Here is a 144179-nt window from a genome sequence, read left to right as displayed (position 1 = left end):
TTCCCTAATCGTTGTGGGCAGAATCTCATTGATTTATTTTGGAGATCCACTGAGCCCTATGTGGTTAAACTCAATGCTCACTGCAACCTCAGTTTAACAGTGGCAAAGGAGGCCTTTCCAAGTTGCTGACTCTCAGAGCCAAGCTACAAAAGACGAATTACACAAGGAGGAACATGTGAAGCGAGTCTCAATGTTAGCCGGGAAGCTGAGTTTTAAAAGAGATCGGAAGGCTTTGTCAATTTCCCCTCACAGAGCCAGCAAAGATGGCTCTTCAGAGGGTTTGTTAATTTCCTCTTTGCCTCCCAAAGGCTCTGTCAGTTTCACTTCTCCTTCTAAGAGGCAAAGAGGAAATTAACAAACCCTCTGAAGAGCCATCTTTGCTGGCTCTGTAGAGAAGGGAAATTGACAAGGCCTTCCGATCTCTTTTAAAACTCAGCTTCCTGGCTAACATTGCGACTCCCTTCACGTGCTCCTCCTCATGTAATTCGTCCCTTGAAGCTTAGCTCTCATCAGTCTCAACAGCTTTGAGTAGGTATAGGGTTACCATCTTTAGGTTTGAGACCTGTCTCTCCCTCCCCGTCCCCCGAATTACAATTGATCCCTGGATGGGATCAATTCACCTGGAGGATATGGCCACTTCAGAGGTGGATCTTGTGGCATTGCAGCTTGGTTGATCTCCCTCCTTTTCCCAAACTCTGCCCTCCCCAGTTACCACCCCCAAATGTCTAGAAATTCCCAAAGCTGGAATAGGCAATCCTAGGTAGGTAAATGAATTAGGACTCAAAATAGTGCCTGCCCCAGTCTTGCCAGATCCAATAGCTCTGATGGGCTGTTCTGCAGAATCCTCCCTCTTGTAAGTGCTGCCTCATGTTACTCACCAAACTAGTTGATCCTCTAATCTTCAGTAAAGACTACATGACCCCCCTCCCCCTTAAATGAAATCCAGCCAATTTGGGCTCACGGGGGGGGGGGGCATTCTTAGTTAACCAAAGAGCCTCAACTGATCTTGTAATAACAAATGGAAGGGAACAGCAAAAGCCTGGCTGAGAAAGCAGGCATAGACTCCTTATAAGCCATCATAATGCTTGTTTTTGATTGGCCACACAGAAGGAGGCAATCTCAGCTGGCCACTAACATCCACTCCCGCCATTCTTGGGGGCTGTGCGCAGCACTGGCCCTCATCTCAACCCTTGGGGTTTGGGGCAACCATCTGTCTAGCTCATCTTTGTCATTTACACTGAAGGAACATTTGGCTGTTTTCTCTAGTGCACTAATTTGATGAATAGGTTTTCATAGATGTAACTGTATTTTATATGGACTGTAACCATTGATTTCTGAAAAGCCAAAACGACTGGAAATGTGTTTGTTATATATATCAGCAATGAAAGTCCAGGCCCGTCTCCTTCCATATGTGCAGAGATAATGTTCTGAGGGCTTGCTGCATGTTCCCCCACTATCTGAGACATAGTGGTATAAAATTTTGCCATGGAATTTTTTTTAATGTTTTATTTTAGCTAATTAAACTGGGGGTTTGAAGGCATCTTTCCTATGGTTAGAAATGCAAAGAGCAAAGAGTTGTTCTGAGGGGGGGAAAGAGAGAAAGAGCAGAGTACTGTAACCTGAGGGGAATCTGTGTGTTCTTTTCTTTGTGAATATTATTAGCCTAAGTGGCAACTGGGATAAAGTACATCCTTGTGATTGAGTCTCTTTAGAAATGTTTGAAGAGCTAAACCTATTTAGAAACCATTACGCTTATGAACTACTCTGAAACTAAAATGCTTATATATTACTCTGAAATCATTATGCATATGTACTTATTAATAAATTCTAGTTTTGTTTAAATGCCTTTCACCTTGTATAAAGAATCTCCTTTTACCTCACAGCCACCTCCACATCCTGCCCATTCTGTTATTCTAATTACTATAACAAAACCTTCCTATAGTATAAGTCAAACTGAGAGAAACTTTGGCGGCAGAGAACATTTGTGGGAACACTAAGAGTGCAATCCTGAGCAAAGTCACACCTGTCTAATCCCATTGATTTCACTGTAAGGAAGTGGGGAAGGCAGCGATATGCAGGTTTCATGAAGGGGGAAAATACCATAAGTAAGCACAGCCTTTTTAATAGTGGCACCAAAACTACGGAATATTCTTCAAAGGGAGGCCTGAATAGTATTTTGCCTGCAGATTGTCAAGAGGCATTAGTGCCTTTGTCTTAGCAAACATTCAGTTTTGATTAAGAGGGATGGTTGATCAGTTCTGTAGCAGATTTTAATGTATTTTTGTTTTTAATAACTTATTGGATTGGCTTTTTAATTTTTGTCATTGCATTTTTGCTGATGTGCTGTACTTTGTTCTTAATGTTAGCCAATATGTGCACCTGAGTTACTGACAGTATTAGGAGATACATAAACTCACTCATGAAAACAAGTAGCCAGTATGGTATAAGAAAGTGGCAAAGAGCCACATTCACCTGTTACCACTTGCCAAAAGAGCTACATGACTATGCTCCGTGTGTCACCCCTGCAAATACACACATGCAATAATATAAGATGCTAGTAACAAAGCCTATTGTGGGAAAAATACAACGGACTCTAAAAGGGGGGGTCGGGCAAGTGGCCATTGTCTCCTCATCTGTGACTGATCTCAGCAGGAGGGGGGGGCGTGCGTGCGTTGCCTCCTGCTCTGTGCCTGATCCCAGCTGGGTGAAGGCAGGGTGCAGGCATTGCCACCAGCTCAGCTCCTGATCCCGGCATGGGCTTCCCACCAAGGCGTGCTCTTGGAGGGATGGGCTGCCTCTTCTGGGCTTCCCTCCATAGCAGCGCCCTCCATAGCAGCACACCAGGGTAGGAGGTGAGTCTGGATCATGGTTAGCCTTTTATATAGTAGGATAACTATTAATATTCAATATATGTAACTATAACTTTTTCAATGACCAGGGTACTTCTTTGCATATAAGGTAGTTTCCCCCGGACTCTTGAACCTTGCCCAGGTCTTCTGTATCTGGAGGGAGGAGAAAAGCTGCCTTCTCTCTCTCTCTTCAGACTGAGGCACAGCTGATCGAGCAAGTCAGATTCCTCAGTTGCCCAGAAGAGAAAAAGCTGGCTGTGGATAAACAGGAATAAAACCACCACCACCCCAACTGAGGCAGTATTCGTTTCTAGGCAGCTGCCTGGGTTCTGGGGTGAGAGCACAGATGCTGTAGAGAATGGTGGGGGTTATTGGAGAGGACAGTTCCTTGATTTCCACCCCTGGCATGAGGTCCACAGCTCAGGGAGGCTCACAGCATACCTATCCTACACAGGGCTGGATCTAGCGCTCCTGGCACCCGGGGCAACGCTTGCCAGCCCTCGCGCGCGTGCGCGCACGCTCCTGACGCGGCGTGATGACGTCATTTTGATGATGTCATCACGTTGCACACTGGAGGCAGCACGGGGGGCTGAGAAGCTGCCTGTGCCATTCACTTCAGAAGCGAATGGCGCGGTCGGCTTTGCAGCCCCCCAAGCTGTCTTTCGCCTGCCCTGTGGGACAGGGGGCGACCGGCTTGCCGCACGCCCTCTGTCCTGCGGAGCAAGCAAAAGGCAGTGCGAGGGGCTGCGAGGCTGCCCGCGCCATGCGCCTGCCCCGCGGGACAGGGGGTGGCCAGCTGCCCCCTCTCCTGCGGGGCAAGTGAGTGGCGTGGGCGGCCGCGCTGCCCTTTGCCTGCCCTGCAGGACAGGGGGTGCGCTGCAAGCCAGCCGCCCCCTGTCCCGCAGGGCAAGCAAAAGGCAGCGCGGCTGCCCATGCTGCCGCCTGCACGCTCTGGGAGCTGCTTCCGGCGCCCCCTCCCTGGCGGCAGTGTTTTCTGAGTAGGAACAGTCCGTCAGCCACAATCCCTATCAGAGAAGGCCTTGCCTACTTTCCAGAAACAGGAGGCAGGTGCCACATTGGGGTACACCAAAGAGTCACAGGTGCATGTCAATGAACATGTCAGCACAAGTGGCAGTTCTACACATCTCTGGGTTACACTAAACTACTGATCAGATAGTAAAACTGTTCCTGTACTGCACCACTGTAGACCACAGAGGGAAGAATCACACAAAGGCACTTAACTCCAACAGATTTCTCATCAGCAGGGTCATTACAAAATTCACTTGGAATGTTTGTTTTAGGTAGGAATCAATAGGGGTGTACGAAGAAAACTTTAGATTTGACATGGGGGTCAGATATTGTTATAAAAATTTTGGCCAGTTTATTTCTATTGCAAGTCAAGCTAGTCTATAGCTGAGCTAGTATGTAGCTGAGAGTAACTGAGGGGAAGTACTAAAAACAGGGCCTTTTTTCAGCTGGAACGCGGTGGAACGGAGTTCCGGAACCTCTTGAAAATGGTCACAAGGCCAGTGGCCCCGCCCCCTGATCTCCAGACAATCTCAACTCCCCTCTGTCTGGAGATCAGGGGGCGGGGCCACCAGCCTTGTGACTATTTTCTCCAAGGGCAACCCACTGAGTTCCACCACCTCTTTTCCCAGAAAAAGAGCCGACTAAAAATGTCCAGGAAGAGGGTATTTTCAAGTGGAAGAAGAGTTATGAGATGAGAACCCCATATGCAGTTACATCCCAAAACTGACATGCATTTGAAAACAAATATATTTTTCCAATGTTTAATTTACTGTCCCCCATTTAGATGTATTCAAAACCACAGTAACCCTTTAAATGAGTGGCTATTGCGGCACGAAAGTACAATGTAAACAGAAATAATTGACTGTTCTGGGAGTGGAAAATATGATTAAAAGGGGGGTGGGGGAGAGAAAATCCAGACATGCCATAAAGTTAATTAGGATTAAATCTGTATGGGCTTCTACCCTTGGCACTGTTTCCAGTTTTAGCATAATAATTGGAAACTGTTTGGCTCAGCAATGTAATTTTCTAAAAGGAAAAAAAAAACCAAGGAGGAATCTATGAGTTAAAACTGTAACAGGCAGAGTCCTATCTCTGCAACTGGAGGACCATGTTTTTCTTTGCGCAAAGTCAAGACGTTTTGCCTTTTTTTTTCTTTTTAAGCTTTCTACTCTGTTAGCAGCTGGTGACATATGCCAAGCACGTTTTTGGAGGGCAGCGTACAGAAGGGGAAAGGTGAACCTTCATTGCTTTGATCTAGGCACAATAATTATATTAATCTCTTGAGGTTTTCACCTGAAGCTGCTTTATTCAAATTCCCATCTGGCTTTTTGACCCTAAACTGACTGGACATCAACCACTCTTTACTCTGCAGCCAATTTTCCTCTCTTTTGGCTTCCCTTGTTTTCCTTTAATAATGAAAATATATTCAATAAATATACACAAGCAGTTGTTCTCAAGCATTTCCTTGAAGCCTTTCGCCCCTGTTGATCCACTGATTACAGGCAAGTAATACTCAATCCATTGCAACTGCTAGATCATCCATAACGCGGAAATGTCTGTAGACCTGGTTATCCTTCAAAGCTCGTGAGCTGCTGACTCAGGAGTACTAGTCAAGATACTGGTTTGGATTTTTAAAACAATTTATGGACTGAGACCCACATGTCTATCAAAACTCCTCTCTTTGGGTGATTCCGCACGAGTGGTTTTCCCTGCTTCAGCTTCTAAATGACCTCGATTTTTTCTTGTGTTTCCACACGTGGGAAGGCAATCCTAGCAGCAGATTCGAAGCCACTGCACGTTTTGTCCGTTTTTTTCCCATCCTGCTTTCCCCCGACTTATTTGTCCATTCGCAGCAGATTAGGGATTTTAATCATGTGGAATTCTTTATCCGATGTTCTCCCCACCCTTGCCCTTTTCTCTTGCCCTTCGAATTTGATTGGCCAATCATGTTTTCTAAGCCACACCCACTACCCTTTCTCTTTTCCTTTTTTCTTTTTTTTAAAAAAAAAGTAAAAAAAAAACGTTGCAACGTTTCTACATGTCTATGCAGAAACATATCCTGTGTCACATGACAACAGCTGACCAATAACCGGCCCATTTTACAACGCGCCAAATTTGTTACTTGTTGCTCGCTGACAGCTGACAGCTTCTGAGGTAGAGTGAAAGTGTGATGGAGGGACTTCAGTGTTCAACTAGTGGTCTAGGCATTTCATGGAGGGAGAAAGAGACCGTCCTCAACACAACACCTATCACTAAACCACACTGCTCACAAAGAAAGCGGGAAAGATAGACGCGGGGTCATTGGTAACAATTTTCCCTCCAAATGTCAATAGCCAATACTCTTCCACAATATGGGCAGGAAGTGCTCTGGCCTATCCAATATGTTTATTTGATGCAACGTTTATGTGTAGCAATGTTTTGGGGGGGGGGAAATAAAAAAAAAATGAAGATGTGCATCATTCGACACTTCCCCCGGAAAAAGCGATGAGGAATCGATTTTTATCCTGTCAAAAATTCTGCATGATGGACTTTGAGCCGATGAAATATGCGAAACAAAAGCCTAATGTGGAATTGGGGAGAAGTGGGTTCGTAGGACTCCACCGCGGCATGACTGCTCAGAAAGTCCGATCAAAATTGATCATGCGGAATCCCCCATTATGTGAGTCCGTGTAGCAGCCCCATTCCATGGCGCAGGGGGTGCTCTGAGGGTGGTTAGAAGTTCTAAACAAGGGCCTTTTCTCTAGCGGCTCCATTTGTTAGCAAGCAAGGGAATTCAAATGAAAATGGGTAAAAAAAAAAGTTCCTCTATCCCCTCATGTGGCGAGGAGGCTGAGATAACAACATAGTAACATTCGATGTATATGCCATCCTTCAGGACAACTTAACGCCCACTCAGAGCGGTTTACAAAGTGTGGTATTATCCCCACAACAATCACCCTGTGAGGTGGGTGGGGCTGAGAGAGCTCTGGAAGAGCTGTGACTGGCCCAAGGTCACCCAGCTGGCTTCAGGCAGAGGAGTGGGGAATCAAACCCAGTTCTCTAGATCAGAGTCCCGTCTCTCTTAACCACTTCACCAAACTGGCTCCCAGGCTTCTGACTCAATCAGTCAAAGAGAGCCTCCTTTCTGTGCCAGAAGTTTTTATTCTCTCCCTTTGCCCACCTCCTGGGCATGTCAAAAGTGCAGGACAGAGAGGCTTCTCCTGGAGGTTCCAGAAACAAACATTTCTGGCATTTTAGTCTTCCGGGTCTCTGTCCCTCCATACACACCTGGAAGGGTACGCTTCTGGCAGAAAGCCACATGTGCACGACTGAAGCCCAAGACAGGGTGTGGCTTAGAAAGCGTCTGGCTTTCCCTCCCCATTTGTTCTCAAGCTTTTGACACCGTTCAAACTCACAAATAAAAGCATTTCTGCATAGGTTATTTTGAAGCCAGAAAGAAGAAAGACACAAAGTCTGCAAGTACACAAAGTATCCTCTCACCACAACTGCAGCTGCAAGTGGGGAAGGAACAGGTAGAAATTGCTTCCATGTGTTCCTGTTCATGGTCTGCTCACTGCAAAAAGTAGAGGCCCAATGGTGATGTTGATCGGCCCTTCCCTCTGCCTGAAACTACCCCTTTCCCTCTCACTTTTGCATTTTCCCTGCTGAACCAAACTACACTGCTGCAGCACAACTCGGCAGGGAAAAGAGAAGAAAAACTTTTTATTGGCAAAACGGGCAGTGAACAGTGTGTAGCAGTAACATGCCCTACACCGTTTTGAAAATGGAGCCTAGCTCCACCCTGTCCCCATTGATTTTGCCAGCTGTGTTGTTGTGACCCCAGGAGCTTTGAGGGGTGGAACTTGGGGATGGGGAAGTGTTGCATACTCTGTGACATTCTAGGAGTTCCCCCAATCTCTATGGTGAAGACAATAGAGAGTGGGGAAATCCATCAAGCATTGCAGACATGGTGACAGCATACCTTTTGCAACTTGCAAGCTTACAAAGACATAGCATTAGCAAGAATCCAACACAGAGTTGAAGAAATGCTGAAACAGAGCATAAACAATTCTAGGACTGACATTAGACAACATAGAACTACCCAGTAGGGTCATACTTGAAGCACAGGTAACACATAGGAGCACATACTTAAAGCAACAGATAATATGCAAGGCAACATAGTGGTGAAGTCTCTGGTCCTTAATTCATTAGCGGTTCATCTAAGATAACCTCCCTACAATACAGCCCTCCTATCTAAGTAAATAAAGCCTTTTTGAATAATTCGGTTTTGCATTGTTTGAGGAAAGCCAGGAGGGTGGGGGCTCTCCTGACCTCCTCAGGGAGGTTGTTCCACAGGGTAGGGGCCACCACAGAGAAAGCCAGTGTGCAGGCTGCAGGAGACTCTATTCAGATGAGTGAAACTGCCATGAAGAACATAGGGATGGAGGTGGTCCCATAGGTATGCCAGACCAAGACTGTGAAGAGCCTTGTATATAGTAGCTACAACTAGAGCATCCAGCTGGCTTAGGGAGGTGCTGCGGAGCATGCCATGCATAAGATCTCAGGTTCAATTGTCGACATCCCCAGTTAAAGCAATTAGATAGTAGGAGACACACAGGGCTTTTTTCTCGGGAAAAGAGGTGGTGAAACTCTCTATTATTACATGTGTGTGCGGAAAGCACATGCACGCTCCCAGAAATGTGTGATGATGTCACTCCCGGAAGTGATGTCACTCTTGGAAGTGATGTCACTCCCAGAAGTGACGTTGCTTCCCGGAACCCAGCACAATGCATTACGACAAGATAAATGTTAGTAAGCTTGGAAAATTACACGATTATGAGAAAGGACTTTTTTCCCTTTCTGTATCCTCTACAAAAAGTGAAATCTTCCATTCTCTTTCCCAAACATTTCATTTCTTTGGAATCATATTTTAAAATATGCAGGGGGGGGGTGCTCTAAAAATCCAAAACTCATCTCACATATCTAAATTCTAACAGATTCCCTCTGCCAGCATAGGGGGGGAAATCCAAAAAAAATTCTCAAAATTCCACAGAGTAAAATTCCTAATCTAATGAATATTGAATTTTCAAAATTTCAGGGAGGGCTTTGCTTTACTGGAGCAATTCAAAATTAGATACTCGACTTTAGCTGCATTATTTTAGATTTATACTTAGTTTAAATGGCTTTTTTGTTGCCTGCCCAACTCTACCTTACCAGTGGTTAAGCCATTGTGACATTGTGAAATGCTCATAAATATTCGAATGTCCCATACAAACAATATTCATAAAAACTTCCTTAACACCCATATGTCCACTGCAATTTCAGTGATGTTAATTAACTGAGGGTGGGGAGAACCATTTGAGTTACAGCTATTAAGACAAGAGTACACCTATATGCTGATGAATATATTGATGAAAGCTTTCTGTGACTTGGACACAGCTATCCATTCCTAGCATAAAACTGGAATAACCATAACTGATATTTTAACTAATACAAGTAACCATAACTGATATATTTAACTAACACAGAACCTATCTGCATTCAAAAGCTGTGGGAACCATAACAATGTCAATTTCAGTCAACAAAAGAATGAAAGCAGCACACACAAAGCCCCACCCACCCACTCCCCCAATGAAAATAAATCAAAATGAACTCAAAGCAGCACACACATACACAGAACCCCCTGAATGAAATGAAAGCAGAATGAACTCAAAGCAGCTTACCATCCTCTGCAGAGCCGGCCCCAGCAGCTGTGCTTGCTCTCTCTCTCTCTCTCTCTCTCTCTCTCTCTCTCAGACGAATGAACAAAAAAACCAGAATGAACTCATAGCAGCTAAACCTCCTCTGCAGACCCGAGCAGGGCCTCAGCTCTCCCTCTCTCTCTCTCACTCACAGAGGAATGGGAAAAAAGCAGAATGAACTCAAAGCAGCTTATACTTCTCTGCAAAGCCAGCGTGAGGCCCAAACAGCATCTGCTTGCTCTCTCTCTCTCTCTCTCACTAATTCAAGAAAGCAGAATGAACTCAAAGCAGCAAAGCTTCCTCTGCAGAGCCCTCAGGGCTGAAGGAGAAAGGAATCACATGGGCAGATTCTAGAGCTGCCAGAATGGCATTCCGGAGCGTTCCCCTTCAAAAAAAGCCCTGGAGATACGAAAGGCCTCTCTATTAGCCCGTGGAAGAGCCAACAAGCATATTACTCCTATATACTACCTCTGCTTCATGTTGTTAATCCTAGAAATGATTATGTTCTGTTTCAGCATTTCTTCAAGTCTGTATTGGATCCTTGCTAATGCTATGTCTTTATAAACTTATATTTATTTACCCTATGGCATTGTCTATGGAAATGTCCTTGATTGTACATCTCACACTATGTAATTCGCCTTGAGTCCTAGTGAGAAAGGTGGACTAAAAAATAAATAAATAGATAAATAAATAAATAAATGTTTACTTTACAAATGAATCTAGAGACCAGTAGCTGAATAAATATGGGCTTTAAATCACACATTGAGCTGAATATTAATTGAATGTGACATCAGAATTACTCATCCAAAGTATAAAGAGAATTCAAGTGTATGCTATACATGGATTGGGCATTTATTCACAGTGTTCATGGATGCTCCATCCACAGTTACCCTGTAGTTTCTACTTTAATCCTGAGTAAATTATTTTGTATTCCCTCTGGATCCTAGGGGGAAAAATGGGAACCAGGCAAATCATGCCTGAACTGGGTATGATGTCATCTGGACAATCCTATGTACTGCAGTCAGATAACCTTTACTAAAAAGAAAATAATATATATGATTTTAACATTACCTGGAAAATTAATATTTCAATATGCAGTCATTAAAATTTGTCTAGCTGTGTTTCTTCTTTTGCTCCTCTTTAATGTTAGCTATCCTAAGAGAGCTACAATCCAGATGCTTTTAAACCTTTCTGTTAAATATGGTACATTTAGAGATTTCTAAAATGAGACAGTATTCATTTTAGCAGCTGTTATTAGCTCAAAATCATCTTCGAAAATGGTTTCCTTTAAAGGTCCCAAAAGCACTATTTGGGGATTATAAGATATATATTTTTAATATATCTTTTTGTTTCCAGAATCCGTTTCCAAAAAGTCTCAATAAATGTACAGGTTCAAACTGTATGAAAATGTCAGCATTTGCTAAACAACATCACCAACAACGGCTGTTTTCACACTCCCCCGTAACCCTCCAGAAAAGCACGCAAAACTGACAGCATGAAGCATCTTCCTAGCGCAATTTCCCGTCGTGCTAGGAAGATGCTTCGTGCTGTGAGTTTTGTGCGATTTTCCGGAGGTTACGGGTTTGTGAAAAAGGCCCGTATCTTGTGAAAGAGATTCAAGTCCAATAACAACTTAAAGGCCGACAAGACTTCCAGGGGATGAGCATTTGAGAGTCAAATTATCTTTGTCAGATACTCTTGACTGTCAAAAGCTTATACCCCAGAAATTTGTTGGTTTTAAGATGATACTGGACTCAAATCCTGCTCTTCTACTGCAGAACAACATGACTACACACATGAAATAATCTTTTATGTTATACACTGACAGATCAGTCCTAAGGGGAGGGGGTGCCAAAAGTGGTCTGGGAGCAACTATTTCCCATAATGGTGTCTCTGGACTGTACGCCGTTGTAAACCCCCCTTAAGACGATAGAGCGCCCACGCTGCACTCCGCCCAGATCTCCTGCCAGTGGGTGGCTGCAGCTGCCGAGCACTCACAGATCTGGAGTGCAAATCCTTTTACTGGCAGAGGAGGGGGAAGATAGTGGGCTCCCTTAGCCCTTCCAGCCATGGGAACACCCCGAATAGCGGCAGAATGTGATGCCACAATAAAGGTGGTGTAGCCCATAGGAGCTCATGTTACAGGAAAAGCAATCGCTCTTCCCATGCATGGCCCCAGCCAAATGACCCAGAGGGGCCCGGATACTGACTAAAGCTTTGGTCAATCCACTTCGGTGGCAGGGAAAGAGCACTCAGTGGGCACTTGGCGATTTTGGGGCAAGCGCTTTCAATTCACACACAGCAGGAGAGCAAAGTCCAGAAAGCCTGACTCCCATTCAAGTTCCCTCTCCAGAGTCTCAGCTCGTGGGGGTAAGGACACACCGACAGGCAGGAAAAAAGCTGGAGAGATGGCTGCCCGGCTCGCTCATCCACAGCCACTTCCCCCATTCCCCCCCACATGGACCGGTGCCCCCCCCAAAAATGCTGGCCTCCGTGAATGAGGCTGGCGGCATGGGGTGGAGTCCAGACCATGCCCTTGAAGTGCCATGGCCCATCCCTGGCAAAGAGGCAGCTGCCCAGGGAGCTGTGCTTGACAGCTGCCTTGGGGGTGGAGGGTATGCTTGCAGCCCATGTCAGGGCTGCATGCATCCCCCTCCCCCTTTGGGCAGAGATGGGACTGCCCTGTGGGTCTGTGTGACTGGATACTGGTGACTGCCCTGTGATGGTGGCCGTGCGACCCTTGGACGGTTCCCCTAACAGGACGAGTGTTCCAGTAGCAAACCAGCTGAATGCAGTCGAAGAGCACTTTCTCGCTGGAGGGGCATTCGTCATCTGGTTACCAGCAGCACCTGTGTTGGGGGTGCTGCCCCCCCTCAGGCCACAGACACTCCCTCAAGGCACGGCAGATCTCCCTTGCTGCACATGTCTCTGGCTCCGTCAGGGAGGCCGGGGAGCATGGCTGTTTCAGCTGCCAGTTGTTTCCAGCCTGGCTCCAGGATCAGTTCTCCAGGCAACCCACCACTCAGCCTTGCTCACAAGGAAGCAGTGCAAGGAATGGCTCGCCCTGGCTACAAAAGAAGTGGGCACAGGATCCGTTGCCATCCTGGGCGTGACGTCTTGGTTGGCTGCTTCCAGGGATCCCCTTTATATTCGGCAGATTAACACAGTCTGGCTTTTCCCTCAGCTGCCTCCCTCAGTCTTTGTCGGTGAACGGATGGGAGTGCTGCCCAGATGCTTCTTAGCCCCACCACTGCGCCCGTCCATCATGCCATTTGGGGGTCCTGCTACTTTCCCCAGCACCACCGAGCCCCACTCGGGTCCAGTGGCAAAACAGGGGAGGGGTCCAGTAGCATCCTGGAAGCTCACCTCACACGTACGTATTCCCCGCTCCCATGTTAGAGCATCGAGAGAGCAAATCATGTGGTCGATGGGCTGGCAGGTTGGAGAGCCCAGTCTGTGCTGTGTGTGTGTCGGGGGGGGGGCAGCCTGATTCCCAGCTGCAGCAGTGCTGGCTTCTGCTGAGCCACGCAGACCAACAAGCCTGAAGCCACATGTGCTGCCACACCCACTCACGTGGAGATGCCCCCTTGTCACTCTGGCCAGCCACCAGCTCTGCAGGCTTCCCTGGAGAGCGCTGAGGCCAGTTGACAAACATCTACTAGTGGTCCCGGGCCCCAGGGAGGCTAGACTGTCCTCAACCCGAGCCAGGGCCTTTTCAGTCCTGGCTCCAACCTGGTGAAACTCTCTATTAGTGGACACGTAGACATGCCAGGATCTTCTATTGTTTCGGTGGGTCTGCAAGACAGATGTTCTGCCAGGAAAATGGTTGAGAGCCTCCCAGCTGGGGGGGGGGGCATTAGACCATCTACCTCCCGTATGAGTTACAACTTAAACTGAATGGCCTGTTCCCCTCCTTCTTCCACCCCTCCATGTGTTACTGGCAAGAGTGTGTTGTACAGTCACTGTCTAGGGGTGGTGCTTTATGAAAATTCTGTGTTTTTATTGTGATTTTAATGTAAATTGTATGTTTTACTGTTGTAACCTGCCCTGAGCCCTCTTGTGGGATGGGCGGATTAGAAGCCCAATAAATAAATAAATAAAATGGGTCCCTGGCCCAGGGGACCTCCCTCAGTTCCCACTTTGGGGGTGGTGGAAGCTTTTGCCAGGTGGCCATGTGGTGGAGCATGGTGAAAACAGCAAGGAGGTTTGCAACCACCACGGACTGCCTGGCCCTCCAGCTGACTGTATGGTACAATGAAAACTCAACGACCATTTGTGGCCCTTGGTGAGCTTGGTTGGAGGCAGCACAGTATGGGAAGAGAGGGTAGCTTTGGTCACCTACAGCGGCCGGGGGGGGGGCAGGGATCACAGGTGTCAATGTCCCTTCTCTCAGAAAATCCCCTCCCCGAGATCAACGGACCCAACACTAGCCCATGCCCTCCAGACACATGGCCAGGCAGTGGTTGAGGCCAAACATGGCAAAGATCTGCACATTGTGGACGTTTCCTGGAAACTTGGCCTCTAGGTCTGTTATGATGCCCTGGTGGTCACAGGAGGCCTGGATGTTGGGGCTGTAGAAGCAGTGCCATTTCCTGTAGACCTGGGGCACCTCTGGGAGAGGGGTAGAGATATGTGCATGAAGAGCACTCAATGATACTTGGAAATCTTGCAAAGGAGGCAAAACTGAGAAAGGAAATTCCCTTGAGACAAAGGGACTAGGCAGCCCCTTATGTGACAGCACAGCACAGTCACCACCTTTGTGTCTCAGGCTACAAATACCAGCAGTTCTATTTCTTCTCGAACAAGCCTGCCTCTTCTAGACAGTGAGGGCATTTCCCCCTGCTGCTTCTTTTGAACCATCTATTTCAATATCCTCTGTTCTCCAGGCACATGAACATAGAAGCACTGTTCACAAGTTAAGGTACACATGAAGGTATGCATAATCTGTGAACACTGTATGCTTGATTGTTCTTTGCAACGTTAAATAATTTTCATGCAACTGCATCAAGGTATGCACAGCTGAATGTGTGATACAAACCCCACATTCATCCACTTGCCGGTCCCAGTTTCATTTGTAAAGCCAATGCATGTTGGCAATTTCTTACAAAGAGATTAATGCACATAAATGCAGGCTATATATACATTCATTGTGACATTGGAACAGGGATAGCGTATATGCTTGATTATTCCAGAGAATGGTGAATTGGACTTGCAACTAATTATTTAGTATGTGCATCAGTCCAGCTATGGCTAAACTAGAGGAACCATTGGTCTGATCTAAGAAGACTTTTTAAACACTCTTTTGAGTGTTATAAATAGAGATAAAATTCTTCTGCTTGCCCTTTCAAGGAGTTTCAAGTGCCCCCAGGACAACGCATTAACCATCAAATATGTTCATTTATAATGCTGGTTGAAATTTCCACTCAGTCATGAAGCTTACAAGATAACTTTGGGTCAGTCACTGTCTCACAGTCTAACCTAGTGTATTATTATCATTCCCGACTGGTCCTCAGGGGCTCATGTCAAATGTCCACCTGTGAGCTATAATAACACTGCTGCAGATGTTAGCCTGACCTTTGCTTCTTGGGTTCTTGGTTCAAAGTCTTGATGGCGCTAGTAACTATTCTTGGAAGAGTTGACCCTCCCAGACGAAGGGGTGGAACCAGCGCAAATCTGTGTAGGTAAAGGAAGAGCAATCTCTATAACTGCTATTCAAATTAGTCAGGTTATATTGATCAGGTTTTTTTAAAAAAAAATTGGTACCTCCCCCCAAATTAGTGGATTTCTATAAATTAAAAATCTGAATATTCAATCTGGGAGGGAAGAAGAGACATGGTATGCAATAATATCCACTGGGACTAGTTGCAGAAGAAAGGAAGGTCCCCAATTTTAAAACAATAAAATTTCTTCTTCTAGTTTGCTATTAGGAAGGAAACCAAAATAATGCAGAATAATTTCGAAATAGTCTTTTAAAAGTCCCTCCTTAGAAAATATTTAGAAAAGACTAAATATTTCACACGATGGAACACTATTTAATCAAAAACACCATGTTAGATGGTGTTATAGGATAAAACTAACACTGCCATAGAAAAATCATACAAATTTGGGTTTTTTTGGAAAAAGGACTGAAGCTGGGCTCCATGAACTTAATACTCACAAACAACTGAAAATAAATAAATTTGTGCACCATAGTTTTTGAATACCGGAATATCTCCTAGATGTACACTAAATAATTTATGTCTGTCTTTGATATTGATTGACAGCATTTAGTAGTTGTCCTATAAAGAAGTAACCCCCAGAGTCAAGAGGACCAGGTTCAGTGTTTACCAATTCAAAATATAAATGCAATTTATTTAAACACAACTCTGAAAACATTCCCAAAGTTATCAATACTGGATCAGTAACCAGTGACTCCAAAGTGAAGTCCTGCACACCATCCCTTGGTAAAGTACACACACAGACAGTTCTGTGGATTTGGCCAGAGGCTATGCCTGGAACAGTGTCCCAAATATCCAGAAGGCCTTGCTGTTGCAGAACTCTGTTTGTGAAGAGGCTGCCTGAATCCTGGAGCTCGCTTGTTGCCCTAGGAGCAGTTCCCCCTTTCTCCTAGCAAGACAAAGTGGGGATGCTCTGTACTAGGGCGCTGGTCTCATGCAGTCAGCAAGTTCAGCAACCAGCAATTTCTGTTTTTTGCTCTTTGTTGCTTCTTTAGCTCTTGTCAGTTACTAACAGTTCTCCCAAGGAGAAAGGTTCAGCTCTTGCAGCTAGCAGATTCAGCTCTATGATCTTCTTAGCTCCGAAGCTTGGAAACAAGCTTCTCCCTCTGAGGCGGAGGACATCTTGGGTGATTCCCACCGTCCAATCGGGGAGGCAGGAAGTTGATAAACCTTCTTCCTCTTCCTCTGGTAGGTGGGACCACCCTCAGCTTCTCCAGTTCTTTTCCTGCCTCAGGGGAGAGCAGTTGCCTTTAGGCTAGCTAGGCTATCCTTGCTATTTTTTCTCTGTTTTTTCCTTCTTATTCTACTTACCTCTTCCTATTACCCTTACTCCTATTGCCTTTCCTTGCTTCAGCCTTTCTGGTGTTTTTGTGCTCCTGTTTCCCTTCTGTGTCTTCCCTACTGTCCCCTTCTAATTGGGGAATCAGAAGAGGAGACAAGCCAGGAGCCAGGATGATGTCAAGGGGGTCATCCGACTCCGAAGACTCCTTTTTGGATAAGGCAGAGGGCTGCCTTCCCGGGGCCGTTCTGCCGACGGCGGGAAAAAGCCCTGCCGGTGCCGACGTGCCGCGCAGTCACGATCGGCTTCCCAGTGAAGAAGCTGCAGGGACCGGGCAGCCTCCCCAGAAACGCCCTCGTCTGCCTTCCAAGAAGCCAGAGAGGGCAGGATCGCAGAAGAAGAGCCGAGAGGGCGGCCACAAGAAGGGAGGTCCGGATTCGGCGGCAAACGCGACTAGCCGCGGTTTCCCGCCAAAAACGAACGACGCGGTTCCCAACCTCCCGGCGGGAGATCTTGGACCCGGGACGAGCTCCAGCGGACAGGGCCACTCCGCAGAGGCTTCAGGAGCACAAGTAAGTGATCCATCGGATGGCGTGTCTCCCCAGGTCCTGGCAGCCATCAGGAAGTCCCTCAGGGAAGAAATCCTGGCTCTGAGTCAGGCGCACCTTCCTGACCCCTCCTCTCCCACCGCCTTCCCTGCACAACAGGGACCCTCAGGCCTCCCCTCCCCGAATAGACCCTGGCCCACCAAGGCAGCTAAAAAACAAACCCGAAGCTCTACCAGGGAGCCCTCCGGCTGGGTCAGCGAGGAACAGTCCATCAGTGAGGTTTCTGAGGAGGGAGAATTCCTCTCTGAGGAAGAACAGGAGGCTGACTCCAATATTCCACAGCAATCTAATAGGCTTTTCCTGATGGAAGACTATCAATATCTACTGGCTAAGACTCTATCTGCCTTAGACTTAAAAGACCCAGTAGAGGGGGAGGAGGAGGAGGAGGCTCCAAAACCATCAGGCCACAAATCCCGGCCCAAGGGAAACAAGGAGTTTTTCCCTAGATCTGATACCAGAGCCAAAGTGTTTCCATTCCCAGAGTACTTTGAGCGCCAGCTGAGGGCAGAGTGGTCCGCACCGGCAGCTACAAAGCAGGTGCCCAATTATCTTAAAAAGCTATATGTGTTGCCTAATTTTGTGGACGAGTTCTTACAGGTCCCTGCCATCGATGCACCAGTGGCCGCATTACAATCTCAAGGACTACTATCGGAGGATGGTCAAGGCAACATCAGGGACGGTCTGGATAAAAAAGGGGAAGCCGTCCTAAAAAGAGCTCATGAGAGCATGGCTACCTCCATAAAAGCCTCTGCCATCGCGTCCATGGTGTCCAGGGCCTCGGTGGTGTGGATACGAAGGCTACTGCAGTTACTTCCAGACAACAACAGAAGACTCATGGAGGGAGCCAACCGAATTCTGAAGGTGTGCACCTTCGTTTCTGATGCCACACTGGACGCACTATCGCTGTCTTCCAGGGCCATGGCATCTTCAGTAGCAGCTAGAAGGCTCCTGTGGCTTAGAGCCTGGCCCACTGACCTGCAGGCAAAGCTGATACTGGCTTCGTACCCTTTCCAAGGGGGAAAACTGTTTGGGGACCAACTGGAAAAAATTCTGATTAAAACAAGGGACAAGAAGAAGGCCTTGCCCAAGGCTCTGAAGCAATCCTCAAGGAGAACCTACAATTATCATCCCTTCCGAACCCAGCATATGCTTCCTAGGAACAGACCAGACCAAAGACGTTCCTGGAATGTGACCAGAAACCAACCTAGAAGGTCCAACCCTCACCCCAGATTCAACAGGGCTCAGGGCATGCGAGGCACCAGGCCAGATCAGGAGGACAAGGGTCACAAACCCTGACTACCTTCGAACCCCGGTGGGGGGAAGACTGCTCTTATTTCACCAGGCTTGGACGGACTCCAAAGCGGACGCGTGGTCCTTGGAGGTTGTCTCCAATGGCTACTCCATAGAGTTCGCCTCCATTCCACGGGAGCGCTTCATCATCTCCCCACTGAGAAGGAACCAACACAGAAGGACCATTACCCTGCAAGCCGTTCACCACCTGTTAGAAATAAGAGCAATCGAACCGGTGCCACCAGCCGAGAAGGGCCACGGTGTGTATTCCATCTTCTTCACGGTCCCCAAGAGGAACGGGGACTGGCGTGCCATCCTCGATCTCAAATACGTAAACAAGCACATCAAACTGAGACGCTTCAGAATGGAGACACTCCGCTCCATTGCAGAGGCTCTACGGAAGGGAGAGTTCTTGACGTCTATCGACCTGACCGAGGCCTACCTTCATGTCCCGATTGCACCAGCTCATCGGAAGTTCCTCAGATTCGCCATCCACACAGACCACTTTCAATTCAGAGCACTTCCCTTCGGGTTAGCTACCGCACCCAGGGTGTTTACCAAGCTCCTAGTGGTGCCCATTGTCCAACTGAGAGAGAGGGGCGTACACGTGCACCCGTACTTGGACGACATTCTAATAAGATCCTCCTCCAAAGCTTCATCAGAAAAGGAGACGGCCTACACGATAGACTTCCTGGAGTCTCACGGTTTTCTTATAAACCGAGACAAGTGCTCACTAACCCCAACCCAGAGACTGGAACATCTGGGGTTAATCATAGACACCAAAGAGGGGGCCTTCTTCCTCCCAGAGGACAAGAGAGCCAAGACCAGAAAACTGACCTTACAAACGATCCAACAATGATCCTCGTCACTGATGGAGCTGTCAAAGCTCAGTGGACTCCTAATGGCCAACATGGAGGCTATCTACTGGGGCAAATTCAATGCCAAACCCCTCCTAACCTTCTTACGCCCTTACCAGTGGCAAATAGCCCAAAAGTCAACCACCAAGGTTCAGATCCCTCAACGAGTGAAGGAAAGTCTCCGATGGTGGACAGTCGACCACAACCTGCACCAGGGCAGGAGCTTCCTTTCACCACAACTCACTCAGATCTTCACAGACGCCAGTCTGAGGGGCTGGGGAGCAACGCTGAGGGATGTTCCGGCTCAGGGGACCTGGTCAGAACAGGAGAGCTTACTTCCAATCAATGTTTTGGAGATGCGGGCGGTCTACCTGGCACTGATCCGCTTCAAGGGCATGCTGGCAGGGGACCATGTTCTGGTCCGGACAGACAACGTAGCGGCCAAGACATATATCAACAAGCAAGGGGGGACCAAATCATCCCGTCTGCAGACGGAAGCGGTCAAGATCATGTCTTGGGCAGAAAACAACCTGGCATCCATTCAAGCGGAACATATCAGGGGTGTCCAGAACACGCATGCGGATTGGCTGAGCAGGGAGTCGCTTCACCCAGGAGAGTGGTCACTCAAGAGGGAAGCCTTCCAGCTACTGACAGAGAGCTTCGGCTGTCCGGAGGTGGATCTCTTCGCGTCTCACCAGAACAGACAGATACCGAGGTTCTACTCCAGATATTTCCACCCACTGGCGGAAGACACAGATGCACTTACGGCGTCATGGCCAGAGACCCTCCTGTACGCCTTTCCTCCCTTGCCTGTGATTGCCAAGTTACTCCGGAGAATAGGGGAACTCGGAGCCACGGTGATAGTGGTCACCCCCTGGTGGCCCAGGAGGCTGTGGTTCTCTACTCTTCAACGTTTGTCGGTTGCCCCTCCTCTTTGCCTGCCGAATTACCCGGACCTGCTCCAGCAGGGCCCGATTTGGCATCCACGCCCAGAGTGGTGGGCGCTGACAGGGTGGAAATTGAGCGGAACCACCTTCAACACCAGGGTCTGAATTCCGATGTCATCAACACCCTTCTAGCATCCCTCAAAAAATCCACCGTGCGGATCTACAACAGCACTTGGAAAGCCTTCCATAGGTGGTGCAGGCGCAAAAAAGTGAGCCCTCTGGACATGTCTGTACGCACCTTGCTGGAATTTCTACAAGAAGGCCTGGACAGGGGCCTGAGTCCAGCGACCCTTAAGAGGCAGATTGCAGCGATTGGATCGGTCTGGACGGACAGGAACGGTGCGACGCTCACGTCTCACGTGCTAATTAGGAGGTTTCTCAGAGGTGCCACACTGCTAAAACCACCGACGATTCATCGTTTCCCCACGTGGAAACTAAACGTGGTCCTGACAGCCTTGTCTAAACCTCCATTTGAACCACTACGGTACGTTCCCCTCCGATGGTTGAAGATCAAAACCATCTTCTTGGTGGCACTCACTTCAGCACGCAGGATCTCTGAACTGGGCACCCTGTCGACACGACCAGAACTCTGCGTTTTTCATAAGGATAAAGTGGTATTACGAACAGACCCAACCTTTCAGCCGAAAGCTTATTCCAACTTCCATCGCTCCCAGGAGATCTACCTTCCATCGTTCTGTCCAGAACCTCGGCATCCTAGGGAGAGAGATTGGCATAACCTGGACGTGAGGAGAGCTCTCAAGACGTATCTCTGCAGGACAGAGGAGTTCAGGAAAACGGACTCCTTGTTCATCAACATCTCACAGCCAAAGAAGGGACTCCGTATGTCTCCGTCAGCTATAGCATATAGCATTAAGTCCTGCATCGTAGAGGCCTACAAAGCCCTCGGGATGGATGTCCCATCAGGTATTATGGCACATTCGACGAGGAGTGCGGCCACCAACGCGGCCTTGAGAGGAAATGCCTCGGTGGAAGATATCTGTAGGGCAGCTACTTGGTCTTCTGTGTCAACGTTCATAAAACATTACCGGCTACACACAAGTGCTTCAGCTGATGCGGCCTTCGGACGCAGGGTGTTACAACACGTCATAGGAGACGAAGATACAACCCCACCCAGGATATGAGGCACAGCTTTGGGAGTACCCAAGATGTCCTCCGCCTCAGAGGGAGAACGGCCCCTTGGATACTCACCGTGAAGGGTCCTTCTCCTCTGAGGACAGGAGGACATCTTGCCCTCCCTGGTCTTCGTCCTACTCCTCCTTGTGTGTGTGATCGCCTGAAGTCCCCCCCTAAGTTGGGGTCCAGGTGGCCAGTCACATAACTGACGCTGTTTTTTGCAGTTATGTTGTATATATGTTATTGCTGTTCTTCGCATGCCTGTTTGTTATTTCCTTGCTGTTGAAGTTTTTCTAACACAATGGGTTTTTTCTAAGAGCATAGTTAGGTACTGCTGAGGGGATTCACCCGAACTGGAGAAGCTGAGGGTGGTCCCACCTACCAGAGGAAGAGGAAGAAGGTTTATCAACTTCCTGCCTCCCCGATTGGACGGTGGGAAGCACCCAAGATGTCCTCCTGTCCTCAGAGGAGAAGGACCCCTCACGGTGCGTATCCAAGGGGCCGTTTGCCTTCCAAAAACCAGAAGCTTCCATTCTCTTCTCTCTCTCCCTCCAATCTTTCCAACTATCCTAGTCCTGTATTATACCACCCCTCATAGTCACGGTGACCTCTTTTTTATACACATGCCCCATGAACCTTTGCTAAACATGCAAATTAATACAACCCTAGGTACAGCTGCTAGTCTGGTCTATGTATTTGCAGTCTGTTAATCAGACCTAGGTCCTAGGCTCCAAACCCTTTTTCCAGTACAGGCTTACAAAGGTATTGTGTATTTGTCAGCATATAAGATTTGATATTTGATGGCTAGCTAATTCGCCCCACCTGGATGGCAGCACCTGGAAGAAGGAAAGGCAGTTGGGCATTTCCTGGGCATCTGAGGGCTTTGCTGGGTGGGCGGAACAGAAGGCACCTTTGCCTGCTCTGCCCTTCCCCAGCACACAGTTGTCTTTGTTGCTGGGCCTGAGCAGAGCACACTTCAAGCCGAGCTCCTCTGAGGCTGGTTTTACTGGAGGCCCTCAGGCAGAGGCAGCAGGAGCGGCCTTGGAGAAGCTGCGCTATCCCCCTGCTGGCTCCCTTCACACTCCAGGAGGAGAGCCAGGGCCCAGCGCCAGGCTCAGGGGTTTGGCAGAGGCTTTTTCTTATTTACATTGGGGGCCTGTTGTCTATCAGTCAGGAGGGCTGAAGCAGGGTGAGGCCTTCGGCCTACCTAGGCACCTCCCCCCCCTTTTTTCACTCTGTTGGAAGGGAGTTCTTCTAGCAGCTGCAGCAGCAACAGGCTTTCCTGTAGGCCACAGGGGTGAATTGCTTCATATCCTATTGCTAAGGGCCTAACGGGGTGGATGCTGGTGGCCCCCCTCCCTGTCTGGGCTTTTCCCTCCCCCCACCCCCGTTTACACTTTGGGGGCTTGGGGGAGGCTCATGCAGAGAGGGTGGCAGGCCTTCCAGCCTTAGCAGGCCTTGTTACTTGAGGGAGGCTAGAACTGCTAGTGTGGGCTGGTGGCCCTCTTTTATTAGGGCAACTACAGAGGTGTGGTTATCAGTGGCCATTAGGTGATGCCTGGGCAGCCATCTTTGTTTAGGGCTTCGTATTGGGCAGCAGCCATTTTGTGGGTCACCCCATAGGTGGCCATTTCACTTCTGTACCCACTTTAACCATGCCGCCCAAGAAAGGCCAAAGGAAGCCCAAAAGCAAACAGCCAGCAAAGAGGCAAGCCCCTGAAAGTGCTGTGCCAGTGCTGTCCTCCTCTGATAGGAGGAGTCCTTTAGTAGTAGAGTTCCCAACTCCAGATGGTGGCTGGAGATCTCCCGGAATTACAACTGATCTCCAGGCTGCAGGGCTCACTTCCCCTGGGGAGCATGGCTGCTTTGGAGGGTGAATTCTGTGGCATTGCACCTTGCTGAGGTCTCTTCCCACCTAGGGCCAAACCCTCTCCAGGCTCTCCCCACCCCCCACCCCCAAAGTCACAAGGAATTTTGCAGTTTGAAGCTGGCAACCCTATCTAGTAGATGTGATATACTGGATTGCATTGCAGCCCGTGTGCTGTCCAAAGGGGTCTCGAGGCCAGGATCAGGCTGGCCCAATAACAATTATATAATTAAAGTGCAAATGTTGAGGTATGAGAAATGTTCATTCAAGCACAATGTGCCTCCCAAGAAACGTAAAAGTCCAGTAATAGTCTGCAAACAAGCAGCCCGTGGGTGTCGCCAAGGGTCAAGGACGTGCCATCTGACGAAGATTTGATATTTGATGGCTAGCTAATTCGCCCCACCTGGATGGCAGCACCTGGAAGAAGGAAAGGCAGTTGGGCATTTCCTGGGCATCTGAGGGCTTTGCTGGGTGGGCGGAACCAAAGGCCTGTTTGCCTGCTCTGCCCTTCCCCAGCACACAGTTGTCTTTGTTGCTGGGCCTGAGCAGAGCACCCTTCAAGCCGAGCTCCTCTGAGGCTGGTTTTACTGGAGCCCCTCCGGTCGAGGCAGCAGGAGAGGCCTTGGAGAAGCTGCGCTGTTCCCCTGCTTGCTCCCTTCACACTCCAGGAGGAGAGCCAGGGCCCAGCGCCAGGCTCAGGGGTTTGGCAGAGGCTTTTTTCTCGTTTACATTTGGGGCCTGTTGTCTATCAGTCAGGAGGGCTGAAGCAGGGTGAGGCCCAGCCCTTGCAGGCCTCTGGCCTACCTAGGCTCCCCCCCCTTTTTTCCCACTCTAGGAAGGGAATTCTTCCAGTAGCAGCAGCAATAGATTTTGCTGTAGGCCACAGGGGTGAATTGCAGCCATCTGAGGGGCAGATTGCTTCATATACTATTGCCACGGGCTTAACAGGGTGGATGCTGGTGGCAGCCCTCCCTGTCTGGGCTTTTTCCTCCCCCCACCCCCGTTTACACTTTGGGGGCTTGGGGGAGGCTCATGCAGAGAGGGTGGCAGGCCTTCCAGCCTTAGCAGGCCTTGTTACTTGAGGGAGGCTAGAACTGGGAGTGTGGGCTGGTGGCCCTCTTTTATTAGGGCAACTACAGAGGTGTGGTTATCAGTGGCCATTAGGTGATGCCGGGGCAGCCATCTTTGTTTAAGGCATCTTATTGGGCAGTAGCCATTTTGTGGGTCACCCCATAGGAGGCCGTTTCACTTCTGTACCTGGTTTAACCATGCCGCCCTAGAAAGGCCAAAGGAAGCCCAAAGTCAAACAGCCAGCAAAGAGGCAAGCCCCTGAAAGTGCTGTGCCAGTGTTTTCCTCCTCTGATAGGAGTCCTTTAGGAGTAGAGTTGCCAACTCCAGGTGGTGGCTGGAGATCTCCCAGAATTACAACTGATCTCCAGGCTGCTGGGCTCACTTCCTCTGGGGACAATGGCTGCTTTGGAGGGTGAACTCTGTGGTATTGTAACCTGCTGAGGTCTCTCCCCACCTAGGGCGACCCCCCCCCCCCAAGTCTCCAGGAATTTCACAATTTGAAGCTGGCAACCCTATCTAGTAGGTGTGATATACTGGATTGCATTGCAGCCCATGTACAGTCCAAAGGGGTCTCGAGGTCAGGATCAGGTCAGCCCAAGAGGCTGGAGTCAGCTGCTCTGTCCTCTGTGGGAAGTGTTAACAAGATTATCTGCTCTAGAAGGACCTTCTGCCACAGGTGAGCATGAGGAAAGAGACATGCCAGCGGTGGAAGATGCAGCGATGGACCCAGATGCTTGCTGTGGGGCCAGCAGAAGGAGGCTGTATGCTGGATGAGTTTCAGAAGTGAAGGCGGTGGGGGCATAGCCCCGGTGGCAGATGGTGCTGACGCGTATGTGGCTTCAGATCATCCATGCTGGCCTGAAGAGGCCTGCCCCATAGCATGATGGTAAGCACACCAAAACACAGCGGGCATATGCCTGGCTGTGGGGACCTGGGTTCAGCCTCTGTTCCTACACCTTTGGGGCTTTACACTCAGGCAGAACCCAGGCTAGCAGCACGTCTCAAGGCCTGAGCTAGTCAGGACAGTGGCCTTCGTGGCTGCAGCCATGATGCAGGCAGGTTGCCAGTCCATGCACACGGTCAGCGTTAGTCCCTGTGACATGGCAATGAGTCATGGGTTAGGCCTTAACGGGCTTGATCCCCCCCCCCCTTTTTGTTCGGTACCTGGATATAATGTAAAGGGCATAATGACTTAGCTACCGCTTCATGGTTGCAGTGTGACGAGGAATTCAGTGCGTGGGGGCCGACCTCAGGCCTGGCTTACCCTGGGATAGAATACACTAGCAGCTTGGGCTGCAGGTGATGTCTCCTGCAATACCAACACGGGGGATCACTTTGACAGTGGTCACCTTGTTCATAGGGCTGCTGTTGATCGTAGTATCTACGTCTCCGGTGGTGCAGTCCATTCAGCCCTGGCTGCTTTGTTGGGAGTTCACCTCACAAGGGGTAGTGCTAGGAAATTCTGTAGATCTGGCCAGGAATGCCCAGTCTGAGGTGCCCCCCCCCCCCATACACCTTCATGGCTTGCAAACACACCTTCATGGCTTGCAAACGTCAGGGGAATGGAGATAGGCCTGGTGGGAAGCTGAGCGGTGCTCCCAACAACAATCTGGAGAGGGGACTTGTCCCATAAATCTGCTAGTGGGTTTCACGTGGATGTTGGATCCCTGTTCAGGGTCCTAGTACAAAATAGCAAGGGAGTGTGATGAGGACAAGGTGCTGCCCCCCCCTTTTTGATGCCCCTCTTTTTCTGCATATAGGTCCTTTGACCAGCAGTCAAGGTCGCTCGGTGATGTGGGGTCTGCAATTAAATGGCAAAATGTGACATTCAGCCTGCCTTTCACTCACCAGTTCATCTCAAAGATTTTGTGTCATTGGGTTTCCCTTCATAGGGCATTATCATAAGGGCAATATCTTACAGTCAGGGCTCTTCTAAGGGCGTGCTCTGTCTTAGTGGCCTTTGAGCACTTCAGCTCTTTTTGCAAGTGAGGGCTCTGCAGGTTCTGGCCATTGCGAGGGTTAATTTTGCCTATGAAGTGATGACACCTGATAGAGTGTTTCTTGGGACCCCTACTAGAGGCCAGAGGTGCTTCATCACAGGCGTAAGTTTTGCAGAGGTATCAGGGAGTATCTGGCAGTGTAGGATGAGTTAAGTTTCCCAACTGCTTTAATGGGCTTGCCTTTTGGAAGGAGGACCTGCTCTTAGAGGCGGAGTTTTCAGGTTAGCTCTGATGCTTCTTGGTTTCCAGATGTTAGTGGTCATGTTTTGTGGTAAGGGAGTTGGTTTGCCACATTGTTCACTTTTGGTGTGACAGTTCAAGGGGCAGTCCACATTCTCAAGTCACCCCCCCCCAAAGAGTTATGAAACTGGTCAGACCATTTATGCTCCTGTGCTGCAGTTTAGGTGGCAAGAGAGGGGGGGGGGGTCACCTGGGTGACCTCGGGGTCAGGGCATGCCCATTTTCTGTAGGCTTATACGGACTTGCTGCTCTCTGGCCAGTAGTGGGCTTAATGGCTCAAGGGGAGTTGTGGTCCTCCACCTCACGTCGGCTCACAGGGCATGGCCCCTTTCCCTATAGGCTCACACAGGCTTGCACCGCCTGGGCAGGTAGTGGCCTGATGATTGGAGGGGAGGTGCGGTCCTCCGTCTCATGTGCTGCTCATTCGCCTGGAGGATGCTGGCCTTGAATTACAGGGCATGGCCCTTTCCTTACAGGCTCACGGAGGCTTGTACCGCCCAGGCAAGTATTGGCCTCATACTTTGAGTGGAGGTGCGGTCCTCCACCTCACATACTGGTCATTCGCCTGGAGGGTGTTGACCTTGAATTACAGGGCACGGCCCTTTCCTTACAGGCTCACACAGGCTTCCGCTGCCCGGGCAAGTAGTGGCCCAATGATTGGAGGGGAGGGGCGGTCCTCCGCCTCACATGCTTGTCGTTCGCCTCGAGGGTATTGACCGTGAATTACAGGGCATGGCCCTTTCCTTACAGGCTCACACAGGCTTGCAGCACCCAGGCAAGTAGTGACCTGATGGTTCTAGGGGAGGTGAAGTCCTCCGCCTCCTGTTTTGGTCATTCACCTGGACAGTAATGACTTTGGCTTTTGGGGAGAGCTGGGGCATTATTGGTTGCCCCCCAAGCTTACTGAATTCACCAACCTCTACAGAGGTGATGGGGTCTACCTATCGGTTGCTGGCTATGACATATTCCTGGATGATTTATGGCAAGGGCTAAGGTTGACCATAAGCCACCTGTGTGGTGCAAGGGCCTAAGCAGAGGCTTGGCTCTAGCGGTGGCAGGTTAGGATGGGAAAATGAGCAGGACGGTGACCCCCTTGGCACATCCCCATTGGTGGGGAATTGGGGTCGCTCAGGATGACTGGTGGGCTCCACGGCAGCCAGTTGTGAGGGCAGACTGCCACAGGCTCCCCTGTACAAGTAAGGCCCTTCTGCTGTACGGCAAGGTGCTGCAGGCTTGGAGGGGGAACCATTTGCCTGGACAGTCAAGTCCCAGCCATGCATTGTATAGCTCATCCCCGGGGCAGTGGGGGCTCACCCAGACAGGTCAAGGCGGAGGTCATGGGAGACCCCAGGGCTTGACCTGTACCGCTAGTTAGTTAGATCCCTTGCCGTAATGACAGTTTATGTTGAAATTAATAAAGTGGCCCAATTTTATACCCAAGCTTTGTGTCTCCCTTTTATTTCAACTTCGGGAGGGGGGGGGCAAACCAAAACAAGAGATGCCATTATGAGATTTAGATTTTGAGGCAAAAACATTCACATTAAATATTTGAATGATGACACTGGAAATTGTATCAAAATTTGCTAATATTAATTTCTCCAAATGTTCTACTGCAGAAATTCATCACTCCTGAAAATATTTTGTCTGTGTTGAAAAGAAAGACTAAAGAAAGAGGAGATAATAAAAGCAACATTTTTAATAAACAGAGTTGCTTGCATTCTCTTAATGAACTTCTTTTTGCGAAACTGTGGGTAAATGTCAAGGGAAAATAAGACTGGAATATGAGTTTGTTTTATATCAACTAATCTAAATTTTTAAAAAACCATTGTTAAGACCCCCCTGTCTTTATCAGAAAATAGAGGATTTTAAAGGAGGAAATCTTTCATGTTGCTAAAAATAATTCAGTATTATCAATGGCTTTCCTAAATCAGTGGCGGGAGGGGAAAAGCACAATTTAAGACTTATTTATTTAGACTTTTTTTCAAATTTAGGATGACTTTTGTTTAGCTGCTTTTAAATGTATGGGTCAGATGCATGGAGGGCAAGAAGAAACTGGTCAGATATAGAGGAGGGGAGAGGAGGGAGGAGTAGATGCAAACAACTCCTTCTGATATGGAGATCAGTTTGCTTCTGATAATGAAATCAGTTACTTCTGATAATGAGATAACCATTCATAGTCTCGATTCAGTCCAAGTCTGACTGAGTCAAATTTACATATGAATTCCAATTCAGCAGCTTCCCGTTGGATTTTGTTTTTGAAAGGTTTCTGTTGAACTACGGTGACCTTTAAGTCCTTGATGGAATGTTCTGGTAGATTGAAGTGTTCTCCCACTGGTTTCTGGATGTTGCCATTTTTAATGTCAGATTTGTGTCCATTTATTCTTTTGCGCAGAGGTTGGCTGGTTTGTCCAATGTACAGAGCAGATGGACATTGTTGGCACATGAGGGCATATATCACATTGGAGGATGAGCAGCTGTAAGAGCCAGAGACAGTGTAGTTGATGCCATTGGGTCCTGTAATTGTATTCCCTGGGTAGATATAAGGGCAGAGCTGGCATCTGGGTCGGTTGCAGGGCCTACCACAAATTTTGTTAGTCTTAGACGCGCTACTGGACTCTTGCTGTTTTCTACTGCTACAGACAGACTAACACGGCTACCCAGCCTTGCCACTAGACCATGAGGATCCGTAGTTTTTAAGCATGTTTTTGCGCCGTGGTGGTGCAACGAAGTGAAGAGTGCATGGGGTTTTTGGGTGCAACTTGTGGTAATAGACATGATATTGGATTGTTTGGTGGATTGTGGGTGGCCCCATGTAAAAACCAAGAGGATCCATGAAGATTCTTTCTTTCTTTCTTTCTTTCTTTCTTTCTTTCTTTCTTTCTTTCTTTCTTTCTTTCTTTCTTTCTTTCTTTCTTTCTTTCTTTCTTTCGTTCGTTCGTTCGTTCGTTCGTTCGTTCGTTCGTTCTTTCTTTCAGTGAGTGAGTGAGTGAGTGAGTGAGTGAGTGAGTGAGTGAGTGAGTGAGTGAGTGAGTGAGTGAGTGAGTGAGTGAGTGAGTGAGTTATATTTCTATTCCACCCTCCCCATAACAGGCTCAGGTCGGATTATATCAATTAAAACACATAATCAGCAATATAAACAAGAATTCTGACATCCACTGTGACCCGGGCCTTCATTGTCAGGGAGGCATCCAGGATTGCCCCCAGGCTCCTAACCTTTGGAACGAGCGCTATTAGCACAACATCGAGGGTCAGGAGCTGGAGTCCCGAATCCAGTTGCCCATGGCTCAAGTACAGGACCTCCGTCTTTGTGGGATTTAGCCTTAATCTACTCTGTTTCAACCAACCAGTCATGGCCTCAAACGCATGCTTCAGGACATCTGGGGCCAAGTCAGGCCGGCCGTCCAGCAGTAAATACAACTGGGTGTCATTTGCATATTGATGACACCCCAGTCCGAAACTCCACACCAGCTGGGCAAGGGGGCGCATGTAGATATTAAACAATAGCAGGGAGAGTACTGCCCCTTGCATGACACCACACACCAAAGGGTGGCGGAATGACAATTTCTCCCCTAGCACTACCCTCTGTCCCCAACCAGGGAGAAAAGAGATGAGCCATTGCAAGGCAGTTCCTCGTATCCCCACATTGGTGCCATGGATCGATGGGTACATGATTGTTCCGATGCTGTCTAGACTAGGACATGACGCCCTTTTTGTTTTATTTCAATATAAAAATCAAATGAATCCACGAGGAGCCGTTTAAAATCATCTAGATCCAACTTTTACCCACTCCCTTTGATCTGTTCGCAGAGTTCATCATTCCGCTCCAGTGTCTGTCATTCCAGCCCCAGAGCAGTTTAGCTGCTCCCAGGAACTGTCATTTGACTTTGGGGCAGGGGCGGGGCTTCATTCCAGCCCCAGATAGGGTTGCCAACTCCAGGTTGGGAAATTCCTGGAGAATTTGGGGGGTGGAGCCTGAAGAAGGCAGGGTTTGGGGAGGGGAGGAACCTAAGCAGGGTATAATGCCATTTTCTCTTGATGAACTCATCCCTATGTCCTGGAGATCACTTCAGAGAGATCTCCAGCCACCACCTGGAGGCTGGCAACCCTAGACCCAGAGCAGAGCCGTGCATCTAAACTTATGCAGAAATAACAGAGAACAGAGCCTCTACGGAGCACTTTCCATTCTCAGAGGAAGATTCTCTAACTCCATTCCACATTTTCATTGCAACTTTTTGGAGCTGCAATGTATCTTAATGGAGCCAATGCAAGCCAATTGACGTTTGCGGCTCCTATTATATCTAATTGAACTTTCCTGGGGCAGCCAATTTGGGTGTCTGTAACTCGGACATCTGAAATCCAATCTTCACTAAACTTGGAGGGTGGCTGGAGAAGAGGCTGCTGAAGATTTCCTGTGAGTTTGGCATCTTTGAATTTGAAGGGGGCTGTACTAGGTCTTCTACAGACCACAGACAGATGAACCTGTCCGCAAATAGGGGCGGATCTGTGAAAAGTTTGTGGTCTGTGGTCCATGAAACACAATGGACCACGGACCAACAGTCCGTGGTTTTTTCCTGGTCCATGCTTGCCTCTATCCCAAACCAAAGAAATGCAAAAGGACTTATTGAGTTTAAATAATTCTGTTTTACTGGAACAGGTTTGATAACAACAACAACAACATTCGATTTATATACCACCCTTCAGGATGACTTAACATCCACTCAGAGCGGTTTACAAAGTATGTCATTATTATCCCCACAACAAAACACCCTGTGAGGTGGGTGGGGCTGAGAGAGCTCCGAGAGAGCTGTGACTAGCCCAAAGTCACCCAGCTGGCTACAAGCGGAGGAGTGGGGAATCAAACCTGGCTCTCCAGATTAGAGTCCCATGCTCTTAAGCACTACACCAAACTATTCTTTTCTTGTACTGCTTTTGAATAAATTCTTGTATATTTATTCAAGGGTAAGGATTTGAGGAGATGTCATGAGAAATTTTATAAATCTTACAGGAAGGTATGCTACAAACATTCTTCAAGATGTTTCATCTATGGAGGAGAACCTCCACTTTTGTTTCCCGTTAAGTGAAATCTGATCTCTCACACACTGAGATACATTTTAGACGTGATTGCAATGTTGTGTTGGCTTTGATCAAATTTCTTCAGATGCTTCAGCTGTGGCAGAAATTCCACATTTGCTTCAAATTTCATCGTAAGTAATGTTTAGGGAGCAACACCTTTTAGGGCCACACTGGAGATATTGTCTGCCGTTTACTTTGTAGACATCTGGAATTTTATTTGTGAAGAGCTGAGGTTCATTGCCTAGCAATGAAGTAAAAGTTTATGATGAAGTAGCCAGGACACGAGAAATTGTACACAAGTCTGTTTCCTTAATATTCCTTCTTTTATGAAGGCAACACTAATTGCTCTCCGGTGCTGATAAATACAGGTGGTGAGTTAATGAGCAGAGATGCCTAGGATAGATCCAAGGGAGTCACTTGCCATTTAATATGTCATACTTTCTGTGTCACCTCATGTCCAACCTCCATGGTGCCTTCAAGATATTTTTCTTTCCCATCTCCATGGAGAGATTTTTTGTCCATGGCTTCAGAGGTACTTTTGGGATATCTTTTCATCTGCCCCCCATTTGCCTTTAAAATGCCTACAGTCAGAGGAGATGCAATTATTCCTTTGTTATATGAACAAGGCACTCTGTGTCATACTTTCTCTTCCACATATGGGATCCAAAATATAGAAGATAAAGGGTTAGAACTCACTGTGTGCTCTAAATATTAATAATCTTTCATGAATACAAACCAGAGGAGAATGTGGCAGTTTGACGGCACTTGTGGCACAACCAGGGCTTTTTTTTCAGGGGGAACGTGGTGGAACACAGTTCCGGAAGCTCTTGAAAATGGTCACATGGCTGGTGGCCCCGTCCCCTGATCTCCAGACAGAGGGGAGTTGAGATTGCCCTCCGCGCCGCTGAGCGGCACGTAGAGCAATCTCAACTCCCCTCTGTCTGGAGATCAGGGGGCGGGGCCACCAGCCATGTGACCATTTTCTCCGAGGGCAACCCACTGAGTTCCACCACCTCTTTTCCCAGAAAAAAAGCCCTGAGCACAACTGAATCAAAACTACCAACATTCTTCCCATTGGGGATTTGTTTTTGTCAAATAATACCTTCTGTAGCTTAAGTTCTACACAGAACTAGGTTTTGCAATTGCCTACACCTGGCAGGGGTTCCCTGACTCCTCCCCCAATCTCCTGCTCTCAAGAAGTTGAGGAGCTGGAGAAAAAAATACCCTCCATAGGGACACCGGCCGTTTTCACACTGCTTACCAGCCACAGAACATCGCGCCAAGTTCCGTGGCTGGTAAGCAGTGTGAAAACCGCCACTCTCGGAACTTCGTGGTCTCCATGTTCTTTACCATAGAAATTTATCAGACACTGCCCCCCAAAATCTCTCTGCATTTGCCTAGGTGGTGTTGGGAATGCTACATACATCCCTTATTCCAAAGGCTAAGTCCTTTGGCAGAGTCAGAAACTGTATAACAACAACAACAACAACAACAACATTCAATTTATATACTCCCCTTCAGGAGAGGTTTACAAAATGTTGTTGTTATCATCACCCTGTGAGGTGGGCGAGGCTGAGAGAGCTCTGAAAAAGCTGTGACTGCCCCAAGGTCAGCTAACTGGCTCCAAGCAGAGGAGCGGGGAATCAAACCTGGTTTGGGAGGCCAAAATTTCTGTTTTCTGTTCAGGTCATGAGTTGAGGGACTGAGTCTTTAAAATGGATGGGAATATAGATAGATATGCAGTTACTCAATCTAAAGTGGCCCCTTTCAATTTTTTTAAAAAAATCATACTAGGTCACCATACCTTAGGACCTTAACAACAATGAAATGAAGGATGGCCTTTACCAGCTTAAGATTTCTACGACTTTGTTCGTGTTGTATGGGAGAAGTAGATGATTTGATTTGTTATGTTCTGAGATGCTCTCTCCTTTTGGACCCCAGAAACAAATTTATTTCTAATATTTTGTTATGGGAAGGGGTTTCAGATATGGAAAAAGTAATATTTTTGTTAGCTGATGAGAACTTTTACGATTCTAATAGAGTTGCTGTGTATGCGTTAGTGGCAAGAAAGATCAGACTGAAATGTATGGAATAATAGAATAATTGTGTTTTGAATATGTTTTAATCTGGATCTGACCCTGTGTGGCTGTGTTCTGTATTATGTTGTATTATACTGGTATGACCTATGGTCGATGCAATAAATTACTACTACTACTACTACTACTACTACTACTATTAATACCACAAGCCAGAGGATCCAAAGTAAATCAAAAATTAGAGAAGAAAGAGGACAACCTTGTCTAGTACTTCTTTTAAGAGTGAATGGTGCAGAAAAAAATACCATTGGTCTATACCCAAGATCTAGGTGATAAATACAAATTCCAATCTATTTCAAAAATTCATGAAGGAATCTAATTTTAGTGAACATAGAGAAAATAAAAATTTCCAATATATTTTGTCAAATGCATTTTCAGCACCAAGTGGAAGAATAGCAACTTGATCAGATCTCTTCATAAGAACATAAGAGAAGCCATGTTGGATCAGGCCAATGGCCCATCCAGTCCAACACTCTGTGTCACACAGTGGCCAAAAACCAGGTGTCCTCAGGAGGTCTGCCAGTGGGGAAGGGACACTAGAAGCCCTCCCACTGATTGCACCCCCCAACACCAAGAATACAGAGCATCACTGCCCTAGACAGAGAGTTCCATCTATACCTTGTGGCTAATAACCATTGATGGACTTCTGCTCCATATGTTTATCCAATCCCCTCTTGAAGCTGTCTATGCTTGAAGCTGCCACCACCTCCTGAGGCAGTGAATTCCATGTGTTAATCACCCTTTGGGTGAAGAAGTACTTCCTTTTATCTGTTCTAACCCGACTGCTCAGCAATTTCATTGAGTGCCCACGAGTTCTTGTATTGTGAGAAAGGGAGAAAAATACTTCTTTTTCTACCTTTTCTATCCCATGCATAATCTTGTAAACCTCTATCGTGTCACCCCTCAGTCATCATTTCTCCAAGCTAAAGAGCCCCAAGCGCTTTAACCTTTCTTCATAGGGGAAGTATTCCATCCCTTTAATCATTCTAGTTGTCCTTTTCTGCACTTTTCCCAGTGCTCTAATATCTTTGTTGAGGTGTGGTGACCAGAATTGTACACAGTGTTCCAAATGAGGCCATACCATTGATTTATACAGGGGCATTATGATACTAGCTGATTTGTTTTCAATTCCCTTCCTAATAATCCCCAGCATAGCGTTGGCCTTTTTTATTTTTTATTTAATTCCTATTTAATTCAATCAGATTAGCAACCAAGCTAATATCATTGCTTACTTTGTATAAATCTTATCTGGTCTACATGTTCCAAAGTTCTAATAACCTTTTGCTGTTGGCAAGAATGGCAGTTAATGGCATTCATCAAAGAAATAGGTCAACAGTTTGCACATTTGAGTGTGGTCTTTGCCTGGCTTTGGAATGACAGTAATATAAACATCCTGCAGTGATGCTGGTAATATAACAGATTCAAAAATCTAGTTGTATAATTGATATAATTCTGGAATTAAAAAATCTGAAAAGATTTTATACCATTCAATAAGCAGTGGAAGAGAGCAAGAGTCCAATAGCACCTATAAGACTAACAAAATTTGTAGTAGAGTATGAGCTTTTGTGAGTCACAGCTCACTTCTTCAGACACGAAAGGTCATACCCTACCACAAATTTTGTTAATCTTATAGGTGCTACTGGACTCTTGCTCTTTCCTACTGCTACAGACAGACTAACACGACTACCCATCTTGATCTATCACCATTCAGTAGGGAATTTATCTGGTCCTTGAGATTTACCGATGCTCATATCCATTATCACAGCCTTAATTTCATCCATATGCAAAGGCTCAGCAAGTAGCTGTTGCTGAGCAGTATCTAAATATGGAAGATCAAGGTGAGAGAAAAATGTTTCCAAGTCTTCTCCTGATGGCTCTTTGCCCTTACAAAATGATTTAGAGTAAAGCTTTTGGAACGACAAATTTATTTCTGTAGAGGTATTTCTCTTCATCCTTAATCAAAGGAATATAGTTCATTTGCTACTTGAAACGATGAACCAAGAATCTGCTAGTTTAAGCTCCTCTTTCCCAGTATGACTGGTGCATGTCTTGCTTTCATTGACAATATGTTATTTAACTCATATTTATTCTTTAGCAATTCTCAATAGAGATCTGGATTGGGCGATGTAGCAAACTGAATTAAATATTTCAACTTTATTTTTCATATTTGTTTCTTCCCTAATGAAATAGGGGATATGATGAGAACTGACTTTTCCATCTGTATCACAGGCTTTAATCTGAGGCATCAACATAGCTGAAACAAGGAAATAATCTAACTGGAAACAGTTATGATGTAAAGAAAAAATAAAGGTACAGTCTCTCTCCTTTGGGTGTAACATATGCCAAGGATCAGTCAAACCTAGTTCAGCCATATAGGTTTTAAGTGTAGATCTCACCAATGAATATTGCTGAGTGTGCTTCTATCTAAAGCTATATTAGTATTTCATTAAAATCTCCCCCCACTAACAAATAATGGTATCTAAGATCTATCAAGTTAATGAAAGTTTGATTAAACATATCTGGAGAATCCACATTTGGCCCATATACATTAATCATAACTATAACAGAATCAAACTTTTTGCCTTCAAAATAATAAAGTGACCATGTGGGTCTGTTATTACTTTTTGAACCTGAAAAGAGAGATGTTTATGTATTAATCCAGCTACAGCCTTAGACTGAGTGGATGTATCTGTAACATATACCTCTCCAACCCAGTCTCTACACAGCTTGTCTTTATCATTTGCAATTGTATGAGTTTCTTGAAAAAAGGCCACGTCAGCATTCAGATTTTTCAATTTGGAGATAAACTTTTTGCATTTGGTTGCCGCCTCTCACGCCATTAACATATATCATCATGTTTAACATAAACCCATAAAATAGTATAGCCAACCAATAAAGCTCTCTCTCCTTATCACTGAATAAATGGGGGATATCACATATATAACCTTATTAGAAATAAAATACAAATTTGAAAAAGTAAATGAAAAAACATGGCAAAAATTTACTAATTTAAATAAAATAAGTAGAACTATAGTTCTGTAAATCAGCCAACAACTGCCCATCACAACAGTTCCCACCCTAGACCAAATTCAAAGGCAGCACACTGGTACAAATTAATTAAACACGATCACTCTAGAGCTGCTTATTTAGTTAATATCTCGAAACGTACTCTTATGTTTTCAAACAATGCCTATGGCAGTTTTGGACATCTGCTTCATCCGAATCCCTCTGGTTCAGCGTGTTTGCATATGCGGCTCTAAAGAAATTGAGGATCTACCCCACTATATCCGTGCCTGTTAACTGAATTGCACTCCTAGAGTTAAATTTCTGGCAACAATTTTGGAGAGCTTAAAGCAATATTCAGAGCTCGAGAAAGTTTCCATATTGCTATCTGACTCAGATGCGGAAGTATCTTATAAAGTCTCTATTCGCAGTTGCGGCAAGATAGATAAGAGCAACTGTGGCAACTAGTAGGGAACCTGGATAGATAATTTTTTATCATATGGTTTTAGGGTATTATTTGCTGTAGTTGTATTGATATTTTGTAGCTCTTAGAGTTTATGAAGTCATTATCAACCTTATATTTTGTTAATTGTAAATTTGCTATGGCCAATGGCTAATTGCAATAAACTACTGCCTGCCTGCCAAAAGTGAAAGAGAGAAGGGGGGGGGGGATGAAAAAAAATCTTTTATTGCCTGTAAGATGTGTGAGATCTCCACAATACTGACCACTCCCCTCTTTATAGTTACATAGATATAATTATTTATGGACCATGTGTCTATCTAAAGCTTAGAGATATTTAAAGATAAAATGAGATAGTCATGTACACGTGCCTACACGCACTCACGTGGCAAAAGCCAAGCTGTTATCTGTAGCTGGCATTATGCCCAGATCTCAAAATCAAAACACAAAAAGAAAACAAAGAGGAAGAGGAGGAAATGTTGAGGGGAGACTACTTATTTCCAGATTCATTTGTATATGTATAAATGTTCTTGTATTTCTTCAGACAGTCAGCACCAGGACTTTTTTTCAGGGGGAACGCAGGGGAACGGAGTTCCAGAACCTCTTGAAAACGGTCACATGGCTGGTGGCCCCGCCCCCTGATCTCCAGACAGAGGGGAGTTGAGATTGCCCTCTGTGCCGCTCAGCGGTGCGAAGGGCAATCTCAACTCCCCCCTGTCTGGAGATCAGGGGGCGGGGCCACCAGCCATGTGACCATTTTCTCCAAGGGCAACCCACTGAGTTCCACCACCTCTTTTCCCAGAAAAAAAGCCCTGGTCAGCACAAACAATTTATTTTTTTAGATCAATGAGGTAAGCGTCTGCCAATAGTTGATGCAGTATTGCAAATTCAGCTCTCTTGCAAGAACTTTTGCTTTTTTGAATTTATGACGTAATATTGACACTTCTTTAGTATGATCTGGGTAAAGCATGATCCGCTCTTTATTAGGACCCCAATACAAGACCTGTTTCTCTCTTGCCAGATGTAAAAGGTGGACTCTCACCCCCACTCATAGAAACTGGACAATTGCAAGGAGGTGGTTTGCTTGCACTGCCTGGTGCCGGAGGTATCCTGTAAGCTCGTAAATCTGCAACCGATAATCAGCAGGAAGCTGCAGAACCTCGTGAAGTAGCGTCTCCATGAATTCAACCAGCATCATCTGTCCCATCTTTTCAGTCTGTAAAGTCTGGCTAAGTATTCTTGGGGAGCTTTATATGTGAAGTTAACACGCCATTATATTTGATTTTGATATTTTATACCAGATAGTTGAAATCTGACAGCATTTATGCAATGGTATTTAATATTTGACAGTATGTAGATGAAATGCAGCGGTGTATAATAATGGTTCTTAAACTCCCTATTTTCAGGAAATAACGTTCTTCCTATAGAATCCTCAGCAATGTATAGAATATTCTTGGTGAGCACACAAGAGTTCCCTGATGGGCTTCTTTTAGGGCAGTGCTCTTAGGCCTTTCCAGATCTGAGACAGGCTTATAGATGGCAGCATGGGGCCCATTAAGGTGCAGAGAATTGGAAGTCTAAGGGTCTCTCTAGACAATGGCCATTTCCCCACGTCTTAAAAACAGCACCCCACTCATGGAACACTGGAGGCTCCCTTCACGCGATTTCTGACATCACCATTTCCAAAATGGAGGCAGGCATTTTCGATTCTGGAATCATAACTGCTTGGACAAGTCCCCCTGAAAGAGCCTTGATCTTCTTCAATGCAGAGACTTACAGAAATGTTTTACTATGCCTCTGGGAGCATTTTCTTTTCAGAATAGACAACAGTGTGTGGCCTGATTGTGTGCCTCTTTACTATGTGGCACAGAATCGTAAATGCCGGCCTCTATTTTGGCAATGGTGACGTCAGAAATTGCACGAAAGGAGCCTCCAGCATTCTGTGAGTGGGGCGCTATTTTTAAGATTTGGGGGAACGGCCATTATGTTTTGGCATGGGCACGCACTGGTTTCAATGTGCTCCATGCAGTCAGACGTCAGCTGAAGGGAACGGCTTCTTTTTTAAAAAGTAGTGTTACCAGAAATGCTATTTTAATGGGGAAATTAGCTTGCAGCCTGGATTTTAATAGTGCGGCTCTTTAGCCAGCTATACCAGGGTCCTTCTTTCAGAACACTCGTGCAATAAAGAGGCGAGACTAATAAGGATAAACGTGTTTTTATTAATAATGTTGCGTATGCCTAAGTTAGCACACACATACAAGGTACACACAAGAAACTAAGAAATACAGAGTTGGAAAATAGAGCCGGTTGCTTTAGCAGGAGAGCCCGCTTGAGAATGAAGGAACTGAAGAAATTGAAGATTGGATTCAAAAACTGTTGTACATGGTGGAGATGGATAACATGACAAGAAAGTTGAAAGAACAAAGTCCAAGTGAATTTTTAAGTGGCTGGGGAAAATTTAAAGATGATCTGGAAAATAACTGGGATGTGAAAGGACAACTGTGGTCTCTGGATAGTTACTAAGATCTATAGGGAATATATATGAGCTTTACCTATGATAGTAGGGACAAATAATAGAATAGAGTTAATGATAAGAAATAAAGAGATTATAGTGCTGTTGGGGGTCTTAAAAGAAAAGGGGGAGGGGAAGGGGTGGGGACATATATATATATATATATATATATATATATATATATATATATATATATATATATATATATATATATATACACAGTTATATTATGGATTATGGATTATGTATGTCAACCTACCCAATAAAAAACTTTTATCCAAAAAAAAAAGAGAGAATGACGGAACTGGGTATACTCACCTGGTCACAGCGTGGAAGAAAGATGTAGCAGTGAAGCGTGGAGGTATCTAGTGCCTGCACTAAATCCAGAGAGAGAGGCAGCGGAGGTTCAGGATAGGAATGGCACGCGCACCTCATGGCCTGGGAGACCGGCTTAAATACCCCAAAACATACCCTGGGGCAGATGCCTTTCCCTTGTGGTTCTCAAAAGGGGAACAAAGACTTGATCGCTCTACAAGTACCCTAAATGGGCCACTTTAGTGTCTGATTGTAAGATAGTGACGCCTCGGGAAGTGGGGACAAAGGAGGGGAGGGGAGTGCTGGGAGGGTTGATTAGATCTGCCAGGAGGCTGGCGTTGTCTCAATGTCATCAGTCCTGGAATGCGGTGGCGGCATTGTGATGCGTCCATTAGATGTTCTCGGACAGTCGGCACTTAGCTTTCATTCCGGGGCAGCTCTCAAGATATGCAGAGCAGGGCAAGGCTGGTTGCTGTGGACGTGACCGGCTTGCTCCCACGAAATGGCAGCCTTGCAGTGAACAGTCCAGGCTGTTTCTTTACTCCTTGGGAACATGGCTTCTTCCTTGGCCCGGTCTGGGTTTGCTAGCAGGCTGCCCGATGGCGAGGGCAGGCTCAGTAACCATCCTGTGAGGGGCCCTCCGTGGGAATTAGCCAGGGGATGCCTGGCCAGGCTCGTGGAGGCTCCCTCCGACTGGCACCGTGCTGCTAGCAGCTGGGCCCAGGTGAGGTAGGTGCCCAAGGAGGCAGGAGACAGCCATGGATGGCATAGTCCATTGCAGCAAGGAGAACAGGAAATAGACACAGGCAGTGCTGCCCTTAAACAGAGTCTTTAGTAGATCTTTTAAAACAGCAACACAGGAAACTGACATAGTCCATGGCAGGCCTCATAACAGGAGGAGGAGGAGGGGGTCCTTGGCAACAGTAGGGCTCAAATGTGCTCAGAGCGGCTTCCCTGGGGAAGGAAATGCTCCTGCCCTCCCCCGATGCCTTTTTCTTGCATGAAAATGGCATGTGAGGACAGTTATTTCACTGATTTTTCAGCTCCGCATGGAGCATCTGTGCACAGATTTTCCACATCGAGCAGTAACATTCAGAAAATAACACTCCGCCACTTGCTGCTTTTGCACAGGAACATGGCTTGGGGTTAGGCAGGAGCACTCCCTTCCCTTAGAGTGCCATTCTGAGCTTGTTTGAGCTCTCCTTTTTTTAAAAGAAGAGGTTTCCTTCAGCTCACATGTGACTGCAGGGAGAGCGTAACAACCATTGCATGTCCGTGAAGAAATGTATCATCTGTAGAGACTCTAACTGGAAGGAATGGAAAGTGGCCAAGCCTTGTGCGATGGGGAGAGAGACAAAAGGGAGAATTTTTGCTGGGAGGGAGCATCGCTGAAACGACCCTTTCCTAAAAAGCCTTTCCACCACTGCGTCACTTTGCCTCTCCATCTGGCTGCTTTTCTATACGTGCAGGGAAGGAGAGGCAGGAGAGATGCCCTTGCTTATGACCCATAGATGCACACGAGCAGCAGGTCCTTCTATGATCAGCAAAATATTTGGTGGCTCATAGAGCCACATAGCAAGTGTGAGCCACCTGAAGGATGGGCCACATAATAAAGACCGCTGTTCTAAGGCACATGCTCAGGCCACACACTGTTGTCTATTCTGAAAAGAAGATCCTCCCAAAGGCACAGTAAAACAATTCCACGTCTTTGCATTGAAGAAGATCAAGGATCAGGGCAACTTGTCCACCACCCTTATCTTATTTCTTTTTAGGAACCACTGAGAAGCCTCCAAAGGGTTCCTGGGAGAACGTGAACACACGTAGCTGCCATATACTGAGTCAGACAACAATTTCTCTATCGAATCAGTAATGCCACCTGTGACTGGAAGCAGCTCTCCCAAATCCAGCGCAGAAGCCTTTCACATCATCTACAACCTGATCCATATATCTGGAGATCCCAGAAGTTGAACCTGGGACTTCCCGCATTTAAATCAGATCTTCTACAGTCCTTTCTCAAGGGAGGTGTGGAAACGGTATGTAAAACATTTTTCTACTTTTTTTGATGGTAGATATTCAATAATATTTAATATTTGGTAGTGGCCGTTTCCACACGGCTTACCGCTGCTCGTAACAACCCAGAAGATCGCGCAAAAAAACGCAGAAGATCACATTTTCTCACACGAGATTTGCGCGACGTCACGTGATGTCACGCAAATCTCTTGCGAGAAAACGTGATCTTCCGCGTTTTTTGCGCGATCTTCCGGGTTGTTACGAGCAGTGGTAAGCCATTTGGAAACGGCCAGTATTTCATTAAGATTTTACCAAATATTCCCCCATTTCAGTTACATTGCAATAGTCCAAAAAGTTTCCCCAAAAGCCCTGAGACTTTTCTCCTTTCATATCACAACCACTGTTTTTCTTAACATGCTGCTGCAGATTTTATTTTCAGATTTTGTCTGCCTTCATTTAATTAATAATGTTCATTGAGCAATGTGTCAAATGGTTCTGGAAAGCATATGAGGTTTGATTTTTGAAGCTAAAACATGGAAGAGGATAAACATGGATAAAACATTTTTGTTTGCATTTCAAGGGTTCATAAAAATCATACTTAAAAATATGGGTCCACATTTTGGATTGGAAATTTTTCACTCAAAACTAGAACGGCAAAGTAGGGAAATGTTTCAAATATTTCAAATGTTCTCTGTCAGGTAATTTCAGCTATGCTGAAACAGTGAAGAAAAATCAGATCTATTTCAGAACTCTTCTTGGGTGCATATATGGTAGGCAGCAACTGGGACGGGGGCATATTCCCTAGAACTATTGCTTCCTGCTGAAGTGACAATTTGTTTTTTAAATTCATTAGTAACTGAGTCTTGCTGCAATAAAGTGGTACATTTTATACAGCTCACAAAAGGCCTATTTTATTGTCTTTCCTTTTTAGGCATTGCCTTCTGGGGATATTATGGTCTCCATAGCCCCACAAATCCATTGGAAAGAGCCAGGCATCATGGTTTAATGTACTAAACTCTGAGCTAGCGTCCTTTATATAACAGATAGTTAACTTAACATGTAAATGTATGGATCACAGAACTCAGTCTCCTCACTCTTATTTATGTTCTTGACTGCTGCAGCTTATAATTATGTTCTTAAATCTCAGGATTGTAACACACTCCAATTGCTTTCCAATAAATCTAATTTAGGAGAGAGCTGATTTTACTCCATATGTTGGTTCAGCTTGGAAACCACCTTCCTGAGAATTTCACACTATGCTGAAAATATTCTTCCTTTATAAAGTAGGAAATTCCTCCCCATTATAACCTCGAGCAGTTTAACCCTGCTCCCTTTCCCTTTTAATATCCCATACCAATTTTTTTGCATAAGGGTCCCACAGGGACTACCGCTACAACATGCCTTTTAAAAATATTTCTTAACTTTACTCAGTAGCTCAGTTCTGTGAGTTAGCAAAGCTAGAAGCGGCTTGATATATTATCAAAATTTTGCCCAAAGTAAAACTCAGAACTATTTTAGGCCTTTTCCTTAGGCAAAGGGGTGGCCTTTTGGAAGATCCATAGGATGCTGACTTTAACCAGATTCCACACATTTTTGGAGGCAGTGCTTTGTCCCGGTTCCCTCCCCCCGCCAAATTCGGAATAAAGAGGCAGACACAAGAGTTGGGAAACTAAAGGGCCGCTTTATCACAACAACATAACTGCCAAGATGTCAAGGGCCTAACTAGTGGTACAGGTCAGGGTCTGGGGCCACTCCTGGACCTCCACCCTGCCCTGTCGCACCCTGCTGTCCTGGGTGCGAGCCATCCACGCGCATGGTTGTGACCCAGCCTGGCCAGGCAAAGTAGTCCCCCCCTTTAAAGCTCCCCCACCCAGCTGTGAAGCTGGGGGAGGACTGGCTTGTCCAGGGGTTTCCCACCAGGGAGTCTGTCCTTGAAACTGGGCTCTAAAGCAGCCAGCCGCTGCTGACAGACCCCCAATCCCCCACGAATGGGAATATGCCTAGAGGGCTCACCGGCCCACTGATTTTCCCCAACTTCCAGCCTGCCAGAAGCTGCTCCTAACAGACCCATCTTAAGCCAATTACAAACACCTCAAGGTAGGCAGAAAATTTCCTCACTCTGTTGCCAATTGTGGGAAAAGGAGAAAATAATCCTACTTCACCCTGATGAACAGTGACCAGCTAAACCTACACAAAAATAGGGTGAGGTGGGTGGGCCGAGCATGAGGCGCGAATGAGACACTGAGGGGCGTTCCCAGATGGCCAGGGAAGTGCTGCTGCCTCCTCCTCCTCCTTCAGGGAGGCAAATGGTGGCCCCAAACTGAAGTGGCTGTTGCCGCCGGCTGGGAGTGCTGTATTCTGAAAGGGTTCTGACAGTCAGTGTCTGAGGGTTTCTTGTTGCTTTGGTGATGCTACTGGCCTTGCAGTATCTTAATTTTTATTTGATTTAATGTTTTACTGTGGCCTATTTTCATTTTGACTGCTATCTTCTTGGTCTGTGGTTTGTTTTACATTGTATGCCACTTGGAGGTCTGAAGAACTACAAACTGTGAAGTAAATTTAATGTGATGAATTCTGGGGGAAGTCCAAAGGATTTTAGTGACTAGCAATATTCCAAAGAGAGATTTCCACAGTTTTTAGAATAAGAACTGATGAATGTTGAGGGAAGCACAAAGGGTCCTCATAAGACCAGTGAATTTCCATTTGTGTGTGGGCCTGTGTTTGCAGGACCGGTACCATAAACTGGCGAATTTAAACATGGTTGTGTTGACCTCCTGTAGGATGAGGTTGGAGCAGAGAGCGCAAGTCCTTTCCGGGGTCACCTTCTCCAGGTTTGGGGCTGAAGAATAGTCTCAGAAATGGAAAGGAGGGGCATTCTGGCGTCACCCTGGCCTTTCTCTCTTCCCAGTGCCTGGCTTTCCCACTATCTTTATGGAAATGGCCTCACACTTCCTCCCTAGCCACTTCTTTTACGTGTTTCCCCACGGATGGGCCCCCCCCCCCAGGCTCTGTCAGCCCCTCCCTTCCTGGGGAAGAGTCTCAAAGGGTGGGGCTGTTGCAGCAAGGCAACGGGATGGCTCGCCCCCCCCCTGTTCCCCTGCGCTGCCCCCCCTCTGTCTCTGGATGATCCGCGGGGGCCTTGAAGTTCTCCTTGCGCTGCTGATTTGGATCCCACCTCCTGTGGCCCAGCCTCCCCGGGCCTCCCCCCTCTTGGCCCTGGTGAAGCTGGCCTCAGGTCTGCTGCTGCCTGATGACCCTCCATAGGCTCAGCAGTGATGGGGCTTCTGGGGGCTCTGCCCTCTTTGCTCCTATCGGTGTCCTGGGCCTGGGGCCATGCACTAGTGGGAGGGGGGACCCAGCACTCACATTTTTGGACATTTTCATGTGCATGCCAAGTGTGCACACTCCCCGGGTGGCATGATGATGTCGCTTCTAGGAAGTGATGTCATTACACATGGTCCAGGAGTGCTCCTGTGCTTTGCAGCAGGCAAATTAGGGCCCCAAACAGAGCCTGGGAGGCTTAATCCCCTGCCTTTCCCCCCATCGACCAGGGGAGTGGTGACAAGGGGCAGAGGGTGGGAGTGTGAGACCCCCCCACCCCTACCGGGGGACCTGAGATCCCTACCGTGCACTGATCAGCAGCCTCCTCGCCATGAGAGTTGGCCTCTCTGTGCTGCGAGTGGTCCTGTCCTTTCCTTCTGTTCTCTGGCATTTCATTGCTCAGGCAGGGCTGCTCGGCAAATGGCAGCTTCCCTGATGCTGCAACTGGGGGCTGCTGCTTTGGCTCACTGGGCAGGCATCACATCCTCTGCCCCATCCCAGCTGTGGGGCACTTGAAAGCCCCCCCCCCCGATCCTCTTAAGAGTGCCATTAAGTATGAGGACAGAGAATCTGGCCCCAGGCAGTGGTGTATGAAGTGTTTGTTTGTTTTTGAAAATAATAGTTAATAGTGCAATCCTAAGCCGAATTACACCCTCTCAAGTCAATTGAAGTACTCTGCTTGGGACTGCACCGTCAGTGTAACAAGAAGTGGTTCTTTGCACGCTGTGGGCTGAAGCTCCCGGTTCTGTACCATTCATAACCATTTATTTTTTCCTCTGAAGTATGTTTTGCCATTTTTAAAAAACATAATTGAAATTAATGTCCTTCCAGAATAATGAAAACATTGGGGGAGGGGCTTCAAGATGGGGAATTCATGAATCTCTGTGAAAATTGCTGGAAGATTTACAGGAAGAAAAACGCACAACAAACTGCATTACATTGATAACGTTAGTAGGAAACTAATATTGTTTCCTTGAAGTAATCAGTCATATTTAGGGAATCAAATAGCTTAGATCATATATTTTGTTACACCTCTGCAATTAATGAATGAGAACACGCTGTGTACTACGTGGCAGAACAACAGAGGTAAACGAGAAGCCCACGGATCACTCTGGGGTACTTTGGTCGCCTGTATAGGTTCAAAGCATACAGATTAATTTTAGATGTGGAGTAGCATTAAACAAAAACCTTTTCCAATGTATAATATGTATTAAATGCATCTTATTTAAAAATGTTAATGACCTGTATCCAGCGGCACGTTCCTAAGGTCAGAGGGGTGTCTATCTCCCCCCCCCCGGTAGGTTTCCACTTTGCCCCTATTCTGTTTCAGTGACTCCAAAGTAGGACGCAGTGGGAGGGGGAAATGGTTGGAAATCACTACCCACTTTTAAGGAAACACAAGCACCCCTGAAGCCTTCGGAAATGCATGCTTGGATACAAACCAACGTGCATTAAGGCGTCAAATAAAATTCCCACATTTTTCAATAGGTAATGCTCTTTTGAATACAGGTAAACAACTATGGTGTCTCAGAAGCCTCATTGGATTATACTTGATTCAAATTCTCTTCATGCCTGGCTGGCTCTGGCATTGTTCCACTGAAAACAAATTAGCTAGCTTCTCATAAAGATGAAAACATGGGCACAGCGTGTGCTTCCCCGAAGAATCTTGCCTGCAAAATGGGTGCTGTTTCCAGGGTATCTACAGGATATAATATCACAGTATTCCTTTCTATTTGTAGCTAGAATAAACAAGGGAAGAGGAATTTACTGATTCTCATCACTGGCAAATCTCTGCCAAAATGATATTAACTAGAAATATGCTTTATGGAGCTAGCTGTAATCTATTCGGCTTTCTTTTTTATATTGTGTGTCGGAGTCACCTCTGACCTATGGTGATCTTATGAATGGGAGACCTCCAAATTGTCCTATCACTAATAGACTTGTTCAGATCCTGTAAAATGGAGGACGTGGCTTCTTTTATTGAGTCAAGCCGTCTCATTTTGGGTCTTTTCCTGCTGCCTCCCATTTTTCCTAGCATTATTGACTTTTCCAGAGAATCTTTTCTTCTTACGATGTGACCAAAGTAAGAGAGCCTCAGTTTTGTCATTTTAGCTTCTAGGGAGAATTCAGGCTTGATTTGATCTAGAACCCACTTATTTGTCTTTTTGACCATTCATGGTATCCGCAAAACTCTCCTCCAGCACCACACTTCAAAGGAATCAATTTTCTTCCTGTCAGGTTTCTTCACTAATCTTTATTTTGGCAAAACGGTTTCATTCTGATGTATTGTCGAAGGCTTTCACGGCCGGAGAACGATGGTTGTTGTGGGTTTTCCGGGCTATATTGCCGTGGTCTTGGCATTGTAGTTCCTGACGTTTCGCCAGCAGCTGTGGCTGGCATCTTCAGAGGTGTAGCACCAAAAGACAGAGATCTCTCAGTGTCACTGTGTCTTTTGGTGCTACACCTCTGAAGATGCCAGCCACAGCTGCTGGTGAAACGTCAGGAACTACAACGCCAAGACCACGGCAATACAGCCCGGAAAACCCACAACAACCATCGGTTTCATTCTGGTTTATGTTGATATTGCTGCAAATGGTTGAGTTATTCTGATAATAATTCTTTTTGGTTTCACAGGAAAACTGTTTTGTATTATACCACATTTGTAGAATTGCTTTTTGACACACCATCGTAATGGTCAGGAACGCAGGATACCTCCGAAATTTAACGTTAGAACTGAACCCCCTGATAAATTACAGTCCCTGTGGATGTGGATGCAGAGTTCTATGGACAGAGACCCCTATGAATGCCACTACTCTCTGTTGTAGAGTAGTAACAGCGCAATCCTAAGCAGAGCTATGCTCTTCTACATCCCTTAAAGTCAATGGGTTTGGAAGGGGATAACTGTGCCTACCACTGCCCTGTAAAAAAGCAAGAGTTGTAAAGAAATAGAAAGATGGGGGGGAACAGGAAAGATCCTTTCTCCCACAGGGGGGTAGCATTTTGGGAGAGATGAGAAAATCCTATTCTGCTGATAGAAATCCCTTTCTCTCAGTGGAAATTACCTCTGAATCAAACCCAGTGTCCCATCCATTAGTTTAGCATATTCTGACAGAATGAGTAGGTCACTTAGATTATTGGGTGAGATGGAGGGAAATTGCATCAGGTACAAAATTAGTTTACAGCTTACTCTGACTGTTGAATCCCTGTGGAGGGGAAGAGGAAGGAGTGACAATGTCTTCCACCTGCTTTCTGAATAGAAGTAACATATTTATTTGAGATACGAACACCTGACACTGTCAAACGTTATAGTTCTTAACGTGGTCATAGATGCAGAGGAGTTAGCCGTGTTAGTCTGTGGTAGCAAAATCAAAAAGAGTCCAGTAGCACCTTTAAGACTAACCAATTTTATTTTTATTTTTAACCAGTGATAGGACAATTTGGAGGTCTCCCATTCATAAGATCACCATAGGTCAGAGGTGACTCCGACACACAATAAAATTGGTTAGTCTTAAAGGTGCTACTGGACTCTTTTTGATTATAGTTCTTAACACAGATTAAAAATAAAAACAAAAGATTGTAGTAAACCATTAACACATCTATTTATTTAGATATTTATACCCTGCCTTTCACCCCAATGAGGACCTAAAATGGCATGCAACATCATTCTGCCCTTATATCCTCACAACAGCCCTGTGAGGTAGGTTAGCCTGAGTGTACGTGGATGGTACCAAGTCACCCAGCAAGCTTCCACGGCAGAGTGAGGATTCAAACCTGTCCCTCCCAGATCCTAATCCAGTTCTCTAACCTCTGCCACCATAGTGGTCCTCTGCTAAAAAGATAAGTACCAAACCCCCCCCCCCCCAATACTAAAAATAGAGTTAAAACCAACAGAATCCTACACACTTGTTCTAAATTTAGTGTTCAGATTTTCTATAAGCAACAGGAAAAATACAGTAAGAGGAGATGGCAGAAATAGTATTAAAATAACGTTTTCACAGATAAATCAGAAACAAGGCAGACTTTTTAGAAATTCATGTACAAAAGGAAAGGAAGCTGCAGACTCACTGCAGGCTGAGAGGGCTAGGCTGAGGTGGAGGTGTGGTCCAGCGGAGGAAGAGGAGGAGCAGCTGGAAGCCTCTTCCGAGAGCAACAACATGGTTGGCGCCATTTTAGAGGTGCATCGGCAGGAGCAGGACGCTTTCCCGCCCACCCACCACTCAGTCAGGGCGGCCAGTGGGCCTGTCATGACTTTAAGGGCTTGGCGGTTTTGAGGCATTGGGCTGGATCCTTAAGGGTTGAGCAGGGCATTCGGGCAGCTCGCCCCTGCGGGAAAGGGAGGCAAGGTCCACCAGCCAGCAGTGCTGGTGGTGGAACACAACTTGCCGTCCTGCGGAGCCAGCATTGGACTGAGGTGTTATGCACTGAACAGCAAGGGGTATTTTGATGCCAAAGGATCCATTGCCCATATGCCTGGCCAATGCTCTGAAGGCTGTGATCAATAAAGCTGTGGCCATTCCAAACAAATGGAACTGACTGTGTATCATTTGCCAGAACCCAGCCAGAACATAGTACATAGGTGGCAAACAGATAATACATTGTTCAAAGTATTATGGCATGTAACTTCATGCAATACCAATTCTGCTGCCATTTGCATCCCGCTGTTGGTCTTGCCCGACTCCCCCTTTCTGCTCTCAGCTTCATTATCATTAACTGTGCCTGGGATCCCTGGATGACTCACTAACCAGCGGACAGTGGGAGAAGAAGACATGATGGAGAAGCAGACCCGTCGCACTCAGAGCAAATCACAACTAGGGCTCTTTTATGACATCAGAGGAAGATGTCATCATGAGTCTATCCATTAGCCAGCAGGGAGGGACGGAGGCCACAAGAGCCACACGTAGGCCCTGACTGAGTTTAAAAGCAACCGAGAAGGAGGCAGGGCAGGGCTGTAGTGGGTGGAACAGCTTCCTCTCCCACAAGCTGGAACCTCATAAGAAAGCAGGCCCAGCTGGGAGGGAGGGAGGGCAAAAGGCACAGAATACAGTTGCCAGGTCCTTCTACCCTTCCCAGTGGGAAGGAGGAACCCGGCACTCACTGGGATCGCACGCGCTCGCTCCTGGCGCTGATGTGATGACATCACTTCTGGGAGGTGACGTCATCGGGCCGGCAGCGGGTGCGCTCCCATGCTTTGCAGAGGGCCAATTCAGCCTATTTGGGGCCATAATTGGCCCCTGCCAAGTGCAGGAGCATGCCTGCCACCACCACAATGACTTCACTTAAGGAAGTGATGTTGTTGTGCCTTCCTGGGAGAGTGTCCACTGCGTGCTTGCCTGGGTTGCCTGCCGGTGGCGGGTGATTCCCAGGCAGTTTGCCACCTCGCACTTATCCCCGTGTTTGATGGGTAATGGGGCATATCCCTGGGAGAGTGCCCACCACCAGCAAGCAACTGGGAACCCTACCACAGATAGAAGGCTGCCAAGGACAGGGCAAGGGAAGACTTCCTTGCAGGCAGTTTGCTCAAGGGAAGAGAGGCAGCAGTTCTCGAGGAAGGGACTGGAGACAGAGAGGACCAGGCAGCAGACAGCAACGCCAGGCAGAGCAGCTCCCTAGGAGGGGCCAGTAGACAGGCTCCAAATCTTGGGAAGGGACTGCAGACTCAGCTTCCAGGAACAGCATTCTTTAGCTGTGTGAGAAAGTAAATAAATAGAAGGGCTCAGGGCAGCTGACGATAAGAGGGTGCAAGGGAGGGAATGCTGTCTTATGGGTGCCCGTGCCCCCTGAGGCACCATTGAACCCAGGCAAACGAGGGGCAACCAGATGCGCCCTAGGTCAGCTCCACCCCCATTGCCAGGGTGACAGAGACGTACAGCCTTGAGACCCCACAGAAGGGGTGGGGGATGTCGTGCCAAGCCTCCTGCCAGGCATTTGAAGCCCAGTCAGTAGAGTCTGAGAAGAATGCCTTCTCTGCCATCGATATGAGAGAGACAGAGCAATGTGGGGCAAAGCCTGGGGGCAGATGGTGAAGTTTGGGGAGGGAAGGGAGCTTCATGGGATGCCATAGAATCCAGTCTCCACTGATGTCTTTTCCTCCAGGGGAGCTGATCTCTGTCACCTGGAGATAAGGTATAATTCCAGGAGAACTTAAATTCCCACCTATTGGGAAATAGAAGGAGTGAAGCTACTAAGGGAACAGGGAGTTGCCCTTACCCACAACCCCTCTCCCACAAATGATCAGATTTTAGATTGCAAGTTCCTAAGATCACGGACCCATTCAAGGGCACAGATATGTTATTTTGTAAAGCACTACATACAGTGAGGACACTAGAGAAATTGACATACTGAATTTGAGATTATACAGAATGGAACATACTAATGATATTGCATGTCACATGGATTTTTTAAGGGGCACATTACGCACATATTGCATGCACTTAGACTGTGATATCCTACATCAAATTCCATGGGATCCAGTGGTCTCAAGGCAGTGATTCTGCTATGGAGATGCCATGCTTTCCAAGTGCTCCAATCCAAGCATTTTGTAATTGGGAAACTCAGATTCCGCCTCGAGTTAAAGCATCCATTGTTACTGCAAGTGAAATGTGTGATGTCATGTGCTCATGCCGTGGCATCACTAGCGATTTGTCCTGATTGTCTCCTGCAATACCCACACATCTTGAGAAGATTCCCAGTCTCACCTTCCCACCATTGAGAAGATTCCCAATCTCACCTTCCCAACCCAGCCTTGAGCTAGATATCCTGCTACCATTCCAAGCGTATTTGGTTATTAATTTAAATATTTTTAAACTGCCTTTTCCACCAACCGCATTAGCTCAAGATTGGTTTTAAAGATCTAACGAGCAGGGAATACACATCAAATGCCCAACAATGTTTAAAAAAACAAAAGAAACCCATGTTGCCCTCAAAGAATACTTCACATCTTAGGACTTCTCTGCACAAGACACCTTAGCACGCGTTCGTCAAGTCTAGGGAAACACAATGTTAGCTGAGAAGTGTAGTTTAAAAAGACAGAGCTGGTGGAGATTGCTCCTCAGAGAGTTTGTCAGTTTCATCTTTGCCTCCTGAAGGTTCTGTCAGTTGCGCCTCTCCAATCTAAAAGTGTGTGCGGTCCCAACCAGAGGAATGGAAATGGGCTGGAGCTGCCTTCCAGACCAGGCTTGGACCTGGAGAAGTTAGAATGGGCTGAAGTTTCCTTTTTGGCATTTCACAGCCTCTTCACACAGCTCCAGTGTATAGCAAACCCTTTGCCCTGCCTCTGGCTCTGTCTTTTTAAACTACCTTTCCCGTCTAACATTACATCTTTTGACATGTGTTCTTCACGTGTCAGATGTCTCATGTAGAGAGACTCCTAGTTATCTGCCGTAAACTCATCTTTCATTTTTTTTTCCCTTGGAAGAAGGTCAAGGTATGAGACGTTTATTCTGTAAAGCTGGGCCTGTCACTGAAAATGAAAAGGGTGCACCTTGAAAGGAGGATCCAGCCATGAAAAGACACTAGGAGAATTGGAGGTGGTGCACGGACTGCTTGTGACCACCTGTGAAGCACCTCTGCCTTTTCTCCAGTTAGGCATCCCATGTCCATCCTGTTCCCTGGGGGGGCAGGTAATTCCAAGAAAATGCCAGGCTGCTTCAACATCTTAAAGGAAATGTAAAAACTACAAAACCAAACCACAACTTGATCCTAACATGTAACATTACTGTGCATTTGAGGCTGGTAACTATCACCAATGAAGACTTAATCTGCCTAATAAAAACATATTTAAGCTAATGAAATATGATGCATTTCTTTGCAAAGGCAAAGAACATCTATCAGGATAAAAGGCAGAGAGAATGTACATGTCATATATGTCTGTCTACATATCTGCCATGAGTATTTTCTGTGTTCTGTGCTGGGTAATGATCCTCTGAGAGTACACGCCAGGAGCATGCCGAGGCTGGCGGGTGCAGCACGGGTGGCTGAACGGAGGGCTGGGAGGCCGCCCGCACCATTCGCCTGCCCCGCTGACGGGGCGGCTGGCTTGCCATGTGCGCAGGACAGGGAGCATGCGGCAAGCTGGCTGCCCCATCAGCGGGGCACACCTCCGCCCCCTGTGTGATGACGTCATGAAAGTGATGTCATCACGCAGTGCTGGGAGCATGCAGGGGGGGAGGCTGGACTTTGGTTGCCCTGGGCGCCTGCAACCCTAGATCCGCCCCTGAGATGCACAGCAACATTGTGTGAAAGGAGCTTCCAAAACCAACATTCACTGGCTGGAGTTTAAGCCAAGGTTTATGGAAATAGGCTGCAAGGAGGCAAGACCAAAGAAAGCAGGATGTGGAGGAAAGTGAACCAGTCAGGCAAGGGCTAATCTAGGCTGCTGTCCAGGGCCGATTCCAGACGGCCCTCCGCATCGCGAAACATCGCGCGTCATTGCGTTTTCTGCGCGACGACGTGCAACGTTTCACGATGCGGAGGGCCGTCTGGAATCGGCCCAGGTTGCTCCATGCTTCTGTAAATGAAGAGGCGGGCCAGTGAACAATGGCAGCAAGGGGGAACTCTGCCTGCTTGCTCGCCTGCCCTCTCCCTCTGGCTGTTGTGAGGATGTTTATTGGTTTGTTTATCATTTAGACAATGTATTACCCTGCTTTTTTCCCAGATGGGGATCCAAAGCAGCTTACAAGAATACCTAAATATAATTTAAATTGAGAACAATTTAAACAAGCAATGAAACATTGAAAGAATGAAACAAAACCTACAAGACTACAACCTGGGCAGGTTCAGAATACTGCAGGGCAGCTCACACAGCGGTTCCTCGGGCCATCCCCAGGCTTCTATATCTGCCCACAGGATGGAGACAGAAGCTCTGCTAGATGTTCTCTAGCTGACAAAACTCCCCCCCCAATCCCTCCCTCTGCCTCTGGAGCCCAATGTCCACTGTTGCCCAGAGGGAGAGTAAAGGCGTTAGCAAGGGCTGTTGCTCCATATCACCACTGCACACTTGCTTGGATAAACATGATTGGCAACAATTTGGTAAGGAATGACAGTACCCCAGCCTCATCTACTGTGTACGTGGGTCAAAGAGGATGAGCTAATATGTGGCAGCATTTGCACAGGAGGCACAAGAGGGCATGTTGCCAAGCGGCCCCTGGAAATCTGGAAACACCCTCAGATAACTCTGTCTCTTTTCCCCAGCAATCTTTAGTAATAATATTAGATGTTGTGGATTTTCCAGGCTGTATAGCCGTGCTCTTGGCATTGTAGTTCCTGACGTTTCGCCAGCAGCTGTGACTGGCATCTTCAGAGGTGTAGCGCCAAAAGACAGAGATCTCTCAGTGTCACAGTGTGGAAAAGATGTTGGCAGGTCATTTATATCTATTCAGGAAGGTGGGGTTGGGCTGAGTCATCCTGTAAGAGTTTCCCAGGGTGTGGAATGCTAATGGAGGGAGGCTTCACTGTATCCTGGGGAGGTTCTTTTGCATATGGATTGGTGCTTGATATGCTAATCTTCTCTGCAGGGCTATTGTAGGGTATACAGTCTTTTGTTAGCCTGGTGTTTTTCAGGACTGGAAACCATGCTCTATTCATTCTTAAAGTCTCTTCTTTCCTGTTGAAATTGTGTTTATGCTTATGAATTTCAATGGCTTCCCTGTGCAATCTGACAAAGTAGTTGGAAGTGTTTTCCAGTATTTTAGTGTCCTGGAATAGGATACTGTGTCCTGTTTGAGTTAGGCTATGTTCAGCCACTGCTGATTTTTCCGGATGGCCAAGTCTGCAGTGTCTTTCATGTTCTTTTATTCTTGTCTGGATGCTACACTGTGTGGTCCCGATGTAAACTTGTCCACAGCTGCAGGGTATGTGGTATACTCCTGCAGAGGTGAGGGGGTCTAAACTGTCTTTTGCTGATCGTAGCATCTGTTGTATTTTTTCTGGTGGGTCTGAATACTGCTTGAAGGTTGTGCTTTTTCATAAGGTTTCCCATCTGATCAGTGATTCCTTTGATATATGGCAAAAACACTCTTCTGATTTCATTTCTGGAGTAGCCATTTGCTTGGAGTACGTGGTTTAGATGATTAGTTTCCTTGTTGAGAAAGTGCGGTTCACATATCCATCTTGCGTGGTCTACTAATGTTTTTATTATGCCTCTTTTCTGTCGAGGGTGGGTATTGGAGTTTTTGTGTAAGTACTGATCCGTGTGAGTTGGTTTCCTGTAGACCTTGTGACCTAACTGAAAGTTTGCTTTGCGGATGACCAAGGTATCTAGAAATGGAAGTTTCCCCCCGATTTCTTTCTCCATGGTGAATTGTATGTTCAGGTGGATATTGTTGAGGTGGTTTAAAAACTCCATCAATTGAGGTGGTTTAAAAACTCACCGTGGCTCCAAATGATAAAGGTATCATCTACTAACCGGAACCAGACTGTAGGTTTGTGGGTTTAATAATAATAATAGATTGGCAGAAGTGACAAAAGAATGCAGAGGTCATCGTGTAAGCAGTCAGCCCAGCCTCCACCATGTCTAATAGCTATTTAATAGCTACCTGTGATATAAAAATCACAAGGCGCCTGGATTGAATGCAGTTTGGTTTGCAAACAGGGAATTCCAGCTAGCAATTGCTGAGTCCCGCCTGGGAGATCCAGGCATGAATGGAATGCCAAATGTAAATGCGGAGTGACTGGTGGTGATTAGTTTATAGTCCTCTCAGCTCCGGGTGGAGCCAGAGCAAGAAAGGTCTTGCAGTGTCATCCCACTTAGCACATTCATTTCCCTCCTTCCGTGATGAGCTCTCCAACCCATGGTTGAGGAGAAATCAATTAGCACTCATATGTTCTTATAATTCGTTCCTGGGAAAGGAACGAATTAAATTAATCAACTCAGCTCCGGGGATATCACTTTGCAAACGTTCCTTTATAATTCCACAGGAGAGCAAAATCCTACTCTTTTGTACACCCCCCCCCCCCGGCAGCACCAATCAAGAGGAAATCAAAACTTTGTTACTCTCAGGAACTGACCGTTGGGGTCTTTGTTCCAATGGTTGGGAGGGCTCTCCTGCCTCAGGGCACATTTTGCCCTATAAGAATAGGGACACTTGCCCCATTCAAACCGTGCACACTTATTGGATCCAATGTGCTGCTCCCTTGAGGTTATCTTAAGCCATTTGCTCTCTTGGCCGAGGACACTGGATGTTTGAAGCTATTCTCTTCCTCCGTAGACTGGACTACTCTCCAGGATAGGTAGATATACTTCCCCTCCCTTATTCTATCCCAGCTTCTGGCTAGCTTCCTAGGACTCTGTGTGTGTGCGCAACCATTTTGTTATTTACTTCTGTGTGTCCTTGTGTTTTTCTTCTTTTAATAAAAGATTACTTTTTGAACTTAAAAGCACCAGCCTTGTCTGCTATCTTGGGGAACAGACTCTGTAAAAATTCGTGAAAGATCCCGTTGTTCCCCCTCTCGCATAGCTGTCTTTCTTGCTGCTAATTCCCCCCACAATTCTCTTATTTGCAAGGAGACCAATTCAGTTAACACTCGGTGGCTCCTAATTATATGTCAGGAAGGATCACCATAATCCTCCTTGGGAGATGTTCTTTTCTGAGTATTACACAAGCAATTTCATTAGGGCAGATTGACCATTTAACTTACTGGGAAATTTCCTGGTGGCCCACAGGTGACCAGGAGCAAGCAGAGCCACGCCCTAGCAACTCTGCCAGGGCTCCAGGATCCACTTGGCTCAGATTCCTCATCAGCAATGGCAGAGGCTGTCAGCTCACCAACTGTCTCCTCCTGTGCTGCTTCCAGTTTGGGGAAGGAACAGGGCTTTTTTTCTGGGAAAAGAGGTGGTGGAACTCAGTCGGTTGCCAGCACAGGGGGCAACTCTTGGTGGGAGGTGGTGCCCCTGGTACCACATGTGCGCACGCAATCTAAACTCCCCTCTATCTGGAGATCAGGGGGCGGGGCCACCAGCCTTGTGACCATTTTCAAGAGGTTCTGTAACTCCATTCCACCGCGTTCCAGCTGAAGAAAAAACCCTGGGAAGGAGGCAATGGGTGAGCTAATGCCTTGCAATAGTCTCATGAAAAAACAGAAACTGTCTCATAGCAGCAGAGATGGTGTGTGTCGTCATGCTGGTGCAAAGGAAAACAGCCAGAAAATACAGAGAAAAACAGGAGTGAACAGCCAGATATAGTGTGAGATAAGAAGAGAAAGCTAGGAAGAGAAGTAGAAATAGAAGACAAAGAAATAGGGTGCAGGGGAAGGATAAAGGCAAGATGAGCAGTAAAAGAACTCCACAAACACATACTGCTCAGCAAGACAGAGAAAATCACACTGTATAAATGTGAAAATGTCAGGTGGGGGACCTTACCAGTTATAAGCAGGGATATACAAAGATGCCATTTTCTATTTCTTTCTGTTTTCCTGTGTTGGCATTGTAAACTTTTCACTTTGTCCATCTCCTTGGATGGCGTTCTCTGTTTCTTTTATGCCATTGTTATTCTGGTGTTATGCTGTATGCCATTTATACCCAATTGATGCAAACAATGTTAACAGCTGCATAAATGGAATGGGGGAAATTACATTTGCAGTATGGAGACCTCAAATGGTGTGAAAACATGGGTTTGGATTGCACAAGGGAGAAGCAAAATGGAAACTGGGATTGTAGAGAAAATGGTTGAGTTGCAAAATTCAGTGGTACCTCTCTAATTAAAAGATTTTCTTTTCCTTCACACAATGATTCAGGATCACGCTAACCCAGATATTTCTCCATGAAAGGAGAGAGACATAGACGGGCAAAAGACAATAATTTTCATGGCAAATGTAAAAGATAAGTTAGATAGACAAAGCTTCTGACAACTGGAACATTGCAGTCTAATCCTGAGCAATATTTTGATATTACCCTCCCTCCACCACCATAAGCTACAGGAAGAAACTGGGTGGGATGCTGGAACTAACATCCTTGCTGACTGGTGGCATCCTTCCTCCATCCGACAAGCAATGGAAAGCTGTCAGACTAAGGTGTTTGACTGCCAGGTTTGAATCCCCAACCTGCCCTGGGATCTGGCTGGGTGAGCTTGGGCCAGTCACACACACACGGCCTGACCTACCTCGCAGAGTTGTTGTGAGGATAAGCTGTGGAGGACAGGACAAGGATGTATGTTGCTCGGAACTCCATGGAAGAAGGGCAGGATAAAAATGTATTAAAGAAATAAATATGTGATTCCTCAAGCTTCAACTTTCCATTTCTTTAAAATTGTATTTGACTGGTGTCAGGCCCAGGATGGCCTGCCTCGCCTGCCCGTTGTCCCACCGTACTTGTCTTGCCCAGCCACCAGGGGGTGGGGCTTCCCTCAGCCTCACAGTTGGGGTTGGAGTCAGGAGGGGGTTGCGCCACCTGGGCCCTCTTCCTACCCCGTTGCCTGTGACCCTCCACAGTCCAGGTCACTGAAACTTTCTCCTCCCCAGCCTCCTTCGGATCAGCCCCTTTATACCCCACTTTCTCCATCCCCTCTCACCTTTCCCCCAATCCTCATCTGGGATGCCTTCCTTAGTCGCCCTCCCTGGGTGCCTGTTGGCCAATCTCCTTCCCCCTGCCAATAGCCTGTCCTGAACTGCCTCTGTCCCCTGTTGAACCTGCCTCCTCCCCTGGTGGGCTGCTCAGAAGCCCACCCTCAGACCAGGCTGCCACCCTAAGACGCCGCTCTGTGCACTCCTGGCCAGTCCTAGCGCATGCCACCCTGCTCGTCCCCCGCTCCAGGCGCCTCCTTCCCATCACCTCCACTGTTTCCCACAGCCCTGCAGCCAGCCCCTGAAGCAGCAGCGTGGCAGGCTGTCTTGGCAGAGCTGCCTGCCCCTGGCCTGCCCCCTTCTTCTCCAGCTGGAGTGCGGCCAGCTCCATCATTGGCCGCAGGGATGGCTGCTCCTCCATCATTGGCAGCAGCTGCCACTCAGTGGACATCGTCTGCTCCTCCAGCAGTGGCATCCAGGGTTTTTTCTTCAGCCCCACCCCGACAGTGCTGGTACGTGGTTCTGGGGCCGGGGCTGGGTGGGGGCCCAGCCGAGTCCGGCACAGACCTCCATGTCAGACAATTGGCATGTTGTTCATATGATGTAGAATATGTGTAAACATAGTACTGTTCTCCAAATTCAACCCACTTCATTTAGTTCATGTGATTTAGTCTTAATTTAATTTATTAAATTTTTAACCTGCCCTCCCTGCAAACAGGCTCAGGGCAGGTAACAACATTATTAAACTACAACTACCATAAATATAGTATAAATACAAAGAATAAAACTCAGTTTAAAGCCATAAAAACATATCCAACAGCAGCAAAGATGTTAAGACTTCGTACAGTTTGCGTTTGCTAATTATGCATCACTATGGCAGATGAGCAGGTTTGCTTGAGCTGCAAAAGCTACATTGTTCTGGAAGGCTGCCCTATGCTCTTTTCCATCTTCTGCTTCCTTAACATCAGTGCCAGCAAACTTTTGATTCTAGAACTTTCTCCGCTGGCAGAAGATACTGTGGAGAAATGTATGAAGCAGAAAGAATGCATGATTTTTCAGCTGCCCAAGTTCAGCAGGCACCAAAATGAAATTAGAGAATTTTATTCCCTGTTTGCAAACTAATGATTTAACTGATATGAAAGCCAACTAAAAATTTAAAGTGATAGCAAAGCTATTATACACTAAAAATAATTGAGGGACATCAAGACGACATTTCAGCAGATTCCGTTTAATGATGGCCCCTATGAGGGAAGGGATGAGGCTAGAACATGTTATTCATCATCTCTTGCTTTACTGCTAGTGAGGGAGGAGCTGTAGCTTAGGAGTGAATCACGTGCTTTGAAAGTCTTATACTCTGTCCCTGGCATCACCATCTAAGGTGGAGGCGAGTTTTCAATACTCACCTGGGCAGACTAGGTGAACCAATAGTCTGACTTAAGAGTCTCCTTCACGAGACATCTAACGTGAAGAACACGTGTCAGGAGATGCAATGTTAGCCAGGAAGATGGTTGTTGTGGGTTTTCCGGGCTGTATTGCCGTGGTCTTGGCATTGTAGTTCCTGACGTTTCGCCAGCAGCTGTGGCTGGCATCTTCAGAGGTGTAGCACCAAAAGACCGAGATCTCTCAGTGTCACAATGTGGAAAAGCCTTTGACAATACATTAGCCAGGAAGGTTAGTTTAAAAAGACGGAGCCGGCAGCACGGAAAAGACTTTGCTATACACTGGAGCTGTGTGAAGGGGCAATGAAATGCCAGAAGGAAAACTTCAGCCCATTATAACCTCTCCAGGTCCAAGCCCAGCTCTGGAAGGCAGCTCCAGCCCATTTCTATTCCTCGCTGCCCTCTGGTTGCGATCCCACACTGGAAAGGTGAAATTGATAGAGCCTTTGGGAGGCGATGAAATTAACAAACCCTGTGAAGAACAATCTCTGCCAGCTCTGTCCTTTTAAACTACGCTTCCCGGCTAACATTGTGCCTCCCTACACTTGAAAAACACGCACCGAGGTGTCTCATGTAGAGAGACTCATAATGAGTGAGATCCAGCACAGAGTTTACAGGATTCTTCACCTGGAGCATGACTTCCTCCCTCCTCCAGCACCCTCAAATGCTCCCTGAAATCCTGCCCCTGGGTGAGTGGAGTTTTAAGATGCTCAGGGAAAGCCAGGCATATAAATATTTTAAATAAATAAGTAGAAGCCCAATATGAGGTAAAAGTCTTTAAAATGACGGCTGTAATTGATTCTTAAGCGGGGGAAACCATGAAGGTACTCAGTTGCTCCAAATAAACCTGGCCCCATTCTTTTAATAAATAACAGCCCTTGGGAATAACACCATGCAAGATTTATTCCCTCCATATATACCCACTATACATTATCTTTGACTATCATTTTCTCTGACTTCATGTAGGAAAGTGGTAATTAAACCACTGTTTTATATGGGGCTTTGGCAGGGCTTTTTTTCTGGGAAAAGAGGTGGTGGAACTCAAGACCACACAATGATGTCACTTTGGGTCAGCTGGAACAAGGGGGGAGTTTTTTAAAGTTTAAATCGCCCTCGATGAAAATGGTCACATGGCTGGTGGCTCCCCCCTCCCCCGATCTCCAGACAGAGGGAGTTTAGATTGCCCTCCATGCCGTTGCAGCATGGAGGGCAATCTAAACTCCCCTCTGTCTGGAGATCAGGGGGCGGGGCCACCGGCCATGTGACCATTTTTAAGAGGTGCTGGAACTCTGTTCCACCACATTCCAGCTGAAAAAAAGCCCTGGTCTTTGGAATGCCATGCTACCCGTACATAAACACACACCAATCCAGTTCAAATCTGTGGCTATTGAGACTCAACCAGATACCTCCACATTTTGGCAAAAGGTTCATAAACACTCCTCTGAACAAACTCGTGATCATCTTACCTTAAAGCTGCTTCAAATGATCACCCAAGTGCATTGGTCCTCCAGGCAGTTTGCCAATGTTAAACTAGCCACATGAGGGGAGAAGCAGTAATGGGAATGCATAAGGAAGTTTTGACCAGTAAAAACCACTTAATGTGTCTAGCACAGCTATTGTACCTCAGGCTACCACACAAAGTGTGAAGTAGCTAAGAGAGTCATACAGCTTAGATACCTTTTCCAGAATAAAACATGCTCCCTATCTACTTAATTCATCTTTGGCTGGCAAGATTATACAGTAATGTAGGTTCATGCCAAATGTTCAGGAGTTCCTTGACAAATCAACGAGCAGAGTTTTCTCTGTGGAAACATCAATAATTAAAACCATCACTGCAAACAATTCAAAAAGTTGTTTCAAACGTTCAGAGGGCTGGAGAAAATATCAACAGGGCGGTTAGGACACAAAACATTAAACGAGAATAAAATTGTTTAAATAGATTAATTGCTTTGAATTATGCATTGATCTTTAATAAATATTGTTGACAGAGCAGGAACAATCTCTGCAAATAAGGTCTTGCGGTGTTCTCAGTTCCGAGGGACTTAATTAATGCATCTAAACATTTCAGTGGAAGGACACAGTAGTAGTTCATTTTGCCCCCAAATTAAGAGAGAGACGTGTGGTGAATAGATATCCTTGCAGAAGTAATTGCAGAACAATGGGAAATCAAACGGAAAAATACGTAAGACAGCATGTCTGAGGCAAATATTTCTTTGAAAGTCTATGCTTTTTGATTAGTTGTTACTTATTCAGTAAATATTATTAATGTGTCGGGTGCTTCACCAAATAAAAGGAGGGGATCCTATTCTCTGACAATTGATGAAAAGTTAGGGAGTGTGGAATCCTGAGAAATCATAGAATCATAGAGTTGGAAGGGACCTACAGGATCATCTAGTCCAACCCCTTGTACAATCCAGGAAATTCACATATCCCCCCTTCCCCCCCACACACACACAGGGACCCTTGCCCCATGCCCAGAAGATGTCAAAACACTGCCAGGATCCCTAGCCATGCTGGCCTGGGGAAAATTGCTACCTGACCCCAAGTGGCTGTCATGGACCTACCCAGCCCAGCAGAGCAGAGAGACTCAGAGGACTCTTCTGAGGAAGAGGCGGCTGGCAAACCTGACCCAGATCCACCGCCAGTGGCAGAGGCACTGCAGGAGGAGGCAGGCCCTGAAGGCTCAGATACTGATCCACAGCCAGGTCCCAGCACATCGGTTCCTCAGCTTCCCAGCCCTGGGCTGGCACCAGAAAGCCAGGGGCAGGCCAGCTCTCCCCCTTCATCACCAGAGCCTCGGGAGCGCTGCCAGAGGAGGGCTAGAAGAGCCCTCCAAGCCAGAAGGCGCAGTGCCAGGCTAGCAGCACAGCACCGGCCCAGCATCGTTAGCGATGATGAGTGCTCGCAGGAGCAGGACTGAGACAGCCGGCAGGTGCTTGCTGTAGCACAGGCAGCTGAGCACTGTGAGGGTTAAAAGCAGCCGAAGAGGGAGTGGCTGTGTGGAAGCAATGAGTCTGCTCACTACTAACCTTGCTGCTGTGTTTTGAACTGATTATCTTGTCTCTGCCCTTGGCCTGTTATTGTGGACTTGTTTCTGGAATACCTCTTTGGACTTGAAGCTGTGAGTCTTGTCTAATCAGTGCCTGCACCTTGGAACTGTGATTTGTCCTGCTCTGACACCTTGGGAGTTTTCCCTTGCCTGCTGCCTGTGCAAGTCTGCATCGGGACAGTGGCAGTTGACCTCCCTCTGGGCGTGTAAGAAGGGGCCACGAGAACTAAGGACTGAAGCCCATTCTGCCCTCCCTCTCTCATGATCTGCCCAGGTTCCCAGAATCAGCATTGCTGTCAGGTGGCCACCTAGCCTCTGTTTAACAACCTCCAAAGAAAGAGAGCCCACCACCTCCCGAGGAAGCCTGTTCCACTCAAGGACCGCTCTAACTGTCAGGAAGTTCTTCCTAATGTTTAGCTGAAAGCTCTTTTGATTTAATATCAACCCGTTGGTTCTGGTCTGACCTTCTGTGGCAATCGAAAACAACTCTGCACCATCCTTGTAGGTTATGATTTTTTTTTTGTCTTGGATTGCAATGCCTGGTAAGATGCTGAATACTTTTAAATAGACCTAGTAACTAGGTTGCTAAGTCCCTAATAGGGCTACACAGGAATAGTGAGTGTTATGTACTTAAGGTAAGAAAATCTGGCAAGGACATTGAGGCATGTAACCATGGGGGATGTTTCCCAGTGCAGCCTCCTGTGGCTGAGAGGTTGGCAGCGCAGTTCTGTGGCTCCATCAGTTCATACTGACCTTAGAGACCTTGGATCATATAATAGTTTTTTGCCCTAAGTGGAGTAAGGAAAGAGAGATATTTATTATTCCTATTATGTTAAAAGAAAAGCTTCCCTTCCTTCCTTGGGCAATCTCAGTGTTATTGTCTGACAACTTTCCTGACAATCAAACCTCTGCTATAGTGGCTTCCTTTTTAGCCATGGTGATAAAGAAACAAAATCTTCATGAGTTTAGATAGTTTAAAGTGATAATGATGAGTTATGTCTGTGTGAATTGGGTATGTTCAAGTGTACAGTTCATATTTTGTTGGTGTTTGTATGGCTTATGGCTTCGGCCGGAAAAGCAATAAACATATTATTACATACTGATCAGCATGGGTCAAAATGACAGAGGCTCAGGTCCTCTCCACCTTCGACGTGGTATGCAAGCAAGGCATGTTGCCAGGCAGAGCTTTGATGACCCATAATGCTGGTACCCCACTGAGCAGCTCGTTAGACAGGGCAACCTGCACTATATTATTATTGTTGTTGTTATTGTTGTTATTTAATTTCTAGACCACCCTCCCCACAAGCAAGCTCAGAGCGGGTTACAACAATATAAATAATATAAGATAACATTTAACTACATTAAAATCAGAGTCATCAGTACACACATATTCCAGGTCCCAGGATGGAAGCCCCCTCCATTCTTCCCTAACCATACACGGAGGGAGAGGTGGTGCAGGCTGATCTTGTATGGGTCGTTAAGTGTGTAATGAGTCATGAAGATCATCTCTTAATCAATAAAGCTCAATGTTATGAGGCTGGCACCTTCATTTGGGGGTTAGAGGGGGCCACTACACAACTGCATGGACAGCTAACATCAAGTCTAAGTGAAAGGAGCATTTCAAAGTAAATAGAAATTCATGTTGAAGGAATGTGGAGCAAAAAACAGTATCTTCAGTGAAAATAGTGGAATTATTCAAAGTGTTCTGGGTATCTCTGTTTGGGACCCTCCTGAGCTATGGACACTGCTATGCTCTGGGCAGGTCTGTCAACTTCTTGTGACCTTCTGCTGGGTGCCTGGAGGTGGTAAAGAAACTCTCTCCACAACATACAAAACTAATACAACCTGGGGAAATATTAATCATCCAATTTTGTCTAAAGCAACATGGAGGGAAATTCCAAGATCTTCTTTCTGTAAGAGCAACAAAAAGTGCTTAGCGAAGATTAGCAAAGATGGGGCAGGGGCAATCGTCACATCCCTCAGTTGCTAGTGAGCTTTGCACAAAACAAAATCGCAGTGCAAACTTGGAGACAAGGAATTGGGTAGACAAGATTCCCAAAAAGATAATTTATCCATCACAGCCAGGCTTCTACTGCAACATGCAGGGATAGAAGGAATGTTGGGTATATTCCAGAGCAGGACGGATTCTTTGGTTTGTTGCCTGGTACTTACACTATGTAGACCTGGTTCTTCAGTCAAGGCTATAAACTACAAAGCTCCCAGAACGGTTCTCAAACCATACAATCAGGACTTCATATCCAAGTGTATATCCAAAATTCACAAAAGTGTTCTTTATAATCAACAAACATTTACAAATAGTTATACACAATCAATCCATCAGAAATCATCTGTTCATAAGATGAACCAAAGGGCTTCTCGCCCTTTGGTTTGTGTAAGTCTTCAGTCAAGGCTGCCAGAGCTATCCTTGGGCATTAACTTCCATCATAGGAGAATTTTAAAATATGCTGATTTGAAGGCATTTCCTAATAGTAGTAGTAGTAGTAGTAGTAGTAGTAATCATAACAATAGTAATAATAATCACAGAATCCCAGAGTTGGAAGGGGCCATACAGACCATCTTGTCCAACCCCCTGCCCAATGCAGGATGAGCCTAAAGCATCCCTGACAAATATTCATCCAGCCTCTTCTTGTAAATTGCCAGTGAAGGGGAGCTCACCACCTCCCTAGGCAGCTGATTCCACCTTTGAACTACTCTGACCATGAAAAGGTTTTTCCTAATATCCAGCCAGTACCTTTCTGCATGTAATTTAAGCCCATTGCTTCAAGTCCTATCCTTTGCTGCCAACTGGAACAGCTCCTTGCCCTCCTCCAAATGACAGCTTTTCAAATATTTAGAGAGCAATCATGTCCCCCCCTCAATCTCCTCTTCTACAAACTAAACATTCCCAAGGCTCTCAGCCTTTCCTCCAGACCCCTGATCATTCTTGTTGCTCTCTTCTCCACCTCTTCAATTTTGTCCACATCCTTTTTGTAGTGAGGCCTCCAGAACTGCACACAGTACTCCAGGTGTGGCCTGACCAAGGCAGTATAGAGAAGGACTATGACCTCCTGCGATTTTGATGCAATGGCCCCGTTGATACAACCCAAGGCTGAGTTTGCCTTTTTTGACACCACGTCACACTAACCGCTCACTGGACACCTCCCTCCAATCTGATGAAACACCATTGACCACCACTCTTTGGGTGCGGTCCTCTAACTAGTTCCCTATCCACCAAACTGTCCTATAGTCCAGTCCACAGGTTTCCAGTTTACCCATTAGAATGTCATGGGGAACCTTATCAAAAGCTTTACTGAAATCCAGATAAATCATGTCGAGAGAGTTCCCAAGATCCAGTAAGATTGTCATGTGATCAAAGAAGGAAACCAGGTTGGTCTGAAAAGATCTCTTGGGGACAAAAGCATGTTGACTTCCCTAGATCACTAAGTGGTCCTTCAGATGCTTACAGACAGATCCCTTTAAAATCTGCTCTAATATCTTCCCAGCAACAGGAGGCAGACTGACCGGCCTGTAGTTTCCCGGGTTCTTCCCTTTCTTAAAGGTTGGGATAACATTTACTCTTCTCCTATCTTGTGGCACATCCCCAGTCCTCCAGGAGTCCTTGAAGATGATGGAAAGAGGCTCTGCATATTCTCTAGAAAGTTCTTTGAGCACTCCCGGCACATCATCTGGCCCAGGGGATTTGTATTCATCCAGTGCAACCAGGTGCCTCTTCACAACCTCTCTGTCAATGTCAACTAACCACCCAGGTGTCCTGTCATGTCTACTACTATCTCTAGATGGGCTCAAGTTCTTCAGGGAGAAAAAAGAGGGGTCATTAAGCCTGTCTGCTTTTTCTCTGTCCTGCATCAGAGTTTCTCCATCTACTCCCAAAAGCGGTCCAATTGCCTCTTTTACCTTGTGTTTGCTTCTCACGTATCTGTAGAAGTTTTTCTTGTTGTAGCGAGCCCTCCTGGCCAGACCCAGCTCGTACTGAGCTTTGGCCTCTCTGATGGCTGATCTGCAGTACCTAGTAACCCTCATATACTCCTCTTTAGAGGTCTGTCCTTCTCTCCATTTCCTGAACATTTCCTTTTTCTCCCTTAGCTCATTCTGGAGCTCTCTGTTCATCCACATCGGTTTCTTGGAGCCCTTACCATGTTTCCATCTTGCTGGAATAGTGAGGGCTTGAGCTTGCAAAAGCTCATGTTTGAGAAGAGCCCACTTTTCACTCACTCCTTTCCCTTCCAGCACACTCCCCCACGGAATTACTCTCAGCAACTCATACCCATCTACTATCACATTCCAGTCATGGGAATCATCCCACCAAGCCTCGGTAATTCCTACTATATCATAGCCCTTTGTTTGCAAGAGAAGATCAAGCTCGTCCTTCTTATTACCCATACTGTGGGCATTGGTATATAGGCACTTGTAGCCTTGTACCTTTGTTTCATCTGTCCTACCCAGATGGGCCCCCGCTGTAATCACTTCTTCATTGAAATCCCCTTGTTGATCATCCCCTTCCCCTTGCAGCATCAGTTTAAAACTCTCCTGAGGAAGCTCTCCAGGTTCATCTACGGTCTTCCTGTGCAGGCACACATGGGAACTGCGCACGCACAGGCCTGCCGATACCGGAAATTTCCAAAGCTCAATAACACTAGGGGGCGCTCTCGCCTCTCTACATACATGCGTGGCCGTTTTCCCGCCGAAACGGCTCTCAAGAGGCGGAGCGTCCCCCACATATCCTCAGTCTCTTTTTCGCCGCCGATCGAAGTAGGTTTCCTAGCTCGTTCGCCAGAATGTCCGAGACTGTGCTTTTCAAGAAATGTGAGTCGTGTGGAGGGAAGATTACTAGGTTGGACGGCCATTCGAGCTGTCTCTATTGTCTGGGAGAGACGCATAATACACAGGCTTGTAAACACTGCAGGGCGTTTACTCCGAAAGCGAGAGCAGAGCGGGCCGACCATTTACACGCGTCCCTTTGGAAGCAGGCTATGGCTGTCCACGACCCTTCTACCGAGTCGGCTAAGGCACCGGAGAAATCCTCCGCTTGGCCCGGCCCTGGATCTTCCAGCTCTCGAGTCTCCCATTCCCACCCTTCCCCATCCCGATCGGAACCGAGACCTTCGGACTTCCGACCTACCGCGGTGCGGAGTGTGTCGGAACCGACTGTTGTCGGCTCGGACCCATCGGTTCCGAGAGTTCATCGGAACCGTCCATCGTCTTCGAAGATGGCATCAAGATCCTCACAAGAACCTCTGGAACCACTATCTTCCTGGAGCAGGACCCCTTCGGCTCCGAGGGCATCTTCGGATCCGAAGCCGTCGGAACCTTCTTCGGCTCCGAGCAGACGGGATGTTATGGGAGAGAAGAAAAAAAAAGCGCAAGCACTCATCCAAGAGTGACGCTGCTGTTCTGGAGAGCATCATCACCACGCCTCCGGCCACCGAGTCTCGCCCAAGTGAACCGCATCGAGGATCGGGAGACCATTGTTCCTCTTGCAGCCCTCGGAACCAGGCGAGTCCTACAGATGAGGTTATAGTATTGGACAATCCACCCACACCTTCAGGACGGCCACGTTCAACATCACGTGATCCTTGGTCCCCGAGGTCTTCGGAGGGGAGCAGGGGTCGCTCTTGATGCCGGCATAGCCCTCTCTCTTACCGGAGTCGCTCCTGGGAGGACCGTTTCAGCGAGGGACGGGCTTCCTCTCTCTTTCGATATCGATTGTCCCCTGGTTCCAACCATCTGTACCGGCGGAACTCTTGGTCCCCATCGCTTCGGGTCTATTCCTACGAGGATCCTCGGGAGACACCCCGCTACGCCAAAGGAGACCACCCTCGGAGCCGAGCGCATTATAGTGTCTCCCTGTTGTCGGACTCACCTGCCCGAGACATTGGTCCAGCGGAAGACGCATCGCCAACAGACGATTTCAGGGCGTATAACGACCTCCTTCAGAGGATGGCTAAGGCCCTTGATATTATCGTCCACGGAATCTAGATTTACCGATAAGATCCTGCAACATATTTATTCAGGATCGACACCGACGGTAGCTTTTCCCCTCATAGATGGGTTTGCTGACCTGTGGAAGGGCTTGTACCAGAAACCGGCTTCTACCCCTGCGACTAACCGTAAGGAGGAGAACTTATACCGCTTAAAGGACGATGTCCACCCTTTTTTGTCTGTTCATCCTCCCCCTTCCTCATTGGTCACCGAGGAGCAGGGCTTGATGTCCGTTCCCACCGACAAGGATAGTAGGCAGATAGATGCCATGGGGCGGAAAGTGTATACATCTGCTGCGTTCGGGGTCAAAGTAGCCAACTATGCGGCCATGATGGCAGCCTACCAATTGCTGCTATGGAAGAAGGTAGCAGCTTTCATCCCCAAGCTCCCAGAGGATCAGAGGGTCTTCCTTCGTGTGCTCCAAGAAGAGGCGGCGGCTATCTCGGCACCAAATCAATGCAAGCCAAAGTGCCGCTGATACGTCTGCAAGGACTCTTCTGTCGGCTGTAGTCCTAAGGTGCTATGCCTGGTTGCGCACCACGGCGCTGCCCCCGGACACCAGGAATAAGGTTGAAGACTTCCCTTTTGAAGGGAACTTGCTTTTCTCTGAAAAGACTGACGAATACCTCTCTAAGAAGAAAACAGATAGATTGACAGCGAAATCGTATGGGGTGCTCCACCAGACTCCCTACCAGTCCTCAAGGCCGTATCATAGGTCGTTCCAGAGGAATCGTCAGCAACGCTACCAGCCCTATCAACGGTACGGCTATCAAGCTAGGAGGTCATACCAAAGTCCTCAAGCATCCTACAATTGACGTCGGCAGACTCAGAGGGGTCGGGCCGGGTCTCACCAGCAACTACAACCTAAGGACCAATCTCAGTTGCAAAAGAATTTCTGACAATTACAGAGATCTGATCCTCTTTTTGGAGTCAGATTATTTGCCCGAATGGCGTTCTGTTACTACTGACGTTTGGGTGTTGTCTATTGTTGATGTTGGTTGTAAAGTTGAATTTGTTGAATTACCTTACTTACGTCTCCCTGTGTTTACTACTGATCCGCCCAAACAGGAGGTGTTGTCTGAGCTCACCACATTATTACAAAAAGGGGCGATTGAGGAGGTACCTCACACAGAATCTTGGTTGGGATTTTACTCGAACCTATTTATGGTTGAGAAGAAGGATGGTGGTTTGAGGCCTATCTTGGATCTTCGGGCCCTAAATAAGTTGGTTCGGGTCCGAAAATTTAAAATGGTCACGCTTCAGATGGTCTTAACATTGTTACCCCCTGACTCCTGGTTTGCCGTCCTAGACCTTAAGGACGCTTATTTTCATATTTCCATTTTCCCAGAGCACAAGAGGTTTCTTCGCTTCACTTATGGTGACCGTATCTTCCAGTATAGGGTGTTGCCCTTCGAGTTGACATCCGCCCCGAGGGTGTTCACAAAATGCATAGCAGTAGTAGTAGCCCATTTAAGGCTACAAGGATGCTGCATTTTTCCGTACCTGGACGATTGGCTGATGGTGGGAGATTCTCCTGATCAGGTTGCCAATCAAGTTGCTCTAACCCTGGACCTGTGTCTCAGATTGGGTCTCTTTGTGAACCATAAGAAATCACAACTGAATCCTGTTAGCGTAATCCAGTTTATTGGGATTGTACTGGATGGCTCTAGGAATGCGGGATTTTTACCAGAGAAAGGGCACTTAAGATTAAGGCTCTCATTGACCAGTTGAAGAGCTGCCGTCTTCAGCCAGTTAAATTCCTGCAGTGTCTTCTGGGGTGTATGGCCTCTACTACTGCAGTGATACCCTTAGCCAGACTGCACATGAGACCACTCCAAATGTGGTTCAACTCTGTTTTTTCCCCTGAACGGGATTCACAGTCCAGAAATTTGTCTGTACCAAGGAAGGTAGTGAATTCCCTGGACTGGTGGCTTGACGACTCGCACCTCCTTGAGGGTGTGGAATTTGGTTACAGGCAACCGCAGATTACGGTTACCTCGGACGCCTCCCTTCTGGGTTGGGGAGCCCATTGCGAGGGCTCTTATGCCCATGGTGTCTGGTCTGCTGATGAGGGTAAAGAGCACATTAATTTGTTGGAATTGAGGGCAATTTTTTATGCTCTGGTTTCCTTTGCAGATGTCCGTATTGTCCGTTCTGATCTTGACGGACAATACGACAGTGATGTGCTATGTCAACAAGCAGGGTGGAACAGCGTCGGTGTCCCTTTGCACCGAAGCAATGAAGTTGTGGCAGTGGGCCCAAGAACGCTCAATGTGGCTGCAGGCTGTGCACATACCAGGGGTGTCGAACTCATTGGCAGACCACTTGAGCAGGCTGCAAGGGGATCAACATGAGTGGTCTCTCCAGGAGGAGTACCTTCTACCTGTGTTTGCAATGTGGGGGTCCCCAGATATAGATCTTTTCGCAACGGAGGAGAACTTCAAAGCTCGAGACTATTGCTCCAGGGGAGGAGTAGAGCTAAGATCTCTTGGGGACACGTTTCAACTTGGGTGGTGGGGTCACCTGTTTTACGTGTTCCCCCTGTTCCCGTTATTGGCCAGGACCATCAGCAAAATCCAACGGGACAGGACGTCGGTCATTCTGATAGCCCCGTTCTGGCCTCGCCAGCCGTGGTTCCACTCTCTGCTCCAGCTTCCGGTTCTATCTTACGAGTTCCCGGTAACCCCAGATCTCTTATGTTGGAGAGGGACCTTCCACCACAATGTGGGGAACCTGAGACTGATGGCTTGGCTTATCAAGCAGGACCCACGTTCTCCGCGGCTGTAACACATGTGCTGGAGAATGCTAGGAGGCTGTCGACTAGGCAGTCTTATGCTCTGAAATGGAATAAGTTCACAGAGTGGTGTCAGCGGAAGGGATCTGACCCTTTCCAGTCTTCCCTTCCGGAAATCCTGGAGTATTTGTGGGAAATTAAGTGATTGGGGCTGGCTAGCAGTTCCATAAAGGTGTATTTGGCGGCCATTTCTGCCTTCCATCCCCCTATTGACAGGAAGTCAGTGTTCGTACATTACACATCTAGGTTGTTTTTGAAGGGTTTGAATAATTTGTTTCCTCCGGTGAGGACTATTGTCCCTCAGTGGTCACTGCCCTTGGTTCTATCATGTTTAATGTCTAGTCCCTTCGAACCCTTGGCACCGTGTCCCTTACGTTTTTTGACACTGAAGGTGGCCTTCTTGGTGGCAATTACTTCGGCCAGAAGGGTGGGGGAACTGGCGGCTTTATCTTGCGAGCCGCCATATTTGAAGGTTTGTAATGAGAAAGTTGTCCTGAGGACCAAGATAGAGTTCTTACCCAAGGTAGTGTCCACCTTTCACCTGTCTCAGTATATTGTTCTTCCTGTATTCTTTCCTTCGCCTTCCTCGAAGGCGGAGAGAGCTTTGCATTCCCTAGATGTTCGGAGAGCTATTCTCTATTATTTAGATAGAATAAAACCCTTTTGTGTGACGTCTAATTTATTTGTATGTTTTGCGGGATGTAATAAAGGGAAGAAGGCTTCCTCCCAGTCTATTTCTCGCTGGGTTGTACAGGCCATTTTGACATGTTACAAAACAGCCAAGTTACCTTGTCCCTTAGAGGTACATGCTCACTCGACTAGGGCCCAGGCTTCATCTGCAGCCCTGTTGAGGGGTGTTCCCCTCCATGACATCTGTAGGGCTGCAACATGGGCCTCTGCAGATACCTTTGTACAGCATTATGCCCTGGATATTTTGGACAGGAGAGAAATGGCAGTGGGGACTGCGGTCCTCCAATCTATGTTTCTGTAAAAAAAAAAAGAGAGAGACACAGAAAAGACTATGGTCTTCAGGTGGTTGTACTGATGCCTGTATATAGTTACATACTTTTAGTGTGTATGTTTGCTTCTCTTGTGGGGGTTTATGTTTTTGTCTATTAATAAATGAATTTTTTCTTTACCTCCTCCCATGTTTTAAGCTTTGTAATCTTCCCATGTGGGACTGCACAGGAAGACTGTAGATGAAAAACAGGTTTTACTTACCATAACTGTTGTTCATCTGGGTCTTCCGTGCAGGCACACATGCCCTCCCTCCTTCCCCGCTGTTGCTATTGGGTTTTTACTTGTAGTACGGCGACGAAAGAAGGACTGAGGGTATGTGGGGGATGCTCCGCCTCTTGAGAGCCGTTTCGGCGGGAAAACGGCCGCGCATGCGCGTAGAGAGGCGAGAGCGCCCCCTAGTGTTATTGAGCTTTGGAAATTTCCAGTATCGGCAGGCCTGTGCATGCGCAGTTCCCATGTGTGCCTGCATGGAAGACCCAGATGAACAACAGTTATGGTAAGTAAAACCTGTTTTTCTTTCCAAAGATTTTCTTCCCTGACCTTGAGGGGTGAAGCCCATCATGTGCTAGAAGGCCTTCTCTAAGAAAACTTATCCCGTTGTCCCGGAACCCACCTCAGCCAACGATTCACCTCAAGTATGGTCCGCTTCCTTTGCATTCCTCTTCCTTTGACAGGAAGGATAGAAGAGAATACCACCTGTGCCGCCATTGTTTTCAACTGCCTTCCAAGAGCGTCATAGTCTTCTTTAATTCTTGCAATGGTATTCGTGGCCGTGTCATTCGTTCGCACGTGAACCAGCACAAACGGGTACTGATCAGTCGGTCTGATCAGTTTTGGCAATCAGTCTGTAATATCCTGAATTCTGGCTCCCAGCAAGCAACACATCTCTCAGACTAGGGGATCTGGCCTGGACACATGACATTGCATACCCCTGAGCAGAGATTCCCCGATGACCACCACCTTCCGTTTTCTTCCACTTCCATGTGGCCCCATGCCCTCTTCACTCCCTCCTCCAGGTTTTTGTGGTTCTCTTTCCACTTTTATCTCCATCACCATCTCAAGCATCTCAAAACGATTCTTATAACAGCAGCAGCAACAACAACAACAACTCTCATTGCCTTCTCTAGCATGTTCCCTGAATGCAAAGACAACCAGTTTTCTTAAAATGTGAAAATATCCTGCTAGGCTGGAAAGATATTATGCTGTCTTTAAAGTCGCATTTCAAAGTCAGCCTTAATCTTCTGAGAAAAGAGATTTATTGCAGGAGCCCACCACAGCTGATCCAGTGCAAAACCTCGTTTCTAATGATCAAGAGGGTTTCTATTTATTTCTCTTTGCAACATGAATGAATGGCATGGGAGTTTCATTTTTCACACATGACTTCAATGCAAAGGGACATCTGATCATTCCATTCAATATGAAAAGTGCCATCTGTTCAGAAGGAGGTGAGGAAAGGATGCTTTCAGTGACAGTTAATACACACATTATTTGCATACAGGACATATACAGCATTAGGATTATTCTATGCAAAATGCAAAAAGGTAGTGGTGGGAGTTTCACCTTTAAGTGCCCTCTAAAAATTCTGGAACATAGATTGAAATAATTCTGAAATGCCCATATAATTAGATGTAAGTCAAAAAGTTGCCAACTCCATGTTGGGAAATTTCGAGCCTGGGGAGAGTGAAGTTTAATAATAATAACAGCAACAACAACATTTGGTTTATATACCGCCCTTCGGGATGACTTAACACCCACTCAGAGCAGTTTACAAAGTATGTCATTATTATCCCCACAACAAAACACCCTGTTAGGTGGGTGGGGCTGAGAGAGCTCCTAGAAGCTGTGACTGACCCAAAGGTCACCCAGCTGGCTTCCAGTGGAGGAGTGGGGAATCAAACCCAGTTCTCCAGATTAGAGTCCCGCACTCTTAACCATTACACCAAAATGGTTTGGGGAATAGACTGAGCTCATCAGGGATGTGATGCCATAGAGTTCACCCTCCAAAGCTGCCATTTTCTCTAGGTCCAGAGGAGTTAGCCGTGTTAGTCTGTAGTAGCAAAAATAGAAGAGTCCAGTAGCACCTTTAAGACTAACCAAGTTTATTGTAGCATAAACTTTCGAGAATCACATAAGCTTTCGAGAATCAAAGAAGAGAACTGTGATTTTCAAAAGCTTATGCTACAGTAAAGTTGGTTAGCCTTAAAGGTGCTACTGGACTCATTTCTATTTTCTCTAGGGGAACTGAGGTCTGTAATCTGGAGATGAGTTGTAATTCCGGGAGATCGTCACCTCCCAGCTGGAGATTGACAGCCTAATCTTATAGACATATCAACCCAGGCTCCTGCTCAATAAAGGGCAAGGTGAAGCCAAGGCAAAAATGGAAACGAGACTCAAGCAATCTATTACTTAGGAGGAACAAGTTCCTGAGTGCTCAAAGCAGGGAATAGGGATGTGAGATTTGGTATATCCAGTTAGATTTAGAAAAGTTGGATATGATTTTAATTAAATTGAGTTAAATTGACAGGCAGACTATTCTTGGACTCTTCTATTGAAGCTCCAGTACAAGTTGAATTCCTGATATGGGATGTATCAATAGACCACCTTCCATTTCCTTTTGTATTTGGTATATTGTCATCATGAACTTCATTTTTGCTCCTAGAGTTCTTGATGCGTTTTTGATATTTTTTATCATTTTATGCCCTTTAATACCAGTTTTAGACCAAGTTGTATATTGTATGATATTTGTGAATCACTGATAAATGATAGGTGCAAAAATACTACTAAATACGTTGAACAGGAAAAATTTAACTCAAGGAAACAAAGTAGTACAAAAATAAAGACACTGTATTAATTCACTGTATTAAAGCAAAAAGCAAAAAATTGAATTTCCATTTGAATGGAAAAATGGACTTCAAAAGTTGGTAGAATCCCTATGAATATGATATACACACCCTATCTTAGAAGCTGAGGGCAAAAATCTAATATTCTTAGGAGAAAATGTATATTCTGTTCATCTCCTTTTAGGAATCTGTCTCTATTCAATTCAATTTTGATCACAGAGAAATTCAAAGAGAGGAGCAGCAGGGAGGAGGGAGAGTTCTGCAAACTTTCAGAATTTTACTCTGCAGATGCTCAGAGGCAGGCATTATCTGCCCAAACCTGATTACCCTCCTGCTAGAGTTCCACCGCGTGGTGTGTAACATAAAACAAATGCAAGGGCTGAAGTTACAAAGGGATGACCTGATATCACTACAAAAAGAAATCTAAGTAAAGACCCTCTTTAAAAAGAGAGTAAGGGGAATAATGGCTATGTCTTAAATGGGGGGGGGGATTTCAGAAAATGAAGTTCCCTGCCCCATAAAAACGTTACAGAAAATCTTCCTTTTAGCAAAAGAGAATCAATTTTCACGAGATTGCCTGGCAATTTCCCTCTTTCCCAAATTCATTGAGCACCAAAACTATATTTGTTCTCAAAATTTCACCTCTTGGCTCCCCGGTCTGTGCAACTTATTATGCAGTGCCGACTGAGCTTCATCAGACTGCTTGAAAGCCAAGCTGAACCTCTAGACTGGCTTGTGGCTTGTCCTCCTGGCAACCAATCCCTGACAATTCACTCGTTCATTTTTTGGTCTGTATCCTGTGATGTTTACCTGCACTGTGCCCACTGAACTGAATAAAATTGTTTTATGTTGGCCGTCTGCAGCTTTGCGTGTCGCTGTGCTCAGTTTCGGTATGAGCTTTCATCACTAAAATATTAATAAATCAACATCTGCTTTAAGAAAAGCACAGGGAGAAAAATAAGCAAACTCAAGGCACGATGAAATGTGAGTCTGATGTGCAGATGCCATTAGGTGGCAATGGAGAGAGGAACAATATACTGATACGGGCATCATTTTTGTGGGTGTTTTCATTAGCTTTGCACAAAATCTTTGTGTGATGTCCTGTAATGTAGACACAACGTTGCAGTGAAATTAGTCCAAGCTGATGGTCTGCTTTTGGAATTTTAGTAAAATAGCACAAGTTTTGTACATGGTTAAGTAAACATAGTAATAAAAATTCTTGCAATCTTCTTTCCGAAGGGGAAGGGAGTAGGAAGGGTATTTTGAAGAGGTCTGGGTATTGAACTGCCATTAATTTACCGAATATCAAGTCTTAAATGCTCCTAGGCACAATCCCACCCACCCCCAATCTTTGTCCATCATTAGAAGGCCAACAATGCTGGAGAAACAATAGATGCACCAGTAGGCAGAAAAAAGGAAGAAACAGGTGCACGGTGAAAAAATTTGTTGAAGTGTTTTACATCCCTACACGTTTCACTTTAGACTTTGTTAGGGGATCTTCTATGGAGTATTTCAATAGACGATCCCCTGACGAAACCTAAAGCGAAATGTGTAGGGATGTAAAAAACTTCAACAATTTTTTTCACCTTGCACCTGTTTCTTCCTTTCTTCCATCAATAGGAGGCAGGTTCTGCCAATCTTCCCCTTGCTTCTGCAACTTCCCCCTTATGCTGTCCCGCGTGAGGGGGGGAGCTTTGGAGCAGCATAGGGGACTTTAAGACTAAGAGGGGACACAAGGAAGTCCTACTCCACTCTCATCCTCCAGTGTAGATTTTCTGCAGAATCCTTTTTCTTTTTTTAAAAAAAATGATGGTATCACCCCATCGGTATGAGGTCAGACTTCAATTAAAGGGAATGTAAGAAAATGTAAGAGAACACATGGCCAATTTAATTTCTTTTTGATGTTGTATCTTGTCATTCTCAACTGGTTCACCTCATCTTAGGGAAGAAGCTTTGGGAGCTCTGCTGGAGAAGCTCCTCCAAGCCCCGTTGTTTTTGTCCGGTCCCTTGGTCTCTTCCTCTGGCTGTTGGCTGTAGCTTCTGCCCCCTGCCACCCCTGTAGCACCTCTTATCTGGCCAGTGGAAAGACAGACACAGGAATGGGGTGGTAAGGGGTAAAGCAAGCTCCCGTGTGCTCCAAAGCACTCCCATATCACACTGAGAATGACATCATTCCTGGCAAAAATGCAGACGCAACAGGTTGCACCTGGAAATGATCTAGTAAAAATCAACCCAAAATTTAGTGCTTGGGGCCAATTTTAATTAAATTGCCCCCCAGCATGACCCACCATTTCCACGTACAAAAGATCAGAAAATGCTCATGCACCCCCTATTGCCCATCACTAGATGGAGGACCAGGCATCCCTAGTTAGTTGTGTCCATTGGAGGTAAGAGGGCAGTGCCTGCGTAGCTGATGTCCTCATCATATTTACTTCCATTTGAGTTGGTTCATTAGAAAGGAAAAAAATGCCCCTCTTTCATCCAAACATTGTGATGTGTTACTTTGTGGATATTCCTCAATTCACTGGGATTAATTGCAATTAATCCTCTTGCCCTTTATTGGTTAAACAACCTAAACAATGGCTGAAGTGTCACAAAAAGAAGCAATCTCACAAGAGTTTGGGGTTGCCATATAAGGCCTGGTGCCCTTCTGTGCTGTTTTTAAAGAAGAGTAGAAGAAAGGGAGCCAGGAGGAGGATTAGTTGCTGTGACTTCCAGGTGATGACAGAAGTGGACACAAGAGCATGGCCGTTTCCACACACGTTGAATAATGCATGGTCAATGCACTTTAGCAATCCTTTGGAAGTGGATTTTTTGTTCCACACATGGAAAAGCAGTTCCAAATGTTCACTAAAGAGTATTGAAAGTGGATTATCCAACGTGTGTGGAAGCAGCCCATGTGTGAAATACTTGATTCATGTCTGTATCGATGTGTGAAATATTTGATTCATTAGTAGGGCACACTTCTTCTTCCTTCGGTTTCCACTGTATTTTTTTGTATTGTAAGCCACTTTGAGACCCCATTGGGGATAAATATGGATTACAAATGAATAAATGCCTCACCATCGACTCCGTCAAAGCTATACAAAACTCTAATAAGAGTAAGTGCATGTGCAGCTGTCCCCATTGTGTCAAAAACCTAGAACACACCATGTCTAATACTGTGTGGGGTTTCCTTCAGCTAATATCAAATATTGTTAGTTTATATATATATATATTTGCTCTGGACAGGCTGGTTATAGATTACTTAAGTGGCATCTGATTTTCGCTTTGCTGACAACCTTTCAGCTATTTACAATTCATTGAAGGTTAGTCACAATTCTTTCCCAAGGAACAGCTTTTCAAAATAACTGCTAAAGCTGCCCTGTGAACATGTATGAGCAAGCAGACAGGCTCATAAAAATTCATGAACGTTGATAAATATTAGATGCTGATCTAGAAGGTTGTTTGAGAGTGCATTTGAAATACTTGTTTTAAAAACAAGAATGCTTCAGCCATCACTATGGCTGCAATTAAACTATTTAATCCCAGTTTAGAACAAAAGTTAAGGTGGAGAAAACAAACTCCAATTCATTGAGGTCCGCAGTCAGATATCACAGTGAATCAGAGTTTGTATTCAAACAAATTACACACCCTAGAGAAGGTAGGAGGAGTGAGGGACATAAGCGAGAACTGTAAAAAATTATCTTAAAGTTTTAACTTCAGTAAATTGCAACTGGCCTTCCCCACTGATTCAGTTATTATTTACTTTAAATGTTTACAGACTGCTTACTATATAAATATCTTCAAGGCGGGTTATAATATTTTTAAAAAAACTGTAAGACAACAATTCAATACAAGCATGAATAAAAACAGAAAACAGCACTGAGCAGAAAAAGCATTAAAATTACAGATAGGCATGAACCAGGACAGTGGCAGTTATGGTTTGTGGTTCATCACGTTTCACGAACCATGAACCAGCATAAAATTGCCGAGTTCGTGAACTGGTTCGTTGGGTTCCTGAATATGTCACTTCCAGGGCAGCAGAACGTCTGCAGAAAGCCCCTCCCCCTCCCCATTTCCTAGGAAACTGATTGATCGGTGCCAGGCTGTCCGCAGTGACAAACTGAGAAACAAAACAAACAAACAAACCTAAAAATCGTTGTGGTTCATCACGGTTTGACAGAAATACCCTCCAATGGACCATCAGTTTGCGAACCAAAAAACAGTCCGATTTGTCTTTTGGTCCATGCCCACCTCTAATTCAAACATATCAATAAACCAAAATGATCTTAAAATGGCCTAAAACAGTTACATTGTGTCTCCAGAACAGGTTAACTATATGAACAGAACAGCTAAAATTCTGACTAAATGAGCCTCTAAAGGCTTGACAATAAAAATGTAGAGTCCAAATTTGGGAGCAGGCTAGCCTTTTGAGGGTGAGGTCCAAGGTCCAAACGTCCCCACCAGAAAGATGCTTTCTCTGATACTTATCCACCCAGCTTCACGTACAGCGAGCCCTCAACTCAAGATCTCAGCTAGTAGACAGATTGATAAAGGAGAAGGCAATTTGTCACCTTCCTTGGCCTCAGAACATGTAGAGATGTATAGAACAAAGCCAGCTTTGGGAATTTTGCCCAGAAGCAAACTAGCAGCCGCTGAGAGGCTTTTACAACTGGTCAGGTATGGAAGCCATAAACAGGACCTGCTAGCAGCCTTGCTGCACCATTTTGAACCAGTGAATGCTCTAGAACAGTCTTCTTGGGCAGTCCCGTGTAGATTGCAGTACAGTAGTCTGATCTAGATGTAACATGAGCCTGAATAACAGGCCCACTCATGCTTTTCAAGTTAGGACTACTGTTGGTGAGCCAGTCAGTGCTTATGTGCCTCCATTAGTAGCCCTGGATCTAAAAGCAACCCCAAACTACATGCTGCCCTAACCATTAGATGCCACAGAATTCATATGAACATTCTAACTGCTGATGTATTGAACAGAAGGATCATAAACAAATCCTGTGGACCGATGGGACTTTAAGTAGGAAGGGATGCAGAGAAAAGTCGAAGTAGAAAATGAGGGGAAATTGGTGTGTGCGAGTGATAAAATGGCATATGGCTTCTCAGGCTCAGCATGGTATAGTTGTTAAGAGCATCAGACTAGGACCTAGGAAGCCGAGGCTGAATCCCCAGTCTGCTGGATTACTTTGGGCTAGTCACTCGGTTATTGCACGGGTTAAAATGGAAGAAAGGAGAATGATGCTGTAAGCTGTCTTGTGTCCCCCTTGGGGAAAAAATGGGGTATAAATACCTAAATAAACAAATATGAAACGGGGTGTGCATAAGCATGAGTGAATGGGGGAATCAACACAAAGAATATTTTACTAATTATCTGGATTGCTATTGATGGTTTCCCCTAAAGTTTTCAAGCAAATTCCACATGAAATGTTCTTATATAGCCTCCCTTTCACTGCTGATTTGCTATTGCATTTGAATACCTTAGTGTGTTGGCCATTAAATTTAGGAAAACTATTCCACATGAAGCCTATAAACTCAAAGTGGAAATACATGATACATTTTACACGAGTATGCTCAAGTGACTTAGTTTTTGTGTGGTCTTATATTCAAGAGTACCCTGTCTCCCTAGCAGAGCACGTGTATCCAGATTTCACATGTTCTGTTTGTGCATGGTAGCTTCCACGAGTGTGTGCTATCGGCACCACTGAGTTGTGAGGCAAGAGCGCCAATTCTTCTCTGTTTCCACCTCTATGAATTGGCTTTTAAGGGAAATGAAAGCATAGTAAAATAAAAAGTAAATCTACAAATAAAAAAATTGCAACACAACACCACCGAAGGCAACATCAGCATCAGAAAAGAAAAAAAAAACAGGAGTTCCCATAATTTTCAGCACTCTAACATTGCTATTTCCTGCCCCAAGATAAGGGGAAAAAGTGAATGAAATTAGTAGAAAAACAGTCTCTGCCCAGCGTGATGTGTTGCAGAAAAGGAAGAGAGAGCTCCATCTGGTGGCCGTCTACTGCTAAATATCGGGTGGACAGTTCTTGATTGCACAGAGAGTATGCGCATGTGCAAACACAGAGAGCATCGTGGGATGCAAGGTCCCACAGAGTGGAGGAATAGACTTCAAACCCATGTACATGAGAGACATATAAGGCTGCTGCAAGTGAGTGAATAGCCCACAATGGGAGAAAATGTGTAAGATCTTCCACTTGAGTGCATTCCTGTAAACTGTCTTGTGTATTTCCACCCATACAGTAAGTCATTTTAACAGTGGCCAGTGGATAAGTATGTTGCCATGAAGATTTGGGGGGGGGGGTCATCTTAGGGTTACAATTGCCAAAATAGTTGTATCATTCAATGTTTTCAATATTTTTATCAATGATCTGGATGAAGGGGTAAACAGGCTACTCATTAAATTAAATTTGCTGATACCAAATTGGGAGGAGTGGCAAACATCCAAGAAGACAGAGTTAAAATTCATCAAGACCTGAATACTCTGGAGAAGTGGGCGGTTGTGAACAGGATGCAATTCAACATAGATAAGTGCACAGTATTACATCTGGGCCACAAAAATGTGAAGCACAAATACGGGATGGGGGATACACTTCTGGGTAGTAGTGTATGCAAAAGAGATCTTGGAGCAAGAATGGACTGTAAACTAAATATAAGCAGTCAGCATGATGCGGTGGCAAACTCAGTCTTGTATCAAAAGAGTCATTGCATTGAAATAGCAGGAGGTCATCATAGCCCCTCTCTATACTGCCTTTGTCAGGCCGCACCTGGAGTACTGTGTGCAGTTCTGGAGGCCTCACTTTAAAAAGGATGTGGACAAAATTGAGAGGGTGCAGAAGAGAGCAAAGAGGGTGATCAGGGATCTGGAGACTGAGCCCTACGAGGAAAGGCTGAGGGCCTTGGGAAGGTTTAGTTTGGAGGAGAGGAGATTGAGGGGGGACATGATTGCTCTCTTTGAAAGGATGTCATTTGGAATAGGGCAAGGAGCTGTTCCAGTGGGCAGCAGAGAATAAGACTCGAAGCAACGGGCTTAAACTACATGCAGAAAGGTACCGGCTGGATATTAGGAAAAACTTTTTCACAGTCAGAGTAGTTCAAAAGTGGAATCAGATGCCTAGGGAGGTGGTGAGCTCCCCTTCACTGGCAATTTTCAAGAAGAGGCTGGATGAATATTTGTCAGGGATGCTCTAGGCTCATCCTGCATTGGGCAGGGGGTTGAACTAGAAGGTCTGTATGGCCCCTTCCAACTCTGTGTGATTCTGTGATTCAGAATCCTATTTTTATAGTTAAAAAAATGTCATCACAGGATGCAAGAGTTTACGCCACATAAATGTTTAACTCAACTATTAAGTTTTAATAGGCTCAAGAAGAACACACTGATGGGATTCGTTATAGAAGCTGAGTTTTTCAGGGGTTGGCTTGGAAAAGACTTCCATCCTGACATGACCGTATTACATATAAGTATGTCCCACTGAAATTCATATCAGTGTCACAAAGGATACCAGCTTCAGCCTTCAATGTTCCTGCCGTGCTGGGGTGGGGTGGGGTAGCAGAACCCCAGCAGAGTTGTGGTGCCATAGAGCCCATCCTCTGAAATGGCAATTTTCTCTAAAGGAACTGACCTGTGCAGTCTGGAGATCACTGGCAATTCCAGGAAAACTCAAGGTTCCATCTGGAGGTTTTCAAACCCAAGGATGACCAAAGCTGGAAGTTGTTTCCATATCCGCCACTGGAAATCATCATTCAGTTTTGTGAATCCATAAATAATTTCAACCATTGTCTGAATGCAGACGCAGGTGCTTTAGCTTGCCTGCATAAGATGCACCATCTTCAATTAAGAAGACCAACATGGAAGGTTGTGCATGGGGCACCTGTATCCGCTCACCTGAGAAAGAGAGAGAGAGAGAGAGAGACCTGCAAAATATTCCCCCTCCCCAGGGACTGTATGGAGCAGGTGTCCACGATCTTGTTGAATTTGTGAGCACTTTTAGAATTTTGAGATATGGCAGTAGGTGCCAGCACAAAATGACTGTCAAAGGGTGGAGCCAATCACACCTCAGACAGTTTCCAGAAAATATTGGAGAGTTCCAAGACAAGTGTTCTCCTATGTTGGAAGCTGCATTTTTTCTGAATAAACATGCTATCAACCCAAAATTGATGCCTCCTGGGCTTTTCTGAAGAATTTTTTCAAGAAAACACATACCCTACCACAGGGCTTTTCCCCCCTGAGGAAACAGGTGATGGAACCCAGGGTAGCATTTGCCAGCACCTAGGGCCTCATCCAGTGCGAGGTGGCTACCCTGCCACCACATGCTCATGAGCTTTGTGCGCATGTGCTCCCGGGACGGCGCGATGACATCACTTCTGGGATTGATGTTATCACACAGGGCGCCACCACTCCCAGGAGTGCTGTAAAACAGGGCAGGGGAGGTGTCTTGTTATGCAAGCAAGGGGGCTCTATAACTTTTAATCCCATGGCTTCAGCTGGCCATCGGGGACTTCGCCAAAGGCCAGCTGACGTAAGCTGGCACAGGGTTGCAAAAAGCCCCTTTCCCAGCGGCTTGCAAGCCACAGAGAAAGGGGCTCTTTAACTTTTAAACTCCCAGCTGAAGCAAGCCAGCATGGGGCTGGAAAGGGGCTCTTTAAATTTTAAACCCCTGTGGCTTCAGCTGGCCAATGGGGACTTCCCCGCCAGCCAGCTGAAGCAAGCCACACAGGGGTTGTAAAGTGCCCCTTTCCGAGTGGCTTGCAAGCCATGTGGAAATGGGCTCTTTAAATTTTAAACCCCTGCGGCTTCGGACATGTGGGGGGCCACCAGGCACATGATGACTTTGGGAAAAAAGTCATCGTGTGGTAAGGCAGGGTTGAAAAAAAGCCCTGCCCTACCACAAATTTTGTTAGTCTTACAGGTGCTACTGGTCTCTTGCTCTTTTCTGCTGCTGGTGGTGCAGATTCAGGTGGGAAAGGACCCAGCTGTGGTGAAATACGAAGATAAAATCCATTGGGACTATGCAGAATATGCAGGGTTCACATGGCGGTGGTACAGGGTTCTCAGGTCCCCCCCATCGGGGGGGGGGGTGCAGAATCCCCACTCCCATCGCCCTGCTACTTCTTACCTCCCGGCAGGGGGGAAAGTCATGGGAAATGATAATGGGAGCTTTGAAACTGGCTGATTTTAAGCAAAAATACCCGCTTCCGGGGCCTTCCCTTCCTTGTTGCGCTGGGAATGATGTCATTCCCAGCACAACAATGAAGGCTCCGGTGGGCGCAAGAGCATGCTCTGGCGCTCCCATTCCCCACTCCCACCAGCCAGGTTAGAGGTGGGAGGGAGCAAGGGTTAGGGTCTTGGACTGCTGCTAGTTTGGCTGGAATTCCATCTGAGAAGGTCTTGCAGGGGTGCATCAAACCGGCAGGAATAGAGTAGGCAAGAAAGAACACCAACATGGCCATCAAAAAGGCTGTTCTGGCAAACAGTGGGGCCATCATTTCCCACCCTTTGATCTGGCCTGATAGGCCACACCTGTATAGAAGTGATGGAGCTTACCTTTCTGAGGAAAGGTGTGACCTTTACTTGGATGCTCTTTTTCATGGTCTGCACGACGTATTCATCAGCAGGTACAGCAAATGAAGTTAGGCTAGGCTAACTCCCTTGTGTAGCAGGAATGAGGCAGGTTGCTCAGGATAAAGAGGGGACTGGGTGGCACTGTGAAGTGGTGCTGAGCAGGATCTCTCAAACCTGGTATGTGCCTTGCAGCCCATCAGGGGAGATGGATGAAGCTGAGCACAGGAGGGCTATGCAGGCTAGGATAAACATGAAGGGCAAGAACTGCCAGCTGAGTTTGGAGCCAGGGTCAACTTGCCGGACAGGCACTCAAGGAGGTTGTCTAGTGCAGTCTGCCCTCCAAATAGTCGGCTTATACTTAAATAAGCTGTGACATAGATCAGCCATTTAAACATTTAAATAAATGAATATTTAAATAAATAAATGAATGTGTCTGTGTAACTATTGTCTTGGGCTATTTTTGGGGAACTGGGGCAAATACAAGACTTTGTGTTTTGTGCAACATCAGGAAAGCTTATGTTATCCAAGCCCAGAGACATAAGTCTATGCCAAGGTGGAGGTTACACTCCTTAATATGTAACCTTAACTGTCTCAGTCCATCAGTTGTCATTCCACCTGTCGACATTAGAGGATGAGATGACAGAGAAAAGACTTCTGTATCGGTCTGCCCAGAACCAAATGATAACTGACTTACTTGTTGCCCTCACCGAACTGTTTCTTGAAGAAGCCATTCCATCTGGTCATGACTTAACTGATATACCAGTTCCTGGCTTAGCTTGTTTTCCTTTTCCCTTTTCTTTGGACAGAGTGTGCCTTACATCATCGGTATTAGTCTGAATTGTAAAGAGGCTTGGATGTAATTACTGAAAAGCAGTATACAAATGAATAAAATATATAACTAAATACATTTGTCTATGCCTCTGCCCCTATTACATAGTCAACCTTATTACCACAGTTGATAGATCAGGCCACATGCTCCATGTTCTTCCCTGTATATGGGAAGAATCAACGTACAGGGCAAAGATGGGCACAAACTAGGGGAAAAAACAAACTGTGCGGTTCGTGGTTCATCCTGTTTCATGAACCACGAACCATTTGGTTCGTGAAAATGTCACTTCTGGGTCAGCAAAACGTCACTTCCTGGTCAGTAGAAGGTCACTTCCGGGTCAGCAGAAGGTCTGCAGAAAGCCCTGTTGTCTAGGAAACTGATTGATCGGCACCAGGCTGTCTGTAGTGATGAACCGAAAAACGGTTCATGGTGGTTCGTCAGAAATGGGCTCTGATGAACCACCAGTTCGCAAACCACAAACCACAAAAGAAATCTCATATGTAGGGGCAGAAGGAGTCTTGGCTGAAATCCTAAACCCACTTGGCAGCAAATCTTGTAACTCTCAAAGAAAAGGATGCCTGAGTATGCACATCAGATAAAATATAAAGGAGGTGCTGGTTATCTTTAGATTCTTTATACTGCCTCTCACCATTATTCCAGAAACACAAGTGCTCTGTCGAGTTTCCCATTGCTTGGTATAACAAAAACCAAGGGAATTAGTTGTTCCTCTCATAATGGAGATTAGATTACACAATATGAGTACTGGGAGACAGATAACCTGCAGGTGTTTATTAGTCAAAAGAATACTGAAAGTTTTTGTAACAATAGACCACACTGTGAAAACTGAAATCCCCACAATGATTCATATTTCATGGGAAAGGGAGAAGAGACTGAACTGACAGCGTTTGCACATATGCACAACTGCAAATTCTCCTTTGAGGAGGAAATTCAAAAGAAATCCTGGATTTCTTTCAACATTCAAAAGATACCCTGGATTACTACTGAAGAAATTCACAGAGATTTGAGGGTGGAACCCAGGGAGGGTAGTATCTGGGAGGGGGGAACCTCAGCGGGGCATCGTGCCATCGAGTCTACCCTCCAAAGGTGAGGATGCAGGATGTAACTATTTTTGACTGTTCCGGGATTGACGGTAGTGGATGGTACTGAGTAATATTTATTACTCATTATTGTTTAGTGGAAGTATTTCGCTCCTGAAGAGTTTGTTGATACGAAACAGCAGATTCAAGCTGGCACTGCATGTTGGGCATCGTGGGCTCTGCTATTGGCATCCCACCTCCACCGGCTCCACCTAGAAGAAAATTGAGATAATTACAATTTAATATTGGACTGTTCCATCTATTAACTGGGAGCTTACCTGTTGGATGTCTTCCTTTTTGTATTGTGTTGCACGGTGATTTTTGTGTGACTTATATAGTTGTACTGAGCTTAAATGATTTTTCTTGTATGATTCACTGATTTATTTAACCTTCTTGAGTTTTAGATTGTGTTGTTTTGTACTCCAATATATTGGTTTGACTGTATTGTGTATTTCTTTATTTGCTATTGTACCCTGCTTGTGTGTATTCACCCATTTTGGTTACCCTCCAAAGTAGACATTTTTTCCAGGGAAACTGATCTCAGTAGTCAGGAGATCAATTGTAATTCTGGGAGACCACCAGGCCGTACCTGGAAGATGGCAGCCCTATCTACTACCCTTCCCTCAAAATCCTATCAATTAATGTTTTCCAAATTCCCAACATCCTCCTTTCCTATCATTAGTCTATTTGTGGATCTCACACCAATCTCTGGATCACCATTCCCCAGAGTGGGATAAGCATCTCCTAAGTCCCTTTTGCACTTATGGTTTAAACCACCATTTATGACCATTTGCCTCGATCGCAATGGCTTTGGCATGGCACTCCCATATTCTACACTGTCTGAGGCAGTTTCAATTTGGCATTTTGTTTTTCATTTTAGACAGGCTTTGAAGCCTTTGCACAGTTTTGGGTTTTCGGGGCTATCATGTCACTTTTTTTTTAACTTTGAGCATGCGTAGTAATGTTGCAGTGTTGGAACCCATCCCCCCACCCCCATATTTGCTGATTGGGTTGTTCCGTGCCCACTGGAGAGGCAATTGGTGGTGGAGTTCTGTGGGGAAACATGTACTTTTCGTGCTTGTTCCACTCTCATTTTTTTTTTAAGCCAAGCCAGGAATGCTGGTGCTTCATTCCCTCCCAGCAGCTTCCCTGCTGCTTTGTTTTACAAAAGGCTGTGCAAAACACTTGGGTTTTTTTACTCTTTGGCATTAGTAGAAGACACCTGGAAGGAGGGGAAAGCAGCCATTTAACCCTTCCCTGACTTCAAAGCCAACAGGGAATAAGCAGCAACGTCAAGAATCATTCCTGGCTTTTGGGGGGAGGGGAAGTGTGTGTACATACTCGGGAGAAAGGAAGCAAACCAAGAAGCGGACTTATGACCCTTACCTTGCTTTACTGATAAAAATGGAAGAAAAGGAGTTTAGAGAGCTGCGGAGGGTGGGAGTGGTTAATACTGCACAGACCAATCAGGGGAGAAGAGAAGCAGAAGTGGAGCATAGAATGTGCACTGACATTAATTGGGCCAGACGCAACTCGGAAGTGGCTTTGCAGTAAAATCATGGTATGTCCACAGGGGGGAAGTTAAGGGATATCATGGATAGAGATGGGCCTGATCTGAATTACGATTTCAACCCCCCCCCCCCGATTTTGGCATTTGCACCATCGTGACTCAGCTAATCGGTTCTGTCCACGGCAACTGATCCAGCAGTCGGGAGTTTGCTTGTTCGGGACTTGATCGGATGGGTCAGTTTCTGTTTGGAATTGCAGACACTCTGGCACCAATAATTTATTCCTGGGGCAACGGTGTCAGGGGAATGAGCTGTGTTTGCCCTCCTTCTGTTGCCCTCGAAACACGAATGGAAGCCCAGCTTTCCTTGATTAGCAGGCTTCCTTCCAACCACGGAGCAGCAACCCAGGGGAGGGAGGGGGAAGGGGGTGTTCTGAAGCCATGGGCACAAAGGAAAGGCAAAAGGCAGCTCGGGAGGCTGGGAGGCCGCCCGTGCCATTCACCTTTCCCCAGGACAAGGGGCGCGTGGGCAAGCCGGCTGCCCCTTGTCTTGCGGGGCAGGTGAACGGCACGGGCAGCCCCCAAGCCACTCGCGCTACTGCCAGCTCCGCAGCGCACCAGGACAGCTGGCTTGCTGCATGGGCGGTGTGACTCAGGAGAGCGCGCGCGCGCGCGTGCGCAGGAGCCTGACTATAGTTGCCCTGGGCGCTGGCCTCCCCGATTCCCGATTCCAGACCGGAAATGAGACTTGATCGGTTAGAATCGGTGACCTGCATTCGGCGGCAGCCCAGATCCACGAACGGCTTAATCGGAATTTTTTTTTGGATCGTGCCCATGTCTAATCATGGACAAAAATTGGTTCTGCATCCCATGACTACCTTGCAAAATGTGGAACTCCTGCAAACATGGGAAGCAGAAAAGATACAAAACATTTTGAAGTGAAAGTGTGAAAAGGACCCTTGTCTTCAAAAGCACTGGGTTTCAGTATTAATTTGATGGATTGGTTGTAGATTACACTAGCCTGGAACAGATACATAACCATCTCAGTAGGAATATGAGCAGTTTATATGCTCGGCAGTTTGTGCGACAGGCCAGGAGAGTAACACATCACCAGGCTGGTGCCTAAATGCCTTGGGGGCACACAGAGCAGTGCTTGTAGGTCATCAGGGCCATTCAATGACACATCCTCTCATAAGTTACAGGTTACCCAGCCTCTGCCAACAAATGACATCAACTTGAATCCTGGGTAGGGAAATTCATGATGGCCCTACTCACCTGGACTAAATGATACAGCCAAGTTGGTTGGGCATGGAAGTATACCATAGTGATGGCTACCCACATGGCAAAAGTAAGAGCCAAGCTACAAGTGATGAATGACACTTGAACAGCAAGTGAACAAGTGATCAGATGGAGTGCATGTGGAGTGCAAGTGAACAGGGAGGAATACATGTGAGTCTGTTAACTTGCCCTTCAAGTGTCATTCGTCACTTGTAGCTTGGCCCTAATATGGGCACCAGGTCTACTTCCCTTGGGTGCTCCCTTTCGGTTACACCTCAGGAAAGATTCCCATGGCAGCATGTGTGGGAGTATGGATGATGATGAGATAACAATGTTAAGAGGATTAAGGAAACATCCCGTCTTGGGAATTTATGGCGACAGGCCACAGCAGATGTAAAAGAGTTGGGGTTATATAAATATTAAAGACTCTGCCCTTGGAACCATTTCCCTTTTTTTCCTTTGTTTTGCCTTGGTGCAATCCCTTTCTTCTCTACCAACATTCAACACACCTACTGGTAGAGATACAAAATATTTATTTTGATGCAAGAAATATTGGCTCGAACTATAAGAAAAGATCTGAAAATAAAAGGAGCATCCGTAAGAGGACATAAATATAAACTACAAGCATTTGCAGATAAACTACAAGCATTTGCAGATTATTTGTACTAGAAGAACCACTGGAATCAATAGAACAATTAATGAAACATATAAAAGAATATGGGTGCATGGCAGGAATGAAGACTAATTATCAAAAAAACAAAAGTGGTAACTAAAAATATGACTACACAGCAAAAGATGGAGTTAATCAGAATGACAGGATTTCAACTAGAAAAGAAAGTAAAATATCTGGGAATACAGTTGACTTCTAAATGTAGTTCATTAATGAAAGACAACTATATGAAACTCCTTCAGGAAGTAAAAGGAGATCTGGAGAGATGGAAAGGACTACAACTCTTGTTGATGGGAAGGATTGCATTTGCAACTATTAAAATGAATATATTGCCACGTATAATATTTCTTTATCAAACCATCCCTATATCAACAAGTCATTCTTTGAAGAACTAAATAAAACTAACTAATTTAGTTAGGAACTAACTAATTTAGTTAGGAACTAAAAACGTCAGGAACTACAATGCCAAGACCACGGCAATACAGCCCGGAAAACCCACAACAACCATCTAACTAATTTTATCTGGCAAGGAAAGAAACCACGAATTAAATTGGAAACACTTCAAGGTTTGAAAGAAGATGCGAGCTTCGCCTTACCTGACTGGAAAACTTATTACCAAGCGTGTTGTTTAGTTTGGATGAGAGACTGGATTTTATTGGAAAACTCAAGACTTTTAGCTCTCGAAGGCCATGACCTACAGTTAGGATAGCATGCATCTATGTGGTACGGAAAAGTAACTGGACATAAATATTTTAAAAATCACTTGATAAGAAAATCTCTCATAACAATATGGGAAAGAGTCGCAACACAAATATATTACAAAATTCCACAATGGGTCTCCCCATTAGAAGCATTTACTCAACCAAATGTATTTTCCTCAGATAAGACTACCAGATATAAAGAACTTTTAGATAGTAAAGGAGTACTAAAAACAAAAGAGGAATTACAGAATCAAGGTATTAACTTAGACTGGTGGTCAAGAGTACAGATTGAAACTAGATATAATAAAGATAGAAAATGGGAGGTTTCTATCTAGAACAAAAAGAATTTGAAAAACTGTTATGTGATTCAGATGAAAAATAGATTAAGAAAATGTACTTATTTTAATGCAAATGAAAACGAATGAAGGGGTGGAAAAGTGTAAAACTTTATGGGTACAGAACTTAGGACATAATATTGATTTGGTCCAATGGAATAAGATATGGAAAGTGAATGTTAAAATTACTATGTCTGTCGCATTTAAGGAGAATTTATACAAGATGTTTTACAGATGGTACTTAACGCTGGATAGACTGGCTAAAATATATAAAAATTTGCGAAATAAGTGTTGGAAATGTGAGAAATATATAGGGATTTTTTTCATAAGTGGTGGTCCTGTAAGGAGGTACATAGATTTTGGATAATGGTGCATACATTGTTACAAGCTGTTTTACAGATTTCATTTCCCCTTAAACCAGAGACATTTTTGCTAAACTGTACACTGGATATGAACAAAGAACAGAAGCATCTCACAATTCATGTAGTAACAGCGGCCAGAATTCTATTAGCGTCTTACTGGAAACGTCCAATAATACCGCAGCAAGAGGAATTAATAGCGAAAATAATGAAAACTGCAGAAATGGACAAGTTAACTTCATTAATGAAAGGACAAATGGAAGAAGATTTTTCCGTTCCAGGGACTCCCTTCTACAAATGGATCCAATATAGACACTGCAATGTAATAGAAAGGCAATATGGTATGAATTTCTAGAAATCACAGCTAAAGATGTATTAAGATAAAATACGAGATTTGGAGAAATAATATGTTGATATAAGTTAGCATAATGAAATTTGTAATTTTTTTCCTATTCTTTCCTATTTTCGTGCTCTTTCTTATTTTCTATCTATAACTAAAATACAATATTATTGTATAATACATATTAATATTATAATATTATAATTAAATACATATTTTAAAAAAGAGATGTAAAATTTTCAGACAGTTTGAAGTCCAGAGGGGAAGAAAACTTGTTTCTGGGTTTTTTGAGAAAAAAAGGTTGGGGTAGATGTGGAAGCTGTACAACACTTCCTTCCTTATCAAGCTTAGACTTATTTTACTGCTTTATCCACATAAAATGCATCATTTATGACTCAGTAATCATAGAAAATTGTACTGTTTGGTACATTTACAAAATTTAAAAGTATATGCCTTCGTTTTTTATAAGCAACATTGTGACGGTGGGTGCTCATGCAACTGCCAGCTAAACTCATGCCCGGCCCATCAGAAATAGGTCCAAAGGTTTATAGAGAGTTCTTATGCCCTGTTCCTATATGCCACTGCTTGCACATAGGATAGATCCATCACTGCCCCTTTCTTCTCCCCTCCCCCCACAGATCTGCTATCATCACTCAAAATCCCCACATGCTTCCCCTCCCCCAATGTTGCCAGGCAGCAGCTGCCTGATTCAGATCACGGAGAGGCAGTAAGTTTTAAAGTTTGGTGATCACATGATCACATCTGATGGAAGGATAATGTGCTTACCTGCGGAATCTGCCTTGTCACAAGATTTGTGGAAAGAGAGAGAGAGACTGTTTAAATTGAAATACTAAACACAAAAAAAAATGGTGTAATTTCCAGGTATTCCCATAGAGTTTATGGTGATTCCTAGAGAGGTTTGCCCTCAATTCTGGGTTTCCCCAGTAGTGACATCCTGTCATTGTCAATCGTACTTCCCTGTCCCTGACTGCACCCCTCGCCCTGGACTCCTACAAGTTGCTAGGCTATACTTGGCAACCCTAGGTGTCTGAACAAGCCACTTGTAAAGTAGGTATTCTGCCCTGAGTCAATCCCTATTGCATTTTTGTCACCTCTACTTTTAGGATATATGAAAGAAAAAAAAATCCTAAAGAGACTTATAGCGTAATCTTATGGTGAGTTACTCCAGTTGAAGCCCATTGTGAGTTGTTCCAGCCTAAGCACATTGAAGTCAATGGACTTAAACTGGAGTATCTCTACATAGGATTGCACTCCTAGAGAACAATCCTAAGCAAGTCTACTCAGAATCCTACTCAATTCCATCCAAGGGGCTTACTCCCAGAAAAGTGTCCCTGGGCAAAGGCAATGATTTACCAGTGAGCCAGGTTGTAGCTAGATGGCGAGGCAAGGAGAAGGGCCCTCTCTTTTGAAGGCTGCCATCATGCAGGGTGGGGCGGCGAGACTTTTAGGTTCCCACACTCCTCTAAGCACCCTATCAGAGTGTTGGGCATATGGAGGGAAGGTGGAGCCTTTTTGTTGCTGCACAGCTCACCGAGGATCTCACTGTCGCACCTTGTGATGTTGGTGATAAGACCATAAAGGATGTGTGGGTCCATACTGGGGATAAAGCCTTCCCTTCTGCCTACCCTTTGCCAGGACACTGGAGGGGGATATAGGGCCCTGCTGTCCTGGGGTATCTTGTGCAAGCCCAAGGGTGTTCCTGGGGAGACGGATTATCCACAACGTTGCCTCCTTGAGAGGCCTTTCAGCTCCCTTACAAGATGCATGGCCCGTCACTCTTCCCTTGAAAAACAAAGAGAGTGAGGAAGAAAGCCAGGGAAAGGAGGCTGTCTTGCTAGCAACAACTCTTTTCCCTGGCTCCGGACCTTGTGCCCTGAGTAGGGAGAGGGTCTGTGGCACTGCCCCCCCCCCCGGAAGTCCCAAGAGGCAGCAGGAGAGAGGCTGCAGCAGAGCCCTTGCCTCCTCAGAGCTGGCCAAGCAGGCCAGATGTGTTGGCTCAGGTCCCATGGGTGGGAGAGGAGAAGGAAAGCAAAGAAAAATTGCATGAGTGGGGTGAGGCAGGGCTTGTCATAAGGGGAGGGAAGCTGGGCTCATCCCTCAAGGAGGATGAGGGAAAGGGGTTGGCGGAGAGAGAGGAACGGCCACTGCTGCCAGCTTGTACAAGGCCAAGCTGTTCATCCAGCTCCAGGCATGCTTGCAGGTATTGTGGAGCCCTCTGTGTCTCCTAGCCCCAGTGACAGAAGTTCCCAACCACACAGCAAAGCCAAACAACTCCCCATACAGAAAAAAACCCCAGAAGTCACAAAGGGAAATGCTACACAATTCCATTTTAGGACCAAGCAATGGGTGGCAGCAGCACCACGGTGCATCATTATCAGGGGAGGGTGTGGGGAGACCAGCAACTCTGCACTGGTGAGGCCATGGCACTAATGTTTCAACAACTACCGAGTTTCGCTCCTGTGGCTGTTCAGTTCTTTCAGGGCTCAAGATGCCGTCTAGCTAGAAGTCCCCTCTGGTTACTCCAGTGGCAATTCAGGGGAGCCACATACAATAACATGTGGGTGGGCCAGACAACCACAGTGGTCTTCAACCACTCTGGCCTTTGGAGTCAGTCAAACATGGACTGGGACTGCAGGGCAGGGTGCGACCACGTCCTCAGAGCCAAGCTACAAGTGGCTTTTTTCACATGGAGAACACTTGATTGTTTTCGCAAGTTTTCCTGGGAACTGAATTCTGAGTGTCCTTCCCCTCTCTGTTAGAATCGCTGTCTAAAGAGCCAGAGAAAGCCAGCGGCAGCAGCAGCTTTTGCAAATCGTTCCTCCAGTCGCAAGCCTGCTGCTCTGGAGAAAGCCGCCATGCCGGTGAAGCTCCCCAGGAGCAGGGCACCCAGGGAGAAAGTAGCAGCTGCCTGCCCCCAAATGATCGTTGAGACAGAGCCCTCTTGTCCAGCAGGCTTGTGACTGGAGGAATGATTTGCAAAATCTGCTGCTGCCGCCGGCTTTCTCTGGCTCTTCAGGCAGCAATTCTAACAGAGAGGGGAAGGACACTTGGAATTCACTTACCAGGAAAACTTGCAAAAATGATCAAGAGTTCTTCACGTGAAAAAAGTCACTTGTAGCTTGGCTCTCAGTCAGCAGGGATCTCTAGCTTCAGAGAGTGAATGCCACCCAACAGTGGCTCATTTTTGGACACGGGATCTGACTGGCCACGGCTTGAAATAGGGTGCTGGACTAAATGCACGATCAATTTGCTCCAGCTCAGCTATTCTTACATTCTTAGGTTCTCATTGTTACAAGAAGCATTAATTCTGTTCCCTGAACCTTCAAATGTCGATATTAATACGAGAACATTTGCTGGGAAATCAATACAATTCAATTAGAATAACAATACCTTTCTAAGTAAGCTACAACTCTCCAGCTGGGATGTATGATCTCGTTACCTGTCAACACAGAAAATGATTTTAATATTAAAAATAACAAAGAGCACAACCTTAAGATTGAAATCACATTACCCAGGGTTTTCAATATAGCTTTCAGAAAAGTGGTATGATCCAGGAATACATGAACCTATAATACTTTGTTATTTTATTATACACCCGTGTGAATTTTAGCCAACTCTTCTACACCTATCATTTAGAAAAGCTTGGACATTCTCATTTTATTATAACATCTCTTGGTGTGTAAATAGTATCGACTTCCTTCAAACAAGCAGTCAAAGTGGTTTACCAGGGGAATATCATCTAATAATTGGCAGCCATTGTAGGAATATCAGCCAACATCCTGACTCATCGATATGACAATGGTTTGGCCAGCCGGAAGATCAGCAGGTTAGGAAATCTACTTTTAAACCCCAAACTCAACAGTCATCAGTATCTACATTCTTGCTGACTGGTTAGAGAATTGTAAGGCAAAAATTACCATTATTGAAGGAACCTAAGAAAATTTAGCCATTGTTTAGTAACAGAATAGGACCTGTTATAGACTGGAATTTCTGTCAAAAATTGGTCAATGTTTAACATGCATGTTAAAAGAATCCAAAGAAAAACTAATATTTAAGTTGAACCCAGAGTTTCTTCTGCAAACCTAGTATGATCCACCTAAGGTGAAGACTTGGATTCAGGCACTATTCTCAGTGGCAGCAGCAAAATATCTAATTCTCAACACAGCCAAATTTGTGGATACAAATCCAGAGACTGGATGCATGAATAGACAAGGCAGCTCATTCTACAAAACTTTTTAAAAGCCATGGGTTTGCAGAAAATCTGAAATCTTAAAAAAAAAACTTATATGGGGTTAAGAAACCCAAAATAATAGAAGCAGCCTCTGTATCTTGAAGAAGCTTTTAAGGAGCACCTGAATCCTTTAATCGCTTGTATATTTTAATGACTTGTGTGTTTTAATGGCTTATATATTTAATAGCTTGTGTTTTATACTGTGGTTTTTAGCTGTAAGCCACTTCAAGCAGGACTCTGAATGGGCAGCATAGAAGTATTCTAAAAACGTAAATAAATAAGTCTCTCTCTCTTTCTGTGTGTGTGTGTGTGTGTGTGTGTGTGTGTGTGTGTGTGTGAGAGAGAGAGAGAGAGAGAGAGAGAGATGTACTGTCAAGTCATACCTGACATATGGAGACCTCATAGGGTTTTCAATGAAAGAGGCAGACAGAAGTGGTTTGCCATTGCCTAGCTCTGTGAAGCAACCCTAGCTTTCCTTGGTTGTGTTCCATTCAAGTGCTGTGGGGATGTGGGGATGGGAGGCAGTTGTGAATTTCCTGCATGGTGCAAGGGGTTAGACTAGATGACCCTAGAGGTCCTTTCCAACCCTATGAGTCTATGAGTCTAACCATCGCTGAACCTACTTCATTTCAGAGGTCTGACAAGATTGGGCTAACCTGAGCCGTCCAGGTCATGGTAAACAGACAGACAGACAGCCTCCATGGGCATTGCTAGCAACAACAACAGTATTCTCAGCCTTCAAGCCTTGGTTTCTGGGTTCAGGTAAAGAGCCCAGAACGAAAGACTATACTCACTGTGCAAATTTTTGACCTATTTCTTTGATAAATGTGGTTGCTAAGATATTAACTACTGTCATGTCTGAGCCCCATCCATGCCAATTTTGATTCTGTTCTGCTGAATCTTGCTATAGCTCAATATCACTTTGCTAGTGTCATAACTATTTCTTTCTCAGGCTTTCACAGGTGTTTATCTGTTGGACTGTAGCAGCTTCCAATGTTTATGACCTTGTGCTCATTCTCAGACAGTGCTATGTCTTGCTTCCTAGTAACTCAACGTGATATCACAAATATGTGAAACGTTCTCACACCAGGAGAGCGCCAAAGTATTGTTTATGGTTGGGAGGGGGGAAAGGAGTAAACTAGAATGTTAAAAGAGAAGTTTCTCTCACATGATGTCATTCCTGTCAACTTCTACTCTTGCTGCTTAGATGTCTACCTTGCTTCTAAGTAGTCCTATGGACCTGTATATGGAAATGATCTGATTTCTGAATAAAAGCTATTTGACCAAGAACTTGTGTCTTGCTAAAATGGTCCAGAGATCTGTCTGCTGTATCCTGTCATCCATCGCCTGACAACTACCATTCTTGCTAACAGACTTCAAAAGTTTTTTAGAACTTTGGTACATGTAAACAACATCACTTTTTTCCTTTTCTCTGTTTGCTATTTATACAACATCACTTTTTCCCTTTTCTCTCTGTTTGCTATTTATTTTTTTTATTTTGTACTAATATGATAATAAAAAAAGCTTTGGTTTGTGTCATTAAAAGGCAGAGGGAGGGGTGGAGCCCTTTCTGGGGCTGTTTGGCCTTAGAGGAGGATGCTTTGGAGCCAGGCGCAGCAGCAACCATGGGGTGGCATGCTGCCACCTAACTAACCTGACTCATCCAGGCCTGGCTACTGACTATTCTTCAAAAGCAGCCACACCACAAAAGCCATTGTGGTGTAGTAGTTAAGAGTTTCAGACTAGGATCTGGGAGACCCAGATTTGAATCTCCATTCTGCCTTGGGCCAGTCGCACACAATCAACCTAATCTACCTCTAAAGGTTGATGAACAGATAAAATAAAGGACAATGATGTAAGCTGCTTTGTGGAGAAAGGCAGGGTATAAATGAAGGGAATAAAAATAAATCTTTGGCTATAATGCAGAGCAGATAAAGGGTAGGTTGGTGTCAGGCTATGGATGACAGGCTATGGCAGATAGACCCTTGTACCATCACAGCAAGAATCCAGGCTCTTGGTTAAAAGGTTTTATTCAGGAATCAGATCAATTCCACAGATATGTCCATAGGATTACTCAGAAGCAAGGTAAGCAACTAAGCAGTAAAAACAGGTTGACAGGAATAGCAACATGTGGGAAAACCATTCCTCTTAAAGAACACAATTACTCCTTTCCCCCCTCCCATCAGTAAAAAACATAACTTTTGGCGTGAACCAGTCCTAAGAACTTCTCACATATTTTAACTATCATGTCTAGACACTGAGAAAGCAGGGCCGATTCCAGATGGGCACAAATAGAGCGAGTGCTTTCGCTTTTTCAGCGACCTCACTCGTAAAAACCCGCAATTTCCCGTCCCGGCTTACCTGCGGTCCATGGCACTCAGTTGCGCTCTATAAGCGGATGGTGTGAACGCGGTATTGCGGGTTTGCACACTTCTGGATGCTTCGTCGCCGGGGAGAGGCCCTCCCCTTTCCCTCCTTCCTTTGCCGGCCGGCAACAATATTCCCTTAATTTTTTTTAAAAACCGGGTGCCATTTGCGCAGTCGCACGTTTGCACAAATGCACAAAAGTGCACAAAAGTCGACGCTGCATATTCGCTTACCTGCACGTTTGCGCATTTGCGCAAAACACGTAAAAATTTTTTTAAAAAAAAACAAAATGAGAACCAATGAAGGCCCCCGACATCAACTGTGATGGGGAGGAAACAACCAATCCCGGGTACCTCAGTTGGCCGTGCGAACATCCGGAAGCAGAACGGCACGGCACGCTGCAAGACAAAACGGATGGAGACGAAAGTGAACATGTGGCCGGTAAGCGATTGTTTCCACAGAAAAACTGCAATTTCTGGCCATCTGGAATCGGCCCAGGAGATTAAAGTTGAAACACAGTAATACATGGGAGCGAGCCGTGTACAAGGTCAGAAGCACTGAAAGCTCCCAAAGCCATTAGATAAGACACCTGCAGCTTCAGTAAGCCTGTGAAAGCAAAGCAGTTATGGCATTGGCAATATGACATCAAGATATAGCATGAAACACTGGTTCAGAATAACAGGTCAGCATCAAATAATGGCATGGATGGGGCACAGACATGACATTTCTGCCTCCCCAAAGATGGCCCCTCCTCTCAAGGGCCAGGTTTATTAGGATAATGTTTGTGGAATTTTGAAATAAGTCTAGGAGTATTCACATGGGATTGTTCCACCCATTCTTTCTAAGATTCATCAAAGTCTTTCCACCTAACTAGATAGAAAAGTTTGTTGTGTTTCACTTTAGAGTCCAAGATTTCTTCTACTTCATAATGAATTTGTCCATCTAGGAAAGATATCACAGAAATAAGCTATAATTGTATTTATGTATTTGTAATGTAGTATCCTTTTAACTTTGTTTTTCTTTTTTTGTAAGTGGATAACTTGAATTGTTAATATATGCCAATAAAGGCTAACTTGAACTTGAACTTGTCCATCTGCTAGCATTGGTTGTGCCCCCCCCCCTTTTCTGGATGTCACTGGTCAGGTGGGGGGAGCCTTTTTCAGAAGGCTGAAGTGAAATATTGGGTGGATTTGTCTTAAATTCTTGGGGAGCCCTACTTACACAGTTACTTAGTTGATTAATTTCTTTACAGGAAAAGGTCCTAAGTATCTCCACCCAATTTTTTGCTAGGTTGCTCCACTTTAACATTTTTGGTGGAAATACATACAAAGTCTCCTGGTTGTAATTTCCACTGTCTCTACAAAAAGAAACTAGAGCAGAATATTCAATGTTTCCTGAATTTCCTCTTTTCATTTTTTTTTGCTTTAAATGTGAATATTTCACTCAAAAATCTAATTACTTTAGGTTTCTTAGTGTTGTGGCCAAGTATAGGCCTTTTTATATCCAATTGGCCAGTGATTCGTTTTTTCAAATTCAGCACTGGGAATAGAACAGGAAGGAGAGCGAGCAAGGCAATGACACCATTTGCTCAGCCAGTCACCTTCCTGGAGTTTTTTTGTGTAACTCACAACTTTGGATATATATATGTGTTCTAGCCTTTGGTACTGTCAGGTTCAGACTGCTTTCTTGTATGCCTTTGCTTAACCGACTCCATTTTTAATCCTTTCAGTGTTTAAGTGCTCTCTTCCCAGGTGCCAAGGTTCCCAGGCAGCTATCTCACAGAAAAGGATTGTTTTGGCTACCGACGTTCCACCAAGAACTGGCCTTGGGAAATGTTCGCTCTCCTGACTTCAAAGGAGTTGTTTTGAGAACTATGGGGGGAGGTTGGGCCTGCTGTGATCTGTTACTTTGTACCTCATGCTTTGCCTTTCATTGGTAACAATGCATATGTACCATCCTGAATATTGCATTCAGGCTAGTGGACTATAATGAACTATTTTTACAGTAAAAGCCTTTTGGAAACAATGGACTGTTGTCTGATTGCAGGAGGTAGTCTGGAGTAAGGACATTATCTAGCCACAGTTCTGACATTTTGTTACCAATCAACTTTTCCAATGCCTAAGCCGGATCAGACGGACTCCAAAGCTGTCCCAGTCAGGGATCCTTTGTTTGACCCGTGTGCCTCTCCCGGCTCTCAAGGTTTGGAATCCCAAGCACCTGTACCGCGAGGACACGGCTCCTCGGTTACAACGATTTATACCCTCACTCCCAGCAGTGCTGATACTCGGCCTAGAGCCACAGCCGCACCACTTTTCTCCGTGCCCACCCCGACGCAGTGGAGTGCGAGACCAAGAGAAACGAGGGACCGGAGGGCCAGCGCGATGTTCACGCAACTACAGCTGGATAGTCGGCGCAGTTTGGAATCCATACCCGAGCAAACCAGTGGCCGACCGTGGCTGTTCTGGAACAGGGCGACCGAACAAACGGAATGGGAAACGTCCCGCCGTGGCGCCCTGAGTTGGGATTATGCAGAAGTCACCCCGTGGTCAGGGCAGCAAGATGTAAGTGAGCACCAATGGGTGCAGCTCCAGAGCAGAACGATTGCCATTGACTCAGGAATATCAGCAATCACTGGTCTGACGAAAGGAGTTTTAGCTGCGAGATCTCAAGAGGAGCAAGGAGTAGAGACACCCTTACCGTGGCAACAGACGCTAACCACGGGGCTGCAGACCGAAACTATGCAGACCTCACAGACTGCCGAAGCTGTGGGATATACGGAACAGGAGGAAGAAACCACGGATAGAGTGCAACTGTTGGAGAACAGACTCGTAAATATGGAAGAAAGTTTGGCAAATGCCGTCCACCTGCTTTCAGTGCTAGTGGCGGGGGATAGAGGTCGCGATCCGCCAGCTGGTCTACCAGACATCAGCCAAAGTTTGTCCAACCTGCAAACTCTTTTACCCCGGCCGGGGGGTCCTATCCAACCATGGCCACAACAGCCACCAGAAACAGGAGACGAGGATTCTGCCACCGGGGAAGGACCCGGCCCAGAAGACCCATGTCCAGATGAACCCCGTCCTGAACAACCAGTTACACCAGATGACGACGGGGCCAACGGGGGAGGTGGAGAACCGTGTCCGGAAGACCCTCGTCCCGATTGCCCCATTACTCCCGCTGGAGGAGGAGGAGGAGAACCAGGAGGAGGAGAACGACCGCTAGAGCCGGCTTCCCCGCTAGTCCCTCCACCCACGACACAAGCGAACCAGCCTCCAAGCCTACCGGGAGGGACTACACCGCAAGTAGTCCCGGGAGCGGGCAGGCCTCTCCCAACGCCAGGGCCGCGAGGGGATACGGTTCCTCTCCAACCCATCTCTCCTCATCCATCTCCGTTGCGGCCGGCTCCCACTCCCCGTCAACCAGTGCCCAGAGGCCCACCGCGGGGGGGGGGGGTTGGCGCCTTTACGGCCAATGCAACCAGCACCGAGAGGACCTCCCCAGCCGATTCCGGGAGCGCCTCCACCGCACCAACCTCAACCCTACCCTCAGCGACCTCCGCCACAGCTACCGCCGACTCCGCGACAGCCTCCTTTACAACTCGACCCGCTCGATGTCTACCCGATGCCAGCACCGGCTCCCAGACAAGATCTTCCCATGGGATGGGTCAAGCTGGACGCTACGTTTGATGGAGACCCCTCCAAATTGGGATTCTTCCTGGTGCAAGTCGTACAATTTTTCAATCATTGGGGGCATCTTTTCGGGAGTGAAGCCAGTCAAATCGAGCATCTGGGATCACGTCTCCAAGGTAAAGCAGCCGACTGGTATGTGGGACTCTATAACGTGGGGGCCCCGGAGTTAGATTCACTCCAAGGGCTAGTGGAGGCAATTCGAGCCCAATATGAAGACCTCCTGGAAGAAACTAGAGCCCGAACGGAATTGCAGGCTATTAGGCAGGGCAGCATGTCGGCTAGAGACTATGCCACCAAATTCCGACAACTCGCTGCCAAATGCCCAAGGTGCGAAGAATCCACCAACATCATTTTATTCAAATAGGGCTTAAACCCTAAATTGCTGGACAGAGCCCTCATGCAGGATAACCCTCCTACGCTGTTAGGGTGGATACAATTGACCTGCGAAGTAGAAAACCGCCTGCTAGAAGTTCGTCTAGTGGAACAACACCAACAACCTCCGGGCCAAAGACGCTCCTCCACTCCTATCCGAGGGAGCCGGGGGGCTGGATATGCTACTCGTGGAGCAAGAGATGCTAGATGGCAACAAGGGCTATGTTTGCAATGTGGCCAAGGTGGTCATTTTGCGGCGCAATGCCCATATCGGCCTGTGCAAAGACCTCTGCTCCAACTAAGACGCCCAGCCCCCGCAGCCTACCCGGCTTAAGACTATGCACAGATTTTCGGGGACTTAACGCTGTCTCCTCCAGGAATGCGTACCCCATCCCGCTCATCAGAGATCTACTCAACGTTGTGGCGCAAGGTAAGGTCTTTACGAAATTAGATTTAAAAGACGCTTACTTCCATGTCCGTATCCGAGAGGGGGATGAATGGAAAACCGCTTTTAACATGCCCCTCGGCCAATATGAATATTTGGTTATGCCATTTGGTCTGGCCAGGGCACCCTCGGTTTTCATGTCCATGATTAATGAAGTGCTGCATGAATTTCTATACAAAGGCGTTGTAGTGTGCCTAGATGATGTGTTAATCTATTCGGAGACTGAAGAGGAACACGTGGACCTTGTAAAAAGAGTCTTAACCACTCTCATGAATAACAAACTGCCTATAAAGCTCTCCAAGTGTGAGTTCCACAAAACAGAACTCACTTATTTAGGCTACTGTATTTCCCAAGAGGGCTTGAAAATGGATCCAGGCAAAATACAAGCAGTATTAAATTGGCAAACCCCCGCGACCCGCAAAGAACTACAATCCTTCTTGGGCTTTGCCAACTTCTATAGAGAGTTCATTGCGAATTTCCCTCAAATCACACTCCCCCTAACCGAACTGTTAAAAACCAAAGACAAGGGGGACCAAGCCAAAAAGCCAAGTGCAAAATTGTCTTGGACACCAGAATGCCAAACAGCGTTCAATCACCTTAAAACGCAGTTTGTTTCCGAGCCCGTTCTACAACACCCCGATGAAAACCGCCACTTCATAGTGCAGGTCGACGCCAGCAACGCTGCAATTGGGGGCGTGCTGCTACAGCGGGGGGCGGATGAGAAACTCAAACCTTGAGCATTCCTTTCCAGAAAGTTTTCAGAGACAGAAAGGAATTGGAATGTGTGGGGAAAGGAGGCCTTTGCTGTAAAAGCGGCTCTCACTACCTGGAGACATTGGTTAGAAGGAGCCCGTCATCCGTTCGAGGTCTGGACGGACCACAAAAATTTAGAGGCCCTACGCAGCCCTCGCAGGTTAAACGCCAAGCAACTGAGATGGGCGGAATACTTCTCCAAGTTCAATTTCACCTTAAACTTTCTCCCAGGCAAAACCAATTTTCTGGCTGACACTCTATCACGCATGCCCCAGCACAAAAGCAAAAGGGAGGAGACAATTGACACAGTCTTTTCGCCTACGCAATTAGGGGGCGTAGTGACCACACGCAGCCACACAACCCTATCCCCTCAACCCGATCAGGGGTGGAGGCAAAAACTGAAAGCTGAAGTGGAAAAGGAGGGGGGGATGTGTCCAAAGACAAACTGCAACGTTCCGATCAAGGGGAATGGCTTTGGGGAGATCGCTTCTATGTACCCAAAAGTTTAAGAAAAGAAGTTTTACAACGCTGTCATGATGCTCCCACGGCGGGGCACTATGGGTACTTAAAGACGCTTCACTTAGTGCAACGCCAATTTTGGTGGCCGGGCATGCGCAAAGACATCTCCCAATATGTGGCGTCTTGCCCCATTTGTCTCAGCGCCAAATCCCGAAAGGGCAAGCCTCCAGGACTATTACAGCCTTTGGAAACGCCAAATAGACCGTGGGAAATGATCTCTATGGACTTTATCACTGACTTACCCCCCTCAAAGGGGCACAACTGTATTTTAGTCGTGGTTGATTTGTTCTCCAAGCAAGCTCATTTTATACCTTGCACCACAATTCCCTCTGCTAGAAAACTAGCCGACATTTTTATGAAAAACATTGTAAAAATACATTCTTTTCCATCGAAGGTGATCTCGGATCGCGGCGGACAATTCGTTGCCAACTTCTGGCGGGAGCTTTTACAACTGCTGGGCATTGAACAAGGTTTAAGTTCAAGCCATCACCCGGAAACATACGGACAGTCGGAAAAAACTAATCAGATATTAGAACAATTTCTACGCTGTTACATTAATTTCCAACAGGATAATTGGTTGGACTTGCTCCCCTTGGCAGAGTTTTCGTATAATAACAGCGTACACGCTTCCACAGGAGAAACTCCCTTCAAAGTCGTCTATGGCTTCCACTTTAAGCCATTCCCGTTTGAAGCGCTTCCCCCTCCTACTACCGCTTCCAAAGACGTCACCGAATGGTGGGGGGAAGCAGCCCAGCAATGGACTCAAATTAGAAAGCACCTCATCAAAGCCAAACAGGATTACAAAAAGTACGCTGACCGCCACCGTGCGGCGGAATGGGAATTACAACCTGGTGATCTAGTCTATCTTTCTACAAAGAATCTGAAAGTAACTCAAACCAGCCGCAAGCTAGCGTTAAAATACCTAGGACCTTTTCCTGTTCGCAAAGTAATCAACAAAGTGACTGTTGCTTTGGATTTACCAAAGAATTTACGCCACGTACATGATACCTTCCATGTTAGTTTATTGAAAAAAGCCCCCTCTGCAGACCAGTGGCACACCCGTGCCCCTCCAATCCCTACTTTAATTGATGATCAAACCCACTATGAAGTTCAATATTGGACTCTAAAATAAAAAGAAATCAGCTATTTTACCTCATCAGATGGAAAGACTTTGACTCTGGGTTCGATGAGTGGGTGAATTCTGTACATGTTCATGCTCCTAGATTAGTTAAGGCATTCCACTCTCGTTACCCACATAAACCTGGGGGGGGCATCTTAGAGGGGGCAGAATGTCAGGTTCAGACTGCTTTCTTGTATGCCTTTGCTTAACCGACTCCATTTTTAATCCTTTCAGTGTTTAAGTGCTCTCTTCCCAGGTGCCAAGGTTCCCAGGCAGCTATCTCACAGAAAAGGATTGTTTTGGCTACCGACGTTCCACCAAGAACTGGCCTTGGGAAATGTTCGCTCTCCTGACTTCAAAGGAGTTGTTTTGAGAACTATGGGGGGAGGTTGGGCCTGCTGTGATCTGTTACTTTGTACCTCATGCTTTGCCTTTCATTGGTAACAATGCATATGTACCATCCTGAATATTGTATTCAGGCTAGTGGACTATAATGAACTATTTTTCCAGTAAAAGCCTTTTGGAAACAATGGACTGTTGTCTGATTGCAGGAGGTAGTCTGGAGTAAGGACATTATCTAGCCACAGTTCTGACAGGTACCACCATAAAACCAGAGACTTTAGGGCCAAGCTACAAGTGACGAATGACATTTGTCACTTGTAGCTTGGCCCTTAAAGATAAGGAAAGCATGACATGAAAGCCAGTTAGCCATGGCAGCTGGGTAGAGAGGGTACAAAAGACCCCGTAGCCCTTTGGTGTGTGCTGCTCTGGTGAGGTTCTGGGAAGAGAGGACGGGGGTCCAGATGGCTGGCTTGCCTCCCTCTCCCAAGCATCAGGTGCCCATCCCCAAAATGAGATGACTAAGGTATTATGTGGTTACTCTCAACATGATAGTTAGATAGTAGCATTTATTTTCTTTCTTTTATGTAGCTGCAATCCTTGTAGAAGACAACTTTCTAAATCCTGTGTGCTGCTTATATTCTGTAGTCTGCTATAATAATAACATTAGATAATAATATTTGATTTATATACCACCCTGCAGAACAACTTAACTCTCATTCAGAGAGGTTTACAAAGTGTGTTACTATCCTCACAACAATCACCTTGTGAGATGGGTGGGGCTGAGAGAGCTCCGAGAGAGCTGTGACTGGCCCAAGGTTGCCCGGCTGGTTTCAAGGGAAGGAGTGGGGAATCAAACTTGGTTCTCCAGATTAGAATGCTGTTATGTATTGGTCTAGCTTCCGGTAAAGCTAGGCTCCTCAGGTCTGAAATCCTATTGGGTAGTAAATTAGCACAGCCAATTGATTCTCTGGGATGTGGGCCAATTGCTGTTTGGCAAACAAGTTGTGTTGTATTCAGGGCATGCAAATGAAGGATCCTAGTTGCATGTGTTCCTATTGGTGGGTCACTGAAAAGGGGCACAGTTTGGGTGTATATATCTGGTTCTTTTGGGAGCATGGTTGTTAATTGTATTCTTAAATAATTGTAATTGTTTCTGATTTATGCAAAATGTCATATTTTTCTGAGTATCTGAGGAATTCCCCAAGAATGCAGAGAACCTTCCCTTTTCAGTGGGTGGCCCAATTTTGCTTTCATCATCCACACAGTGACCAGCCTTTTTTACTATTAGATATAGTGGTTTGTGAAATATTCTACCTTTCTAGGGCCACCCTTAGCAGAGCGATACCTTTCTATAATTAACTTAGAAAGTTATCACTCTGCTAAGGATGGCACTAGAAAGGTAGAATAAATCCACAGGCTTAGAAAAGGTTAACTCTGCTCAGGATTGCACTGTCGGATATTCTGGGAAGCAAATGAATGTTCGCTCTCCTAGGCCCCATTCAAAGACGTTCAAAGGACAAAAGATTTAGAACAGAGTTATGATATATCAAGATTCATGGGATTTGTTGGTGCGTCCTTCCTACTTGGGAGGGGTGAATAAATGCTGGCATTCCTTCCCACATCCTTGTCACTCACTCCTGGAAAAATTTGGCAATCATGGCATGGGGAAGAAAAGCATTATTTGGTCTTGGACTTTAGACATTATTCTTCTGGTTTAAGAACACATTACAGGTTATCCAAAACTGCTAAAATAGAAGATAAGTCCATCAATGTCAACTAGCCATAGTGAGCAGGGCTTTTTTTTCAGCGGGAACACGGTGGAATGGAGTTCCAGAACCTATTGAAAATGGTCACATGGCCGGTGGCCCCGCCCCCTGATCTCCAGACAGAGGGAAGTTGAGATCGCCCTCCGCGCCGCTAGAGCGGCACGGAGGGCAATCTCAACTCCCCTCTGTCTGGAGATCAGGGGGCGGGGCCACCGGCCATGTGAACATTTTCGCCGAGGGCGATTTAAACTTTAAAAAACTCCCCCCTTGTTCCAGCTGACCCAAAGTGACATCATTGCGCGGTCCTGAGTTCCACCACCTCTTTTCCCAGAAAAAAGCCCTGAGAGTGAGTAATGGAAACCTTCCCATTCAGAGGCAGCACATTTCTGAACACAAGTGCTAGGAGAGCATCAAGGAAAGCCTTGGCCTCTGTACGGTCTTTGTTGGCCCTTCTGGGAATTGACCGGTCACTGTGTGAAACAGAATGCTGAACTAGGCAGATCATTGGTAAGGATGACCAAAAAACAGGAGAAAAAACAGGACCCTGCAGAAAAAAGGGTAACCAGAGAGCTTGGGATGGAAAAAGGGAATTGAATATAACTACAAACTTAATACAAATGAATAAAAGACCAGTATATAAGTTCAAAAGTCTGATTAAAGTCTAATTAAAAACAGCAACAGTAAAAATATAAGTACCTTATCCTTGTATAGTAACTTAATCTATACAGGTATGTTAGTACATTTTATCTCCCATCTGTACAGAACCAGAACCAAATGTGTTTCAGCCCAAGAGCCTTCCTTAGTGTGATATATTCTTACAAAGCGCTCCACCAATTACTGTTAAAAGCAAAATATTTGACCCTGCACAGAGTAAACCTAAAGTGAGGGTCTTCTAAGCCTGTCTTTCAAATGTGTCACAGAGCAACACTGGTTAAACTAGACTGGATTGAAGACATTAAGGGGGATGAGAAGAAGATGCTGCTAAACCTGTTCCACCTCCCTCGTGCAAGTTTCACCATACATGATTGAGCCCACTCACCTGAAGGAATGCATTCCACTGGGGAAGACCACCTCCATAACAATAAATGGTGTATTTACAAGGAAAAGCAAGTAGGGTTGCCAGGCCAGACCTGGCAACTGGCAGGAGGGTAGGGGTGGAGATGTGGTGGGAATGGCATTGCAGGCATGAAGATGTCAATTCTGGGTTTTTCGAAGAGCTCTATGGTAAATCTATAGAGTTTCCAGTGATTCCTAGAGCCACTCTCCATCACTTCTGGATTTTCCGCAGAAGTGACATCATCTTTCTCATAACACTACCTGTTTTTAAAAATCCCCCACCCACTGCAGCCTCTTGGAGTGGTGGTGGCCTATAGGAATTTGGGCAGGGTATACCAGGGGCTTGGCAGCCCTAGAGTCAAGCCATGTTCTGCTTCCCCAACTTGGGACAAATATTTATGATGACCACGTTTGCATTTTTCAAATATTGAGCCCCACTGTGCACCCCAAAGAGAAAATTTGGTCTCGAAATCCTTCAAGGAAGGACACAGACCAATCTATTCAAGACATTGGGCTCCATACCTGACCTACCCAGATAGTTTGGAAGACTTTCCCAAAATGGATGGATCTCCTAATCACTTATTCTACTTTAAGTGACTAGGATATAACAGTTGTCCTCACTCTTCTGGATTAAGAAAAAAACCCTATGTGTTCAAAATCAATGCCTTTGTCCTTTCCACGGTCCACATTAATATGTGGTTAAAAAAGAATAATGAGCCTCTTAGAGAAATCAAGGTGTAAAATGAACTGGAAATGCCTATTAATGCAGGACATCCTATGTAATCCATCACTGTTACGAGAGGTCTTTGGATCAAATATATCTTCTTTTTAAAGAACCAGAATAATTTGATGCTCATTAGCTGTTTTAGATAAAATCCTGACAGTATTCAAGATAGTGACTTCTATTCCTCATTGATGTCAATATTTAATATTTCAGCAAATGAATGTGCTATATTGTAACCCTGGAAACATATAACTTTTAATAGCTAAAATACATGCCGCTAACCCCCACACATTCCATACAATGTTCACCCACCATCCATTTTTAAAAAATTTCCATTGCTCAACATTCTATAAACACTTTGTGTTTGGACTGTGTTTTGTCTACAAGGAATTTCGAAGTTCACTTGGAGGTTCCTCAGGTGAAGCCTCTAAAGAAATCCAAGGGAAGACAAATGACTAGAAAACATCCCTGAACAAAATTAAAGTTTGAAATGCCAAGTACAAATAATTCCACCTTCTGCATTCCCACCCTGAACATACATACGTAAAGAGAGCTCATAATAGTGACTCAAAGTAGGAATCATTGTATTATGAAAAATTATGTAAAATCCCTATGTTGTGCTTTTTCATATCTCTCTTGCACCATTTATGAAGTCTGAAATAGAAAATATTGCATGGCTTATGGCCTTGTTACCCATTTAACCAACAATCCTATGAGCCGGTTTGCTAGGGAGCATACATACATACATAACTTAAGAGCAGGGCCATTTCCAGATGGCTTACCTGAAGCCGCTCCATGCCGCAATGTTGTGGATCGTGCCGGGGAAAACACGAAATATCGCGTTTTCTCGCACGAGTTTTGCGCGACGTCGTGCAAAACTCACGTGAGAAAACACAATATTTCGCGTTTTCCCCGGCACAATCCACAACATTGCGGCATGGAGTGGCTTCAGGTAAGCCATCTGGAAACGGCCCAGGTCCGTGCCCAAGACACATAAACAGTTGCTCAGACGGGTACAAGGAGAGTGCCAACGTGCCACTGGGATTCAGCTTTCTTGCTGGGGCAGCATAAGAAGAGGAGATGAATATATCTAGCTTGGAGTAATCAAGTACCGTGAGCCAGCCTTGTTTGCATACAATTCCCAGTACAAGAATGAGGGACAACTGGTACCTTCATGTGGAAACAGAAAACTAGATATTGTTTAATAGTAAGAAGGTTTAATTGTAAACGGCCAAAGGCCGTCACAATACAAAGTTAAAAATAGTAAAAATAGAAATCTATCTTACAAGCATAAAATAGAGTTATTAAAATAATAGAAATAGAAATAGAAATAGAATACAATTAAAAAAACAACAACTAGATATTGTTACAGAATTCCAGTTTGTGCTGTATTCTACTCCTGATTTCCAGTTTATTTATACATTTATCTTATTTATTTATTTGATTTGATTTATACCCCACCCTCCCCACAGATGGACTCAGGGCAGCTCACAACATCCATAAAATACAATAAATTAATCATAAAACTATAAAATCAGTAAAGATCTTAAGACCATCATTAAAATAGTCCAGGCTCCTTATCCATAGGCTATTTAAATAAGTAGTTGGGAGTCTGTATACAGGGCATACATATGGGCATAACACATGGCCAAGGGCAGTCTCAGAGAAAGTGGTGGTCTTAGGTGGAAGAGGGGGGACACCTACTGGTCCTCAGACACAGGCCTGGCAGAACATCTCTGTTTTACAGGCCCTGCAGAACTGTTACAAGTCCTGCAGGGCTTGGATCTCCAGTGGGAGAGCGTTCCACCAGGCTGGGGCCAAGGCACAGAAAGCCCTGGCCCTGGTAGAGGCCAGATGGATGTCTTCCAGGCTGGGGACCACCAGAAGTTGCTTGTCTGCAGAGCACAATGCCCTGCAGAGGATGTAATGGGAGAGACGGTCCCGCAGGTATGCAGGTCCCAATCCATGAAGGGACCACCAAAGATAACACCTTGAACTGGATCTGGAACTCCACTGGGAGTCAGGGCAGCTGGCACAGCACAGGATGAATGTGTGCTCGAATTGAAGTTCCGGTAAGGACACATGTCACTGCGTTCTGGACCAGCTGTAACTTCCGGGTCAGGCCCAGGGCAGCCCAGCATAGAGTGAGTTGCAGTTGATGTGAACGTTGTATGGATGATGGTAGCCAGGTCCTGGGGCAAAAGATAGGGTGCCAGTTGCCTGGCCTGTCGAAGATGAAAAAAGGCAGACCTGGCAACGGTCGTGACCTGGGCTTCCATCGAAAACATGGCATCCAAGGTCAAACTCAGGCTCCTCACCATCAATGAAGGTTTCATTGTACCCTGTCAAGGGCTGGGAGCCAGATCCCCAGTAACTTGTCTCCACAACCCAGGCACAGAACCTCCATCTTTAGGGGATTCAATTTCAGGTGACTCTGATGTAACCATGTTCCCCAAGTGCCACCCTCTGTCCCCAATTGTGAAGGAAGGCATTCAGCCATTGCAGTGGGTAAGAAGATTGTAATCGACTGTGTCGAAAGCCACTGTAAGATCTAAAAGTATCAGCAGTGCCAACCCACCCTGATCCAAGTGTCGCTGTAAATCATCTGTGAGGGCGACCAGAGCCGTCTCTATACCATGGCCGGGCCTGAAGCCGGACTGGAACGGATCCAGGATAGAGGCGTCATCCAGGTGTACCTGCAGCTGTTCTGCTACTGTCCTCTCAATTACCTTACCCAGGAATGGAAGATTCGAAACTGGGTGATAATTGGCTGGATCAACAGGATCCAGTGATGGTTTCTTTAATAAGGGCTGCACCACTGCCTGCTTCAACGAGACTGGGAAAATCCCAGAACTCAAGGCAAGATTAATCAGCTATTGGGACCCCAATCCCAGCATCACCCGTTTTCACCAGCCATGATGAGCATGGGTCCAGTGGGCATGTGGTAGGTTGTCAGGCAGGCAAGCTAGCCTGCCTGGCCATGACTGTGAATGCATGTCTACTGAGGGGGTGATGGGCTTTCTTCCTGTTGTGTAGCTTCCTTCACTATGCCTATGCTTTGCTAACCTATGCTTTGCTAAGAGACCTTATCAATGCAACTTGTAGTGTGTGGGAACCAGGCGTGGGAACTTCGGCTGGGCAACTTTTGCAGGACTTTTGCTGACTTCAACTGACTTGTTTGGACTGGGGGAGGGGAACTGGAGTATAACCTCTCGGGAAAGACTGTGCTTCAGCATTCTGGGCAATCTCTATGTATCAGTGCATTTCTAGGGAGCTTTATCTGAATAAAGACCCTTTTAACTCATACCACTGTGTTGGATGAAGCGGAGAGTCTGAGAGAATCCCCTAGCCAGGCCTGACATAGGTTTCACAGTACACAGGACCCTGTCTACCTCCTCCTGGGAGAGTGGATTGAATTGATCTAATACCAACCCTGAGAATGGGAGGCCAAGGGGCCTTCCATTCACATACTGCATCAACTGTGGTGGACAGGTCCCGGCAGAGTGACAAGATCTTATCCACAAAATAGTCTCCAAAAGCCTCACAGCTTATTACTAGAGATGGGCACGGTCCGCATAACGGACCTAATTTCGTCACGAACTTACCCAGTTCGTCCTTCGCGAACATGTGGGCCGTGGGCGCGTGTTTTTCTCACGAAACCGCCGAACATTGGGGCTTTCTGTCCATGTGTCCGTTGGCCCGTCATGCCAGGATTCCCGCTCAAACAATTTCCTTGGCAGCGGTGTGGAGCCACCTTCCCCGTTTGAAACACACCAATCTTAGCCCAGGAAACCTTGATTGGCAGCTCTGTCAGCCAAACAGAGATCACCAGCCTTTCTGCATAAAAGACAAAGCGCACGAAGCTCCACTCCATTTTGCTGGCGCGGGGACGCGAGTTAGCTTAGCAACTGCTTGCTGTGGGGAAGGGGGTTTTTTTGTGTGAGAGTGTGGCTTGTGCCTTGGGGCTTTGGGGCTTCAGTTGCAAGAGATCTTACTCTTTTCTCCATTCTTGTTTAATTTTTTTCTCCTCCTTTCTATTCTAATTTTCTTGAGAGCACTGTTAAAAAAATCCTTTTACCGCACTATCAGGTTACTCTGTTTTCTTTCTGCATTTTTTGAGTCCTTGGGTTCTTCTCGGGCTTAATCCCCCCTCCCCCCCAAACCTCTTCCTTTTTTCTGGGTTGCTGGTGGGTTCTATTGTGCTCTGACACCACCCACTCACAGACCCACAGTGGGTGCAAGGCAGCTTTGGGCGTTGTCTGCCTGAGTTCTTGCCTTCTTTCCCCCACGTTCTTTCTTGGCTGCTGATGAGATGCAAGCAGAGGGAGAGTGCTATTAGGCTCTGTGAAACACCCACTCTCTGATGACCAGCAGCAGGTTTTGGGGGGCTCTGTCTGCTTCACTTCTTTCTAAGCCTTTTCCACTTTCTAAATAGTGGGTGACTTGGGGAGATATTTCCAGCCTGGCTTTTGAGGTGCAGGGGGAGACTGCTACTGGCCTCTGTGAAACACCCACCCTAGAACCACTGGCAGCAGGTTTTGGGGGGCTCTGTCTGCTTCACTTCTTTCTAAGCCTTTTTCACTCCCTAAATAGTGGGTGACTTGGGGGGATATTTCCAGCCTGGCTTTTGAGGTGCAGGGGGAAGACTGCTACTGGCCTCTGTGAAACACCCACCCTAGAACCACTAGCAGCAGGTTTTGGGGGGCTCTGTCTGTTACACTTCTTTCTAAGCCTTTTTCACTCCCTAAATAGTGGATTTGTATTTGTATATTGACGAAACAGTGTAAGGCACATGATGACTGAGCTTTACAAACATATATTATCCTCCTCCCGATGACAAGCCCTGTCCCTGGCACCTTCTAAGTACCTCCTCTTTTTCTTGATATAATTTGTATGCTGACAAAACAGTCTAAGGCACATGATGAGCTTCCTTGATGGACTGCATCACGTTCGGTGAAGTGGGTTTCGTCGGCGACTGTCCTGCTCTTGCGAGCGCAAGGGCCCCTCTGAGGGTCAATCCTGTCAGGGCTTACCACAGCTGCCACTGGGTGTGGCGCTGGGTGGTCTGCTCCTGACATCACAGGGGGGCCAGGGATACTGCAGGACCTTGCTCTGTGGAAGGAGGGGCAGTATACATCACCCAGACTCCCTCTCAGCCCACTCGCTGGCCTGCTCAACCTGGCCTGCTTACCCCCTGCATCTTCCACCATCTCTTCTTCCCAGTACTTTCCTTCAAGCCTCCACTCTCCTTCTTGCCTTTTCCTTGTCTTCCCTCCACTCCAACTCCGCTCCATCACTCCTCCTCAAAGCCACCACCTCAGGGCTCTTCCCAGCCAGCTTTTATAGGGCTTCCTTCTACTGTCCCACCCCTCTTCCAGCCTGGTCTTGGGTTGCACCAAGCAGTTGCAGCTGGGGTAGCTGATCTGGCTCCACTGACCAGCGCCAGCTGTGCCTTGTTCTCTGGCTGCCCAGCCTCCCTGCCTTGCCTGATTGCAGAAGGCATGCCCAGCTGCAGTCCCCTGGCTAGCAGCCCGGCCTCCCTGGTTGGGTTGATGGCTGAAGGTGGGTCCAGCTTCGGCTCCTTGGCTGGTTGCCCAGGGCTTCCTGCAGAGTGCCTCCAATACCCCCACCTGGAGTGGCTTGGCTTTTGGCAACTCCTGGGCCAGGCTACTATTTTCTAGCTGGGGCGTGGCTTTGGGCTGTTGGGGCTGCTGCTTCTCCTCCTCCTCAGGTAAGGGCTTTGGGTGGGTGACTGCTGGGCCCCCAATCCCTCTGCCCTTGCTCCCTTCTGCCTTGCTTAGCCCCCTTTCCTTCCCCAGGGGAGTGGGACTAGCTGGCCTCCCTCTGCCTCCCCCTGCCGTCTGAGGCCCTGGGCCGTTGCCCTTTCCCCCTGGCACAGGCAGGTTCTGGCTCCGTTTGCCCGTGAGAGGGGTTGATCTGCTGTCCCCTGGCTGCCCCCTCTGCTTGCCAGTCAGGCTGGTTGACCTACTGTCTGCTGGCTGACCGGTTGACCTGCTGTCTGCTGGCTGCCCCCTCTGTTTGCCCGTCAGCCCGGGTGACCTGCTGTTCCCTCTTGTCAAGTCTGGGGGCTGGGGCTCAGACCCCGGACAAATCCCCAAAGTCCAGTGAGAAGTAGGACAGTGGCCTAGGTCAGCTTGCTTGAAAGCAAGCAAGCTGACACACCACGTCACTAAGGTGAGACTCGTTGTCAACTGCCCAAAGAGGCTCCCTCTGAACAGGGTAGCATAAGTTTCCTTCCCTCAAGGTGTGGAAGACATCCTTTCCATCCCTCCCGTGCCTTCCATTCCAGAAAGGGGCCTTTGAATTGCTGTTGCGGAGTTGGCTTTCACTCAAGTACATCCATTCATTTCCCATCATGGAGAGTTGGTCTCCCCGCCCCCGGGGAGGGCATCTCTTGTTGATGCAGCCCCATGTAGGTGGGTTTTGTGGGCAGCCACCTCTCCTGGACAGGAGCACAAGTCTCTCTCCTTCCCCCAAGGGTGGGTAAGGGTCAGTCAAAATAAGGGAGGGGAAGTTGTTGTTTGTCTCTTTGGAAAAGTGATAATCAAGGAGCGTTACATGAGAACCTTTGGTGTGGAAAGTTGACTGAAGTGAAAATCTGTGGGAAAACCAAGGCCTTTTCTGACTCGAACCGGTTCTCGAACCTGTTCTCGAACTGGGCCTGGTCCGTTAAAAGTTCGTAGGTCCGTGGTCCGTGGAAGCCCACGAACCCCGAACCGGCGGTCTGTAGGCAAATGCCGGTCCGTGCCCGTCTCTACTTATTACCAAATTTACATTTTTATTTGCCCCATGTGTGAAGGATGTTAAAGACCGAATCACTCTGGAAAGTTGCGCTGGGAGAGAACTAGCGGATGCAATGGAAGCTGCATAGTTGTCTCTCTTTGCAGCTTTCACTGCCATCTCATAGGCCTTCATAAACATCCTATAAGACGTTTTTGTCACTTCATCACGGAGTCGCCAGCACACTTGCTCCAGCACTCTCAGCTCCCGTTTCATCAGTCGTAGCTCCTCAGTGTACGAAGGAGCTTCTCTGGTTTGGGGGTGGAGAGAGTGTTGGTAGCTTCAGAGAGTCGGGCATTCCTGTCCTCTATCAGCTCATCCAATGAGCCACCAGGGGGCACCAAATGCTACAGAGCATTCTGGAATCCAATTGGATCCATGTGACTCCACGAGTGAGCATAAATCAGCTTGTTGCCCAAGTGGTGGGGGGAGAGCGTGGTGCCCAGACGAGCCCTCAGGACAAGGTGGTCTGACCATGGCCCTGCTATGGGTTCATCTAGATCCACCTGTGTCCCCACCCCAAAGATCAAGTCCAGCATGTGTCCTGCTCGGTGTGTAGGCGTCGATACAACCTGGGAGAGTCCTTATGCTGCCATGGAGGCTATTAGGTCCATGGCCCGTGAGGAGGCAGCATCATCAGCATGGACTTTGAAGTCTCCCAGGACCAAAAGCCCAGGGTACTCTAAGGCCCAGGCAGCCACCGCCTCCAACAGGCCAGGAAAGGCATCTTCTGGTGCGCGGGGCGATCGGTACACCAGACAGATGGCTCCTCAGCATTCCACACCAGGCCCACAGCTTCAGTGCCAACAATCTTTGGCATGGGGAGTGGCCTGATGGAGAAAGACTCTCGAATGAGCACTGCCACCCCTCCCCCCTCACAGCCTCTGTTTCATGACTGGTGAAGGACTGAGAAACCCGGGGTGGGGGCTAGCACTTTCACTTGGACAGTTTCACCTTCCCGTACCCAGGTCTCGGTCATGCATACCAGGTCCACCTCTTCCATTGCAAAATATTGCTGGAGGGTTGTGGTCTTGTTATTAATGGACCTGGCATTGCACAGCAGCAGTGACGGGGGAGGTCATTGAATCCTATCCCCACTACCAGCACCCCTCGGGATGGGGCAAAGGTTGGAAGGGATCCGAGCATTGCCATATCTCCGGCTCCTTCCCTTATAATACCCCACCACCTTACCTCCCTCATCCCATAACCACTGGGATCCCCAACCTCATATCGACCACCAGTTCAAATAACTTCTGCCCTCAGCTACTAACCTCACAGTGCCTAACTGGGATAATTTCTAAATTCATTCCAGAATGGCATCACATGCAGTTGGTTACAGATTTCAGTTCTTGCAGTTCAGTTGCATTGTTTTACCCTTCTAAGTAGTTGATGCTCATATATATGTGATTTTTCTAAAAAAACCACCATAAAGCAGCCTTATTAATATTAAATGTCTGATTTCACTAAGATTCTTGGTGTGTGAAGCAGAAGTGCTTTGATTAATTGGAAGACATCTACTTTGCATACAGAAGGCCCCAGGTGCAATCTCCAGTTTAAAAGATCCTGTAATGCTACCTTTGCCTAAGACCCTGAACAGCTTCTGCCAGTAGACAATAGTGACCTTGATAAGACCAATAGTCTGACTCAATATAAGGCAGCTTCAGGTGTTCCTAGAACATGATTGTCTCAGTTCACAGTGTCAAGCTGTAGCAGCTATAGAAAATTCGTAGGATTGTGCTTCTTCACCTGGTAGTATAGTTAAAATCATGGCAAGATTCAGCTAGCCTATGTATATTGTACCAGAATTTGTGGAAGGAGGAAAGGGATAAATCCTTTTCAGACAGAAACTGCAGGAAAGAGCACCTGCATTACAGTTTTAGCCAAGTCCCAGAGTCAGTGACCCAGTGTGAGGGAAACTCTAGAGCAGTGCCCCGCCAACTTTTTAAAATTGGAATCTGCTTCTGCAGTTGCTCTACTCTTCAGGACCCAGTAGCAAAGCAATTCCATGCTGCTTTCCCGCTCCCAAAAATAAAATGCAAAGATTTCTTATCAATTAACATTGAGCAGGTTTATATTTCGTTGTTCATTACTGAGCAAAGAGGAATATATTGTAACACTTCTACACATTAACACTTATAACACTTCTACACTTTTTCAAGTAGCGTCTGATGGCTGCCATCTGGCTAATTTTATATTATTGGATATTGTATGGTTGATGGCTTTAAATTGTTTTTATTGTTTTATACTGTATAAGTTATTTCAGTTGTGTTTTAAAAACATTGTAATCCGCCCTCAGCCTGCTTGTGGGGAGGGCGGAACAAAAAATCTAAAAAAAACAAACAAATTATGCAGAGGCAAACCCAAAGTTGCCACTTAACTGCCCAGAACCACCTCCCCTTACTCACCCTGCTCCTCATCCCCCCCACTTCTCTTGCAAACAGAGGGCTGCGATATAGTAGGAATTACCGAGACTTGGTGGGATGATTCCCATGACTGGAACGTTGTAGTGGATGGGTACGAGTTGTTCAAGAAAAAAACGAGAGGGTAGAAGAGGAGGGGGAGTGGCATTGTATGTGAGGTGAGGGCTTGATTGTCAGCAAGTTCTGGAGAATGTGGTTGACAGCCCGGTGGAAAGTATATTGGGGGGAAATAAGGGGAGGAAGGACAAAGGGTATTGTTGTTGGAGTCTGCTACAGACTGCCAGACCAGGGTGTCAGACTGTGGCTAGATAATGTCCTTCCTACAGATTCTCCTTTACAAGCAAACAAGAGTCCATTGTTTGAATAAGGAAACTTTACTGCAGAAATAGTTCATTATAGTCCACTGGCCTGAATAGAAGATTCAGGATGGTACAAGAGCATTGTTACCAATGAAGAGAAAAGCATGAGGTACAAAGTAACAGTTCCCAGCTGAACCAGCCTCCCCCCATAGTTCTCAAAACAACAGCTTTCAGACTTGGGAAGCTGGACATTTCCAAGGCCAATCTCATGGTGGAACGTTGATAGACAAAACATTCCCTTTCGGTGAGAAGTCTGCTTGGGAACATGTGCACCTGTGGAGAAAGCACTTAAACACTAGAAGCATTAGAAAATGGAGTCAGTACAGCTCATATACACACTGAACCTGACATTCTGCCCCCTTTAAAATAAATCCCCCCCAGGTTTATATGGGTAGCGGGTATGAAAAGCTTTGGTTAATCTAGGGGCATGAACATGTGCAGAATTCACCCACTCATCGAACCCAGAGTCAAAGTCCTTCCATCTGATGAGGTAAAACAGCTGATTGCGTTTGATTTTAGAGTCCAAAATCTGTTGTACCTCGTAGTGTATTTGGTCATCTATCAAAGTAGGGATAGGTGGGGCTTTGGCGTGCCATCTGTCATCTGCTGGAGCTTTCTTCAGCAGGCTGACATGGAAGGTGTCGTGGACATGGCGAAGATTTTTGGGTAAATTTACAGCAACAGTCACTTTGTTAATTACTTTGCGTACTGGAAAAGGTCCGAGAAATTTCAATGCCAGTTTGCGGCTGAGTTGGGCTAGCTTAAAGTTTTTGGTGGATATATAAACATGATCTCCTGGTTGCAAATCCCATTCGGCCGCACGATGGCGATCTGCGTATTTTTTGTAATCCTATTTGGCTTTCTCGAGGTGTTGTTTAATGAGAGTCCATTGCTGGGTTGCCCCCTTCCACCATGAAGACACATCTGGCGAAGTCGGTGCGGAGGAAGGGGGGGCGTCTAATGGAAAAGGATTGAAATGGGTCCCATATACAACTTTAAACGGGGCTTCTCCTGTGGACGCATGTACACTGTTGTTGTATGAAAACTCTGCCAGAGGGAGGAGGTCTACCCAGTTGTCTTGTTGGAAATTGATGTAACAACGAAGGAATTGCTCTAGAATTTGATTAGTTTTTTCCGACTGCCCGTCGGTTTGTGGGTGGTGGCTTGAACTGATTCCCTGTTCAATATTCAACATCTGCAAAAGCTCCCGCCAGAAGTTGGCAACGAACTGTCCGCCGCGATCCGAAATCACCTTGGACGGAAAATAATGTAATTTCACAATGTGTTTCAGGAAAAGGTCTGCCAGTTTTCGAGCGGTGGGTATAGTGGTACAGGGGATGAAATGAGCTTGCTTAGAAAATAGATCCACTACCACTAAAATACAGTTGTGTCCCTTGGACACTGGTAAATCGGTGATAAAATCCATGGATATCGTTTCCCAGGGTCTACTGGGCGTTTCCAGGGGCTGTAACAGACCCGGCGGCTTTCCTTTTCGGGTTTTGGCGCTGAGGCAAATGGGGCAGGCGGCTACGTATTGGGAAATGTCTTTGCACATGCCCGGCCACCAAAACTGCCATTGTATTAAATGTAGCGTTTTTAGGTAACCATAGTGTCCTGCGGTGGGGGCATCATGACACCGCTGTAAAACCTCTTTCCGCATACTGTCAGGTACATAAAAGCGATTTCCCGATAACCACTCCCCTTGCGGGGATTGCTTTAGTTTGGATTTGGGTGCTTTCTCCCCCTCTTTCTCCACCTCCGCCGTAAGTTTCGATTTCCATTCTTGGGAACTGTGCGGAAGGTGCTGAAGTGTGCGGCTGCGTGTAGTTACCACGCCTCCTAATTGCGTAGGCGAGAAGACTGTATCTATAGTCTCCTCCCGTTTGCTTTTGTGTTGGGGCATGCGCGATAGGGCGTCTGCAAGAAAATTGGTTTTGCCCGGTAGGTAGTTCAAAGTGAAATTGAATTTGGAGAAAAATTCGGCCCACCGTAATTGTTTGGCATTAAGTCGGCAGGGACTTCGGAGGGCTTCCAAATTTTTATGGTCTGTCCAAACTTCGAATGGGTGGCGTGCCCCCTCTAGCCAATGCCGCCAATTTGTGAGGGCTGCCTTTACTGCAAAGGCTTCCTTCTCCCACACATTCCAATTTCTTTCCGCCTCAGAAAACTTTCTCGATAGGAATGCACAAGGTCGAAGCTTCCCGTCCTCCCCCTTCTGCAATAATACGCCTCCAATTGCAGTATCGCTGGCGTCGACCTGCACTATGAAGGGGTAGTTTTCATTAGGGTGTCGGAGAATGGGTTCGGTTATGAATTGCATCTTCAGGCGTTCAAAGGCCATTTGGCAATCGGGTGTCCACAGTAATTTGGAGCTGGGCCTTTTCACCTGATCCCCTTTGTCTTTGGTTTTTAATAGTTCCGTCAGGGGAAGTGCTATTTACGCAAAATTTGCAATGAATTCTCGGTAAAAATTGGCAAATCCCAAGAAAGATTGTAGTTCTTTACGGGTAGTGGGAGTTTGCCAGTCTTGGATCGCTTGTATTTTGGCTGGATCCATTTTCAAGCCGTCTTGGGATATACAGTAACCAAGGTAAGTGAGTTCAGTCTTATGGAATTCGCATTTAGACAATTTAATAGGCAGTTTATTATTCATTAGGGTTGCCAGGACTTTTTTGACCAATTGTATATGGTCTTCCTCCGATTCTGAATAAATTAACACATCATCTAAATAAACCACCACTCCTTTGTACAGAAATTCATGTAGCACTTCATTTATCATGGACATAAAGACAGACGGTGCTCCCGTTAATCCAAAAGGCATAACTAAGTATTCATACTGTCCAAGGGATGTATTAAAAGCGGTTTTCCACTCGTTCCCGGCTTTGATACGAACACGGAAGTAAGCATCTTTCAAATCTAATTTAGTAAAGATCTTACCTTGGGCCACGACGTTGAGAAGATCCCGGACGAGCGGGATGGGGTAGGCGTTGTTGGTTGAAACAGCATTAAGTCCTCTAAAGTCTGTGCATAGTCGGAGTCCTCCATCTTTCTTCTTTACGAAGAGAACTGGTGCCGCATGGGGACTGTTGGCTGGACGAATGAATCCTCTTTGGAGATTGGTGTCAATGAACTTTCTGAGTTCCTCTCTTTCCTGGAGACTCATAGGGTAGAGTCAGCCTTTGGGCAGCGAGGCACCGGGTAAGATCTCTACCGCACAATCGGTCCGTCTGTGCGGGGGTAGGGTATCGGCTTCTTCTTCGGAGAAGGCCGGTAAGTAAGTCCAATAAGGTTCAGGTATCTGGTTTATTTCCTCCTGTGTAAGGAGGGCCTTTTCGGTGTGGGTCGGGTTGGTACCCCAATTTTGATCCCACCGATGGTTTTCGCAGTTGGTGTGACTGAAGGTGATGCTTCCTTCAGCCCAATTTATGTAGGGGTTGTGATCGCATAGCCACTTACTGCCTAGGATTAACGGGTATTTGGCAGTGGTACTAATAACAAAAGATCTTTTTTCCCAGTGTTGGCCCATGCCCATCACCACCGGGATTGTTTCAGTGGTGACAGGGTTCATGTTGGTGCCATCCATTTGCTCGAAGATGACTGGGTTTTTCAACTCCCGCACTGGTAATACCAGTCCATTAACCAGGGCGGGGGCAATGATGTCTCTAGAGCAGCCTGAGTCAATGAGGGCTTGTACACGGATATGCATCTTCCTCTCAGGGTTCAACAAAGTCACTGGTATAAACAGTATGGACCCTTGTGGCCGGTCCCTTGTTGGGGCGGACCGAGGGTGGATCTGCCGTTTGGGTCCCTTTACGACAGATCCATTTCGTTTCCCGACTGGGGACTTTCTGGATTCTCCTCTCCGTTCAAGGCAGTAGGGTCGTACTCCATGAGTTCCTCTACCTCTAACCCTCTGTCAGGGACATTTCGTTGAGAAGTGCCGCGACCCCTGCCCGATCTGGGAGCGGGTGTTGGGCGTTGAGAGGGGGGAAACGGAGCAGGGGTTGGACGCCGTAATTGGAGCGGAGGTCTCTGCACAGGCCGGTATGGGCATTGCGCTGCGAAGTGTCCACCTTGCCCGCATTGCAAGCACAAACCTTGTTGCCATCTAGCATCTCTCGCTCCTCGAGTAGCATATCCAGTGCCCCGTCCTCCCTTTTGCAAAGTTAGAGGTCGTCTTTGTGCCGATTGTTGTTGCTGTTCAACTAATCGGACTTCTAATATACGATTCTCAACCTCACAAATTAATTGAATCCACCCCAACAGCGTAGGAGGATTGTCTTGCATGAGTGCTCTGTCCAAAAGTTTCGGGTTTAGCCCTTGTTTAAACAATATTATTTTAGTGGATTCCTCACATCTGGGGCATTTGGCAGCCAGTTGTCGGAATTTTGTAACATAGTCTCTGGCCGACATGCCGCCTTGTTTAATAGCTTGCAGTTCCGTTCGGGCTCTAGTTTCTTCTAACGGGTCTTCGTATTGCGCCCTTATTGCATCCACCAACCCTTGTAAGGTATTAAGTTTGGGGGCCCCAACATTATACAGTCCTACATACCAGTCCGCCGCTTTGCCTTGAAGTTGGGATCCGAGATGTTCGATCTGGCTGGCCTCGTTTCCGAATAGATGTCCTCATCGATTGAAGAACTGCACCACTTGTACTAGAAAAAATCCCAACTTGGAGGGATCTCCGTCAAAAGTGGCTTCCAGTTTCACCCAGCCCATCGGGAGATCTTGCCGTGGAACTGGGGTGGTGGTGGGGTAGTAGTCCATCGGGATGGATAGTTGCGTCTGTGGCATGATAGGAGGTTGCTGGGGAGGTGGGGGTGGTTAGGGCCAGGGTTGTGGCTGCGGCAATGGTTGCCCGGGCCCCCCCGGCTGCGGCTGTAGATGCGGGATCGATTGAATTGGTGGCGGTCTCACCGGCTGAACTGGCGGTGGCCGTATTGGTTGGGTTGGGGGTGGCCGAACAGGTTGGGCCGGAGGTGGTCGCTGGGGTGCGGGTCGGAGCGGTTGAAGTGGGGGAGGCCCTACCGGTTGGTCTGGAGTTGGCCTTATAGGCTGCGGTGGCGGTATTTGTTGAGGTCGGAGCGGAAGGGGCCGCTGCGGTGAGGGCCTGATAGGTGCCGGACCGCGCGGGCTTGCCCCTCCCGGCGTCGCCAGTCTCGGACCTGGAAGTAGTCCTCTGGGTATGGTCTGCAGAGGTTGATCCCCCCCCGGAGGATGTTGCACGGGGGTTGTTGTTGGCGTCGGGTGTGGCGTCCCCCCTTTTGGAGGAGCTGGCTGTTCTTCTTGCTGATCCGGTTGAAGAGTTACCGGAGTAGTTGCTCCCGTCGGGCGGACTGGTTCATCTCCGCCCGCTCCCGGGACCTCTGTCGGAGTATCTCCAGGGCCGGAATCTTTAGGAACTTCTGTCGGAGTATCTCCAGGGCAGGAATCTTCCTCTTCCTCCGAGTCAGATGTGGACCCCTCAGGATCGTCTGGGCACAGGTTATCGGAGCAGGAATCCCCTTCACCTCCTGTCCCTTGTTCGTCCGTGGTGGTTGGTCGGGATGGGGCAGACTCCCGCGGGTTGGAGATAACACTTTGGAGGATAGCTATTTGTAGAGCCATTTCTTCGGGTGATGGCCTCTCTCCGTTCCCCGCTACCATTACTGAGAGTAAATGTATGGCATGAGCTAGGCTTTCTTCCATATCGGCTAACCTAGCTTCTAGTAATTGAACTCTACTTGGACCCTGTTGGTCCGTCGGTCTTTCACTCAGTGTCGTAGAGTCTCCTGCGGTGGTGGCCACTGGGGTACTCGGCCTCCATGGTAGAGCGTTTCCTTGATCGTCTTGCGACCTCGCTGCTAGGATTCCTTTGGCCAATCCCGTAACTGCGGAAATGCCGGAATCCACAGCCAGGGTACGACTTTGCATTTGTACCCAACGTTGTTCGGAAATCTCTGGTTGTCCCGTCCACGGGGTGACTTCCGAATAGTCCCAGCTTAGGACGCCGCGGTGGGACGTTTCCCATTCCATCTGTTTGGTCGTCCTGTTCCAAAATAGCCATGGTCGGCTGCTGTCCTGCTCGGGGACAGTCTCTAGGCTTCGGCGCCCATCCAAAGTTAACGGATGAAACATCCCGCTGGCCCTGCGTTCTCTCGTTTCCCGAGGCCTGGATCCCCACTCCGAGGGTGTAGGCGCCGAGAACAGTGGTATGGTGATGGCCTTCGGCTTTTCACCCTCACTGTCGAGATCGATGAGAGGAGGGGTGGTAGTCAGAGCTCCGGTCCCCTCCAGTGCAGGGCCTTGAGGTTGCAACTGTTGATCGCCGGGAGAAGCATACGGATCAAACAAAGGATCCCTGTCCGGGACTGCTTTGGATTCCGATGAGCCCGGCTTAGACATGATTGGTAACAAAATGTCAGACTGTGGCTAGATAATGTCCTTCCTACAGATTCTCCTTTACAAGCAAACAAGAGTCCATTGTTTGAATAAGAAAACTTTACTGCAGAAATAGTTCATTATAGTCCACTGGCCTGAATAGAAGATTCAGGATGGTACAAGAGCATTGTTACCAATGAAGAGAAAAGCATGAGGTACAAAGTAACAGTTCCCAGCTGAACCAGCCTCCCCCCATAGTTCTCAAAACAACAGCTTTCAGACTTGGGAAGCTGGACATTTCCAAGGCCAATCTCATGGTGGAACGTTGATAGACAAAACATTCCCTTTCGGTGAGAAGTCTGCTTGGGAACATGTGCACCTGTGGAGAAAGCACTTAAACACTAGAAGCATTAGAAAATGGAGTCAGTACAGCTCATATACACACTGAACCTGACACAGGGAGAGGAAATGGATGCTGCCCTCCTTGAACAGATTGGTAGAGCATCTAGACATCAGAACCTTATAATTATGGGTGACTTCAACTTCCCCAATGTGTGCTGGGAGACAAGCTCAGCAAAGCAACAAGACTCACGCAACTTCCTGACCTGCCTGGCCAATAACTTCCTTTTTCAAATGGTGGAGGAAGCTACAAGGGGCTCAGCCATACTAGACTTAATATTAACCAACAGGGAAAAATTGGTAGATGGAGTGAAGGTGGTGGGGACCTTAGGGGGAAGTGACCATGTGCTCCTTGAATTCCAGTTGCTGTGGGGGGCCAAGGAAGTTCATAACCAGACTGAGGGCCAAGCTACACATGACGAATGACACTTGAATGGCAAGTGTATTTCTCCCTGTTCACTTGCCCTCCACTCAATCCACTTGCCGTTCAAGTGTCATTCGTCATGTGTAGCTTGGCCCTCATAGGTTACATTTCCGTAGGGCCGACTTCAATGAACTCAGAGGCTTGATGCGAGTCATTCTGTGGGGGAGTGTGCTGGAGGGGAAAGGAGTGAGTGAAGGCAAGCTCAAGCCCTCACTATTCCAGCAAGACGGAAACATGGTAAAGGCTCCAAGAAACCAATGCGGATGCACAGAAAGCTCCAGAATAATCTAAGGGAGAAAAAGGAAATGTTCAGGAAATGGAGAGAAGGACAGACCTCTAAAGAGGAGTATATGAGGGTTACTAGGTACTGCAGATGAGCCATCAGAGAAGCCAAAGCTCAGTATGAGCTGGGTCTGGCCAGGGGGGCTCGCTACAACAAGAGCCAGTTTGGTGTAGTGGTTAAGAGCACGGGACTCTAATCTGGAGAGCCGGGTTTGATTCCCCACTCCTCCACAAAGCCAGCTGGGTGACCTTGGGCGAGTCACAGTTCTCTTGAGCTCTCTTAGCCCCACCCACCTCACAGGGTGATTGTTGTGGGGTAATAATAACACTTTGTAAACCGCTCTGAGTGGGCATTAAGTTGTCCTGAAGGGCGGTATATAAATCGAATGTTATTATTATTATTATTAAGAAAAACTTCTACAGATATGTGAGAAGCAAACACAAGGTAAAAGAGGCAATTGGACCGCTCTTGGGAGTGGAAGGAGAAACTCTGATGGAGGACAGAGAAAAAGCAGACAGGCTTAATGACTTTTTTGCCTCTGTTTTCTCCCTGAAGAACTTGAGCCCATCTAGAGATGGTAGTAGACACAAAAGGACACCTGGGTGGCTAGTTGACATTGACAGAGATGTTGTGGAGAGGCACCTGGTTGCACTGGATGAACACAAATCCCCTGGGCTGGATGGGGTGCTCCCAAGAGTGCTGAAAGAACTTTCTAGATAACTTGCAGAGCCTCTGTCCATCATCTTCAGGGCCTCTTGGAGGACTGAGGATGTGTCACAAGATTGGAGAAGAGCGAATGTTATCCCAACCTTTAAGAAAGGGAAGAACCCGGGAAACTACAGGCCTGTCAGTCTGCCTTCTGTTGCTGGGAAGATATTAGAGCAGATTTTAAATGGATCAATCTGTAAGCATCTGAAGGACCACTTAGTGATCCAGGGAAGTCAACATGCTTTTGTCCCAAACAGATCTTTTCAGACCAACCTGGTTTCCTTCTTTGATCACATGATGAGCTTACTGGACCGTGGGAACTCTGTCGACGTGATTTACTTGGATTTCAGTAAAGCTTTTGATAAGGTCCCCCATGACATGGGTAAACTGGAAAATTGTGGACTGGACTATAGGGCAGTTTGGTGGATAGGGAACTGGTTAGAGGACCACACCCAAAGAGTGGTGGTCAATGGTGTTTCATCAGATTGGAGGGAGGTGTCCAGTGGGGTACCACAGGGCTCGGTTTCGGGCCTGGTACTTTTCGATATTTTTATCAATGATCTGGATGAAGGGGTAAATGGGCTACTCATTAAATTTGCTGATGATACCAAATTGGGAGGAGTGGCAAACACCCAAGAAGATAGAGTTCAAATTCAACAAGACCTGAATACTCTGGAGAAGTGGTCGGTTGTGAACAGGATGCAATTCAACAGAGATAAGTGCACAGTATTACATCTGGGCCACAAAAATGGGAAGCACAAATACTGGATGGGGGATACACTTCTGGGCAGTAGTATATGTGAAAGGGATCTTGGGGTAAGAGTGGACTGTAAACTAAATATGAGCAGTCAGTGTGATGCGGCGGCAAAAAAGGCTAATTCAATCTTGGGTTGTATCAAAGGGGCCATAGCATCGAAATTGCAGGAGATCATAGCCCCTCTCTATACTGCCTTGGTCAGGCCACACCTGGAGTACTGTGTGCAGTTTTGGAGGCCTCGCTTCTAAAAGAATATGGACAAAATCGAGAGGGTGCAGAAGAGAGTGACGAGAATGATCAGGGGTCTGGAGACTGAGCCCTACGAGGAAAGGCTGAGGGCCTTGGGAATGTTTAATTTGGAGAAGAGGAGATTGAGGGGGGACATGATTGCTCTCTTTAAATATTTGAAAGGCTGTCATTTGGAGGAGGGCAAAGAGCTGTTCCAGTTGGCAGCGAAGGATAGGACTCGAAGCAACGGGCTTAAATTATATGCAGAAAAGTACTGGCTGGATATTAGGAAAAACTTTTTCAAGTTCAGGGTAGTTCAAAGGTGGAATCAGCTGCCTAGGGAGGTGGTGAGCTCCCCTTCACTGGCAGTTTTCAAGAAGAGGCTGGATGAATATTGGTCAGGGATGCTTTAGTCTCATCCTGCATTGGGCAGGGGGTTGGACTAGAAGGTCTGTATGGCCCCTTCTAACTCTGTGATTCTGATTCTGAACAGTTGTCCTCACTGTCATCGGGGCACTTAGAACCATCTCAAAAAACTTTGCACTTCATATGGAAAAACTGCAGCATTCTGACATAACACCTACAGAACTGCAAAAGATGGCGCTACTTGGAACAGCGTACATATAACACTGATATCTGGTTGATACTTAGGTCTCCGGTGGAAACTTGTAATAGCTTAGCAAGGCCAATCAATAATAACATGTGACCTTTGCTTATTGTTGATTGTGTTGATGATGATGATGATGATGATGGATTTATATTCCGTCCTTCAGAACAACTTAACATCCAGAGCAGTTTACAAAGTATGTTATTATTATTCTCACAACAATAACCCTGTGAGGTGCATGGGGCTGAGAGAGCTCTGAGAGACCTGTGACTGACCCAAGGAGAAGAGAATGTAGTAAGGTGAATGTTAGGGCGGGTAGCGATTTGATGTCTGAATACCTCTATTGGATTCCTGAGCACATTAACAATTTAAGAACAACCGTAGAAATATTTCCCTGACGTCTCTTTGGAAAACACACAAAAAAAGAGAAACCAACTGGGACTCAGGGCCAAGCTACAAGTGACGAATGACACTTGAACAGCAAGTGGATTGAGTGGAGGGCAAGTGAACAGGGAGAAATACACTTGCTGTTCAAGTGTCATTCGTCACTTGTAGCTTGGCCCTGAGTTTCAAAAGTTTATTTTTAGGTTAGTAAAGTGGCATACCAGTGTCTTAAGGAATGATTTTTAACAGGGACAAGAACCTGAAGAAAGGATTGTGTGTGGTGGAATATTTTCTGGATTTTTCTTCTTCTTGTGCTATATGCTGAAGAACTTCCATTCGCTCCCATATACAAATGGAAAGCACGTAGGGTCAGCTTGGGTGTCTCTTCAGATGAGGAAACTGAGTTCAGGAGGACTCACTCCCAATTTAGGCTACAGCCTTGACTTCAGTGGAACTGATGCATACATAAGTGGCAGAATGTATAGTTCTTATTCCTGTTAATCAATTTCATGGAGATTGTTTAGGCTTGTCAACTCTGGGTTGGGAAATTCCTGGAGATTTGGGGGTGGAGCCTTGGGAGGATGCCTTAGAGTTCACCCTCCAAAGCAGCCATTTTCTCCAGAAGGAACTAACTTCTATAATCAGGAGAGCAGCTGTAATTCTAGGAGATCTCCAGGGGCCCTCTCATTACTGTCGATTTTTAAATTTTGATTTCAAAAGTGAAAATTATTTAGACTTTTAACACCCCTCAATTTGGGGATATAGCAAAGGCCTTCCTAGCGTTCACGTTACACTCATATGGGAAAGGATGGGAGAAGTTTGAACCTTCCCCACCCACCATATCAGCCTCCAAACTTAAACATGAAATGACCAGCTCAAGTGTGAAACGTCTCTCCCTCACCCACAAGTTCTTGCCCTGCCAGCATTAGGCCACCATGTTGAGTCTCATCTTCAGCCTCATCATCGGGCTGACATTTTGAGCAGCAGCATAGGGGCTCTCACATGATGTACTTCCTGCCAAACACACGGCGAATTTTCAGTACTATCAAAGAAATGAAGCTTAAAGTTCACATTTAAAAGCAGACAGCTTTTAAAAAGCAATTAAAATGATTAAAAGTTATTTCTAAAGGTTTATAAAATTGGAAGTGTGTGTGTGCGTGTGTGTGATTAGTCTCACACTCAGGTGGCAATTAGGGGCGCTTATCACCAAAGAATGTATTAAGGAGAACACAAAAATTGGATTACCACTCAACAGCTCTACTGAGGGAAAAACAGATGGTACTCATTCTATCTACGTAAAGCAATTATTAAGAATGTTAATGGGCTTCCATATAAGTTTTAATAATTTTTTAATGTAATTTATAAGGCTGTATACCCATCAGAACTAAAATTTTCAGACAAGACGACAGATCTATTCAATCAAGAATTTTGCATTGCTTTTTAATCACCAAAGAAAACCGCAATTACGAGAAAATAATGTCTTTCTAAAAATGAAAAGATAACTCTCTTTTTGGTGTTTCCCCTTCTCCTCTCTGAAGAAAAACTCAACTCCATTAAGGTCTTAAATTCTAAGGCACTTCTAAAAGAACATGGATTCTCACTAAAACATTATGCATATTTTATGGGGCAATTAATGTAATCTTTAAGCTCGTTCATAGCAAGCATCTTCTTTCTATATAACGTGCTGAATTAAAAGAAACTCTCAAAACGAAAAAAAACAACTTTTTTCATTGCAGACATCATAAGGTAATGTTAAAGTTTATGTGCTGAGACTTAGCAGATGGCTGCAGTTCTTAGCAAGAAACAACTAAGTCAAGGATTTGTTCACACACACACATTTTTGGGACTTGATGATTTTACCATGCAATGGTAACTTGACTTGTGTGAAAGAGCCATCACAGGACTAACATCAGACAGAATTCTGATGTGACTTGATGCCACCTGAAATGTCATACTTTTCAGTAGAGTCAGTTCACACCAGGGCTTTTTTTCTGGGGAAAGAGGTGGTGGAACTCAGTGGGTTGCCCTCGGAGAAAATGGTCACATGGCTGGTGGCCCCGCCCCCTGATCTCCACTCCCCTCTGTCTGGAGATCAGGGGGCGGGGCCACCAGCCACGTGACCATTTTCAAGAGGTTCCGGAACTCCGTTCCACTGTGTTCCTGCTGAAAAAAAGCCCTGGTTCACACATTCAAGCACCAGTGATAGAAGGCTAGCGTACAGCTATCTTTGCAGATAGTGTTTGGAAATCGAAAGTATTCTCCTTGGAATGCTTGCTCTCAAGGTGAACATCCATATGCTCACATTAATGATGTAGTCACCATTGAAAATAAGACTATGGCAAGTGATGCTTCATTTAAGAAGTTGGCATCATTCACCTTGATACCTGGTCAATTATTACCTGCTGCTAATGCATAAAATATACTGGATTGCTAAAATCAGATGTGCTTCAGAGTCATCGTTCATTAAAAACTGAGATACATTTCAAGAATACGTGCTGCTTTTTCATCTGTGAATTTGGGGTCGTTAATGTGGGCACACGCTCAAAATTTCCTGGATTCAACAAGAGTTCCCAAAGGACAGTATAAGAATGTGCAAAGTATTTGAGATCCAATTTAGATCACTCGATGAACACACATCATTAATGACCTGCAACATATGCTGGACTATTAGTCCTCTCTCACAAGCATTGAAAGTCAAACCTATTCTTGCCCATAGACAGCCCTTAAGCTTAAGCAACTTCTCATTCACAATAATGTTCTTCCTAACCCGGACACAAATTCTGGTACCCAAGGCCTGCAATAAACCAATCTGGTTCCCCTGTTCACTCCAGCAACACTATCACTGGATCTAACAACACCAGTTACATCATCTCAGGTTCATTTCGCTTGTTCATCTGCCAATGTTATTTGTGCTGTCAAGTGTCAGCAATGTCCTTCCATTCTCTACACTGGACAAACAGGTCAGTCCCAATGCAAAAGAAAACAGTGGACATACATCTGACATTAAAAATCACAACACCAGTGGGAGAACATTTTAATCTTCCAGGACATTCCATTGCTGACCTAAAAGTGGCTGTCCTCAAAGAGAGAAACAAAATGAGATTGCTAAACTGCACAAGTTCAGGACAATGGACCCACTCCCCACCCCCTGGCTGAATAGAGACAGAGGATTCTTATGTCACTACAGATTTCTGCTCTAATCAAGCTGTGTTATATCATTGCACTTTTGCATTCCTGACAGCTTCCTTTGCACCTTCCCTCCCATGGCTGAGAGGTGATAGGATAACCATAACTTTAAATATTTGAAAGGCTGTCATTTGGAGGAGGGCAGGGAGCTGTTCCAGTTGGCAGCAGAGGGTAGGACGTGAAGCAATGGGCTAAAACTACATGCACAAAGGTACCGACTGGATATTAGGAAAAACTTTTTCACCGTCAGAGTAGTTCAAAAGTGGAATCAGCTGCCTAGGGAGGTGGTGAGCTCCCCCTCACTGGCAGTTTTCGAGAAGAGGCTGGATGAATACTTGTCAGAGATGCTTTAGGCTGATCCTGCACTGGGCAGGGGGTTGGACTAGATGGTCTGTATGGCCCCTTCCAAATCTATGATTCTATGATTCTTCAAGTACTTGAAGGGCTGTCATATAGAGGATACGGTGGAGTTGTTTTCCATTGCTCCAGAAGATCAGACCATAACCAACGGCTTGAAATTAAATCAAAAGAGTTTTTGGCTAAACATTAGGAAGGACTTCCTGACAGTTAAAGTAGTCCCTCAGTGGAACAGGCTTCCTCAGGAGGTGATGGGCTCTCCTTCTTTGGAGGTTTTTAAGCAGAGGCTAGATGGCCATCTGACAGCAATGCTGATTCTGGGAACCTGGGCAGATCATGAAGGGAGGGCAAGAAGGGTTACATTAGTGCTTAGTTCTCATGGCCCTTCTTACATGTACGGGGTAATGCCGATCACCATCTTGGGGTCAGGTAGCAATTTTCCACATGCCAGTTTGGCTAGGGATCCTGGAGGTGTTTTGCCATCTTCTGGGCATGGACGAGGGGTCACTGGGGGTGTGAGGGGGAGAGGTACTTGTGGATTTTCTGCATTGTACAAGGAGTTGGACTAGATGAACCTGGAGGTACCTTCCAACCCTATGATTCTATGATCCCATGTAATCAACCTACATTGTACCTTTGCATCCTAACACCCTTCCTCAATTTACCCCTCCCACCTTCTGGCTGGGATATAAAGGCTCAGGGATCACCATTCAAACTTGTATCTGACAAAGGGAACTTTGACTCTTGAAACGTGTTGGTCTTCAGGGTGCTATTGGCTCACATCTCAATGAACACACTTGACTTTGAGAGTCAAATACGTGCAATGGGCAAGCAGCTCTTCGCGGCCTACTGCAGAAGGATCAAGTCAACCAAATTTTCCAGTTCTGGGGATGATGTTTGCAGTTGTTACTGTGGCGATTTGAGCAGAGGAATGATTGCACATCGCGTTATTGATTTATACGCTCTGGATTTCTCTACACTTGAGGAATGCATGATCTGAATCTATTAAAAAGCATTACCATTGAGGTGGTGTGAAAGGATCTTATTGCTCCTTCATATGTGTAAGACTTCACTTGGTATTGCAGTCATCAAGTGACGAACACGCCTCCTTTGACAAAGTCTCAGAAAACGTGGGATAAGTTCAGTATACCTACATATCTGAATCAATCTCTTGAAAACACTGTTATTCTCAGTATTGTTATGAATATCCTATAAATCATTTTAGATTAACTGCTCTGAGTAGAGTTGGCTTTTAAAAATAGTTTAAATCAGGGCTTTTTTTCAGGGGGAACGCGGGGGAACGGAGTTCCAGAACCTCTTGAAAATGGTCACATGGCTGGTGGCCCCGCCCCCTGATCTCCAGACCGAGGGGAGTTTAGATCGCCCTCCACGCGGTGCGGTGCGGAAGGCAATCTCAACTCCCCTCTGTCTGGAGATCAGGGGGTGGGGCCACCAGCCATGTGACCATTTTCTCCGAGGGCAACCCACTGAGTTCCACCACATCTTTTCCCAGAAAAAAAGCCCTGGTTTTAATTGAATCAGGCTTACTTTATACACAAATAAACTTATATGTGGTCTAAATCATACTGAAGATAAGAAGTTGACCTCCAAATCCAAATAGGAATGCAACAGAAATTCCTAAACACCACAGAGTTACCTATCCCCAGTGTAGGAAAGAATGCCAGAGCATCAAAACATGCAGAGCTGCAGCAGGCAAACTCCTCTGCAAGTAGGTACTTTGAGCTTGCAGGAACCTTGACTGACTGAATTACTTTATTTCTTACAGCATACTAAAAATCCAGCTGTGGCACAGTAGGCTAATTAGTTCTCTAGACGCTCACAGTTATCTACAGTTCAAGACATTTTGCAGAACTTAAAAAAGTGAAATGTCTTTGCTTTAGGATCAGGGGCACTAGTTGAACTGTGCCTATAAAGAAAACTTCTATGCAGACAGTAGATTAATAATGAGTTTACTTTTTAGGCATCATTCCTGCATAAACTCTTTCTATCCATAGGGCAGGTTAGAAAGGAAAAAGACTAGAGATTCATTAGCGGGGTTTTTTTTTAGGGTGTTATGTTTTTGAGCCCTGGCCATCCCATTAGCTGCTCCTGATTATTACCGTCCCTCTCTTAAAAACAAAGACAGACAAGACATACTGTGTGATTTTCGTATGTCATTATAACCTTATATGAACAGCCTGATGAACACGGATAAGAATAGTGGCTGTATTTTTGTATAAGAACCTGGGAAACAGTTTCCTTTAATATGAAGGAGTTATGGGCGTAACTGTTGCCACCGACGGTGTTCCTCAGGACTTCCTCCTATCATTAGGTAGGGTGGAGATGGGAGTTTTGGGATACTATTAAATGGCAGCAAATAATCAATTATTTCATTTGTCCCCCATGTGCTATGTCAGACTGCGTTGAGGCTAAGAATCACACTGGACACTTGCTTGGGTTAGAAATGGCCACAACTTTATTGATTACAGCTGTATGGAGCATTGGCCTGGCATCTGGGCATGGATCCCTACTGGCATCGTAGGCCTGGCTGCCAACCGATGCATCACCCGCCAGCCTCACACTGGCACCTCGGCACACGTTCCGTCGCTGGCCCTGCCTGGCGACCCTTGGTTCCAGATCTGTCAGGGTGAGCAGTCCCGAAGGCCTATTCACCCTGTTGGGATCCGGCCCAATGTCTCAAAACCTGCCAACCCATAAAGTTGTGACAGTGCCCCCCTAATAGTCCTTAATCAGAGGAGGGTGGGAGGGTGACACGCTGCTCCTGCGGATCCGCGGGTGAAATGGTGCTGACCGTGTGGCTGGACCAGTGCAGGATGGATGCTCCTCCTCCTTCAACTAATCCCGCCTCCACTTCATCTTGCACCCGGGGCCAACTCGGCTTGCCGGTAAGTTGCCAGCTTCCTTTTAGTATTATATTTTTACTACCGTGCTAGGGCCATTGGGAATGTTTATCTTAGTATCTTGGGCCAGTGTGAGTATTTGGGAGTTTATTTTGCACTGCCCACTTGGAAAAGGCGAGGAGATGTTTGAACCCTAAGTTCACTATCAGGACGCCTTAACAGTCAGGTGGCCCAACAACCCCTGGAGAACCAGCTGTTCTGCATGTCAGTTGACACATGCCTGCTGACATACTTGTTTAACCTTGAAAATACGGTCTGTGGTTGGGATTCTGTGACCAGCCACACAATCCTGATGGCTGCCAAGGTGGAGGCAACCCATTGCCTACATACTGATGGCACTGCCAGTCTGCTACACCACCTTTTTCATGGCATAACTTTACACCACTGTTGAAGGGTATTCCTGGGCTAGAGGAGCTTAGGGAGCTGACTAACTCGTGACCTACCCCTGGCCCACCCACTGCCACCCGGCTGCAAGGGTTTGTGCCCGAGGGCAGGTCAGCACAGCAGGGCACAGCCACTGAACAAGACTGGTGGGCACTACAGGGAGAAACGCTGGAGTAACTTCAGCTTATGTTGATTTAAGGGGGAGATGTGTTAGTGTCAGGGCTAGTCATCTCCCTGAGTCCTTTTGCCCCACCTCAGGATTGCTCAGAATGGGTGTTAGAATCAGGTGCAGTGAGTTCATGATTTAGAGTAGCTGATTCAAAATCAGCCATGAACTGTGTCTGTCTACCTCTATAGCACATTTCTATTCTGCCACTGCCTCCAAGGAGCTCAGCACAGCATATCATAGAATCATAGGGCTGGAAGGGGCCTCCAGGGTCATCTAGTCCAACCCCCTGCACAATGCAGGAAATTCTGTCAGGTCAACATGGATAAAACATTCTGAAAGGCGCTTATATATGGTTCTCTCTTCCTCATTTCAGGCTCACAGCAATCTTTGGGTGGTAAGTTAGGCTGACAGCCTGGTCCGAGGGCATCCGGTGACTTCCATGACAATCTGAACCCATGTTTTTCAGATGCTTCTCCAATCACTCTAGCTCTTACATGGTCACAGAGCTGGCAAGCTGGAGACCGACAAGCAGGGAGGAAAAGAGGACAATCAAGAAGGGAGAACATTGTCCCAGGTAGATGGTAACGCCAGCCATCAGGTCAACAAGGATCAGCATCCTGAAAGGAGCTCATGTTTGCACCTGAGCAGGCTGAGGAGCCAGGCAAGACTTAGAAGCTTTATGTGAATTCTGCTGGACACACAGGTTAAGTAACCCACATAGAGTTGCTAACCATAATATCCTCCTCTGGCCATCTACTAGAGAGTAGGCCAGCAGCTCCCTTATTTGGTGAAGCACAGAGTAAGGTTTGTTGTTTCAGCTGTTAGATTTCCTAGTCAGGAAATATTGGCACCCTAACTATGGCTCTGTCTTTTCCTCTGTCCCAATTTGTGACATACAAAAAATACCTGCCTAGTTTTGAGGGTTATTGCAAATAATTTGAGAGTAATAGTAAATAGTAACTCATCGGTGTGTCTCCTTTCATTCCACGCATGAAAGACAAAGTTTTCTTGCATTCCTCTCAGTTGCAGCAGCCTGTTACAACTGCTGAGGAAAAGTTGCGGGAACTGTATTAAGGAATAGCCTCATGGGTCAAAGTCTGGAGAAAACAAGGGCAAGGGTGTTGAAACACTTCTTCACCCCCCCTTCTTTGAGTGCACTTCCACATCCATGCACAGATGTTTGGACACACATCTTGGAGCCTTTCAAAAGAGCCCCGTGTCAACATTTTTGCTTGCCGCATTTCAAAGAAAGCAGAAGCCATGAAAAAACAGGAGAATCTGTCTTGGCAACAAAGGATTCAGATCTGAGTAAATTAAAAGTGAACAACAAGCTCTAAGGTTAATAAAGAATTCTCCTGAATTAATTGCTCAATTGGACTGTTACAATGATTGCAAGTTGACTTTTGTTTTTAGTCCAAAAGATACCCTCCCCTTACGACAATAGTACAATACCAGTCCAAAGCAAAAGCTGGACTGCTTGTCACTAGCAGAACTTATTTATATGTTTTCCCCACCAAAACCCTCTCTCACCTTGGGGAATTCACTTTCCTACACTTCAGTCACAGCTACTGATGTTTAAAAATATAGATATCGCTCCTCTTCATCTCTCGGGGTAAAATAGCATGGGGTTATCTAGACTTGTATTGATCGAATAGTTCTATGCTGTTTATTGATGAAATCTTGCCATCGGTCTGACACCAGATCATGAGATGCTCTGGTGAACTTGAGCAGATAGCCTTTCTGAAGGGTGTCTCCTGTGTAGGTCTGGTGAGAGAGATTATCCTAGCGAAACCCAAACAAGCGTTGTTCTGACTTGAACTTTACTGGAGGAGAGTATAAAACATTAACTAGACTGAAGGTGAAAAGAAATTCCCTGATGGAGGGAAAAGGGCATGGGAGAAGAGAACTTTTCTCAGATTAAAATCCTCTGAAAAAGCCCATCTTTCTAAAAAGGAAAGCTCTGAGAATTAGCTGCTCTTCATACGTAACAAAGACTTACTTATAGCCACCAGGTACCAGAGAAAATGGTAATTAACAGGCTAGTCCTCTTTGTGGAGCTTGTCTGGATACCGTGTATCAATATATCTAATTCTCAACATGGCCCCATCTGCAGATACATAAATCTGCAGATCAGGGCCATGGAGAGAGAAAGGAGGCTTTCCCACAAACACAGGGAGAAACCCAGATTTGCAGAAAATTTCTTTTTAAAAAAAGCAGGGGTAACAAAAACAAACAAAGAGAACAGATGTTTGAGCAGGTGTACACAACTGTGTGTTTTTGGCTAAATATTAGGAAGACAGAGCAGTCCCTCAGTAGAACAGGCTTCCTCGGGGGGGGGCTCTCCTTCTTTGGAGGTTTCTAAGCAGAGGCTAGGTGGCCATCTGACAGCAGTGCTGATTCTGTGAACCTGGGCAGATCATGAGAGGGAGGGCAGGAAGGGCTACATTAGTGCTTAGTTCTTGTGGCCCCTTCTTACATGCCAATCACCACCTTAGGGCCAGGTAGCAATTTTCCCTAGGCTAGTTTGGCTAGGGATCCTGGAGGTGTTTGGCCATCTTCTGGGCATGCAGTAAGGGTCACTTGGGGTGTGAGTGGGGAGGTAGTTGTGAATTTTCTGCATTGTGCAGGGGTTTGGACTAGATGACCCTGGAGGTACCTCCAGTCCTATGATTCTCTGATTCAGAGGGAGGGGTTGTGCGAAGAAGAGAAGGCCTGGGGAGAAGGAGCAGAAGCATTTGCTCTCTGCTTCCTGCAGCTGCTGAGGTGACAAAGCGGAAGAGGACCAGGGGAGGAGGCGTGGAAGCTGCTGGCCTTTTCCCACTGAGGTGGTGATACTTGGGATGGGTGAGGATGTGCGGGGCACTCCTCCCTCTGTGCCCCACTGAAACAGCAATGCTGGAGGTGAGCAGGGGAAAGGAATTGTCAGTGCTGCCCCAGCACTGAAATGCCAGTACTAGAGGTGGGCACGGGGATAGGGAGCAAAGGCCTGAGCCGTGGGAGCAGCCCAATGGGTGGGTAGGGAGTGGCAGAGAAGGGGTGAGGGGGATGGGCAGAAGCAAAGGCAGGGGGGATGGGATGCCCCCTGCCCACAAGTTTTTTGGGATTCCCTGCTTGTACCTTCAAATTTCTCATCATGTGATCGCTCACTGCAAAAAAATGTGATCTGACCAGGGCTTTTTTCTGGGAAAAGAGATGGTGGAACTCAGTGGGTTGCCCTCGGAGAAAATAGTCACATGTCTGGTGGCCCTGCCCCCTGATCTCCAAACAGAGGAGAGTTGAGATTGCCCTCCACGCCGCTGAGCAGCGCGGAGGGCAATCTAAACTCCCCTCTGTCTGGAGATCAGGGGGCGGGGCCACCAGCCATGTGACCATTTTCAAGAAGTTCCAGAACTCCATTCCCCCACGTTCCAGCTGAAAAAAAGCCCTAGATCTGACTAGGGTTGGATTTCAGGTTCACCTAAGTAGGGCTCCGCAAACTAGTTACTTCCAGTCTGTCTAACAGTTATCTTGGGGTCTTTTTTAATCTTTTACTTGTGTTAGGTTATTCCCTAATGAACCTTTTACTTGTGCTAGGTTACCAAAAAAAGTAGAAATATTTAGAATATTAAATTTCAGATGACACATCAGGGAAGGGGAGATAAGGACTCTCGTTGGCTGTGTGAGAATGCATGCGTATGAAATACTGGCAATTGTACTATGCACAGACACGAGCTGCTCATAAAGAACTCAACTGCTCAATGAAAATCAGGTCCCTGTTTGCAACTAGGAACTGGAAAGCAGGCTGAACTGTGCAGTGTTTTGAGCACCCCAAAGTTCTGTTTTAATTGAAATTCATTGGGTCAAATTTCATGAACTGTGAGTAGAAGGTGTTCCTGGACATGGATGCTTCCTGACCTCCCTCTTCCTCCAGCGGACCTGTGAGATCTCCTAAAACGTGGTTCTGGTTGTTTCCGGAGCCTCGTAGACAAAATGCCCCGGGGGCATATGGCAGTGCAGTGAAGAGAGAAATCCGGAACAGTGCACAGTTATTTTACTCGATTCCCACTTCTTACTTTAACCCTTCATGCTGTGTCACATTTTGGCTATTTTATGGGCAAATTTATGCTCCTAGATTATAGAATCCAAACCAAATGTACTCGAGGCTATAGGAAACCAAGATATAAACAGCATTGTGTTGGAGGAGGTGAAGAAGCTTGATTTATGGTGCTTGATCTGCAGGGCTTCCTCACACATCAGAGAATAGAGGATGCCTAAAGTACACACACACTCAAAATTACATTATTGACTATAATAAGAACATAGCAAACTCATCATGTTTGTACACGCAAAAATGGGTTTCCAAGTAAAAAAGGAACTGTGTCAAATAGTTCCTTCATCAAGGATTGTTGGTCTTGTAACTTCAAAGTGGTTATGCTTCTCTCATTCCCTGACCTGAATAGCCCAGGCAAGCCTGATCTCACTGAATCTCAGAAGCTAAGCAAGGCTAGTCTTGGTTAGTAATTAGATGGGAGACCTTCAGCAAAGACCAGGGTTGCAGAGGCAGGCGATGGTACTTTTCAATATTTTTATCAATGATCTGGATAAAGGAGTAAATGGGCTACTCATTGAATTTGCTAATGATACCAAATTGGGAGGAGTGCAGGATGAGCCTAAAGCATCCCTGACAAATATTCAACCAGCTTCTTCTTGAAAACTGCCAGTGAAGGGGAGCTCACCACCTCCCCAAGTAGCTGATTTCACCTTTGAACTACTCTGACCATGAAAAGGTTTTTCCTAATATCCAGCCGGTACCTTTCTGCATGTAATTGAAGCTAAAACAAAAAATCGTAACGACCTAACTAACAAGTACAATAATAATTACTCTCACAAACCAATTATTACAATATTTCAGCATGCATTTTATAAATAGTATTCAAGATAACCAATTGCACACACACACACACACACACACACACACACAAGCCTTGCCACGGCAGCTGCAAAATGCAGTACAATAAGTTGAATTCATACAGGGGTTTTTTAACATAAAGTGCTAGTGCCAATTCCAATATTTATACAACACTTATTGCATAATTAAAGTGCAAATGCTACAATGATTATGATTTATAGAGCACAATGTGCAACCCCAAAGTCATAACAATGCTTAGAAAATCTGCAAGCAGACAGCTCATGGATATAAGTGGAGGGGAAGAAGAAGTTCAATCTGACGGTTGGACCGGTTCCTGGGCATAGGACCCTTTTGGATCTTTTTCAAAGATGGCAGGATGTCAAACAAAAGCTGACACAATCCTTACTCTGCTTATAATAGGATGACAATTTACCATTCACGTCAGCCCATCACCCTCACGAGGAATTCATAATAAAGTGCATGTGACTATAAAGTGCGTGGAGCGGCGTGGAGGGCAATCTAAACTCCCCTCTGTCTGGAGATCAGGGGGCAGGGCCACCAACCATGTGACTATTTTCGTCGAGGGCAATTTAAACTTCTAAAAACTCCCCCCTTGTTCCAGCTGACCCAAAGTGACATCATTGGTCTTGGGAGCATGCGTGCACTTTGCGTGCGCACATATGGTACCAGGTACCAGGTACCAGGGGCACCACCTCCCACCAAGAGTTGCCCCCTGTGCCGGCAACCCACTGAGTTCCACCACCTCTTTTCCCAGAAAAAAGCCCTGCATATATGTACAACCATATGATGCTTTTAATCTATTAGTCTGTGGCATCTGACTGGACTTTGTCAGAAATAGGATGTTGGACTCACTGATCCAGCATGGCTACTGTTGGGTTCTGATGCTCTAACAGAAGTTTGTGTGTTCAAATATAACATTTACCTTTTTCCAGGTTTGCCTCTGAGCTAACCTCACTCCTGAGTCCTTGAGATGATTGTCGCAACTTGCTACTGCCTGGAAGCATATGGGGACCAATCTGCTGACAAAGCTGCTTAAAGTTTTCTTATGGAGTAGGCAATACTGAAAAAATGCAGTAAGACCCAACAAGCTCCAGAGCAGGACTCATCCATAATAGTCGGGTTCTGCCTCTTGTCTCATCCAAAGCTGCGAGGCAGGGACTGCCCCAGACCTGCCCAGAGTTTAAGTCATTGCTGACTAGGGCTAGTCAAATTGTTCAGTAGAGCTTCTTCGGTCTGCTGTTCCCTGTCCCTCACCTCAGATGTTCCCCTTACACCAAGATGCTTTCCCTTGTTGGCAGATTCTTTTGTTACTGTTTCCCACTGCCAAGGCATATAGACATTTCAAAGCCCTCCCCAGTCTATCCCTGCACTGGCATTGAAGATGTGGGTCATGTTTGCTGCCCCTGCTGTAAACACTGGAGCAGTTCATGGTACTGCAGCTGCCAAAGCCCCGCTGGGGCAAACAATGTAACAACAGTATAACAAATATAACAACATTTAATATATCAATGGTGAATAGAGGTTCAAAATTTAACCAAACATAAAATCAAGCCCCCAAACACAATAGTCAGTGCAACATAGCAACGTTTTAAGGTGCAAGGTAAGCGCAGTGGAAATCTTTGAAGATCTTGTTTGAAGACAAAGCCTTTAGATCTTAATGTTGCTTGACTTGTGTGTTGGAGAAGCTGTAACATGGGCCGTTTTCACACTGCTTACCGGCCACAGAACATCGCTGAGAGCTCCTGGAATGACAGAGTCTTCCTGGCGCGATTTCGCACGAGAACGGCCGTTCTCGTTACTCAGAGCCAAGCTACAAGTGACGCCTGACACAGGTTGGACACTTGTCAGCTTCCCTCAAGTTTTGATGGGAAATGTAGGCATCCTGGTCTTGCAGCTTGGCTCTCCATTTAATTGATGTTTACATAAACCCACACACACACACACACACCGCAGAGGGGAAGGGGACGCCCGGCAGGAGCCCGACACCTGCACTCCCCTCCTGACCGCATGTTCCCCCTCCCATAGACTGCTGCTCTGTAAACTTCAATTAAATGGAGAGCCAAGATGCAAGACCAGAACACCTACATTTCCCATCAAAACTTGAGGGAAGCTGACAAGTGTCCAACCTGTCAGGCGTCACTTGTAGATTGGCTCTCAGTTACTAAGGGCCAAGCTACACATGACGAATGACACTTGAACGGCAAGTGGACTGAGTGGAGGGCAAGTGAACAGGGAGAAATACACTTGCTGTTCAAGTGTCATTCGTCATGTGTAGCTTGGCCCTGAGATAATAAAAAATAATATCAGGAACCTTGAATTGTCTTCTTGTAAAATTTTGATGAATTATATTTGTTAGATCTTTTAAAATTAATTGTTTTAAATTATGTCCCCGTTAGTACAATG

The sequence above is a fragment of the Eublepharis macularius genome, chromosome 6 (assembly GCF_028583425.1).
Source record: "Eublepharis macularius isolate TG4126 chromosome 6, MPM_Emac_v1.0, whole genome shotgun sequence".
NCBI classification, from domain to species: domain Eukaryota; kingdom Metazoa; phylum Chordata; class Lepidosauria; order Squamata; family Eublepharidae; genus Eublepharis; species Eublepharis macularius.
This window is presented reverse-complemented; position numbering follows the sequence as displayed.